Raw genomic sequence first — 121,896 nt, 5'->3', positions numbered from 1 at the left:
CAAAGTGTAAAATGAAATCTCTCAGGAATGCCCCCAATGACATCACAGGAAACTTTGAACTTGAATCAAACGGGAAGGTGGTTATTTCCAAGAAACCCGTTAACACTTAACAAGTCTCTGAAGACCTGAAGGCCAAGAGACAGAGGAGAAGTCCGTCTAGAAACCTCCCACTTTCTACCCTAGCGGTGGGGGCAAAGTCACCTCTGTAACTGAGGACTATGTGCTACCTGCTAAAACAGACTGTATCCAACTCAGCGGGTTCTATCCAAGCCATTTATTTGAAACGCCAACTATATGTAGGATAAAGTCAGTGTTACATGCTTGTCAGTAACAGTAGAAAAATAGAACCAGTGAAAACCTCTGTACAACCATAATGGTACTCAAAAGAGAAATGGATCGATCGCTTTACAATGCTTCCCACAGACTAGTTCAAGTTCGGAGGTACCTAAATAAAAATACTATGTATTTCTTTAAAAAACACTATGTACAGTCGAAGCGTAAACAAGTTTTACAAAGTACTGGTTATGCAGGTTGTAGAAAACACTTGCATAGGACATGAAATCAGTTTTAAGAAAAATTTCTGAGCCTTTAGCATTGAAGGCACTTGACTTTATACCAGTAACAGCACAACCACAAGAAATGCAGTGTTGTAGAAGACACCACCTCTCTGAAGTGCAGACGCAGTGCCTAAACAGCAAGTGGAGTTCAGGAATCTCTCTCTCAGCCACCCCACCTAAGAGCAAGGTTCCGTCCCATCTGCCCGTGGAACCCACACACACAGTCACGTGCAGGTACATCAGGAAGCTTCCAGAGCTCCTCTCAGCTCTTAAGACAGAACCCACGTAAACACGCAAACACAAGAGGTTATTTTCAAGATACACACTTGCGAGTCGTCTTTCTACAGAAATGGCCACAGCATTATAATATTCAGAATATGGAAGATTGATTCATGGTCTGAGGGTGTTCTAGAGGAAAAAAAAAATCAAAAGACTTGCCAATACAATTACATAACAGCTATTGCAATCAATAGGACAAAGAGACAACTTAACATTTCATAGAATATTATTTATACAATAGTGTTAATGGAAAAATAGCACGATACCCTTTAGTGTGTGACGGTTACTCTTTTAGTAAGGTTATCTGTAATGAGGTTTGAAAGTAAACTCCTTAGTAGACAAAGTAAACCATTGCAGAACGGGGAGTAGCACCCATCACTGCTGCTTTAATAGTAACTTTCAACAGTAAGTTAAAGGTCAACCAAATAATTAAAAATAAAAAGTCAAACATTTCCCTTTGAGTTCAGTCCTAATATAAAAAGATAAATGCTTTAGAATTGCGAACAAATATCTTACAAGTATTTCACAAAACTTATTATCCCTAAAAGGCAGATTTAAACATGAAAATATATATTTAGCCAAGTCGTTACTGAGACTTCCAGAGACCGACACACGGGGGGTCAGCTTTGTGCCCCATGCTGAGGTTGCATGTGCCGTTTTCCCTCCATCAATGGGCAAGTGCTGTCCACTGCTACTCAAGTTTGAAGGAGAAATCCAAAGAAAACCCAGTGAAGAACACTTTTTTTTTAAGGAAGCATAAACAAGAATTAGGTAAAGTTTCACAGAGAGTTCAACAATAACAAAAAAATTCAAATAAAAAGAAGTCATTTAAAATCCTTAAAATCTACCTGGTTACCGAAATGTCAGGAGAGCTTAGGTCTAGGGATGTGCCTAGAAGGGGCACTGAGAAAGGTTATGCATGGTACGTGGACAATTCAAACGACTATTTTTTCAGGAGTAAGTTTTGCCTTTCTTGCTGCTCTCTTTTCCCCTTAGGAGTCATACCTATGACTCTGAACTGAAATTATTCATCAAGATCACAAAATTAAAAGAAAAATATAAGAACAAGACCAACAGTATCTTGAAGAAATGTGGATCCTCTGCTTCCGCTCCAGGATCTAACTGGCGTTCGCCAACCTCAACATGGCGGGCACCAAAAGTGGCGATTGTCAAACGGCCTGATTGTCCATGGCCTCAAGAAGAGATCTGGTGTGTTGAGATTTGGTTCTCAGGAAGTTTCTATATCGAGTAAAACACTAGGTCCTATGGCCTAAATTTTATATTATACATGTTAATTTCTCAGAGCAATCTTAACTCAGACTTCACATTTATCTTAGTACAGCACTGAAAGATTTTAATGCTTACGAAGCATTAAAAAAAAACTGAAGAGATGGGGTCAAAAGCCAGAGGCACATAGCTATTCAACCTACCCTACTGACCATACTTCACGAGACACGTTAAAAATCCATTAACCTACCCTAACACAAAACCCACATCTGTTCACCTTCTGCAAGTCACAGCAGCCCACAGCACGTTTCTCTCTATACACAGTTCAGCCAGGTATGCTACCAGATTATTAAAAACAAACTTCATAAATTAAATAAAACTACAAACAGTGGGTCACTTCTTTTATATTTTGGGGACATGAAAGAATATTTAATAAATTTTCAGAAATATGCCATGTGGGGCAGCAATAGCTCTTATGTCTTTAAAAAAAAAAACAAAAAAACAGGTCGGAGATCAGAAAGACTTCCCCACCAACTATATCTACTCATTCTTAATTGCAGTACCAGCACAGCACAGTCTGAATTCAGAAGAGAAATTTAAAACAGTATCAAAAGAATTCATGTCAACACATGTACATAAATACACCTTAAGGAATGCGATGGAATGGATATTTTTTGTTTCTGAGGACAGACAGACCGAGATTAGTTTCAAAAGACACCGTCATCTTACTACAAAAGGTCAAACCTCCTAAAAATGAGAACAGAGTCCTAAAGTTTTTCATCTTAAAAAAAAAAAAAGGAGCCTCAGAGGTGATGATATGCAGCCGAGCTCGTAGCAGCCTGGTGCTGGCTCTGGGAGACCCAGGGCTCGGTGTGCAGCGCGGCCAACACTGACAGATGCGCGGGCAGCAGCTAACTAGCCAGGCAGCAGAGCGAGCGGCAGCGGTTTGCCGGTGTAGATAGATCAACTGACGTGTTCCCATCTTTGAGACTATCTACTGTTAGGATTTTTTAAAATGTCAGATTATTCCTGAGTGTATATCCACAGGGTAAAGTAGGAAGAGACTGTAAGAGAAACTACAGTTTCGGGAAAAATCAGAGTTGTTGACATCCAATAGAAACCTATTTACTTAAAAGTGCATGTAATTCATTTATATGGTAGCTTGTAAAGGCTCCCTAGCCCTGCATAGTTTAGAGTGAGTGTGATTCAGAGTTGTATATATGTATATATACATACAGAGAGGAGGCTTCCGAACATCCTTCAAGCAAGGGAGTGCTCAGAAAGTCTCTTTTAATCTAAGTGCTACGGCTGTGTGTGTGTAATGTGTAAAAATACAAAGTGAATGCTCAAATAATCTTGAAGTGATTTAAAAACTCAAATGCTAATATATTTACATTGGAGAGTAAGAAAAAAACAGTCCTTAGCTCACACATTGCCCTTCTAAGGGAAAGGATCTTAAAAGATCCCATGTGCTCAGTGGTTCAGTAAAATCCCAAACCAGCGTCCCCAGTGGAGTTCAAGTAGGACATGTAGTGTTTCACTGGAAAAAAAAAAAATGGTTTTTCTTTTTTGGTGACAAAGCATTATGCATTATACAATAACTTTTTAAAGGACACCAAAATTATGACACACTTTGAAAAACAATTAAAACATCTACTTACAAACACCAAATGACATCCGTAAGACTAAAGCCCTTTTGTTTTTTTTTCCCCCCAAAAGAGAGCAGGACAACTGAAGGCAGCAAGCAGTCACTCCCTCCTCAGCTGCTGAGGCGATGCTCAGAAGCAGCGATCCGTAGTGCAAGCTTAAGTTACTAATTCCACTGCTTTAGGATTCCAAAAAAGCTGATCTCTTTCAAACCTCATCTAGTGAGACTAATCCACATGACCAGAACCTGCAGTGATTCTAACAGAGTCTGCACTGTGGATAAAACAACAAGCTTTTGCCTGGACACAGAAGGCTTTTCTCCTTCTTGTTCTTTCCTGAACCAGGAAAACGTCAGGATTCCTGATCGGACTCCTGCTGGAGGAATGAAGACCAGCTCCCAGGACTTATTTAAACAGGATGGCGTAAGATTTACGAAGACTGAGCAGGAAGGTTTCTGAACTGAAACAACTACGGAAAAGACAGGAGCATTTTGATGTGCTGTTCTTTGGAATTTCTATAATTAAAAAATAAACACAGAACTATTTCATAAGAAAATACATCTTAGTGTGCAATCCAATGCACGTGGAAATAGGTAGATGAAAGGTAAAATGCAAAAAAGTATGAAAATACAGTCCTTTAAATGTGGCAATAAAGTTTAACATACTGATATAAAACCAATACAGATAAAACAAAGGTACAAGTGCAAAAAAATTCCATTGTTTGTAAAGAGAGGGAGAAAAAAAAAAAGTGCCAGCTTGCTTGTTCTTAAAAATGCTTCCCCACACAATTGTTCAAACACAAAACAGACAGATGCAGCATTCAAAATAACCCTCTTAGCATGCCATGTCTAATAAACATGTATATACAAAAACCAGAATAAAATAACGTGAAACTGAGTTATCAGCTGGCATCAATAAACTGGTCTCTAAGTTGTTGGGTTATATCATAAAATGGGATGTTTCACATCTCAGGCACGGACGACTTGGAGGTTGCTCTCAGAGGGCAGACTTTTTGTAGAGGAAGTCTGGCTTGCTCGGGGACCTCCTTCCTCTGCTGATTGAATCTTCCCTCTCCAAATCTGTATTTCGCTGAGCTCCATGGCCCAGGGATTCATCTGCCAGTCTTCTGCCGGATCTCTCTTCTGGAGCTTCAGAGCTATATGCAGAATGTGAAGGTCTGTTAGGAGTCAGCCCAAAAGTCAAGTCAGTTTCCACTGCTGCTCGCCCCCTGACATGGGCTGAACCACTGCCAGCATTTTCTGGGGCTGCCAAGGGAAAATCCGGCCGCTGGGGAGGCTGCTCAACAATGTCGAGGTGTATCGGCTCACTCTTCTGTCTGTGTGGATGCCCGTCGGGGGGAAGTGGATATTCTTTCCCAGTTTCTTCCTGCTTTTTAGGCGAGGTCTGGCCTGGTAGGTAGGCTGACTTTAAGCCACTTGGTGATGCCTTATTGTGGCTATACAAATCGGGACCAAAATATCCACCTTGTGAAGGGGAGGGGGTACGTCTGCCAGGGGCAGGAGTGGATGGTCTGCAAGCAGCATTTGAGAAGTCATAGAAATCCGGATATTCCTGCTGATTTTCTTGAGCATCTGTTTTTTGCTCTAGTGTGTGTTTCTTTCGAGATGTGTGTGTATGCCTCTGTGGAATACACGATAGATGCTGGGGAGGCCCTGGTCCTACTTCAGAAACTGCCTGGCTTAACTCTGTGTCCACAGCAAGTTCTGGAAGCCTCCTGTCCTTGAGTGACAGCGTGGATACACCCATGGCAATATCTGGCATTAGATCATTTAGCACAGGTTGTGTGCACTGCAAACAGAAACAAAACGGGGGGAAGGTTAAAAAGAAAAAGGCCTGTGACTCCCTCTTTTTCAAATGAGGTTCACTGATTTTGTTTCCTCATTATAAAAATATATGCTTAATTTTAAGAATAATAAAAATATAGAAAACTATAAGGCAAAAAACCCCCCACAAAACCCCAAACCTTCCCTACTGAAATAACCACTGTTATAAACATTTGGAAGCAGTTCTCTCATCTTTTTTACTTTGCACATATATTAATTTTCATAAAATTTAGTGCCTATATAATACTGTCACTAAATTTTGAGATTTCTATTTAAATTACTGGATACTATTCCACTGTATTGATGAGGCATGACTGCTTAACTATTCTTCCACTGTGAGACCTTAAGGCAGTTTCCAATTTTTCATTATTCTAATCAGGACTGCAAGGAACATACAGATAAATTACCTTCAAAGGGAGTTTTATTTAATTATAAAGTAGTAGAAGTTTTGTAACTGTGGCACTGAGGGCCAGGCCTATAAGATGGAAATTGGGTTTATCCAACACTATTAACCTTTGTTATTTCCTCTTTTTTGAGGGGCTGGAGTGGATAGCAGGGAGAATAGGCAGAAGAGTAAAAGGTGAGGAAGAATCATAATTTGACTCAAGCTGTACACTAGTCCAGTCATCTTTCAATGAAGATTCCCTGAATTAATACACGTATTTTTTATCTCTTATGTTGAATGCAACTGATAATGTGTGACTAAGCAGGAAGACTTAAAAATCAATATTGTTTTTTTTCAAATGTATTATATACAACAGAAATTCAACCTTCAATGCAGTGCAAGATCAAGCAAGGAAGTCTTGCTTAATTTACTAGCGACTAGCGCTGGCAACTGTGATTTCCAATTAAATGAGTGCTTGATCAAAGAGCTTGCTAGAGGCAGAGACACTCACGAGGGTTAATTTTCTGCCCATTTTATGAATGGGGAGTCTCCTGCCACACTGTTCCTGATGGTATGCTCAGCTACAAGTAGCTTCCCCTTCCTGCCCCACCAAAGCCTTTGGGAGAATAACAGACTCTACAGAATAGAGTCCAAGAACAGACTCTAGACACATGCTTGAAGAGTGCACTGTGAAACCAGTAACAACATCACCTGTGTTGCCCAGTAACTCCACCCCGTCCAGGCACTGGCACATGAACATAAGGGAAGGCACTTGCTTCTTCCCACCGCACACATCTTGTCTCTTTTCTCTGGACTTTCTCATCCACCTCCACTCTCTTTTTCTCTCCGATTTCCATATTCCTTAAATCTATGCTTTCAGCTTGTCAATTACACTTAGTGCACTGCTGAGTCCCAGGGTGCCTAGTCCTGGGGCCTAGGAAATTGCTTTTAACATTCCAGAAACTTTTAACTTTAGGTAAGTCACTGAAGTGCGAACTTACCACTTGTTTCTCAGATGCTACTGTTGCTGAGGCGGCGGCGGCAGCCACTGTCTGTCTCCCTAGCCCTGTGGTGTTGGTACAATCGGGGGCTGCTGCTTTCACACCTGGCAAGTAGACTGCAGGGGGGCCAGCTTTAGGGGCTGCTCTGGAGTGAAACAGTGAGTGATTACAGGGATAAGAAAACGAACGTGAAGGATGCTGACTGGGAGGTCTTTGCTTCCAGCCTGCTTTGAGCTGGTTGTGGATTGGGGTAGCTGGCGGGTGGTAGGGAGGCGGTGGAGGGGGTAAGGGTGGATGGAAGGCCACGAAAGAGTCCAGATCTGTAAACATGGTTTCTGCAGTGGGGGTGCTGTTAACTCGACATCTCCCAGATTGTCTCATTGTCAAGAGTGGACTTTCATCTCCAAAACGTTCATCAGGAAAGAATTTGTGAGGATTCTAAGAAAGAATGGAGGGGGAAAAAGTTAAGATATTTGTTAGCAGATTTCCTGGACAGAAATTTACAGGCTGAGAGAGTTAAGTGAGTACCTAAGAAAACCAAAAAGGCACAACATATTTTTCTAGGCTTGAAGCTCAAGGAAGAATTACCTTAAAAACAGTGTAAAACAGTAGAGTGCACGTCTCTGTAGCCTAAAGTACAGCTATCAGGGAGAGCTGCTTAACTGAATACCCCAGAAAGCAGGTCAGTAATCTCTTGCAAGATTATGTGATGATAAAAAACAGGAAATAAAACCTAATTCAAATGTCTTTCCTATGAAAATAAAATTACCATTAAAAACCAAAAGAAGAAAAGGCATACAAGTGAAGATCCTCCTAGAACTTTCTGATAAAACATCTGTACGCCTTCAGTCTGAAATTAAAACTACAAAATACCATTATATAGGAATAAGTTTGATAATATTTTGATAAACATATGGGGATACTTAAATTACACAACTTACACATTTAAGAGACCAAATTAAGATACAATTTAGAATGGCACAGATAACAGAAATGAACAGAAAACAAGACTATTTTAGGGATGGAAACTACAGTAAAAATTGAAAATCAAGAACCTACAAATGGTCTGCTCCTTGCCTAGGGCCACCATACCATGTTCCCCTTTGAAAACTCAGGCTAAAATGGTTTGCAGTCAGTGGCATGAAAACAACGCAATCACCTGACCAGATGAAATTAAAATTTTATTTTACTCTCTGCTTTAGCTGCTGTGAATAAGATTACACAGTTTATACAAAAATACTACTGTTTTTTGTACTAAATCCGTTCCGTCGCTCAGTCGTGTCCGACTCTTTGCGACCCCGTGGACTGTAGCCTACCAGGCTTCTCCATCCATGGGATTCTCCAGGCAAGAATACTGGAGTGGGTTACCGTTTCCTTCTCCAGGGGATCTTCCCGACCCAGGGATCGAACCCGGGTCTCCCGCATTGGAGGCAGACGCTTTAACCTCTGAGCCACCAGGGAAATAATTACTAGAAATGGGTTTCTTCCTGCTAGTTAAAAAAAAAGCACTCATTCCTTGATTCTCATGCGTATATGGCTTGAACTATCATGCAAAAAAACTTCTTGTAAAAGGGAGGAGAGGAGGAAACGGGGTGCATCTGGAAGGTCTGTTAAGGATGCAGTAGGTCACAACCTGAAATCCAGTGACCACACCAGGGAGAAAAAAGCAGCAGAGGGTCAAAATTTCTGCTTTCTCTTCCACCTCTGTTGGGTGTACACACCACGAGCTCTCAGGAGTCACCATTTATGTGTTTATTATGTGCAAGAGACATAGCTGCTTTACATACAGCCACTCTTATCTTCACAATTCATTTTACAGGTAAAGAAACTGATGCTCAGAGAGGTTATATAACTTGCTCTAAGTTAACTGGTAAGCAGCACTGCAGGATATAAAACCAGTTCTCACTCCAGAGCCTGTGCCCCATCCACCCTACCACACTGCCTCTCACTGGAGGCTTTCAGGTCATCCAAGACACCAGGGACAGTTGAAAAACCACGTACAAAAGAAAAGGACATGCTATGAGGGCTCCTTGGGATGTCTGAAAATACTGCCTGAGTTACAGTCAAGGCTCCTTGTATTTTATTTTTTTCAGGTACAAAGCTATTTATCTAGACTTAGAAATCATGAATCGCAAATGTCAAAATATGACAAATAACACAAACATCGCAAAATCCAAAAGAATACCACAATATTTTCATTATTAGTAACAGCTGACAATCTAACACAAGATTCCCTGTTTTAGGTAGTGGAGGGCTGCTTCCCACCTGCAAGAGTTCTGCTGCAGCATCGGCAAGCCCGAACTCTCTTAACACGCGAATCTGAATTTCATAGCTGACCGTGGCGCCTTCCCCACAGTTGAGGGCGTAGGCCCTCTGCACCTGCTCAGTGTGCCGTAGCTCCTGCAGACGTCTGACCATGTCCTTCATAATGAGGAGACGAGGAACTGGAAGAAGAGAAACAATCTGTAGGCACAATACCTGAGCTACACAAAAGACCACCTGCTGAGTGCAAGAAAAAAAAAAAAGCATGTGTTTTGCATCAGAATCGTCTCATAAATTTTTGACAGTATTTTAATTCCCTGGAAAGATAGTAAGTTATATGCATCTAATTATTTTTTAGGGTTTTAAAATTTCACAGTGCCCCAAAGGCTCTTAGTCATACCAAGGAGACCCTGAACTGCATTATGAGTTCACAGCCTAAATAAAATTTTACTTGCATATATTCTCTGCTGAATCTCAGGATATTTCAAAAGTCTTTTAAATATAGTCACTCTTTTATTCAAATCATTTTTTGAGTCCTGACTACGCACCAGGGCTTCGACTCAAGTTTAGGGTTCACAGAACAAAAGACGTGATCCCTATCCTTACAGAGCTCTGGTTTTAAAGAAGTAAACACAGTAAACCAGCACAGCAGAGGGCCGTCAGTGATCGCAGAGAAAGGTGTGCAAAGGACACTGAAGGAACTGGAGGAAGGGGCCCCCAGTCCAGACTGGAAGCAGGCAGGGAAGGCTTCCTGGACAAGGTGAGCTCTGAATAGAGTCTTGAAGAATGAGAGAAAACCAGGCTGGCAAATAAAGTGGAGCCAAGGTTTTCTGGTCCTTTTCTGCAAAAGGACCAGGTGCGTGTAAAACATGCAAGTGAGAGACAGCAAGGCAGCATCGGATGGCACAGGCGGTAGACGGTACAAGCAGGAAGGGTAATAGGAGAGAAGGCTGAAAGAAGGGTAGGGCCAGACCGTAAATGACCCTGTATGTCATGATAAGGAGTTTAATTTGTATCTGGGGAACAACAGGCAGTTGCGTGTGTGGGGGAATGCGAGGATCCGAGCTGTGATGTGGTAAGTGCATTCTGAGAGGAGTGGAAAGCAGGGGTTGGCAAACCTTCGCCTGCAGGCTAAAAGCACTCTGCCACCTGTTTTTGTAAATAAAGTTTTATTGGCTCACAGCCACACTCATCCGTTTAGGTATTGCATATGGCTGCCTTTGGCCTATGACTGCAGAGCTGAGCACAGTGCAATAGAGACTGCATATCCCATAAAGCCCAAAATACTGACTACCTAGGCAAGCCACTCCAGTACTCTTGCCTGGAAGATCCCATGGATGGAGGAGCCTGGTGGGCTGCAGTCCATGGGGTCGCTAAGGGTCGGACACGACTGAGCGACTTCACTTTCACTTTTCACTTTCACACATTGGAGAAGGAAATGGCAACCCACTCCAGTGTTCTTGCCTGGAGAATCCCAGGGACGGGGGACCCTGGTGGGCTTCTGTCTATGGGGTCACACAGAGTCAGACACGACTGAAGTGACGCAGCAGCAGCAGCAGCAGCCCCCTTCACAGAAAAGGTCTGTCATGCCCTGGTATAAAGGCCAGAGTGGGAGTAAGGTTAGAGACAGGTTCACAGGTTAGGAACCTGGAATAGGATGCAGCAGAGGGCGGGGGAAGAGGGGACCGTCTGTAAGTATCTATGACACTAACTGACTTGAGTGGTCACTGATTATTAATTCTGGGAAAAGGGAGCTACTGAGTGCTTACTTTCTGCCATGCAAACTCCATATTACTCACAGAGCTTCCTTAAATCTTCACAAGAACCCTGGAAAGGAGATATCCTCATTTCACAGATGAGGAAATTAAAGCTCAGGGAAGTAAATGTCTTGTCCATAGTCACACAAAGTGACAGAGCCAGAACATGTGCCCCGGAGTCTTCTCCAAAAGCTAGATACCTTACATTAGCATGGTAAGCGAGGAAGGGAGAATTTTGATGGTACAAGCATAGGGCCATGTCTCATTAAACAACAGAAAGACAAGTCCTATTTTTCTGAGCATACTTAATTGTAGATCTCTTTGGACTTTTGACAGTGAGTTGTAAGGTTAAATTATATTGCTACTCAGTCGTATTAACTGAAGTTGATAAAGTCCATGACAATTACCAAAGGTTCAAAAACTGCACAAACCAGCTACAGAAATACTTCTCTTCCTACTGTTTATCCATTGTACACTTTATTAAATAAATACACAGTGGTTAAATCTGATAAGGCAACAACCAGTCAGAGATTAGTTCTGGAATGAAACGAATGTGTTCAATTAAAAGTTCCGTCATTATGTCTTTTATTTATCCTTAATTGAAACGGAGACTTCTCAGCAAAAAATGCATAGCATCACTTCCAGTAATGCTATAGTTTGCTGATTTTTTGGACTTGTGCAATGGTAACTGGCAAGAGCTATACATTTCTGACTCCCAAGATCTCTGTGGATTTTCTTGTTTACATGACAGCCCTTTGGTTAATGTCAGCACTGACTGACGCTCAGATGTTTTCAGACATGACAATTATACCTCAATCAATAGACAATAAGATGGAAGATCGATTTATAATGCATATAACATTCACAAAGCAGATCTTGGGAAACTGGATCTCCCAGAAACCAATGGCAATCACATTTTGAGAGGACATATATAGACTCGAAGATCTAAGTTGATAGTACTCTCCCCAAAGAGTCTTATAATGTGAGAAACACCCTATGGTGATGAAAAATCTGAATTCCTCTAAACCAGTGGTTCTCAACAGGTGGTAATATTGCCCCACAGGCACATTTGGCAATGTGCAGAAACATAAAAATGCTTTCATGAGGCTGTCACAAGGTGTGTGTGGGTGCACGCACATGTAAACACATGGGCAACTGGCATCTAGTGAGTACATGCCAGGGATGCTGCTGAACACCCTACAATGCAAAGGACAGCCTCCACAACAGAGAACTATCCAACCCTAACTGTCAAGAGGGCCCAGGCTGAGAAGCCCTGAGCTAAACTGAAAAACTGCTTACATTTGTTACTGTAAAATAAAATACAAAAAAAACTTAGCTTATAAGAATTTATTCTTTAATGAGAACAATGCATAAAGGGTATTGGAAGGTGGAAAGAGCCCGCATGTATAGAGGGGTTACCAAATATGATTAGACTGTTCACTTGAATATAAACACCTGGCACAAGGTTAACTGCCTTACCTGGGATTTCGTTTGCTACCACTGAAGGAGGGCTTGACTGGTTGCTGCTGATCTGCTGGTGGCTGATCATGTGACAGCACTGAGGCACAGCGTTACTGACCATGTAAAGTGTGTCTGGCACATTGGACATTCTAACCATTCGCAAACGCACAAGGTCTGTTTGTTCCACCATCATCTCGTCTAGCACTGACTGAAAACAATTGAGTATTAACAGAATTAGTCAACCTTACACCTTTGTGAAATCACATTTAGAGAAAGATTACTACCATCATCACATAAAAAGGGAATTAATTTACTGTTTCCACTGTATACAGCCTAAAATTAGTGGTAAAAGAAGACAGTACTCTAACCTCTCTAATTTTTCCTCCTCTTCAATGTTTAAAGGAGCTTTTTGGAGCATCTTTGAAAAGAAATAATCATTTTCTGAAAAGTCTGCTTTTAACAGAAGTATTTGAAATTTGAAGAAGGGATATAAAGTTAATCAGAAGTAAAATTATACATAAAGTCACTATAAATAAAACAATGTATATATGGACTAAATATCCTAGCCAATAAGAAATGCTCAAAATATAAAATATTAATGACTGATATTAAATTCAACAGACCTAGACATAAACAATTGTTAAATAAGCTTCAGATGAATCCACTTCAGCAAACTGCAGAATGGTCAAAATGGCATAATGTAAAACCATTCTCCACATTTACTGTGGGCATTTATCTACGTATGCACAGGTATAGGAGGACTGTCTGATCAGCTTGCGGCTGCTCTACTTTGAGACAGCAGAAAGGAGGGTAGGTCTAGTTTATTATGGACCTTTTAGCACTAGACTCAACCTTCCACAGAGGCCTCAGCTGCTTGAGTGACTTTAGGCATTGGACTTATTTCAAAAAGACCTGACCCAACCATTCTGCCTCCCCCGCCCACCTCACCATTTTACAACTACTAAAGTGTCAATTGCTTCCCAGGTGGTAAGGAATCTGCCTGCAATGCAGGAGACCCCGATAGAGTCCTGGGTCAGGAAGATCCCCGCCACCCATTCCAGTATTCCTGCCTGGAGAATTTCATGGACAGAGAAGTCAGGCAGGCTACTGTTCATGGGGTCGCTAAGAGTCGGATATGACTGACCAACTTTCACTTTCAAAGTGTCAATTACTCAATAAAGGGTAGATTATCAACCTCGTCAATAAATCTCTCACAAATCCTTTCATATATGCATTTTAAACTAGGGATACTCCAACAATAAAAGGGAGAAAAATTTTAAGGTAACTATGTTTCTATATCCAAACTCATTATTTTGCCTGCTAATTCATTCAATTAAGCTTAAAGGTGATTTCTGACTTTCAAAGACTGTCAGTTCCTCAAAAGGTTACCCCGAAGCTCCTCAGCTGAACATGTCTAATAAAACTTTAGTATTTCATACTGCAGTATTTATCATATTTACTTGGAGAGTTATGTTACAATATAAATGGCAATACAATATAATGCCAACTTTTATTTAATAGGCCTGAAATTTTGTTTTAACTTGTACACTTTTTTGAAAGCTAAATACAATTTCCAACAGTCAGCCACTACAGAAATATGTTACAGGAAGTCATGGCATTTCATTAGTTTACAAAAGGAAGAAAATATGTTTGCAGTCTTCTTTCAAACTTTTCCCACCCTGAAGATAACAACAGACTGATGACCATTTCAGTAAAATGAAGTTTCTTCCAAGCTAACAGTTTGCAAGAAAAACTAAGATGAGAAAAACGTAAAATACAACTTAATATGATTTAAGTTATAAAAATAAAAACATGCTTGATAGTTAGACATTAACCATAATTAAACTATTCTGGTGAGAAGTCAAAGAAGAATTTACTTTCACTTTCCTTATTAGGCTATTTCCAAATATTTAAGTGACACCACAATAGATATTTGTGTTTACAGTTCGTAGTAAAGTAGTTTAATATCTTTAAATGGTTTATTACCTTCGCTTCTTCTACATAGGGAGAGAACAGTCGAGGACGAACATAGATTCCAGCATTTTTTTGCCGTAACCAGGCATTTGACTTTCCACCTTCTGTTGTGGGAAGCATATCTGATGGAGGAGTACTAATCAAGCCTCTTTTCATCTTGAAAAATAAATTATTTTTTAGAGAAACAGACATTTGTGTAGCACAATATTACTAAGATAAAAATAATTATATCTACAAGTCAACATGTTCAAACTTTACAATTTAAATATGAACTTAGGAATGCACATGAAACTTAAACATACTGTCAATGTTTAAAAGTATTTAAAGGATTCAGAAAGCCATAAAAAGGTACAACTTTCCATTTTTCTTTAAATAGAGGAATGATATTTTAAAAACAAGAGTTATATTTATTAAAAATATGAGTCAGACTAACTTTCAGAACTCTAAAATAGGACTGATTTTTTTCCTTACTCATCTAGGAATTGATTCCTCCCTCAATCTAGCCTCCACAAGACAAAACAAGCACATTCTTGGGCCTGTATCTACAGTATGAAGATAGCCAGTCTGCAGTGATACGGGCAGGGGCTCTAAGGGAAGAACTTGGCTCAAACCTTAACTCTCCATTTGACAGCCGTGTGGCCATGGACATCTCCTCTTACCTGGCCTCACCTTAAGGACCCTGAATTAGCCCTGGAGATGGGACACTGCAGGACTGACTAAATGCGGTGGTCCTGTTGTCTCTACATCTATGCTAGGAGAATGTAAATCAAGTCCTTTAGCCCGTGAGGCGGCTGTGAGGAGGAAACGAAGGTAAGCAAGATAAAAGGCACTTGGCACCGTGCTTAACGTGCACTGTAGGAGCACTATGGCTAACAACCAATATTATGTACAGGGCTTCCATGATAACTCGGTAAACAATCTGCCAGCGATGCAGGAGACCTCAGTTCGATTCCTGGGTCTGCAAGATCCGCTGGATAAGGGATAGGCTACCCACTCCAGTATTCTTGGGCTTCCCTGTGGCTCAGCTGGTAAAGAATCTGCCCGCAATGTGGGAAACCTGGCTTCAATTCCTGAGTTGGAAAGATTCCCTGGATAAGGGAAAGGCTACCCACTCCAGTGTTGTGGCCTGGAGAATTTCATGGACTGTATAGTCCATGGGCTCGCAAAGAGTCGGACATGACTGAGCAACTTTCACTTCACTTATTATGTGTTAAGCATGGGATATTAACAGCAGAGCTATACATTTTCTAAATCTATTAAACAAAAGTTCTAAAGTATTTTTCTAAACCAAATTGAATCTGGTTTTAGTCCCAGATTTTAAACGAAACCAAATATTGTTTCTAATATTATTCTTGTTAAATATAATAAACATCTCATTGCTGCATTAAAATTATGTTTAACTAATAAAATATAGCATTAGACATATTTTGAAAATGGGCAGAAAAATCCTATAACTCTAATCTGTTATAACTGTAGTACTGTTGATATATTTCCTTCCAATCTTTTTTAGATTAAATTTTTACCTAACTAAATTTTAGAATATATAAAAGTACATATTTTTTTTAGGACAGCAAAATACTCTGTCAAGTAGTATAACTTACTTCCCCTGTTATTAGACATTTAGGTTATTTCCAAATATACTTAATGATGATGCTACCAATGTACCAGCTATAATTCTGCATCAGACAGTAATATTATTTCAAAAATTAGTGACCTAAAGGTAAAAAAAGTGATGCCTTATTGTCTTATTTTGCTTTCTTTACTGTATGTGTGCTTACTAGTGAGACTGAACATCCTTTTAATCAGGGGTTCCATAAACATTTGTTTTCTTCTAGTTTTTCCATATTTCAACTTAATATTTAATTCTTCGATCTAATAGGGATTAATTTTGTGTGTGAGTGAAATGAGGATTTAACTAAAAGCACATTTCTTCCCTCCCTCACTGATGGGTTTCTGTAGCACTATTTGTGATAGTTTGCTTAGTATATGTTTAATTCTTGTATTAATTAGGATCTTCTTCCGGGCTGTTTTGTCTTCTCTATTATGCTAGCATCACAGATTGACTGTCAAGAGTTTTAAAATATATTTTATATGATGGAAGAGTTGTTGTTCAGTTACCCAATCATGTCTGACATTTTTGTGACCCCCATGGACTGAGGTATGCCAGGCTTCCCTGTCCCTCACCATCTCCTGAAGTTTGCCCAAGTTCATCTTCATTGCACTGGTGTTGTTATCCAGCCATCTCATCCTCTGACACCCTCTTCTTCTTCTGCCCACAATCTTTCCCAGCATCAGGGACTTTTCCAATGAGTCAGCTGTTCGCATCAGATGACCAAAATACTGGAGCTTCAGCTTCAGTATCAGTCCTTCCCATGAGTATTCAGGGTTGCTTTCCCTTAAGATTGACTGGTTTGATCTCCTTGCAGTCCAAGGGACTCTCAGGAGTCTTCTCCAGCACCACAGTTCAAAGGCATCAATTCTTTGGCGCTCAGCCTTCTTTACTGTCCAGCTCTCACAAGTGTATGTGACCACTGGGAAGATCACAGCCTTGCTCAGCACAGTAATGTCTCTGCTTTTGAACACACTGTCTAGGCTTTTCCTAGTTGTACTGCCAAGAAGCAACTGTCTTCTGATTTCATGGCTGCAGTCACCATCTGCAGTGATTTTGGAGCCCAAAAAGAGGAAATCTGTCACTACTTCCACCTTTTCCCCTTCTTTTTGCCATGCAGTAATGGGGGCGGATGCCATGACCTTAGTTTTTTTAATATTTAGTTTTAAGCTGGCTCTTTATTATTCCTTATTTTGTTTTTCTTTTAGAACTTAAAAAATTCTTAACAGTTTTTTTCCAGATGACTTTTACAATGTTTCTGTGCAGCTGGAAAAAACTATTACGCTTACAGCATCTTATTAAAGTTATAAACCAATCTGTGAAGAGTATTTTTGCCAACCATAGTAGCAGTGAAAGTCACTGTCGTGTTTGACTCTTTGCGACCCCATGGACTGTAGCCCACCAGGCTTCACCATCCATGGGAATTCTCCAAGCAAGAATACTGGAGTGGGTTGCCATTTCCTCCTCCAAGTTGTCAACCATTAATTGGAGCAATTCTTATAGTCTAAAAAAATTCACGTAAAAACTGTGAAAGTAACATGATCAGTCAGCTCCATTAATTTTTACCTGAAACACAATTACAGCATTCATTTACCCCTCTTGCACTGAACCAATCTCTTCCTCTCTTGCTCTCTGATTTACTGCTATTCTTAAGAGAGTCTCCAAAGGTAACTTCTACTCTTTCCATTTAAAATGACTACTTGATCTACACTGATAAATTGCTGGATTAACTCCATTTAGAGACTATACTTTTGCAAAAGTAAGACTGATACACCCAACTCAAGTCTCATCCACCAAGCATTTATTTGTGCCACGTGCCAGACGCTGGGGACATAACACAGTACAAGACAGACATCTGTCTCTGTCTACATGGAGTTTAGTCTCACGATACTCCATTAGGAGAAATTATTTACAATGATTAAAAAAAAAGACATACTATTTTCATGAATGGGATAAATGAAGAAAGATACTTACTGCATCACTTAGGACTTCACTGTTTATAGGCAAGATGTGTTCGATTCGCACAAAAGGGAAGAGAGAGGAAAGGATCTCTCTAAGCTCTTCGATGTCCAGGTCCCGTCTTTTCACACCTCTCTTATTCACACTATGAGCAGTGCCACTCAGTAAGTTTGGCTCTATGACAAAAACAGAAAATGAGAAGTCTCCACCAAATCAAAATTTCCAGAGAAAGGCTCTCTTTCTTCTCTAAGTATACTTTCAGTAACCCTCTATAGTAAATTTACCTGCTTCAAAAAGTGCTATAAATAAATTACTTTTATGGCTTAAGAAGTTTCCTTAATAGAGATAAAAAGCATGGTGTCAACAGTATGGTAACATTCTTTATAACTGTTCTGCATTAAAGAAGACAGAATTCTTTTCTGCATACTAACTCAAAGGAGAAAAAACAATAATCTATTAAAATCTAGTTTGATCAAGGACTTTTTCTTCATGTTCCTCACTTTTGGGGCCATTTTTTTTTTTTTAATACAACTTACAATAAGGGTAATACAGGACAAACGTTATTTCTGGTAACTGTCAGTTATGAATATGTTCATTAGGCTACTATATAGATTTAATCGGAATTTAATGAGTATCTAAAATTATATCACCTGATACCTTAAAGCAGCAAAACCTAATGTACACCCTACTTAACTTTAAGGATTTTATGAGTCTCTTAAATTTCCACAGAAATGTTAATGCATAAAAGTTCATGTGTAATATATTCCACTGTCCAGAGCAGAGAATAAATGTTTTTTTCATGGGGTATTAGTGAAAGAGGAAGATCTGAAGTATATGTATGGTTTTTGATAGTGAAGTGGGAAGGAAAACAACATATTTGAGGAATTTTTAATCATATCTTTAAACTAGGGGGCTATATATATATATTTTTTTTTTTTGCTTAAAAATAAGATCTTTATCATTCACAACATAAATGCTGGATTTTTTCCACAAACACTACAGGTAAACTGGTATTTTCCCTTAAATAATGTGATACAAAGATACTGGTTTTTGAGAGGCTTATCTCCAGTGTGTGGAACAGGGTTTTGTTCCTGCCGTGTTCTGCTCTGGATTCAGTGTGTATCTAAGCCACCGCTTTTCAAAAGAAATGTTTCCTCAAAGTAGTGCTGTCCTGTTTGCAAACCAACATTCCATGAAACCCCCAGATATGCACCAGGTAGGGCAGAAACCTTACACATAAGAGTGACTGAAACAAAGGTGCAGTCCGGTTCGTGTAGCTTCCCTCTCATCTCTGTGGAAGAGCCTCCCACTCTAACCCAGCCAGAAAACCGTTAAACAATGGAGATGTTATCAAGGATGTTCATTATCTGCCCAGAGTAAATATGACATATATCATTACCAGCCTTACGTCTAAATAAACAAGCCTTTGATGATTATGGAGCACTATATACAATCAGTTCTTGTTGCTTGGGGTGGTATTGTTCTATAAAGCCACAATTAGTGAATACTGAACCATTGTTCTGAAGGAAACACACAGTTAGGTTCCTTTGAGCCTCTGGTCACAATATTTTTGCCAGCCAATGAAGACAAAGCCTTGTTTTATGTATGTTTCCGTTTAAGGACACCTTGTTAGTATATATTGTAGATTCATTAACAATGAGCTCACAGTCAATAGCACTGTAACTCAAGCAACTGAACAATGCTTATCTAACACATATTTTCTCCATAAGGCACATCATAGCCCTCTTGGACTTAGGAACACTAGACAGTATTAATAGTATCACACATGGAGGCTATCTTAGAGACAGTGGGTTTACTGGAAAATCCTATTAAGATGTAAAAAACACAGCACTAAAAAGACTATGAAAAGGACACTTGTTTGAGAATTGAAGTTAAGATGGCAGAGTATCACTTTGCTCTACCATAAGCTGGAAACGTATGACAGGGGACTCAAATCTTCTGTCATTCTGTGCATCTCTGCAAATGACTAAAAGTGTCATGAGTACTGATTTGGGGATCACAAATAAATTTTAGCAAGTAGGTGAATTTGCAAGTTTAGAATCTGAAAAGCAGCAGCATAGACTGTATACTGGCATTTCAAAAATGTCCCAAATTAATAGTAGTGGTTTTTATATTTAAAAAATTTCAAATCTGAAACTGCAAAAGGCTTCTGCAGATCACAGATTAAATTAGGAGAATTAAGATAGGAGGACTGCTTTTGTTTCCTAGAGCTTGGTAGCAGTATATTAAAGGAACACTATAAAATGATTTGAAGGCAGGTTCAGCTTTACTTTTTAAAAATATTTTAAAATATGAGAAGAACAACTCTAAGTATACTAAAAAACAATGACTTGAACACTTCAAACATGAACTTTATGGTATGTAAATTTATCTATATAAAGCTGTCAAAAATGAGAGGAAAGGGAAACCTGCATTTTTCAAATTAAAATATTTTGATTTGGGTTCACTATATAGACAAACACAAAATTAAATGAAGGAAGTCACACAGGTGGGTGGGTTCACCCTAGATATAGATATAAGACTGCTACATAAGCACAAGCTCCCAAAGTTAAGATCATAAGCAACATATGGTGCTTGCATCTCTCCTGCAGTATCCCCTAGTTGGAGGCTGTGCAAAAGTATCATTTCTCCTTTACCTTTCACAAAAACTTCAAATAAACAACAAACATGGTTTCCTATGGTAGTCATTTTTTTTTCTCAAGCAACATTCACATAACATAAAATTTACCATTTTAACCATTTTAGAGTGTACAATGTAGTGGCTTTTAGTACGTTTAGAATGCTATGCACTTATCACTACCACCTAATTCTAAAATATTTCCATCAACAACATGCCTTGGTAACACTTTACTCATTAATTGAAAAATTACTTTTATAAATCATTCAACATACATTATTAAATACATAGAAAGAATATTAAGAGTTACAGTTTCAAGTGCAAAATTAAACTTTCTGATATGTTTATTTCTAACCAAGTATACCTTTACCACTAAAGGATTTTACTGACTGAAAATATTCCTATCTTCACCAGGCAACAGCAGTAACTGTCAAGACTGAGGTGCAGCATACACCTTAGTAACTTTTGGGAAACACTTATAGGTGCAAGCTAGTTTTCTGAGCTTACCTCTGTCTGCTATTCTCTTCATTAACTGATGCTCACCCCATTTAATCAGATATTTAAGGATATCTTGTTCACTTGCCTATAATAAAAAAGTTTATATTTATTTCAGTGCAAACAGATACAGACATTAATCTCATTAAAGACTCTTCTTACGTCATAAAGCACATACAATGTGCAACATGCCACGTTTCATTCATCACACTTGGCTGTTTCAAATGTCTGACCTAAACATGTGGTATATCAGGAAGCAAATACACAGACCCAATTATATACATTTGGTCCAGTAACCTACTCTTGGCTCAAATTAAATTTTTACTCTTATTTCAATCTTTATTTGTTTTTTAAACTGTTTATTTTCCCTGTTTTAAATTTATCTTACTATATGGTTTCTATATAGCAGCCTTAAATTCTTTTGGGGACAAGATGGAGATAAATACATGAAAGTAAAAGTATAAAAATACAGTGTGACTGCTGTCTCCTCCAGGAGCAGTAAAAACAAGTATGGCAACTTGCCTTGGCAGAAGACACTATGATCTCCACGAAGTATGCTACTGATTGGTGAAGGACCCCTCAGGCACAGTCTGTGAAATGGCAATATGCTTCTCATTTCTTTGTACTGCATTTAAAATCTTAGGGCATAATCCGGGTTGCTCTTCAAGTTCTTTACACTCCAAGAAGAAATGCAGATTCTAAACAATCATCAAGTTCAGTTCAGTCCCGTCCCTCAGTTGTGTCCCACTCTTTCCGACCCCATGGGCCATCTCATCCTCTGTTGTCCCCTTCTCCTCCCGCCTTCAATATTTCCCAGCATCAGCATCAGTTCTTCCAGTGAATATTCAGGACTGATTTCCTTTACGACGGACTGGCTGGATCTCCTTGCAGTCCAAGGGACTCTCAAGAGTCTTCTCCCCAACAGCACAGTTCAAAAGCATCAATTCTTTGGCGCTCAGCTTTCTTTATAGTCCAATTCTCACATCCATACATGACTACTGGAAAAAGCATAGCTTTGACTAGATGGACCTTTGTTGGCAAAGTAATGTCTCTGCTTTTTAATATGCTGTCTAGGTTGGTCATCCCCACTCCAGTACTCTTGCCTGGAAAATCCCATGGATGGAGGAGCCTGGTAGGCTGCAGTCCATGGGGTCGCGAAGAGTTGGACATGACTGAGCGCCTTCACTTTCACTTTTCACTTTCATGCATTGGAGAAGGAAATGGTAACCCACTCCAGTGTTCTGGCCTGGAGAATCCCAGGGACGGGGGAGCCTGGTGGGCTTCCGTCTATGGGGTCACACAGAGTTGGACACGACTGAAGCGACTTAGCAGCAGCAGCTGTTGGTCATAACTTTCCTTCCAAGGGGCAAGCGTCTTTAATTTCATGGCTGCAGTCACCATCTGCAGTGATTTTGGAGCCCCCTGCCTCCCCTCAAAAAAAGTCTCTCACTGTTTCCCCATCTATTTGCCATAAAGTGATGGGACCGGATGCCATGATCTTAGTTTTCTGAATGTTGAGTTTTAAGCCACCTTTTTCATTCTCATCTTTAAAGATTAATAAAAAAGCTCTTTAGTTCCTCTTCACTTTCTGCCGTAAGGATGGTGTCAGCTGCATATCTGAGGTTATTGATATTTCTCCCAGCAATCTTGATTCCAGCTTGTGCTTCATCCAGCCCAGCGTTTCTCATGATGTACTCTGCATACAAGTTAAATAAGCAGAATGACAACATACAGCCTTGACGTACTCCTTACCCGATTTGGAATCAGTCTGTTGTTCCATGTCCAGTTCTAACTGTTGCTTCTTGACCTGCATACAAATTTCCCAGGAGGCAGGTCAGGTGGTCTGGTATTCCCATCTCTTTCAGAATTTTTCCACAGTTTATTGTGATCCACACAGTTTAAAGGCTTTGGCATAGTCAATAAAGAAGAAATAGATGTTTTTTGGAACTCTCTTGCTTTTTTGATGATCCAACAGATGTTGGTAATTTGATCCCTGGTTCCTCTGCCTTTTCTAAATCCAGCTTGAACATCTGGAAGTTCACGGTTCACATATTGCTGAAGCCTAGCTTGGAGAATTTTGAGCATTGCGTTGCTAGCATGTGAGATGAGTGCAATTGTGTGGTAGTTTGAGCATTCTTTGGCATTGCCTTTCTTTGGGATTGGAATGAAAACAGACCTTTTCCAGTTCTGTGGCCACTGCTGAGTTTTCCAAATTTGCTGGCATATTGAGGGCAGCACTTTCACACCATCATCTTTTAGGATTTGAAACACCTCAACTGGAATTCCATCATCTCCACTAGCTTTGTTCATAGTGATGCTTCCTAAGGCCCACTTGACTTTGCATTCCAGGATGTCTGGCTCTAGGTGAGTGATTACACCATCATGGTTATCTGGGTCATGGAGATCTTTTTTGTGCAGTTCTGTGTATTAATGCCACCTCTTCTGAGTATCTTCTGCTTCTGTTAGGTCCATACCATTTCTGTCCTTTATTGTGTCGATCTTTACATGAAATGTTCCCTTGGTATCTTTAATATTCAAGAAGAGATCTCTGGTCTTTCCCATTCTATTGTTTTCCTCTATTTCTTTGCATTGATCACTGAAGGCTTTCTTATCTCTCCTTGCTATTCTTTGGAACTCTGAATTCAAATGGGCATATCTTTCATTTTCTCCTTTGCCTTTTGCATCTTTTCTTTTCTCAGCTATTTGTAAGGCCTCCTCAGACAACCATTTTGCCTTTTTGGATTTCTTTCTCTTGGGGATGGTCTTGATCACTGCCTCCTGTACAATGCCATGAACCTCCGTCCGTACTTCTTCAGGCACTCTATCAGGTCTAATTCCTTGAATCTATTTGTCACTTCCACTGTATAATTGTAAGGGATTTGATTTAGGTCCTACTTGAATGGTCTAGTGGTTTTCCCTACTGTCTTCAATTTAAGTCTGAATTTGGCAATAAGGAGTTCATAATCTCAGCCACAATCAGTTCCTGGTCTTGTTTTTGCTGACTGTATAGAGCTTCTCCACATTTGACTGCAAAGAATATAATCAATCTGATTTCAGCATTGACCATCTGATGATGTCCATGTGTACAGCCTTTTCTTGTGTTGCTGGAAGAAGGTGTTTGCTATGACCAGTGCGTTCTCTCGGCAAAACTCTGTTAGCCTTTGACCTGCTTCGTTTTGTACTCCAAGGCCAAATTTGCCTGTTACTCCAGGTAGCTCCCGACTTCCTACTTTTGCATTCCACTCCCCTATAATGAAGAGGACATCTTTTTTAGGTGTTGGCTCCAGAAGATCTTGTAGGTCTTCACAGAACCATTCAACTTCAGCTTCTTCAGCATTACTGGTCGGGGTATAGACTTGGATTACTGTGATACTGAATGGTTTGCCTTGAAAACGAAGAGAGATCATTCTGTCACTTTTGAGATTGCATCAAAACACTGCATTTAGGACTCTTTTATTGACTATGATGGCTACTCCATTTCTTCTAAGGGATTCTTGCCCACAGTAGTAGATATAATGGTATTCTGAGTTAAGTTCACCCATTTCAGTCCATTTTAGTTTGCTGATTCCTAAAATGTCGATGTTCACTCTTGTCATCTCCTGTTTGACCATTTCCAATTTGCCTTGATTCATGGACCTAACATTCCAGGTTCCTATGCAATACTGCTCTTTACAGCATTGGACTTTACTTCCATCACCTGTCACATCCACAACTGGGTGTTGTTTTTGCTTTGGGTCTGTCTCTTCATTCTTTCTGGAGTTATTTCTCCACTGATCTCCAGTAGCATATTGGGCACCTACCAACCAAGAGAGTTCATCTTTCAGTATCCTATCTTTTTGCCTTTTCATACTGTTCATGGGGTTCTGAAGGCAAGAATAGTGAAGTGGTTTGCCATTCCCTTCTCTAGTGGACCACGTTTTGTCAGAACTCTCCACCATGACTCGTCCATCTTGGGTGGCCCTACACGGTATGGCTCATAGTTTCACTGAGTTAGACAAGGCTGTGGTTCATGTGATCAGATTGGTTAGTTTTCTGTGATTGTGGTTTTCAGTCTGTCTGCCCTCTGATGCATAAGGATAAGAGGCTTAGGGAAGCTTCCTGATGGCAGAGACGGACTGAGGGGTAAACTGAACTGACAAATCCTAACTCCTATAATGTCTGCATCAGGACAGTGAAATAATGAAGTTAATGAAAACAGATCCTAAACAGATCAAAACCAACTACGATAACACATGTACTACAATCAAAGCAATGTATGAAGGAAAAATACAGATGCTAAGTGGATTATTTAACTCTTCACTGCACTGCTGACTGAGGTGAAAGCACTTCATAATTTTTCTAGTACAAAGAAATAGGATATGGCTTAATGAGTTTATAACTTCATAACATTAAAACTGCGGTACAGTTACCAGCATAAAAGTCATACAGCCAATGCAAAAAAGAAAAAAAAAAAAAACTTGAATAAACTCTACCTCAAAGTATTTTTTAACTTATTTTAAATATATTATTAAACTACTTAATTATAAATGATATGTAAGAATACAAGAATTTGTTTAAACGTACTTCTGACTAAAAATAAGCAGTTGAAAACATTATTATACTTCAGCAGAACTCATACACTGAGTTTTAAGAAATGTCCAAATAGGTCAGAAATTGAATGTTATTCTTGGTACTGCTTAAGTCTAAGTATACTTTACCAAAAATAAAAGAAACTGTTATAGTGATCTACTATTAACAGAAGCCAAGAGAATCACCACTGGGATATGCTTCTGACCTTGCCTACTGCCACAACCCCTTTGGTGAATCGCTGGTTAGGACCTGGGCTGGTCCACACTGTTCAGTGATGGTGGCAGTGTGCCCGAAGGGCCAGAGACCTAGAAATCTTCGGCTGCACAAGTATGAAGAGGGTATTCCTGGGTGGGCTGATCTCCCTGGATGGGAGAATAAATAAGTACAGATGGGCTTCCTGGTGCACATGTGAATGACAGTGAATTTGAGAGGTGTATAAATGATTACCTGTAGGTAGTCAGACTGGATAGCAGTAAGCAGATGGTCTTTGCTGAGTTCATAAAAAACATCCGAAGTCATGACCTGGGAAAATTCCTCACAGAGGAAATGTAAAGCTTGTCGGTGCACCCACTTAGAGCCATATGGATGAGAGCTCCACTTGAGGATGGCAATTAAGGTATCTAATGAGATGCTTTCAGCAATGATATCCTCACAGCCTAAAAGAGAAGGCAAATACTTCTTGAGATTAATCATAAATATTATTGAACGTTAGTGTGTTAGACACCAATCTTAAAAGTAGCAATAGGAAAAAAGAACACAGAGATAATAAAATCTCATGGAAGTCACCAAGATTTGATGGGATGGGGCAGCAACTGGTAACCATAATAGACTTTGACAACTACAGGGAATCTGCTGTTCCACAAAGATCTACAGAAAAAGGCGGAAATCCTCATAAGTATTTAACAAAATAAACATCTATGTGCGACTCAAAATCTGTATAAGACATAGCAGAGAGCACTAGACCAACGGGGAAAGGAGGAAGAACTAGGGAGGAATGATACAGCCGTGGGAACTGGCAGCTGAGGTCTGGATGACGCCTGACGGATCAGTGAACCCACACTTAGGGATACGGGTGGGCTCTCTTCTACGGGGCTGTGAGGTTATCTGTTTTTGGAATTATTCCAGTAAAAAACCAACACTTTGCATTGTTGATCGTTTCATCCCTTATAGTACTGCAGTTTTTTGTTCACTTGTTGAACCAAAAAGAAATACATGGTTTAAGTGCAAAGGACTGGGATCCTGGAGAAAGTGACTATGGCACTTTAAGTGCTTTAAGAAGAGAAGAAAAACATCTGAGGATAGTCAGCTATTTTTTCCTTAGGAAAAATAATTTCAAAATACAAAGATAAAACACAAATAGAATTGGAGTGACAAAGACCGTGTAAGGGAAAATGGCTAAAGTTGGACAGATATTCTTCACAACTAAATTTACCATAAAATACAAAAAGAATCCCAATAATGGGGGGATTAGATGCCACTGCCACCACCACAAATGTGGCCAAACAGGCTGCTCGCTAATGAGCTTGGAGGTTTAAAAGATACAGTAAAAGGTAGAGAGTTTCAGCAATGAACTCTGGAGACTTTCCAAGCTCAAAGTTCTTGTGAACCTGTGGAAAGAGAAAGATAACGATTCCCATTTTCAGGTGATGCATGGTCATTAGGAGCCAACACAGAGTTTGTAAAAAGGAATGCATCCTCCGCTTTTGATATGACAACAGGCGAACCAAGTGTCACAGAGAACTGTGTAACCTAATATCTGCAAAGCATTTAACAGAGCACTTCACGATGTCTCTGGACTGTTAGCTCAGAAGGTGGGGACCTCTGTCTTCACTGTATCACTGGTATCTTCTTCCACATGGTAGGCACTGAATAAAAATTTGCTGAATGTACAAATTAGATCTTTGAAGGTAAGACAAAAAGATGTGAAGGGGTGACAGAACAGGCTAATAGAACCATGTGTAAGAAGCACTGGTCAGCTCCCGAGATGGAGTGGACAGTCTCTACTTTTCTGATGTTCATCAAGCTGGAAAGCAGGCTTCGAAGTCTTGAGATAACCTAAAGCTGGGAAACAGTTAAAAATACACTGGATAAAATGGTCAAAATTAGCTAAAAAGATGGATCAAAACGAAGGTGAAATCTAACTAAAAAAATCGTAAGTTCTCTATTTAAAGAGAGTCAACTACAGAGTAGATGACAAGAAGAGCTGGCTGAACTACAGCCATTATGTAAAGATAGTATCTGGGTATATTAACTGCTGCTGCTGCTAAGTCGCTTCAGTCGTGTCAGACTCTGTGCGACCCCATAGACGGCAGCCGACCGGGCTCCGCCGTCCCTGGGATTCTCCAGACAAGAACACTGGAGTGGGTTGCCATTTCCTTCTCCAATGTGTGAAAGTGAAAAGTGAAAGTGAAGTCGCCCAGCCGCATCTGACTAGTAGCGACCCCATGGATCGCAGCCCACCAGGCTCCTCAGTCCATGTGGTTCTCCAGGCAAGAGTACTGGAGTGGCTTGCCATTGCTTTCTCCGGTATATTAACTGAATGAATGCCAAATGTGAAATGGTTACTATAAAGCTAACACAATCACAGGCTTTTAAGACACAAGCATAGAGTCATAATCAAAGGAATAATGCTGCATTGCTGTCCTGTCGGATGCTGTGTTCTGTTCTAAGTCCTGTGGTTTTAGACCAGCAATGACAAAACTCTAGAATTCTCAGAGGAGGGCAAAAGTACAACGAAGAGTTTGAGACCTGTTAATTAAAAAAGCTCTGAACAAACAATATTATTACTGATTTATGTAAGAGAAACCCAAGGAGAGACGTAAGAGCTATCTTTCAATGTGTGATGGAACCTCATGAGGCAAGATAGAAGAAAAAAAAAAAGACCAATTATCTGTGGTTCCAAGGGCAAGTCCTGGGAAACAAATGGATGGTAAAAGAAGAGATTCTGACTCACTATGAAGAAATTTCTAACAATCAGAACTGTTCTCCTTCAGTTCAGTCGCTCAGTCGTGTCCGACTCTCCGCGACCCCATGAACCACAGCACGCCAGGCCTCCCTGTCCATCACCAACTCCCGGAGTTCACTCAAACTCATGTCCATCGAGGGCGGTGATGCCATCCAGCCATCTCATTCTCTGTCGTCCCCGTCTCCTCCTGCCCCCAACCTTTCCTAGCATCAGACTCTTTTCCAGTGAGTCAACTTGTCGCATGAGGTGGCCAAAGTATTGGAGTTTCAGCTTTAGCATCAGTCCTTCCAAAGAACACCCTGTTCTCCTTACCTCTCCTCAAAAACAGGATACCCTCTAGAAAAAGGATCCCTCCAGAAAAATGGAGGAACAGAGGTTAGCTCACCACATTATGGGTAGAGTACCAAGAACCCTTGGACTTCCCTGGTGGCTCAGCAGTAAAGAATCCACCTGCTAATGCAGGAGACACGGGTTTGATCCCTGGGTCAGGAAGATACCCTGGAGAAGGAAATGAAACACTCCAGTGTTCCTGCCTGGGAAATCTTAAGGACAGAGGAGCCTGGTGGGCCACAGTTCATGAGCTCACAAGAGAGTCAGACATGACTTAGCAACTAAACAACAACAATAACCAAGAACCCTTATGCTGGGTACGGAAATAAAGAAGGATGACATCCAAGCTCTTTCGGTCATAACAATAAAATCATTTTTAGAAATAACAGAGTAAGTGTGTATGTGTGTGTATGAGCACTCAGTTGTAAGAGAGTAATTAAATCTAAAGACTGAAGATTAATTTACTTAATCTAAACCTTAAAATGGCATCCTTATAAAGTGATATCCTCATGTAAATGACACCAGAGGCATGAATCTGTGCTCATGAAAAGTGGGACATATGGAAGTCCTGGACAGTTCTCATGATTTTATAGGAAGTTTTGAATGCCAAGCTGAGGAGGACAGGCCTCGCCAGTGGCCAGTGGAGGGCTTCTGTCAGTCTGTTGTGTTAAAGCGGGCAGTGGAGCAGAGTTGAGCAGTATGAGTCTACATGACAGGAAAGGCAATCTGGTAGATGTGCTTGGGGACAAAACACGGCAAATAGAGAAAAAGTGGTTATTTAAAAGAATGTGTCACAGTACTACTAAAACAGGATACTGGCAGAGGAAAGAAAAAGAACGATAACATCATAAGTTTAAACTTTTCAAGTTTACAAAGAAGTAAGACTTGATATGAAAAACGGACTTTGAAATCAGATTGGATTGAAACCCCAACTTGGGCATTAAGCAGAAAAGTCACCTTGGGCAAACCACTTAACCACCCTGAGTCTCTTAATTTTTCCTTCATAAGTCCTCCACATTCTTTTAGAGTCGGCTGAGATATTGCCCCTTTCAAAAGCCTACCTTGAGCCCATTCACTAAAGCCTAAGTCAAAAGTTAGGTGTTCCTCCTACCTAAAATTTTCCACAATGTCCTGTGTTTCTCTCTGTAATAGCATTAAATTCTCATACTAGTTTAGTTTACATTTCTGACATATCTGTCTGACGCCTCTGTCAGACTGAGCGCTCCTCTTGGGTAGTGACCCCCCTTTATCTCTGATGTTATAGCACCTGACACCTGGTAGATAAATAAAAACAAAACATAATGCTAGCATTTTTGAAATTTGTTATGTACCAAGCTCTGTGCTTAATTTTGATAATATTCTTGAAGAAGGTAATATTAAAATTCCCATTTTACAGATGAGAAAACTAAGACTCACAAAGATTAATTAACTTGCCCAAGGTCATACAGCCAGGAAAAAAGAAAGTCATACTTAATGAAACATCCTTTCCTTCCATCCTAAAAATCTCTTTCATTGTCATGCCTCTTAACTTAGGTCTTCTACTAATCAATGCTCAACATAACTTCTTCACTTAGAACTGCCTCTCTCATGAACAGAAAAGCACCTTATAAATTCACCAAACATGGTGATTTTAACTCAGAGATGTAAAAGAAAATTGGGCTAAAATAAAAAAAAAAAGGTGGAAGGGACATTTTAAAGAGATTTTTCTAGTAATGTCAAAATTAGTATTTTCATCTTACAGTAAACAATTTCAGTTAGTGGTAATTTATCTTTTGTCAAGTTTGTCAATAATGGAATGAAAATGTAAATACTATAGCAGCAAGGTCAAATGGATGCTGGCAGGGAAAGGCTAGGAAATGAAATACAAAGAAGCTTCATACAAAGACATTTCCTTGGAAAAATTTGAACCAGTCTTATAAATCAAAAAACACTACTGCATACTCAAAGATGGTCAGATTCTTGGTGATGAAGTGTTGATAACCCAAATCCTAGAAGACTAATGGATAAATCAGAAGGTCCATTTATGTGCAGTGGAAGTATTCATTTCTAGTCAGTGGAAAGTCTATCTGAGCTCTTCTCAAACTATCTTGAATCAAGGAACAGATTTTAACTTTCCTTCTTTTTAAATTTGCAATCTAACATGAACCAATACTTAAGTAAAATTCAGTAACAACACTGCTCGAATACTGTACCAATGTCAAATTGCTACAAAAGTTTTAAAATGCATACTGTTTCCTTATTATCTCATTGTAGACCCACTTTGAATCGGTTCAGTTCAGTCCCTCAGTCGTGTCCAACTCTTTGCAACCCCATGGACTGAAGCACGCGAGGCTTCCCTGTCCATCACCAACTCCTGGAGCTTGCTCAAACTCAAGTCCATTGAGTCGGTGATGTCATCCATACATCTCATCCTCTGTTGTCCCCTTCTCCTCTCACCTTCAATGTTTCCCAGCATCAGGGTCTCTTCCAATGAGTCAGTTCTTCGCATTAGGTGGCCAAAGTATTGGAGTTTCAGCTTCAGCATCTGTTCTTCCAATGAATATTCAGGACTGATTTCCTTGAGGATGGACTGGTTGGATCTCCTTGCAGTCCAACAGCCACTCAAGACTCTTCTCCAGCACCACAATTCAAAAGCATCAATTCTTCAACGCTCAGCTTTCTTTATGGTCCAACTCTCACATCCATACATGACTACTGGAAAAACCATAGCTTTGACTAGATGGACTTTTGTTGGCAAAGTAACGTCTCTGCTTTTCAATATGCTGTCTAGGTTGGTCATAGTTTTTCTTCCAAGGAGGAAGCGATTTTGAATTTCATGGCTGCAGTCACCATCTGCAGTGATTTTGGAGCCCAAAAAATTAAGTCTGTCACTGTTTCCACTGTTTCCCCATCTATTTGCCATGAAGTGATGGGACCGGATGCCATGATCTTAGTTTTCTTAATGTTGAGTTTTAAGCCAGTTTTTTCACTCTCCTCTTTCACTTTCATCAAGAGGCTCTTTAGTTCTTCTTTGTTTTCTGCCATAAGGGTGGTGTCATCTGCATATCTGAGGTTATTGATACTTCTCCCAGCAATCTTGATTCCAGCTTGTGCTTCATACAGTCCGGCATTTCATATGATGTACTCTGCATGTAAGTTAAATAAGCAGGGTGACAATATACAGCCTTGACATACTCCTTTCCCAATGTGGAACCAGTCCATGGTTCCATGTCCGGTTCTAATTGTTGCTTCTTGACCTGCATACATATTTCTCAGGAGGCAGGTCAGGTGGTCTAGTATTCTCACCTCTTGAAGGATTTTCCACAGTTTGATGTGAGCCACACACCACTTAGGACAGTGCTGAACAGTGAGTAGCACCATTCTATCTAAAATCATTTCCCCTTTGTCAGTTTCAGGATATATGGAAGTCAGACTGTTTCTTCCCATTTGGTCCTAATTAACTTCCAGAGGGCATGCTCGCTCTTCTTCCCTATAGAACTCACTGACTACATTTCCTGACTACAGACAAAATATTATGTATATTTCTTTAAATACAACTAAATAACACAGAATGACTACTTTATTTTTTTAAACTAGAAGTTTAGAGCTTGTGAGACTATTGTCCACATATGCTAGATTACTGTTTAGACACAGTCCCTACTACCAGCCTTCTGATCCCCACCACCCCTCAATGGGCAGAGTGTTACTTCCCTGTAACAAGACTTTGGAATTGGCTGTGAGATCCGCTTTGACCAATTAAATATTTGGAATTCTCCAGACCAGAATACTGGAGTGGGTAGCCTTTCCCTTTGCCAGGGAAATCTTCCCAACCCAGCGATCGAACCCTGGTCTCCCACATTGCTGGCGGATTCTTTACCAGTTGAGCCACAAGGGAAGCCCAAGGGTACTGGAGAGGATAGCCTATCCCTTTGATCTTTCTGACCCAGGAATTGAACTGGGGTCTCCTGCATTGCAGGCAGATTCTTCCCCAACTGAGGTACATGGAAGCCCAATTAAATGTTAGTGAATGTGACATGACCACAGGCTTCAAAAGTACTTTTGGGAACTGGGCTTGCCCACTTGCCTTCTGCCACTGCCATGGTAAGAACACACAGAGCTAGTTTGTCGGTTCCAGGAGGAAAATGAGCAGCAGTGGGAACAGAACTGCCCGTCCTACTCAACCATGGTGGCCATCAGAGTGACCCCAGCTGCTGCAAACTTAAATCTGTGATTTAAGTTCACCTGGAAATTTGTGAGAAACATGTTTTTTTGTTAAATGCCACTGAAATTCTCTGGCTGTTATTACATAGCAATGGCTGACTAATAAGCCAGAGAAGTTTTTGGATGAATCAAAAGCTTTTTAACAATCTCCTCATAACAAAAAAACTCATCTGGAGCCTAGACATTTAACATCTCAAAGATGCCCACATTTTGCTCAGGTAGGAGACCTTCAATGATGTGGTTGGCAGAGAGTATGAAGTAAACATTTAACAGTTCTTTCGTGCTTCTGTGATAACTCCTTTTTACAGATCCATCTCCTATTTTTTAAATCCTTTCCTTCTACTCTCTTTCATCAGAATATTTTCTTTCTAATCCTTAATGATGGCAGAAATGCTTCTTTTCAAAAATTTGAGCTACATAACATGAATGATCAAGGCAGAAATACAAAGAAGTAAAACAAATTAGACATTTAGTGATACCAATGACTGTTACTCTGCATGTTAAATAGGGCCATTTTCCGCTTTTATTATGAACATTTTTGTTTTTCTCCTCTCCACGTACCTCTGATAACTAAAATACACTTCGATGTTGACACATTTTCTGAATACGCTGTCAGATCTGTCTTTACTGCTGCTCTCAAACTCTTCATTACTCCCAGGTACATCGTCATATATGTTTCACCAGTATCAGTGGGAAACCTTTTCACTGACTTATAGCCATCAGCAAATATATAAGCTGCTTCCAGATTTAGAATTTCATATTGGGTTTGAGGTGAGAAGAGGAAGAAAGATATAGACAAGAGGGAAGAAAGAAGAGGAATTACAGAGGAGATTACGGCTTGCCCCACAACATAAAGCAATATGGTAAGGTTAGAGGAAGGCTGGCCTTAGAGCAGGCACTTCAGTGGTGACTCTTCAGTGGCACCAGAGTTAGAATTAAGACTTCAAGTGCAAATAGGCTCGAGAAAAAAGCTGCTTCAGTTCTTTCCTGCTAAACTGTACGGGACTGATTCCACATCCTAAGGAAGGGAATTATGAAACAAGTGGGAAGTGACAGCAGCATGAGGTAGCAGATAGAGCACTGAAGGTTCTGAATTCAGGTAATTGTATCACTAACTCTTGGCTCTCACTTATCACCCAGTGATAAGTGCTGGATCAAAGTCCCCCACGCTCTGTTAGTCTCACTTCCTTATACCCAGGATGAAAATGCCATCAGAGTTCCGAGGATCAGGCTGAAAATACTCAGGAGCCCATGTGCCCATGGGGCTTCTCTAGTGGCTCAGTCAATAAAGAATCTGCCTGCAATGCAGGAGACCTGGGTTCAATCCTTGGGTTGGGAAGATCCCCTGGGGTAGGAAATGGCAACCCACTCCAGTATTCTTGCCTGGAGAATTTCATGGACAGAGAAGCCTAGTGGGCTATTGTCTGTGGGGCTGCAAACAGTCTGGCATGACTCGGAGCAACCAACACTTTCACTTTCAACCTGTCCATGAGCACTATGCTTCTCCTAGGCAAGAAATCTTCAATCCTCTGTGCCAATTCACCCTCCTTTCTCTCTCTCCCTCACACACACGTGAAACGAACTAGTTAATGTTTCTGATTCTTCCTTGAAAAACACTATTTGATTAGTTTTGTTTTCTATGAACACCACCTTGGTTCAAATACTCCTTACTTCACACCTTAATTATAGAAAAGCTTCCGACTGTCTCCATGCCTTCAGTATTCTAATCCACAATGATCATACCGTTAAAAGGTTTGCTTTCTAAGACACCACTATCCACACATCATCCCTGTACATCTATTTTAAAAAGGCAACCAGAATTCCAGATCCAAGGCAGAAATGAGCATCAGACATGTGGGTGAGAAGACAAGTTGATCTATGCCTTAGTGCTTTTCATCGCTAGTCCCTGGACTCTGCAACACCTGACAGCTGGTTAGATAAATGCTCCTCTCTGCTACCTTTCAGGAGGACCATTCTGAAGAAGACTGTACAAAATTCCTCAAGGCTCCTGGCAGGCCCCCATAACCCCCACTGGTAACCAACACTATGGGCCACTCTTCTGCTGTTTTCCTCCTCCCTGGTTTCATTCCCCCCAATTCTCCCTTGTTCATGGGATTCCTTACCAAATAACTTCCTTCAAGAAAGCCTTTGTTTTAGGCTGTTTCAGCGCATAGTATGGGGGAATGGAGGGGACATCCACAATATGATAGTAAGACAAGTGGCTCCAGGAAATAAGATTCTTGAGAAAGATTCTGGAACTAGATCATTCCCTGGTAAGATGGCAAAGAGGACTCCACTCCTAGTGGCAAGTGGGATGGTGACAACCCCTGCCTGTCGCAGTGTGACAATACTAAGATTTTTCACTAAGTGAAGTGTTAGTTTAATAGTAGTGGTTGTGGTTGCACTTGAATGGAAACATGAGTGATTCTAAGGACCTGGTCCTGGCTGGCTTAGAAGTCATAAAAAAAGAAAATGACAGTCACTCTTTAAGCCTAAGAATTCTGTCAAAACAAGGAAACTTCTAGATTGGTGTTCAAAGATACTCTTATTTCCTAGAGCTGCAGGAAAGACTGCCAAAACTTAGGCTCAAGATTTAATTTTATCAGATCTATGAAGAAGATTTGAACAAAGTCTTGACAAATCTGACAAAATGTGGATCCTGAGAGGAAGAGCTGGACACAGAAATCTTGAAAGGGGCTATTTGGTGGATGAGGAATGCTAAGCCCCAAGATTCACTTGAACTTTCCAGGCTGGGAGAAGCAGCACCCTCCTCCCAACTCCCTGCTAGAGGACAGCACCCTTCTTTTGCCAGAAGACCCTGAAGGTGCCTGAAAAGACAATGCCGTCCTCTTCAGTATCTGCCCCGGCCTCCTCTCACTAGCTCCAAACCAATAATCAGGATCTGTTCAAGCATAATCACAGTTTGAGGGAGAAAGTACAGTCCCTGTTCTGGGAAGAAAGAGCATATACACCCAAAGGACTGCACGATCTGGATGTAAATACTGTGGGAGTGGTTACTGAGAGTCCTGGGCCAGGGTGTGAGGTATGGGGCAGGACAACAGGAGCAGGAAGGTGCTCTTCCAGAACCCAAGCGACTCAACTTCAGCACCTTTTGGTGCTTCTCTGCTCAGTGATAACAGAACCTGGGCAATCGCAGGTACTTCTGGGATGAAGGTCTGGGTCCCCTCACCTGGTAGGCTATCTAGACCTGCTGAAATGCTGGCAAAGCAGGAAGAAAATCTAGGTGCAGTGATGAAAGACGGAGACTGTGATGATCTGTACTGTCTAAACTTGTCTAAGCTAAAACTCTTTTCCACAATCATCCCACAAGCTGGCCAAAAGGGGAATGTGCGATGTGAAAGGAAGCAGCTGCCGCCATCACTCTCTGAAAATCACTGAAGCCAGATGTGGTGAAAGGCAGACACAGAGGTGGCCGCGGCCCAGCCCTTCCTTGCTCGCTGTACTCCACATCCAGCTCTCAATCCCAACTGCAGCTCTGGTGCCAACGCTGGCCCCAGGCCACCACCAGATGCTTGGCTGCAGACCCACAGATAGGCCGTTCTCCTCTGGGCAGCCCCACCTAACTGCCTCGATGTGCTTGGCTTCCCAGGCTGACTGGTTAACTCCTTTGGGTCCAACCCCCTCCACCACAGCAGACCTTCACTTCCCCAGCTTCTCCCACAACTGTATAAGGACCAATTCCTAAAATGATTCCCTTACCTGGTAAGTCACTGTTGCTCAGCTTCCCTGGCTGAAACCCTAGTGATACAGTTATGATGAGACCGTCAAGTAAAGCCTGCACCCAACTGCAGTAGCTGGGACTGTGGCTAATTGTATCATCTTTCCTGAATTGAGCCTTTTATAGAGGTGTGGCTGGTTAGCACCTTGAAGGCTCTGTGGTAAATTGGATTTAAATTACTGCTCTCCTCTAATTAAATCACATGAAATTGTTGATATTGAACCATTCCACCCTATGAAAGTCAAAAGATTAAATAATGTATTTGTTTTCTGTTGCTATACAATAAATGATCACAAACAGTGGGTTAAATCAACAAACAAATCATCTCATATTTTCTGTGGGTCAGGAGTTGCAGTGGCACAGGTCACCTGGGTTCTCAGGGTTTCCTAAGGCTGCAATCAAGGTGTCAACTAGGTTCACATTCTCAATTAGGGAAGAATTTGCTTCCAAGTTCATTCAGGTTGCTGGCAAAAATCATTTCCTTGCCACCGTACAACTAAAGGCCCAGCTTCTTGCTGGCTATTAGCTGAGGGTTCACAATCTCCTCCAAGAGGCTGCCTGCAGTTCTTTCCATGCGGTCCACTCAACAGGCCATCACACAACACAAAAGCTGACTTCTTCAAAGCTGGCAGGGTAAAAAAGTCTCTCTTCTCTGGGGAACAAAAAGTTGAGAGGGCAGGAAACCTTCTGATGAGTACCCTTTTGAATTCTGCTCCATTTGAATGTATTATCTATTCAAAAACAAAAAACCACACCAGGCTATGGAAGGTGCCAGGAGTTCTTTCCCTCAGTGCTCAACATAACATCAATCATTGTCCACAAAATGCAAGCAAATAGTGGGAGGGAAATCGGAAGGCTCTCTGCTCTGAGAACATGACTCCCTTTTGATGGGGAAGACACGAATCACTGAGATTCACGCTGCTTGTGCGTGAAAACATACAAACAGTGCTGGTACTCTTCACTTTTTACGGCTCTGCCAAGCTATGGGAGAGGGAAAAGCAGACAAAGATGTGAAAGAAGCTGACAACATCGACACAACAACTCTGGTGACTAGAGGAGGAGGATAAAGCACACAGACAACAAGCAATGCAAGACTTTACCATGAAAGGAAACAGACAAAAAAGACCAAGAATCTCCAAGACATGTAGCTAAATACAGATTTGTATTTCTCTAATGTTTACGCTATAAATTCCAATATGACATTTTAAATTATTTATTCTTTAGTATTTTGGGGGGTGAAAATAGCATAACGAAAGGGAAAAGCAGCCATGGGGATGTCCGTTCTCTGGACACAGATACTGTATATAAGCCTCTGCTAAACTAAAATGCAAGGAGATCTAATTCTGGGATCGACAGGATGCCTGAATTCCTCATAACTGACACATGTTCTTTCGTTCAGGCATATATCTGGAAGAGAGATGTCAAGAGACACTACTAGAGTCAGACTGATCCGAGACCCAACACCATGATCTGAGACCCAATCCCAACTCCCTATAGCTGTGCGATGTGTGAAATTCTGCCCGTTTCCTCATCTGAAAAACTGTTTCCTAATCCTACCTCATCGGGTTATTCTGAGGATTAAATAATATACACAGAGCACTTAGCACATTAACTTACGATAAACATTAAAAATCAGTAGCAGATATTACTATAATTGGTGTGTTGCAGTCCATGGGTTGCAAAAAGTTGGACACGACTTAGCAACTGAACAACAGTTACTCTAACTAGGTTTTCTTGAAGAGCGCATCCACTGTACTGGTGTATTCTAATTCAAAAGCAAGTACAGGGATCTGGGGGTGAGAGAGGGCAGGAAAGGAGCACGATCTTAAGAGAGCAGAGCAAAGATCATAAAGGGAACAGAAATGGCCAGGGACAACCTAAATGCATTGGGGTCCCTCACAGATCACTTGTTAAAATGCTACATAAAATCAACCCTAGTACTCAGTATGTGAAAAACTCAGAGGTTCATGTCTTTTTATCTAAAAACAAAAAATACCTCTTTATACCTATACTTTGTTTATTATCCATCACTTCATGGCAAATAGATGGGGAAATGATGGAAATAGTGGGCTCCAAAATCACTGCAGATGGTGACTGCAGTCATGAAATTAAAAGACGCTTACTCCTTGGAAGAAAAGCTATGACCAACATAGACAGTATATTAAAAAGCAGAGACATTATTTTGCCAACAAAGGTCCATCTAGTCAAAGCTATGGTTTTTCCAGTAGTTATATATGGATGTGAGAGTCGGACTATGAAGCACTGAGCACTGAAGAACCAGCATTCGAGAAGACTCGTGAAAGTTCCTTGGACTGCAAGGAGATCCAGCCAGTCCATCCTAAAGGAAATCAGTCCTGAATATTCATGGGAAGGACTGATGCCGAAGCTGAAACTCCAATACTGTGGCCACCTGATGCGAAGAACTGACTCCTTGGAAAAGACCCTGATGCTGGGAAAGATTGCGGGCAGGAGAAGGGGACGACAGAGGATGAGATGTTTGAATGGCACCACCGACTCGATGGACATGAGTTTGAGTAAGCTCCGGGAGTTGGTGATGAACAGGGAAGCCTGGCAAGCTGCAGTCCATGGGGTTGCAAAGAGTCGGTCAGGACTTGAGCGACTGAACTGAACTGGTTTATTATTCTTAAACTATTTTCCCACTAGTAACAAAACAGTAAGTTAGTATCCTTAATTACATCATCATAATAAAGGAAACATCCAAAGCCTTTGAGGGAGAGCCATGTAATTAGTTTTTGATGCCTACTGGCTTAGTTACCTCCTCAGGATAATCGTGTGCTCCATCTGAAACAATGCACCTCACAGAGGACTTCCACTTACAGAAATCTTATCCCTTTCCCCTTCACATAGAAAACAGGAGGTCTAGAGTTGAAAACTCAGGATTCAAATCTTGGCCTTAACACTTTCTAGTTGTAACCTCCAGTGACAGTATTTTCAAGCCTCAGTTTGTCTGTAAAATAGAGATAATACCTACCACAGAGGACAATGTGAACTGAAAGCTTACACAATACCTGGCAAAAAGATAGGTGTTCAAAAAAATTCTATTGAATAAACACAGAGAGAGAGTATGGAACTTTTAAAAAGAACATTAATTTTTGATGTGAAATTTATACAGATTTTATCTGCTTAAAGAAAGTATACATTTAAAATAAAAACACTATTTCTGAAATAGTTCTTATGGTCTCTGCCTGCATGCTGCAACCAAAGAGATCTTTCAGAAAACGTAAATTTAATCGGTCACGTGCTCAGGATAAAACCAAATGTCTCAGCGTGGTATACCAAGTTCTTTATTACCTGGCCATGCCTGTTGCTACAGCCTCATTTCTTGCTACATCATAACTCTCTCTCATCTCTGCAACCCCTACAACCTTCCCCCCAAAACCAGAAGTGCCCTGCTCTCCACTTATCTCTAGACCTTGTCACCTGAAGTTGCTTCTGCCTGATATGGGCCTCTTTATCTCCAATCTTTATTTACTTAACTCCTATTCATTCTCCAGGTCGCAACTTCTCTGTAAAGTTCTTCCAGATACCGTCCCTCCTTCCCTACCTCCATATATTGAGGTGAGGGCTTCTCTCTTCCTATGTGCTCCCTACCGTTCACGGCTTTGCTCTATTAGGGCATTTACACACGTGAACTGCCTACTGGCACCCACCACTGCTGCTGCTGCTGCTAAGTCACTTCAGTCGTGTTCAACTCTGTGCGACCCCATAGACGGCAGCCCACCAGGCTCCCCCCGTCCCTGGGATTCTCCAGGCAAGAACACTGGAGTGGGTTGCCATTTCCTTCTCCAATGTGTGAAAGTGAAAAGTGAAAGCGAAGTCGCTCAGTCATGTCCGACCCTTAGCGACCCCATGGACTGCAGCCTACCAGGCTCCTCCATCCATGGGATTTTCCAGGCAAGAGTACTGGAGTGGCTTGCCATTGCCTTCTCTGGCACCCACCACTAGACTATCTAATTCATTACTTTACTCTCAGAGGCTGGCATACAGTAAGAGCTCAGTAAGTGTTTGCTAAATGAATAAGTCTAGGAATCACAGTGCTAATTCTATAGAAAGATCCACTGGAATCTAAAGGTTATATTCCTCCTTCCCTCCACAACATTCCATTTTGACCTTTGAAAACTCAGGCAGCTGCTATTCTCTATAGACCTACTGCAATGACCAGGTTTACAACATTCTATCTACTTCTATTTCACTTAGTACTTCTAAAAATTTGATAATTAAAAGGTAGGTTAGGAGGGGGTTCACACCACAGAGGACTTCAGATACTTAACACTTACACTTACAAACAAAAACTATCAATCCAGAATTTGAGATGAGGCATAAAAAAACAATTAATCATACATTTCTGAACCTTTCACAATTAGATACAAGCTCATCAGATATACGCTCAGAAAGATATCAAGGTTTAGAAAACCAATATGATGCCCATATATTTTCTACAAATAGTTCAGTGAATCAGGTTCCAAAATTCAGTACTTTTTTTTTTTGCCAAGCCATGTGGCATGTGGGATCTTGATTTCCCGATCAGGGAAAGAACCAGCACCTCCGTGCAGTGGAATCACAGAGTCTTAACCACTGGACTGCCATGGAAGTACCAGCATTGTTCTTCAATGGAAACTTTAATAGGACGTAACTCTGACAGTGAAAACAGTATTAAAACAAGCCCATTTCAGGGGCCTATTATGATTGAAGAGGAACTTGGTTAAAAACAAAGACATGTAAATGTGCAAACAGTGTTTTCAGTTTTCTGGCACGACTTTCAGATGTGTGGATATTTCACCTTCAAGTGTCTTGACATGTAAAAACATTTACTGGAAATCTTATGGACATGTCCATGCTAAGCATGAAACATAAAATGTTTTAGTGAAGAGAACAAAAACAGAGCTCAAAGCCTTTTAATATATCAAAGCTACCCACTTCGTGGAGAAATATTTAGTGAGGCTAGCTCATGTTAACTTAGAAATTGATACTCCTTTTCATCTAAATATGAGAAAAAATAGTTGTGAGGCAAGAACTTTCTAATCAGTTTATATTCACTGAATATTTTAGCAGGTCCATAAATTAACACTCTAAGATTCAGTTTTCAGGAGATATTTATAAAAAGGTACTATTCGTCAACAGTGCTTTTCACTGGGGAGTGAGTCTAAAGGGATTTTAAAACAACTTCTGTATTATTTGAATTATTTGAATATCCAATCAGGGCATCCTCTATATTTTTAGAAACAAAAATATAGTTATTAAAATAAAGTGTTTGTCACTCAATTGTGTCTAACTCTTTGTGACCCCATGGACGACAGCCCACCAGGCTCCTCTCTCCATGGAATTCTCCAGGCAAGAATACTGGAGTGGATTGCCATTCCCTTCTCCAGGGCATCTTCCCAACTCAGGGATGGAACCTGGATCTCCCGCGTTGCAGGCAGATTCTTTACCCTTTGAGCCACTAGGCAAGCCTGGGTAGCTATTCTTTACTGACATCATTTCCCCAAAGTTTATTAAGTATGTAAAAAGCAAGACACAGGATAACATGTATAGTGTGGTACTATTATATTACAACAGAACAAGAGATGCATTGAAATATACACACACATTCAAACTACTCAGAGGTTTGCAAGAAAACTCAAAACTGTTCAAAGTCTGTCATCAATACACATTTGGGAAAAGGAGTGGTAGAAGATGAAAATATGGTTTATCGATGAGTATTACTGAACACACTGTCTAAAGCTTCTTAAAGTGTGAAGTAAAGGGACTTCCCTGGCGCTCCAGTGGTTGGAACTCTGTCTTTCCACTGCAGGGGGCACAGATCTGATCCCTCGTGAAACTAAGATCCCATCCTTCACCCCCCCCCAAAAAAAAAGGAAAAAATATAACAGAAGCTTCACTACTTTATACAGAGTTGGTGTTCAGTAAATGTTTCTTTTGAAGTCCATTTCTTGATCAGTAGATGTGGCCTTGGAGAAGTAACAAGTTACTCACCTCATCTCTAAAACAAGCAGGATGACAGCGGTTACCACACAAGCTACTGTAAAGCTTAAGGGAGGTCTTACACATAACGAGTTTAGCCCTATGTTTTGCACATAGTAACAGCTAAACATTCTAATCTGTCTGAATTTCTAGAACAGTTTTCTCCAGCCAATTCCAAAACCAGAAGTGGACAGAATGCTTGTGTCTGGTCAGAGTTCTTCTACTTTGGATTTTTCAGGAGTGAAGTGCAATATTTGGTCTTAAGGCAGAAATGTTAACTTTGTATCTCAAAACTGAGTTTGAAAAGGCAGGAGACTTGTTCAATACAGTGGTTCTTCCTTCTGTCATTTTCCTTCCTCACTCATTAATACTCTCTCCAAATCCTCTTTTCCATGTATCAGTCTAAGATGCATCTTGGACTGCATTAGTTTCTGCACTTCTTGGCAACAGAAGGCATAAGAGGAGTAGTGAAAATCTGACAATGGCAGAGTTAGAAACATAAAAATAACTTGGGGCTTTAGGAAATGGCCCATTCAGGCCATTTTCTCAGTGTTTCCAAGAGAAAAAGGGACTATAACTGAATCAAAGTAAAATGGGAGTTTACACCAAAAAGCCCACCACCACAGGGAACACTGTATGTACCATTTTTTTTAATGGCTCTGTTTTGCCATCTAACATTGGATATTTCCTGAAATTGTATCATTGTTTTTTAAAAAGTCTTAATTAATCTGGTAAACTTTTTAGCCTTTGGAAACTTGACACTGTGCTGTCAAATGATGTCTAAGGAAAATAACTCTATGCTTATCTTCAGAAATTGTCTACTAAGAGTTAACGTAAATAAATTTTAAAACCATTTGTTAAAGCCCAACTGTGAGCCAGGCATAGTGTTTGGTGCCTGCACGTCAATGAAGAGGAGTAAATGAGCTCAGGCTGAGGAGCCCAGACAGAATTTATATGGTTAGCATGTGGCAGAGGCTATATGAGAACACAGACCTAACCCCAGACTTCATTTTTATAAAATGTTAATACCATTAAATTCGGGCATTGTTATGTATCTCTGAATCCCTCTGGGCAAATGGAAGACCCATTCTGCACGCTTCATGGGGCTGCTGTGAAAATGACATTAAACTGCATATGCTTGCAGTTCAAGATGGTGGAGTAGAAGGACCTGTGCTCATCTCCTGCGAGAGCACCAAAATTGCAACTAGCTGTTGAACAACCATCCACAGGAGGACGCTGGAACCCACTAAAAAAGATACCCCACATCCAAAGACAAAGAAGAAGCTGCAGTGAGATGGTAGGAGGGGCATAATCATGATAAAATCAAATCCCATACCCATCGGGTGGGTGACCCACAGACTAGAGAACAATAATATCAATGAAGTTATCACACTATTGTTGAAGGTTACATTCTGAACCCCTAGTCAGGATTCCCAGCCTGGGGATCCGACAAAGGGACTGGGAATCCCAAGGGAATCTGGCCTTGAGGGCCAGAGGGATTTGATTAAAGGCTTTCCAGGGACTGAATAGCAATCCCAAAGGTCAATGCCAAAGAACATTAGAACTACTGTACAACTGTACTTATTTCACATGCTAGCAAAGTAATGCTCAAAATTCTCCAAGCTTGGCTTCAACAGTACGTGAACCAAGAACTTCCAGATGTTCAAGCTGGATTTAGAAAAGGCAGAGGAACCAGAGATCAAATTGCCAACATCTGTTGGATCATAGAAAAAAGCAAGAGAATTCCAGAAAAACATCTCCTTTTGCTTCACTTACTAAAGCCTTTGACTGTGTGGATCACAACGAACTGTGGGAAATCCTTAAAGAGATGAGAATACCAGACCACCTTACCTGCCTCTGGAGAAACCTGTACACAGGTCAAGATGCAACAGTTAGAACTGGACATGGAACAGTGAACTGGTTCCAAACTGGAAAAGGAGTACACCAAAGCTGTATATTGTCACCCTGCTTATTTAACTTATATGCAGAGTACATCACGTGAAATGCGAGGTTGGATGAAGCACAAGCTGGAATCAAGACTGCCAGAGAAATATCAACAACCTCACATATGCAGATGACACCACCCTTTTAGCAGAAAGCGAAGAGGACCTAGAGTCTCTTGATGAAGGTGAAAAGAGGAGAGTGAAAAACCTGGCTTAAAATTCAACGTTCAAAAACTCAAGATCATTGCATTCGGTCTCATCACTTTACGACTAAAAGATGGGGAGACAAGGCAAACAGTGACAGACTTTATTTATGGGGGCTCTGAAAACCACTGCACATGGTGACTGCAGGCATGAAATTAAAAGACACATGCTCTTGAAAGAAAAGCTATGACAAACCTAGACAGCATATTAAAAAGACATTACTTTGCTGACAAAGGTCCATCTAGTCAAAGCTATGGCTTTTCCAGTAGTCATGTATGGATGTGACAGTTGGACCATAAGGGAGGCTCAGTGCCGAAGAATTGATGCTTTTAAATTGTGGTGTTGGAGAAGACTCATGAGAGTTCCTTGGACGGCAAGGAGATCAAACCAGTCAATCCTAAAGGAAATCAATCCTGAACACTCATTGGAGGAACTGATACTGAGGCTGAAGCTCCGATACTTTGGCCACCTGATGGGAAGAGCCAACTCATTTGAAAAGACCCTGATTCTGGGAAAGACTGAAGGCAGGAGGAGAAGGGGACTGACCGAGGATGCAATGGTTGGATGGCATCACTGACTCAATGGACATGGGTTTGAGGAGGCTCCGGAGATAGTTTAGAACAGGGAAGCCTGGCGTGCTACACTCCACGGAGTCGAAAGGAGTCAGACATGACTGAGGAACTGAACAACCACAAGAGGCCTGAGGGATACAGTGACTCCAGACGTGGAGGGCACAAACAAAATTTTGCATGCACCAAGATCCAGAGAAGAGGAACAGTGACCCTACAGGAGACTGAACCAAAACTACCTGCTGGAGTTGGAGGGCTTCCTGTGGAGGTGTGAGTCAGCAGGGGCTCACCACAGGGACAGGGGCACTGCAAGGTCCCCTTTGGCATAAACCCTCTTGGAGTTCACCATTAACCCTACCATAGAGCCTGCAGACCAGATGGCTGGGTCACCTCAGGGCCAACAACTACCAGGGGAAAAGTGCAACCCCACCCATCAGCAGATAATTGGATTAAAGCATTACTGAGCAAGGCCCTGCCCATCAGAGCAAGACCCAGTTTTTCCCACCACCAGTCCCTCCCATCAGCAAGTTTACACAAGCTACTCCATCAGAGGGCAGACAGAAGCAAGAAGCAGCAGAGTCTCACAGTGGCTAAAACAAAAACCATTATCACAGAAAGTTAATCATGAAAAAGCAGAAAGTTATGTCCCAGATGAAGGGACAAGACAAAAATCTCAGTAAAACAACAAAATTAAGTGGAGATAGGCAACCTTCCAGTAAAAGGATTCAGAATAATGATAGTGAAGATGATCCAGGATCTCGGGAAAAGAATGGAGGCAAAGACTGAGAAGATGCAAGAAATGTTTACCACAGACCTAGAAGAACTAAAGAACAAACAAACAGAGATGAATAATACACTACAAGGAAGTAAAAGCAGAATAACTGAGGAGAAGAACAGATAAATGACCTGGAGGACAGAATGGTGGAAATCACTGCCACAAAACAGAATATAGAAAAAAGGAGAAATGAACAGTCTAAGAGACCTCTGGGACAACATGAAATGCACCAACATTCACATTATAGGGGTCCCAGAGGGAGAAGAGAGAGAGCAAGGGCCTGAGAAAATATTTGGAGAGATAATAGCTGAAAACTTACTGAACATGGTAAAGGAAACAGTCAACCAAGTCCAGGAAGGACAGAGAGTCCCAGAAAGGATAAACTCAAGGAAGAACACACTGAGAGACACACAGTAATCAAACTGACAAGAAATTAAAGACAGGGATAAAATATTAAAAGCAACAAGGGAAAAACAACAAATAACATATAAGGGAACTCTCATTGGGCTATCAGCTGATTTCTCAACAGAAACTCTACAAGCCAGTAGCATGATTTATTTCAAGTGTTGAAAGGGAAGAACCTACAACCAAGAACACTCTACCCACCAAGACTCTCCTTCAGATTTGATGGAGAAATCAAAAGCTTTCCAGAAAAGCAAAAGTTAAGAGAATTCATAACTTTACAACAAATGTTAAAGGAACTTTTCTAGGCAGGAAACATGAGAAGGAAAAGAACTACAGAAAATAAATCCAAAACAATTAAGAAAACCTTAATAGGATCATGCACTGTGCTTAATCGTTTAGTCGTGTCCGATTCTTTGCAACCTCATGGACTGTAGCCCACCAGCCTCCTTGGTTCATGGGGATTCTCCAGGCAATACTGGAGTGGGTTGCTATGCCCTCCTCCAGGAGATCTTCCCAACCCAGGGACTGAACCCAGGTCTCCTGCAGAGCAGGCAGATTCTTTACTGTCTGAGCCTTCAGGGAAGAATAGGATCATCAGTTCAGTCCAGTCGCTCAGGTGTGACCCACTCTTTGCAACCCCATGGACTGCAGCACGCCAGGCCTCCCTGTCCATCACCAACTCCTGGAGCTTGCTCAGACTCATGTCCAATGAGTCAGTGATGCCATCCAAACATCTCATCTCCTGTCGTCCCCTTTTCCTCCTGCCTTCAATCTTTCTCAGCATCAGGGTCTTTTCTAATGAGTCAGTTCTTCACATCTGGTGGCCAAAGTATTGGAGTTTCCGCTTCAACATCAGTCCTTCCAATGAATATTCAGGATGATTTCCTTTAGGACTGACTGGTTTGATCTCCTTGCAGTCCAAGGGACATTCAAGAGTCTTCTCCAACATCACAGTTCAAAAGCATCAATTCTTCGGCACTCCGCATTCTTACAGTCCAACTCTCACATCCATATACATAGATAATTACCTTAAATGTAAATGCATTAAATGCACCAACAAAAAGACACAGACTGACGGGGTGCATGAAAAACATGCATGTATGCACCTCCACTCACCACATCACTCTGGCTGACCTCCCCCAATTGTATGCAATTATTTTATATTGTTAAGTTAGTCATGTTCCCATTATGGCTTGCAACTATAATTATCTTTTATTTTTTGTCTGGCTATTGATTGTGAAAACTGATAAACATATTTTACTATTGGGATTATGTAACTATTACTAACTTAATATCATTGTATCATTATTGGTCAAGAGAAAAATAGTAGAATTCTTTACCATCAAAGAAAGTCTTAGTCACTCAGTCGTGTCCAAGACTTTGTGACCCCGTGGAATGTAGCCCGCCAGGCTCCTTTGTCCATGGGATTTTCCAGGCAAGATTACTGGAGTGGGTTGCTATTTCCTTCTCCAGGGGATCTTCTTGACCCAGGGATCAAACCAGGGATAGTCTCCTGCATTGTAGGTGGATTCTTTATTGTCTAAGCCACTTGTTTCTAGGATCTAATAGAAAAACCTGTAATCATTTTTTAAAAATCCAGATATGTATCAGAATTATCTTGAAAATTTTTTGAAAAATACAAATGCTCAAGTATTGCCTTTTTTTTCTCCAGAGCTTCGATATGTTTCTAATGAGCAGTCATATTTAAAACCAACTGGATTATACGATGATCTTTTACTTTTATCTAGCTTGTTTCACTTTTTTTATTTCGTATTCAGTGCTCCCATTTAATTTAGTCTATGTTCTCCAATTTCTCCATTTTTTATGTTCTCTCTCAAGCCTTTATCAAGTGTAGTAGACAAGCTTGTGTATACATATATATATTTTAGAAAACTTAATAATTTTTGCCTAAGAAAATTTTGACATTTTGATTCCACTTGACTTCATATGAATAAAATGATAGCTTTCTAATTAAAAAATAGATATGCAATAACCAACAAAGGTTTACTGTATAGCACAGGGAACTGTAGTCAACATCTTGTAATAACCTATGATGGAAAATAATTTCAAAGATAAAATGCACGTATTTGTATAACTGAATCACCTTGCTGTGCACCTGAAGCACTGTAAGTCAACTAAACTTCAATAAAATATATATGTTAAAAAAAAAAAAGAAAACCCCATGAGATGACCAGAGCAGTCACCCATGCCAGGGGAGCAAGGCAGGTAACCATCCTAGGGTGGAGGACGAGACTCAGGGAAGATGTTCTGGAGGGAAAGACCCACACACTGAACTCCTACAGCTATTCATTCGGTGAAGAAGAGATGCAGATGAGAGAGGGGAGAAGACTCCAGGGAACAGGAGACATGTGCTGGTGGTTCTAGAAGGCTCGAGCAGGTCACAGAGGATGGCTTGTGACAGAGCAGACTCAGGTGAACCAGGAAGAGCACTTCTGCCATCCTTCAGTTCAGTCGCTCAGTCGTGTCCGACTCTCCGCGACCCCATGAATCACAGCACGCCATTAGGATCTGAGTTTTATCTTAAAAGCCAAAGGGAGGCCCTGCAGGATTCTAAACAAGCCCACTCCCTGAAGGATTAACAAACCACTGTTCTACTGTCCACCTTAATCTTTACAGTATATCTGCAAGAAAACTTGTGTTTTTTCTTTTGCCATCTCAAAAACATTTGTAGTAACACTTATCTCGGAGAAGGCAATGGCAAGCCACTCCAGTACTCTTGCCTCCCATGGATGGAGGAGCCTGGTGGGCTGCAGTCCGTGGGGTTGCTAAGGGTCAGACATGACTGAGCGACTTCAATTTCACTTTTCACTTTCACACATTGGAGAAGGAAATGGCAACCCACTCCAGTGTTCTTGCCTGGAGAATCCCAGTGACGGGGCAGCCTGGTGGGCTTCCGTCTGTGGGGTCACACAGAGTCGGACACGACTGAAGTGACTTAGCAGCAGCAGCAGCAGCAACACTTATCTGAGTCTTGAAGGGTGGCCAATTTTTACTGCAGCACTAGTTATGATTTCGTATGGACGACTACTAGATAATAAGTGCTTGCTCCTGTGAGATTCGCCTCCTCCCTCCAAAAAATTCTAAGTTGTACAAACGCAACATTTTATTATGAAGCAGCACCAACAAGCCTAAAGTGAAAATTAAGACTGCGTTAATTACATTTCCTGAAAATTGAGGTACTTCTTGCGAAAAATAAAGGCACTTCAAAATGGATTTTACTGCAAAAAGGAAAAAGCAGTGATATGTCCAGAATAGGTTACACATGCAAAACTAATAAATAGTGAATTTGAGAATGCTAGGTGGAATTGTTAAATTGTAGATCAGGCAGATATAGAAGGTGAGCAGTTTCAGAGGAATAGAAAAATCCTCATCTACATAATGCTGGGTCCCTTCAGCATTCTTTCTTAGATGTTCTCAATTTTCTTTAAATGCTTGCCCAGGTATGTCACTCTCATGGCTCAAATTACCACCCATGTACCAATTACAGATATGTTACTTTGACAGATATGTTTCTTTGAGTTTCCAGTTTCCAGAAACAAAACAGTTTCTGCTACTTTTTTGAATGAAATATACATCTTTTAAGAATGTCATGGGAAAAAAAGAAAAAAGAAACAGCGTATGTGAAGCACCTACTACATACATAATGGGATTGAAAACTGTTTGAAATTCTCTTTTCCCTGGCACTGCACCTTGTACAGCAACAGTGGTCAAAAAACGGTAAGCTGAAATCAAGCATCTCTGCTTCAGAGATGCAAATACAACAGGCAATACCACTGCAGGTGCTTTCATACTCTTTCAACAATAGAAATGCTCAGCTCTTTCTGATCCCACAGAAGTAGGATTACGTTGCTCACAGTTTTGTGTTCATATCCACACTTACCTGAGTATAGCTTCTCATATTTCATCTGATTAATGTCTATAAAATTCAAATTAAATACAACTGCTCAGACTCTGATATAATAAACACATAATTTGGGTTGGGGAAAAAACAAAACTAAATAAACCTTTCTCTATTTCATTTCCCTCCACTGTGGTCTTCTTGAAATTTCAATATTACAAAAAAAAATGATTTGTTCACTGTTGAGAAAAGGCTTCTAATTAAACTCTGCATAATTTTAAATAAAATGGAACTGAAGATACTTGATAGACTTTACTTCAAATGAACTGTATATATTTTAAAATAACACTTCTTCCTATGAGTACAAAGTGCCTCGTATACATTTACACTCAAAAGTCACTTAACAAGTCACAATATTAATTTACACTGTCTTTTACATATATAAGAGTGACTAAACACTTGACATTCAATAGACAAGAAAATGGCAATCTCTTTACAATTTTACTTTCCCTGAGTAATACAGGATAAATAAGTAAAAAGATGCTTAATTCAGAATAAGAATCTCCAAGTTACTTCAACATTTTGAATTATATTTGCATTAATACTATAACTATGCTTTTATTAGTGAAATTTTAGATACATAATTAGTTCTTTGATCTAGATTATAATTAGCACAAAAGGTAAGATTATTCTTAAATTTTTTTGGCTTCAAAAGATTAATAGCCTTGACTGGCTTCCTAGAATACTCTAAATTCAATTACTATTTTATCTCCTGTTAATGGACCAAGGGAGAAGGCAATGGCACCCCACTCCAGTACTCTTGCCTGGAAAATCCCATGGATAGAGAAGCCTGGTAGGCTGCAGTCCATGGGGTCACAAAGAGTCGGACACAACTGAGCAACTTCACTTTCACGCGTTGGAGAATGAAATGGCAACCCACTTCAGTGTTCTTGCCTGGAGAATCCTAGGGATGGGGGAGCCTGGTGGGCTACCATCTACAGGGTTGCACAGAGTCGGACACGACTGCAGCGACAGCAGCATGGACCAAGAAAGTAAAGAGCTGATGAGACAGTTTTATTAGAAATTTAACTTAAAACTGAGTTTAACAGTACAGAGTTATACATCATTTAGATCACATCTAAATTTATTTTTATAATAATACTTCATATTTATCTCCTCGATTTAGGCTCACTGTTCTTTTTTATAACTAGGGGTAAACATTGATTACACTCTCCCCTTTTTTAAAAGAACAAGTTATGCAGTCTGCATGGGTACTAAAGATAATTCAAAATCTATAATTGAGAGTCTACCAAGAGCAAAGGCCTGTGTTAGGTTCTTTGGGTGATTCAAAGATGACCCAGATTTGGAACTTGTCTTTAGAGAATAGAGTTGATACAAGTTGGTAGAGGAAGGTTACACAGGTTAATTTCAAAACAAGTCAGAAGATGTACAAACCTAAAAGAATGATAAAAGAAGTGTTTTAGAAGTTTGCAAGAAGCATAAACACTTAATGTGAAATGCCTAAATATCAATAATCTCAGATATGCAGATGACACCACTCTTATGGCAGAAAGTGAAGAGGAACTAAAAAGCCTCTTGATGAAAATAAAAGAGGAGAGTGAAAAGGTTGGCTTGAAGCTCAACATTCAGAAAACAAAGATCATGGCATCTGGTCCCATCACTTCATGGGAAATAGATGGGGAAACAGTGGAAACAGTGTCAGACTTTGTTTTTTTGGGCTCCAAAATCACTGCGGATGCTGACTGCTGCCATGAAATTAAAAGACGCTTACTCCTTGGAAGGAAAGTTATGACCAATCTAGATAGTATATTAAAAAGCAGAGACATTACTTTGCCAACAAAGGTCCTTCTAGTCAAGGCTATGGTTTTTCCAGTGGTCATGTATGGATGTGAGCGTTGGACTGTGAAGAAAGCTCATTGACAAAGAATCGATCCTTTTGAACTGTGGTGCTGGAGAAGACTCTTGAGAGTCCCTTGGACTGCAAGGAGATCCAACCAGTCCATTCTAAAGGAGATCGATCCTGGGTGTTCACTGGAAGGACTGATGCTAAAGCTGAAACTGCAATACTTTGGTCACCTCATGCGATGAGTTGACTCACTGGAAAAGACTCTGATGCTGAGAAGGATTGGGGGCGGGAGGAGAAGGGGACGACAGAGAATGAGATGGCTGGATGGCATCACCGACTCGATGGACATGAGTTTGAGTGAGCTCCGGGAGTTGGTGATGGACAGGGAGGCCTGGCGTGTTGTGATTCATGGGGTGGCAAAGAGTTGGTCACGACTGAGCGACTGAACTGAACTGAAGACAAAACAGGGAAGTAGCATATGAGTTTGGTCTTAAAGTCAAGGGTAGAATTTGGACATTTAGTGAACAAAGTCAAAGATATTACAAAACCAAAGAACAGTGTGTGCAGACGGTCAGAGGTGAAGAATTTATAGTCTATATGAAAAAGTTTGAGTTGTAATATAAAATGTGAAATTAAATATTGTAAATATCACACACTGGAACATTATTCACAATTTTGAGTTAAGTGCTAAATTTCATTATGATTAAAGATGTACAACTTGAGTCATTTGAACTGCCATTCCTGAAACAGATTAATTCTTCAACTATATCCCATGTTTAACTGAAACCTGTATTTACTACTTTGATCTGCTGATGATGGTCTTTAACTGAACTCCACTGTTCTCTAGTATATCCAGACTAAGAGGCTGAAGAGCAATCAATTACAGGGAGAAGCAAAATGAACTATCAGAGCAACCAAACAGGGACAGAAGGGGGCGTGTTAACATGGGGACAATGGAGGGGACAATGGAGAGGACGGGAAGAGGGAGGAACGGATTAGAGTGGGGGCAGCTTCTGTTACTCTGTATTTGTTTCTACTCACATACTCCTGGAATCTGACCAAGTTGCTAAGAGAAAAAAATTAGGTCATTGCTTTCAGTTGTTTCTCTGTTGGAGTTTTAATTCAATAAAGTATAATCACATTCATTATAACTAAAAACAGGGGCAATGCATTTCAGAAGCTATTTTGGAACTAAAGCTATAAATAAATTTCATATTCCAAAGATTGAAAAATACATTTTTGATCAATATGAAAAAAACAAATCTGTATTTTAGAGCATACAACTGTAAGATGTCCCTGACTGGAATATGCATGCAGATGCTGGTGCTAATTCAACAGTATTTATGAAAAGGAAACAGAAGTTCTACTGGCCTGTGAGTTGTTAAAGTTCATGAGAAAACCTATTGTTCCCCCAAAGAGTCGGTATTTACTAAAAGAATTACAAATCAATAGTATATTCTCGTCGTTCTCCCGTTTTCAGAGCTGTGTAGGCAGTGTGTTCTAAGGTTACTGTGTAAAGTCAGTGGTTAAACACCTGGTCCTTCATCTGAAGCTCTTCATTTATTTTGGAATTACATACAGTGGTCTTTCAATCTAGTTACTGTTAGGCACTAGGCTGCCAAGCTGCAACCACAGAAAACAACTTCAGTTGGCTTAAACAGAAAAGGAATTTATCTGAAAGGATACTGTGAGCCCAGAGTCGCTGGGAGTGTTGGAGAGCAGGCTCAGAGTCGAGCACTACAGCACAGAACAGCCCACTGAGGACCTAGTGCGGCCTCGGGCCCCAGGCCAAAGCTGCTCCTGGACGGTGCAGGCCATCACTGGTGCCACTGACGCTGGCTTCTCCGCTTCCCACTAGGTGCTGCTGTTCCCGCCCTGCTTCCAGAAAGAATGCTCTACAGTCCCCAAATCTCTGTGCCATCAACGCTCTAGATTCCAAAAGTCTAGGTCATGTGGGGGGGCCCTGACCACAGAGAAGACAGAAAACACTGGGAGGTGGGCTGTCTTCTATCAAGACCTATGTGGTAAGGAATTGCCCAACGCAAAGAAGGAGTTCCTCATTCGGAGCCACTGAAAAAGTCAAATAACTGACCTGGGAATACTTGTCTATCCAGGAAAGAACGGCCTGCTCAGCACAAAGTCTTCTGTTCTCTGGCTAAGTGCTGGGAAGCAGTCTGAGTGGTGACCTACCCAGCTAGCTAGCCCACAATTCCCCCACATACGTGCTGACCCCACCCCCAAGCGGTTCAGTCCCAACATGCTCACAGCTGAGATTCCTCTGAGTTGTTCCTACACCAGTCTGGTTGACTCCTACAACTAGGCCACACTGGCCTCTCACCATCATTCTTAGAAATTGGTTTTCACACTGCTCCCCTGTCTCACCATGCCCAGATTCCTGGGCTTCAGGTTGGAAGAGCTGGTGTGACTCACAGCTTCATCACTTACAAGATTGGGAAAATGCTAGTTATTAATTTCTGAGCCCTACCGTACTCATAGGTTGTCAAGAGAGAGGAAAGTAAAGGCTCCAGGTAGACCAAAATTATAAGCATGACCTCATTAGTTAACAGCCCTGATAGGTACAATAAATTCCCTAGTTCTTCAGGACCGTGGCCAATCCAGATCTCTCTGGTTCTTCTGGGTACTGATGTCACATCTTTGTTATAAAAAATTAATTCTGTAATCAAAGCAATATATGCTCATAATTTAGAAAGTCTTGTACTTGGTAGCAATAAAAAGTGTGCCCTAAAAGCGAAACCTTCTGCCCTTATCTCTCCTTCACTCAGCCTTGCTTCCCAGAGGCAACTATGCTCAATTTTTTAGTATCTATCTTCTGATATTTATCTATTTATAATTTTATAAATTTTATTAAACCAACACTCAGTGTTCAAATCATAATGACTACTTAAATACTACTTACTGCTGAACCAAGCTGTGTACTAGAATTACATTTTCTTCCATATTTAACTTTAAATTTTTCTTGGAAAGTATTAATTTCCTCTTTTCTCACTTGCTTCACTTTTAAGAAATCAGCAACAGCTAATTTTTCACAAGTGTACCAAAAGATCTGTAATACTTCTTTCAATGTCACTTGTCACTTAATTTTCAAACATTCAGGTAATTGGTCTCTTTCAAGATATCTACTTCTTGGAGACTCTCCTCCTCCTCATCCAGTCTAGACTAGATACCCACTACATCTAATGCACAGCTAGTATCTAGGATTTTCTTTTCCTCTTTCTGATGTTAGACCCCATTTTTTGGATCCCACACTTTCTGGTTCTTCGTTTACTTCATCATTTAGTGGAATATATCCTTAGTAGCTTCCTGAGTTGGGGCACAGGGGAGTGCCTGACATTTAGCCTGACATTTGATTGACTGTTTGCCTTTATGTTTAAAACAATTTTCCATCATCTTTTTAAAGGTATATTCAGTTGTTACTACTGGGAAGTTCACTTTCATTGTTTCCTATTTCTTGTATGGAACTTACCCTTTCACCGCTCAATAATTTTAGAATCTTCTCTTTTTCTCTGGTGCTTTCTAGTGACAGGGATGCAATTTTTTAAATACAGAACCCCCTTTAGCTTTGGCAGTATTTGTTACATTACTGCTTAGATACTGTCTTCTCTTCCATTCTCTCTAGTATATACTTCTAAAGTCCTTATTTAGGATGCTACATTTTCTGGGTGAGTACTCCAGTTTGCTTATTCGTCTCCACTGTTGTCCATCTCTCTGCTAATCTGTTCTACTTTCCAGATTCCCTCAACCTTCCCTTCCAATCCCCCTATTTTGATTCTATTGATGTTTTCTTCTTTCCCTTCATTGTCTGCTTCCTCTAGCATGTGTTCTTATTTCTGTCTCAATCTGCAAGCTTTTCTCAAACATCCAGTGCACCCTAGATGGGTTTTCATATGGAAGACTAAGGCAGTTTAACAGCTATTTGGAAGGTCTGTTGCACAAGCAGGCTTGCTGACTGCTGTCTTCCCTGTAGGACATCTGGAAGGCAAACTGGCTTTTAAACTGCATAACTCCTGAGCATCATTTCATCATGAAACACCAAAGCAGGTCTATATGCTCTTCATACAGACCACTTCTGGAGCACCAGTTTATTGTCTGGTATCTGTCCAGTTTGGATCAGAGCAGGAAAAGGTCAGAGAGTGTGTAGGCTTTCACATAATTCCAGATCTCAGTCCTATGCCTAATCCCCACCGTTCTTTATAGCTATTTCCAGATGTGGAATCTATTTTCCTTTCTTTGAAAATAAACCTCAGGACTCTTGTGTTTAGAAGGGAATTGAGGAGGCAGGTCAGGATTTGCCACCTAACTGCAAACGACGTCAATGCAAGAAGAGGCAGGTGGATCAGTGAAGCAGAATGAAAGAGTGCTAAACCATGTATTCATGGGCGCTTAATAAAGCTTAAACTCCTGCGTAAGCTGAAGCCTCATTACCTGTTAATTCACCTCCCTAATAGTGATTGCCTACTTCTCTGAATAAAATACATTCTCAACGTAAGCCAAGAAGCCTCCCTTTTATCCACTTGCCAAATTACTCTGGCTGTCTGCCTATACTGCCTCTTTTTATGATGTTCTTAAAACTATTAAATCACCTCTCCACCTTGAAGAGCATATGTTGTCTCAAGGTCCTACTTCCCTTGACAGAATTTGTCTCCTTTTAAAACTGGGCTTTAATTTTTAAAGTCAAAACTAATTTGGAATAAAAAGGTTAACAGTCATTAGTTCATAAACATTTACTCAGTGCCTATTACACCCCAGGCACTGGGGATACAAGGATGAGAACAAAATGATCCTATACTCAAGCTGCCAGTCTAGTCTCACAGGCTTTCTTAACCGGGAGTCTTCAACTGAATCATAGAAGACAGAAAATTACTTTGGGGACTATTTTCTTAATTCTCTCCAAAATGGTACGTAACGAGTACCACACTACATGCAGCGGAGAGATGCTAATCCATTACACGTAATAGATGCCTCAGAGTATTATAGGTTTAGTCTGTTTGCAGATCCCTAGTTGAGCCTTGAGTGACAAATGGCCAGATACAACAGTTTGATAAATGGTATGCACCAGTTCGCGAGGGATAAAATTACAATAAACTCTTAAAAACAATAATTACTTAAAAAAATTTTGCAAACTAGTCTCAATATGGGGTTTAGCCAATATAATTAAAAAATTATTTTTTAAAACTTAAAAAGTTAGTTTTAGAAGAGACTGTGGTAGTGAATAACATATGCTGTGATGATTTTCATTTAGCAGTTAACATTTATTGAATGCTTACTATGTCCTGGGCACTGTTCAGGTCACTTGATCTATATTATTTCCTTTAATTCTCATAATCCTATCTTATAGTGTTACTATTCTTATTTCACAAATGGGAAAACGGGCTTAGAGATGACTTACTTTAAGGCTAAACAAGTTAAAACATGATAGTAAAGAATTCAAATCCAGTTTGTCTGGTTTCAGAGCCTGAGATCTTAAGCTTTATGGTATAAAATCCCTCTTCAAGTGACTAAATAGTCTCCTTCCCATGGGAATGGGGTAAAAACTATGCTGGTTATGGTTGGTTATATATAAACCCTAGAATGAACAGTTGGTTATATATAAACCCTAGTATGGGAGAAAGGTAACGCCTACATGATGTGCAAAAAAACAAAACACCAAGTAACTCAAACTCTGCAGTTTGAATAATGAAAAATTTGAATTTGAATAATACAGAGTCATATATACCTAAATTTAAGGGAATATTTGCTTGCTTGTTTTAAGTAACCAAAATTAAAGTTCTACAAGGAGTGTTGTCTTATAGCTCTAAATGTGCTCCAAAAATTAAAACTGCTAGCTACTGATAAATTATATGTATAAAATTTTAACTCAACATAAAAAAGGAAAAAAACACTCTAGATCAAATATTATCCAAGATCCCAAGAGCTAGTTCACCCTTTTACTTTCTGTTAAAAACTTAACAACAAAACAAAAAAACCATACCAAGGGATGCTTTCCCAGTTTTAAATACTGTAAAGTATACGCAATACACTTTGGTTTCTTTTTAAATGTTTCAAAAATAAAACCATCTTGAGAAAAGAGAGATTATTACACCTTTATGGTAATGCAACAAACTATTTTTCTGTAGAGGCATTTTCTGACAAATTTGGTTTTACAGAATGAAAGAATGGTAGGGCAAGCTGCTAGATTATTTTTGATAACATATTTTCCTATAGTCTGATATCTAATGGTCTACTATTACTAGTAGTTTTTGTTTTGAACTAGCAAGAAAATATTTTAATGACATTTTGATTTGGCAATAAAACAAAATTAGTACTATTACTACACAAGAAATGGTAAAATAAGATTTTAAAAGATTCTTTATGTAATAGAAATCTCAACTTTTTCCACTCATGCTTATCAATGTCTTCCAATAATCTCTCCCATTTTTTTACTGACATTGTTATTTAACTGGGGCTTTTATTTTTTTCAAAGTTCTACTGACTTGTTGCTTTAGCCACACAATACAGATTTTTTTCCAAACTAGAAAAATGTGCTTAGTTTTCCTTATTTAAATATATATCTTTTACCCAAACCATTAACATTCTCTGCTAATTTGCAACTTCCAGTGTTCTTCTAGTGTTCTTTTCCCCTGGTGGCTCAGAGGTTAACGCATCTGCCTCCAATGCGGGAGACCCGGGTTCGATCCCTGGGTTGGGAAGATCCCCTGGAGAAGGAAATGGTAACCCACTCCAGTATTCTTGCCTGGAGAATCTCATGGATGGAGAAGCCTGGTAGGCTACAGTCCACGGGGTCGCAAAGAGTCGGACACAACTGAGCGACTGAACAGAACGGGTGTTCTTTTAGCAAACATTCATCAGCTAAATTTCTGAAGTACTTTCATGTCATATAGCTTGTTTTCTTTTAATATACAATCATAAAAAGAGTACATTCTGTCAAGACAGCAAATTCCCTTTCTCTCCCACGGAAGGTCTCTTTCCAGTTCTGAAATGTTATGATTCTAATGTTTGCCACAGATATACACTAAAAGATATATTCTTTTAGTGTAGCTGTAGTGCAATTATTTGCCTATAACACAAAAAATGTGTCATTCCAACTTAGTAATTTTAGTTTAAATTAAATGAAGAAGGCACATGAGTTTAAGAACTGTGCTTTATACTCCACAGGCTATTGCTTGATGCACAGCAAAACTTGAAAAGATACAGAATATTTAGAAAAGTTAAGTCAGAAACCTTGCCCAATTCTTTGATTCAAATAAATCTGTATCTAAATGAGACTATCTTCATTTTTGTAATGAACTTTCATTCTTATTCTAAATATTTAAGTAACAATAAGGCACTGAGTGTATATATATGAGAATCTAAGTTACCCAAGGAGTCTCAGACCAAGAATAACCTTGAAATCTGGGAAACAGGACTAGCTCAAAGCTCAAGAGCAGACAGGGTGGTAGCTGGGAAATTACATATTCTCACACCTATCATCTTACATTAGGGAAGAAAGAGCCTCAAGTCTCATCTATTCTTAATCATTAGTTTTGAATGCTTGGTTTTAATACCAAATGAAGAGCCACATTAACACTAACCCTCATTCTGCCTCAGATACTGTAACTACAGATTTGAAAAAACCAACTCTGTCACATCCCAAACACCATAATCATGGAACATACTGGTTGTGCTTTCAATCTAGAAGACAAATGTGCAATTCGAGAGATCAAGATTAAAATTAAAAATCAGAATTTCATTACCTTGTGCAAGCATGTTAAATTCCAAGAACAGTGCTATGTGGTAAAGCTCCATGGCTTCTTCTGCCCTGGTCATGTTTGGCTTCCCTGCGACGAGAGCCTGAACTTCACTGAGACTCCCCACAGAGGGGCTACAGTGCAAAACGGCCAGGTCCACCATGTCAGTATACATACAGTGTAATATCACTTTTGCGTATTTTTTTGGTATAATGGACTCATCTAATATAATTCTTGTGGGAGTCCTCAAAGTTCGGTCTGTGATTTCTTCACCAGTCCGTATCCTTCTCTGTAATAAATTTCGAAAAAATGGGGACCGTGCTGAAATAATAGCCTTGTGAGCTTTGAGCTCTTCATCTAAACAGTTCTGATTTCCACCAAAAGCTTCAACCAGTTCAGAGTCTGAAGAAAAACTAAGGACAACATCATAATAGCACATGTAATCAAAGAGTCCACGCATATCTACATCAAGGGAATTTGGTGTTCCAAATTCTTCCCTAAGCTGAATGAGGATATCAACATTTTGAAACCTTGAGTCCTCCATTCCAAACTCTCCCGTGTAAAGGTAGTGGAGCAAAGCAGAAAACATGGGCATATCTATACCAGCTGTATTGATGTCCATGATGATCTCTGCCCCATACTCAGGTGAGGAAGAAAGTAGTGTTTTAAAAAATGGACATCTTGCCGCCAAAATGGCACGATGAACAGGAAAGCAAGTTTCTTGAAATATTAAGTCTACATCAGTACAATACTTGTACTCATAAAGATCGGCCATATCTTTCTGCAACGTCCGGGCTTCTGGTCTAGCCACACTGGCTTGTAAAGAAAGCTCCTTTAAGGCTGAAGTTCCCTCATACTCCTCCACTAACGCATTGACATCTCGAACATCCCACCCAGAGAGAAGTTCTCGCATCTGCTTGGCGTGATCAGCAGACCGATTAGATTTTCGACGCTTGATAAACTTCTTTTTGAGGGTGGCAAGGCCAGAGGTTCTCTTTTTTTTGTCTTGTGGTTTCTCATGGCCATGGTCAAGACTATATAATTTTGATTCACAACCATAGCCTTGCTGAGAATATGATGATGTCCCTAAGAAGGAAATTAAACAAGTGAAAATTTATTTCTTTTTTCCTAACAGTCATTTTCAACATTCAATTTAACATACATTTTGTGCTAAAATTTTTACAGACATTTCTGAACCATTCAAATAAAACTGATTTTTGTTTCTATAAAGGAAGGTTTAAAAGTTCAAATAACTCATTTTTATATTAACTAAGGAATAGGGAAAAACAGAGCAGATTATTCATTGTAAAAAAAAAAAAGCTACATTTCTATGGGCACAATAAATGAAACAAGACACAAGAAACAATGAAAGATCAACTGTGCTACAGCAGCTCGGTTAGGATAAGAATCATATAAGCCAGATTTACACCTGATAGGAAAAAACATGGATGCTGCAGAATTATTACATATATTAACTTTTTCCATAGCTCAACCCTCTTTTCATCCAAAAAGACCACTGAAAACACAATCCTATTTATATCCACAAAAGAAAATGAAGTTAGAAAAACTGAAATGGTTACCTATAAAAGTCTGCTGGGCTTGAGAATTTCCCCCTACCCTCGGGGAACATGAATGAGGATAGCTAGATGCATTAGCACCCATTTTCTTCAGTCACTCAGGCATTCCATCTGCTGGTTCTTCAGAGTATGATCCCAGAGGCCTTTACGAACTTTCAACCCTGGATCCAGTAGCCTCTTTTCATCCATTTCTTGATATGAAACAAAAATAGTTTTATTGTTTCAAATGTATCTCAAATTGCACAGCTAAAAAAGAAAAAGTTATTGAAAATGGGTTTTATTTGCAAATAATAACATATTGTCAAATTCACATGTAAAAATTTCAGAAAATGTAATTAAACAGCTAAATTTGACTTATGAATCAGTGCTACCTGCAATTTTGCGCCAGAAAATATACCAATTATATACATTCTAAGAAAGCAAAAAGTACCATATCAGATGTATTCAGGCATTTTGCTGAAAGGGAAGGAAAGATAGTTCAAGCTAAATTATCTTTAGGCTACTCGTTCTGTAGCAATTTTGAGGAAATTATAATAAATACAGTGAGGAGACACAAGGAAAAACAAAAGCTTTCATCTTTCTTCCCCATAAAACCCTGAAATAAAAACACTACTTTCTTTTACCTGATTTTATGGCTTAGGAAGGATAGGGCAGTACCAGTAAGAGATCATATGGAAATGTGTTTATCTAATAAGCATAGAATTACCTACCTACAGTGTTCAAGAGGAGACTGGGAAACTCTGCTAACTAGATACTATGCAAAGTAGCAGTAACTTCAATCAAATCATACGCTCATGAGTAAATTTAATTTCCTATTTGAAATTTAACTACCTACCATAGAACACAGCACATTAGACTTTTTGTATATATACATTATATATATTATATGATGTAGACATATATATGTATATATGTAATTAGAAAAGGCAATTTTTTGTGATTCATTCTGAATGCTGTCAATTTTTATAAAATAGAAACTAAATCTGCTGTGTTAATTTCAGTTCAAACTTCAAAAAACAGTAAGTTTAAATAATGGGCTTCCCTTGTGGCTCAGTCAGTAAAGACTCCATCTGCAATGCAGGAGATCACCTGCAATGCAGAAGACCGGGGTTCAATCGCTGGGTCAGGAAGATCCCTTAGGGAAGGAAATGGCAAGTCACTCCAGTATTTCTGCCTGGGAAATACCATGGAGAAAGGAGCCTGGTGGGCTACAGTCCATGCGGTCGCAAGAGGCAGAAACGACATAGCAACTAAACTACCACCACTACCAAAGTCTAATTAATAAATATTAGTTTCTGAATTCCTTAAAAGCCTCAAGATTCTACTGCATTTTTACTGGTTCTTTAAGAGAAAACAGGCTTTCTAAAAAAAATAATACAAACCAACTTATTTACAGAACAGAAAGAGTCACGGACGTAGAAAACAAATTATGGTTATCAAAGGGGAAGGGGAGGGACACAGGATTAACAGATACACACCACCATACACAAAACAGATAAACAGCAAGGATTTATTCCATAGCACAGGGAACTATATTCAATATCTTGTAATAACCTATAATGCAAAGGAATCTGAAGGTGTACACCTGGAACTAGCACAATACTATCCGTTCCGTTCCGTCGCTCAGTCCTGTCCGACTCTTTGCGACCCCGTGGCTTCTCCGTCCATGGGATTCTCCAGGCAAGAATACTGGAGTGGGTTACCGTTTCCTTCTCCAGAGTATCTTCCCGACCCAGGGATCAAACCTGGGTCTCCCACATTGGAGGCAGACGCTTTAACCTCTGAGCCACCAGGGAAGCTCAATCAACTGTAAATATTACAACAAAAAAGAAAGAAAAAACAAGATCCTGGAAGCCAAGTTTGTGGTCTTATTTTCAAATCAAGTCCTATTCTCAGTCACTAAAAATTTGTATTTAAAACATAGAAACAGCATAAGCAATCCTATGCGAACAAAGAAGTCTGAAATATACTAAGAAAAAATCCAGAGTAAAAATATGCAAAATAAAAGCCTGTATCAAAACGAGAAAAAAAGATTAAAAAGATGAGCTCTGAATATGGACGTAATGGTGGATGATGGAAAGTGCTGGTAAAGTGTCACTCCTATTGTAGCCCTCTTCTCACTTCCTTCTTTACTCATTCTTGAAGTTCCACGTTGCTTCATCTTGTTGCTTTGCTTTTTGATTTCTAATGACTGCAGAGTAAACTCACTAACACAGCACAAAGTATGCTGAAGAAGCAAACCAAGAACGGAGACTTGCGTCCAGATGAAGAAAAGCCAGCGTGTCTACGGAAATGGACAAAGTTAACTTGTTCTCACTCCATCACATAAACAAGATGAAGTTAACTATGCCCTCCTCATCTGTGTGCGCATGTGCATGCACGCATGTGCGCACACACACGAGAATTATCTTCATCAGAGAATTTTGCAAAGTTTGCAGGGACAGAAAACATTTTTACACTGGTCTGTTTGAGATTTAAACCAGGCCAAAAATGATTTTAAAAGTGATTAGCACAATTACTCTATAAAGTATCCACAGAAAGGTTAGAAAACCTCACCAGCCCCAATGAAGACACAAGAATACCCAGCAAACACTAGAGAAGTCACAGCTGAGATACTGATGCTTGGCCATTTGCCACTATAATTAGCGCCAGGACAGCTGGGGTCTCTGATGAAGTGACTTGAGATAAAAAAGTCTTCAGGACTTAGGGACAGTGTCTCTTCCTGGCAGCTCCTAGTCAATGGAAATCCCCTTCAAGATGAACTGCTTTGGGTGACATTCATATCTCCTATTAGAGCTCTGATACTAAAGTACACAGGCCTTGGAAAGACTTGATGGGATAGACTTTTTCTGGATCAGATATAATCCTTAAATCCCTCCTGCGTCCCCAATCCCAAATCCTAGGAGTCACTAAAGTTACGAAAGCCATATTTCTCAAAATTCTCAGGAAACAATTTATTTCTTAGGTAACTAAAAACTCATGCCAAATGGAACACGGTATCTTGTTATTTATTTCTTAATTGAATCTGCTGCCTTTAGACGCTGGAAGTGAGAGTTAGTCACAGTCTTAAAACTCTTCAGGGATATTTTCATTCTGGGCAAGCTTTGACTGTCTCCTACATAAAACAGGATGAAATGTAACCTTTGGATGATAGACAGGAAAGGGAAAGGGAGGCCCTCAGGGACTGGGAGAGGCCCACAGGATGCAAATGGTCCTAGAAAGCTGATAAATCATTTTCCCAGAATCACCTTTCTGGGAGAGCTCCTGCTAATAGTAGACATGACCAATCTCAATCAGAGGATCTAACTGGCTTAAAATAAGGTTCAGTGACTGTAGCATATCCAACTATGGGAGAAAAAAGTCATGCTGAATCCAACAGAGAAAATTAACAACCCAATGAAAAAGAATTTAAAAGGAAAATCAACTTCTCCCTCAAAAGCCCCTCCCCCCAAAATCCCTAGGCCAGCATTTCCAAAGAGTTTTCCCAATGTTTTAGAAAAAGCAGAATTAAACAAAGCTTTACTTTTCCTTACTTCAGAACTTTTTTTAGCATCTTTGAACTGCTAAGGTGCATTGTGAACCTCGAAAAGGAAGTATTCAGCTTAATCTAAAGGAGCCCTTTTGCCCCACAGAGCAGTAAAATAGACTTGCATAACACACTTGGAAAACTGACCTTTGCCATAAGAATATGTTTTTACCTTTTAGGCTGCAGAGAGAACAATGAGTGTCAGGTACAGTAAGTCCCATACATAAAAGCCTTCAAGTTTGTGAACTTTCCAAAATGCGAATGTGTGTTCCATCACCATTAGGCAAGAATGAAATTGCACCTTGCCTTCCATTTCCTATTGCCATCTATCCTTCGGCTCTACCATCTCCCACCTCCTGTCCCTCCACCAGTCAGGACTCTTTTTGCCAGTTCACTTGAGGCCAGCCTCTGTATGCCAGCTGTTGTACTGTACCACTGTGCTTTTCAAGGTACTTTACTTTAAGATTAAAAATGTTTTATTTTTGTGTTTGTTTTCTATGTAGTATCTGTGTGAAAAGCATTATAAACCTATTCCATATTCCAGTACAGTACTATATAGCTGATTGTGCTAGTTGGGTACTTAGGTTAAGTTTGTTGGAGTTAACAAACAAACTGGACTTACAAACGTGCTTTTACTGCATTTGAGATAGTTTTCTCTCATAACTAATTTATCACTTACGTGGGAAAAGTACATTTAACTTCTATGGATCTCAGTTTTTATAAACCAAAGTTGAGATGTATGGGCCACAACATGTATAAAATAAGTCAAAACAGGGTTCCTAAAATTCACTGAAGTGTAAGACTTATTGATTTGTAAAATGAGGATGGGGAAGGGAGTTATTTCTATATTAAACGTGATTGTTTCAACGAAAAAAAAAAAAGTGCAACTGAATTTTGAATTTTAAACATGTTTTCCACTTAGTCCGATTATTAGGTATAATTATAGAAGAACAGGAATGTGGGACACATGTGACTATGAAAAACAATTCATAATTAAAAAGAAATGCAAAACTATAGTAATATTTCACTTGTCAAATCTAAGAGGACTACATCATTTAAAATCAGGATACGTGAGAGTGAAAAAGGGTACCACCCAGGCTTAATGAGGCAAAGCAGGATGAATGATAGCCTCTATAGCCAAATCTCACATTTGTAGAGCAGCTAGAAAAAAAGTTTAAAAAGAAAAAAAAAAAAAAACCCAAAAGTTAAAAGAATATGATTTCCTATGTCCATTCTCATTCCCAAGCATGTTTTACCCAAAATAACAGCTATCATTTATATACCAAACTCTGCTTAGAGCCTTAGTATGTATTAAACCCATCTGATTCTCCAAAGACCTCTCAGATAGAACCTTCAGTTCTATCCTCAGACACATGAGAACAACAAAGCAAAAAGACTGTGAACAGTAAGTGAGAAGCAGTCAGCAAGACCTTTGCCTTTTGAGGGCATCTTCAAATAGATAAGATCAAAGTGGAAGGGGGTTTAGACCCTTGTCTGGGTCTAAGACAAGAGGTTAAGTGAGACCCAATGGGGCAAGCTGGACCAGAGCAGCTTGGCTCAGCTATCCCCAACACCAAAGCTTCTGTTGTCTTCTTCTAGAAACAAACTGTACTCCCCCTAACTGAGGCAGTTCTAGAAGCAGTGGGATAAATTTTTTCTAGCAGGTAGGAATAAGGGCCTACGAACAGAGGGTGGAAAATGTTTATGAAGCCCTCCAAGAACTTGCTCAATCAACTTTTATGGTAAATGGTGCTGTTTGGAACTTTTGTTGTTTATATTACGAAGACTAGTTTTGAGCCAGGTACACATTATTTGAGTGAATAAATGAAATCACTTTTCTAATTGGGGACAACTGTTTTCACTGCTGGTTTAGTGGGCTTCCCTGGTGGCTCAGATGGTAAAGAATCTGCCTGCAAGGCAGGAGACCTTGGTTCAATTCCTGGATTGGGAAGAGACCCTGGAGAAGGAAATGGCAACCCACTCCAGTATTCTTGCCTGGAGGATCCAGAGGAGCCTCGTGGCTCTAGTCCATGGGTCGCAAGAGTTGGACATGACTGAGCAACTAACACTTAGTGCTGTACAGAAAAGCAGCTCTGGATGATAATGGAGAAGGCAATGACAAATCCGAGTCTAGACAGGAACCTACAGAGGATCAGTACAGAGAACTATAGCTGAAACCAGAGAACATGTTCAAAGCAACTGAATTTGAAGAAAAAACATGGAATTTCTCATACACTTCACTCAAAGACAAAGTTTAGATTTTCTGATACCAACTCAGTGAATATTAAAAAACAAAGTACAAGGGCATATTTCTTGTTGATGAGTTTCTGTGAGCTCCCCTGGAAAATCTGGAGAAAAAAGAAAACATCCTGGGGAACCTGACAGTAAGCCTGATACTATGGTTGCACATGGAGAAGAGAAGAATAAGAACAAAACAGAAACATGAATACAACCCTCAAAGGTACCTTTGACAAACCTAAACAGCAAATTAAAAAGCAAAGCTATCACTTTTCCAACAAAGGTCTGAACAGTCAAAGTTATAGTTTTCCCAGTAGTCATGTAGAGAAGTGAGAGTTGGACCATAAAGAAGATTGAGTGCCAAAGAACTGATGCTTCTTAAATGTGGTGCTGGAGAAGACTCTTCAGAGCCCCTTGGACTGCAAGATCAAACCAGTCAATCCTAAAGGATATCAACCCTGAAAATTCATTGGAAGGACTGTTGTTGAAGCATACTCCGGCCACCTGACGCAAGGCGTCAACTCATTGGTAAAGACCTTAATGCTGGGAAAGACTGAAGGCAAAAGAAAAAGGGGGCAGCAGAGGATGAGATGGTTAGATAGCATCACCAACTCAATGGACATGAATCTGAGCAAACTCCGGGAGACAGTGAAGGAGAGGTGAGCCTAGGAGTGCTGCAGTCCATGGGGTGGCAAAGAGTCAGACATGACTTAGCAACTGAACAACAACTAATTTTCAAGACAATTAACATCTCAGCATTTCTCTAAAGATGATCAGCAAGTTAAAAACAATTGTGTTCACAGATGTAAACGTATTTGATGGGTTTCAATTATTTGTAGTTATTCCTGCCACTGCTGCTAAGTCGCTTCAGTCATGTCTGACTCTGTGCAACCCCAGAGACAGCAGTCCACCAGGCTCCGCCATCCCTGGGATTCTCCAGGCAAGAACACTGGAGTGGGTTGCCATTTCCTTCTCCAAGGCATGAAAGTGAAAAGTGAAAGTGAAGTCGCTCAGTTGTGCGGACTCTTACCGATCCCATGGACTGCAGCCTACCAGGCTCCTCCGTCCATGGGATTTTCCAGGCAAGAGTACTGGAGTGGGGTGACATTGCCTTCTCCAGTAGTTATCCCTGCTGACACTCAATTGTACCATATTTGGACAGTGGAAGCTTATTCATATTAGCTCCCACGACTTTGTAACCATTGCTACTTGTCTCAGAGAGCTTCTTTGCTTTCTAGGGTTATACCTTATTCTGCTGCTGCTGCTAAGTCACTTCAGTCATGTCCGACCCTGTGTGACCCCATAGACGGAAGCCCACCAGGCTCCCCCGTCCCTGGGATTCCCCAGGCAAGAACACTGGAGTGGGTTGCCATTTCCTTCTCCAATGTGTGAAAGTGAAAAGTGAAAGTGAAGTCGCTCAGTCGTGTCCGACCCTTAGCGACCCCATGGACTGCAGCCTACCAGGCTCCTCCATCCATGGGATTTTCCAGGCAAGAGTACTGGAGTGGCCTGCCATTGCCTTCTCCGTATTCTAGGCATATCTTATCTTTTTATTAGACCTGTAATCAGCCATCTATTTAAAGAAGCCCCAATTCCTTTCCTTTCAGTGGAAATGGTATTTAGAAACCACAATCTGGATGCTAAGGGGTGCTGACTGCCTTTTTAGTACACAGAGCTAGGAAATGTCATACACATGTGTATATACATACACATACATACATGAGTATATACTGATGCTTCTAATCCAAACTTAGGTTTAGAGAATTTTTACTTAATCTCATTAACTTTACACCTGTTTCTCCTTTCTTGCATTCCAAAACCCTATTCTCAAAGCTGCCTTCATAACTGTTTTTTTAATCTCACAATATACACACAATAGCCAAGACTTAAAATGTCAACACTATCACCAACAATATGACAAACAAAAATCTTTCTGGGGGGCAATTCTTTTTTACCCTTAGGAATTACCCAACTCAAGATACCTATAAACTACTGTGTAGGTAAGTCACTTGGAACAGTTTGCTTTGGGTGATTACATCACTAACTGAAAGTACACTTTTATTTAACTTTTGACTTTTAGGAAGTATATTTTTAATTAATGTTGCCATATATGTCTGCAAAATGTTTAGATGAATCTAAAGTCAAAACCATAAAAAAAGACATACTCAAAGACAAGTTGCTCTCCCTGTCTACTTTAATCTAGTCTCTCCCTACCCCACAGGTAACTTTAATAATATTTTTATAGAATACCCTAAACTCCCTCTGTTTTGGCTACTATCCACTGGCTCCCTACTATGAGCAATACTGAAATTGCTTGTATCTTTTTCCTATCTCAATCCTCCAGTATCTAATTTTAAGTAACATATTTACTTACAGTTGGTATCTACAAAGTAATCAGTGAGCTTTTCTACTTTACATATAGTCTTCCCACATATTTGGTAATTAAACTCTATCTACAGAATTCAACAATAAAGTATTACATACTATACTGTCTCTCAATTTTAGTTTTACCAATAAAATTTTAATGTTCACCAGCAATTCAAAATACCAGTTTAAGAGTGTAATTCAGAACATAAGCCCATAATCCTTTATCAGGTAGAAACTTTTGGAGCTAGATACATTCTGAAAATTCAGACTCCTTTCCTTCTCTCTCTTTTAAAAGAAAATAATATGGTATATGAAATATTTACTATATACTATGGAAAACACCCCAGAGAGGTCTGTCATATTATCCCATATTTTGCAAAATTATTATCCCCTATTTTGCAATAAAATATATTAAATATTTACACTAAGCTATGTTACTTCAGGTTAGGTTTTGTTATCAAATGAATTCAGGTCATATTTTCAGTGTTTGCCATTAAATGAGTCTCCCTAAAAAAAATGGCTTTCAGTACTTTCAGAACTTCAAATTATAAATAAGACATTGTGGACCTATAGTTAGTAGCTTAAGATCATGTATAAAAACAGTACTTTCCTTACCTACCTACCACCAAAAAAAGGACAAGTCAGAAAACATTTTTACTCATTTTAAATAAAGATATCTGTTAAATTGCATTTTATTATAAAATTAAATTGTATTACTACAAATAGAGATTATTTGTTAGAGTCTGGCTTAGGAGCATCTTACTAAGTCCATGTGGCCTTTTTCATAACCTATTATAATTTAAAACAGCTTGTTAGTCTCCTGCTTTTTTTTTTTCCTATTAAAAATGAATTCTTAAAAAGGATATTTAAAAAAGTACATCCCATTCCACCAGTCTATACAACATTCCTTCAAGGATAACAATTAGAATTTTTAAAACTAGAAAATGAGGGGGAAAATGCTGATAAATGAGGTGAGTCTGGTTCTTAGAACTCTCACTATAGTGCAGATTCATATATTCTTGGTATTTTTAATATTTCTCATTATAAATCATTTCTTAAATAAAATGTCTGCTTTTTAATGCATATTCAGCATTGTCTGAAATATGTTCAGTGCAGTCGCTCAGTTGTGACCAACTCTTTGCGACCCCATGAATCACAGCACGCCAGGCCTCCCTGTCCATCACCAACTCCCGGAGTTCACTCAAACTCATGTCCACAGAGTCGGTGATGCCATCCAGCCATCTCATTCTCTGTCGTCCCCGTCTCCTCCTGCCCCCAATCCCTCCCAGCATCAGAGTCTTTTCCTGTGAGTCAACTCATCTCATGAGGTGGCCAAAGTATTGGAGTTTCAGCTTTAGCATCAGTCCTTCCAATGAACACCCAGGATTGATCTCCTTTAGCCTTAGGAATCATGAACAACATAGGAGTACTCACAAGGGAAACTATTGATCATCATTCTAAATAGGATAAGAAAACCAAAATCAGTGAAAGAATGATTAAATGAGATACTAAATTATTAGAAATAATGTTAACTGAAGCAATTTTCTCATTTATGAAAATTAAATGTACATTTAATCTTTAAATTATGCATTTAAATGTTCATTGAAATATAAAATTAATATCAATATTTAAGTAGGTTAGCCAATAATAGAAATGGCAAACATTTAGTGAAAATAGTCAATAAAAAACAAAGAGTGGAAGTGAACCATGAAGCATGTGAATTATTTTGAATTTAAGCACAATATTTTAGGGGGCTGTTTCCAAATTTGACCATTAGCTAGAGGACTTCCGTATTATTAACCTAATTATTTTTCTCTATACCCACACATTTCCTTTGCATAAAGAACAATCAGTTTTGTTGAATTTTAAATCCCTAAATAATTATTCAATGCTTATGTTTAACTGCTGCAGGAAGGGGGACCCCTTCCAGGGCACGAAAGTGGGCTCTTGTATAACACTTGGAAATGAACTATCCGAGGAGACACATGTGCTGACAAAGAGATTTTATTGGGAAGTGGCACCCAGGCAGAGAGCAGTAGGGTAAGGGAATCCAGGAGAACTGCTCTGCCACGTGGCTTGCAGTTTCAGGGTTTTACAGTGATGGGATTAATTCCGGGTTGTCTTTGGCCAATCATTCTGACTCATAATCTTTCCTGCTGACCAACCTGGACAGCATATTAAAAAGCAGAGACATTACTTTGCTGACAAAGGTCCATCTATTCAAAGCTATAGTTTTTCCAGTAGTCATGTATGGATGTGAGAGTTGGACTATAAAGAAAGCTGAGTGCCGAAGAATTGGTGCTTTTGAACTGCGGTGTTGGAGAAGACTCTTGAGAGTCCCTTGGACTGCAAGGAGATCCAACCAGTCCATCCTAAAGGAGATCAGTCCTGAATATTTGTTGGGAGGACTGATGCTGAAGCTCTAAAACTTGGGCGCCTGATGCAAAGATCTAACTCATTGAAAAAGATCCTGATGCTGGGAAAGACTGAAGGGAGGAGAAGGGGATGACAGAGGACGAGAAGGTTGGATGGCATCACCAACTCACTGGACATGAGTTTGAGCAAGCTGTGGGAGACAGTGAAGGACAGGGAATCCTGGCATGGTGAAGTCCATGGGACTGCAAAGAGTCGGTCACGACTGAGCAACTAAACGACAATAACAATCTAATTTGAATAGAAAACTAATCGTACTATTTGGTGACAGCACGCATGTACTTCCATCAAACAATGTACACTCACTCCCCTCTAAGTTTTGTTATTTTACAAGGTTAAAATATAAATTTATTTTCTTTATTGAAAATATGGAAATAATAATTTTTAGCATCTCCATAATTTTTAGTTGTCTATTTCTTTCTCTCCCCAAAAGGGTTTTTGCCTTCTATCACTAGAGTTTGAAAAGTTGAGGTTTACACTTTTGACCCTGCGTTTTAAAGGTTATAGAATAGATCATAATATACAAATAAAATACATGCTAAATCTTCTCAGGCCTACCCACTCCAGAACTTAGGTTTCCCCATTCACTTATGAGAATTACACATTTGTTGTTTAAATTAAAAAAACAAAACACAGGAGAGTGTAACAAAAGGCAATTTCCTAAAATCTGCCTCACAAAGACAGCTAAAAACTATTTCAACTTTCCTAGCACTTCTGCATAAACCAATCTTAAATAGTTTTAGGTAGGGTCATTTTACAAACAGTTCTATAAAAAGTTATTTTCATTTAATAATATACCAGGGATAGAGAAACACGGACAAATATAAATTTTACTTTATCTTTTCAGTTTATTTCAGTTCAGTCGCTTAGTCGTGTCTGACTCTTTGCGACCCCATGAACCACAGCACGCCAGGCCTCCCTGTCCATCACCAACTCCCGGAGTTCACTCAAACTCATGTCCACAGAGTCGGTGATGCCATCCAGCCATCTCATTCTCTGTCGTCCCCGTCTCCTCCTATCCCCAATCCCTCCTAGCATCAGACTCTTTTCCAGTGAGTCAACTCGTCGCATGAGGTGGCCAAAGTATTGCAGTTTCAGCTTTAGCATCAGTCCCTCCAATGAACATCCAGGATTGATCTCCTTTAGAATGGACTGGTTGGATCTCCTTGCAGTCCAAGGGACTCTCAAGAGTCCTCCAGCACCACAGTTCAAATGCATCAATTCTTCGGCGATCACAGTCCAACTCTCTTTCTTCACAGTCCAACTCTCACATCCATACATGACCACTGGAAAAACCATAGCCTTGACTAGACGGACCTTGGTTGGCAAAGTAATGTCTCTGCTTTTTAATATGCTATCTAGGCTGGTCATAACTTTCCTTCCAAAACCCCTAAATATTGTATAAAAATGCCATAATTAATTTTACCAAAACATATTGAGAATCATTTCTAAGTTTTCAATTAGATGGGGGAAAATGACCTCATTATTTTAATCTTCATATTAAAAATTATAAGAGAAACTGAATTTCATTGTATTTATTAACCTCTTTTCTTTATACTCTGGCTATTTTTCTATGTAGCTGTTCTTTTTATTAATTTGTGACACTTCTTAATGTTAAAATATCAAGGCAGAATATTTATATTAGCCTTTTAAAACTATGATGTCTTTTGTCATAAGTGTTTAAATTTTTTATATACTCACTTTTTTCAAACTTTTCTTTTTGTAACATCTGGGTTTCACGTTCCCTGCTGTAAACGTCTTTACATCAGATACAAAAAAGTTCTCTTAATTTTTGTTGTCTTCTCCAAATTAGATTATTTAGGTAAACACACTCCTCAACCACAGCAGAAAGCTGACATTAGATAGAGTTTTACAGCACAGCTACTATTAAGTAATTCAGTGTGCTAATTTTAAGAAATTTATTAATTCCTAATATGAAGATAATTAAATTAACTGGTGTTGCCTGGAAGCAAAATGGATATTTTTTCAGATTAACAGGAGGATGCTTTTGGGGAGAAGAAACTCAGTCAGTCCTATCTGTTTATATGTTGTTTGCTGAAGACATCTGGACATCCAGTGTCAAAACTGCAGGCATCTTTCCTTCATCTTTGTCCTCTATAACAAAGAGGTTCACCAATCCCACTGCAAACCACTTAGACTAAGTCACAATTTATTATCTTCCTTGAATTGTCACAAATCAATCTTGGCCTCTCCTTCCAGTCTAATTAATCCAGCACACCAACACTGAATTAATCTAACAGAGGTTCAAACAGATACAGTAAGTACAAACTCCTGGCTACAAATCCTAACTATGTAAAGTATTTTACACTTAAAAGTGCCAACTATGTGTCCTATGCTAAGTGTTGATGGTTATAGTCATGAGCAAAATATCTTGGTTCTCATGTTGCTTACAATCAAGTGAGAAAAATGGACATTTAAACAATCTGTTGTTGCTGCTTAGCCAATAAGCAGTGTCCAACTTCAATACTTTGGCCACCTCATGCGACGAGTTGACTCACTGGAAAAGACTCTGATGCTGGGAGGGATTGGGGGCGGGAGGAGAAGGTGACGACAGAGAATGAGATGGCTGGATGGCATCACCAACTCAAAGGACATGAGTTTGCGCGAACTCCGGGAGTTGGTGATGGACAGGGAGGACTGGCGTGCTGTGATTCATGGGGTCGCAGAGAGTCGGACACGACTGAGCGACTGAACTGAACTGAACTCTTTGCCACCCCATGGACTATAGCATGCTAGGCGTCCCTGTTCCTTCATTATCTCCCAGAGTTTGCTCAAACTCATGTTCACTGAGTTGGTGATGCCATCCACCCGTCTCATTCTCTGTTGACCCCTTCTCCTCCTACCCTCAATCTTTTCCAGCATCAGGGTCTTTTCCAATGAGTAGACTCTTTGCAGCCAAAGTATTGGAGCTTCAGCATCAGTCCTTCCAATAAACATTCAAGGCTGATTTTCTTTAGGACTGACTAGTTTGATCTCCTTGCAGTCCAAGGGACTCTAAGTGTCTTCTCCAGCGCAATCTGAAAGCATCTATCCTTCAGCACTCAGCCTTCTTTATGGTCCAACTCTCACTCCATACCTGACTACTGGAAAAACTGTACCTTTGGCTATACAGACCTTTGTTGGCAAAATGATATCTCTGCTTTTTAACATGCTGTCTAGGTTTGTCATAACTTTCCTTCCAAGGAGCAAACGTCTTTTAATTTCATGGCTGTAGTCACCATCGGCAGTGATTTTTGAGCCCAAAAAAATAAAATCTGTCACTGTTTCCATTTCCCCCCTTCTATTTGCCATGAAGTGATGGGACTGGATGACACAATCTTAGATTTTGAATGCTGAGTTTTAAGCCAGTGTTTTCACTTTCCTCTTTCAGTGTCACCAAGAGGCTCTTCAGTTCCTCTTCACTTTCTGCCATTAGGGTAATATTATCTGTATATCTGAGGTTGTTAATATTTTTTTTTTACTTTACAAAAATTAATTTATTTTAATTGGAGGCTAATTACTTTACAATATTATAGTAGTTTTTGCCAAACATCGACATGAAGCAGTCACAGGTGTACATGTGTTCCCCATCCTGAACCCCTCTCCCACCTCCCTCCCCATCCCTTCCCCCAGGGTCATCCGAGTGCACCAGCCCTGAGCACCTGTATCATGCACTGAACCTGGACCGGCGATCCGCTTCACATACAATAATATACACATTTCAATGCTACTCTCTCAAATCATCCCACCCTCGCCTTCTCCCAGAGGCCAAATTTCTGCTGTCTCACATATAGGGTCATTGTTACCATCTTTCTAAATGGTTGTTGATATTTCTCCCAGCAATCCTGATTCCAGTTTGTGCTTCATCCAGCCAGGCACCTTGCATAATGTACTCTGCATGTAAGTTAAATAAGCAGAGTGACAATATACAGCCTTGTCATACTCCTTTCCCAATTTTGAACTAGTCTGTTCCATGCAAGGTTCTAATTGTTGCTTTATGACCTGCATACAGTTTCTCAGGATATAAACAAGGTCAGCCGGTACTCCCACCTCTTAATTTTCCAGTCTGTTGTGTTCCACATAGTCAAAGGCTTTACCGAAGTCAATGAAACAGAAGTAGATGTTTTTCTGGAATTCCCTTGCTTTCCCTATGATCCAACAAATGTTGGCAATTTGATTTCTGGTTTCTCTGCCTTTTCTAAATCCAGTCTGTACATCAAGATGTTCTTGGTTCACATACTGCCGAAGACCAGCTAGAAGAATTTTGAGCATTATCTTGCTAGCATGTGAGTCAAAGTCGCTCAGTTGTGTCCAACTCTTTGTAACCCCATGGACTGTAGTCCATGGAATTCTCCAGGCCGGAATACTAGAGTGGGTAGCCTTTCCCTTCTCCAGGGGATCTCCCTAACCCAGGGATCGAAACCAACTCTCTTGCATTGTAGGCAGATTCTTTACCAGCCTAGCCATAAGGGAAGCCCTGCTAGCATGTGAAATGAGTGCAACTATGTGGTAGTTTGAATATTCTTTGGCACTGCCCTTCTTTGGGGTTGGAATGAAAACTGACCTTTTCCAGTCCTGTGGCCATTGCTGAGTTTTCCAAGTTTGGAAATAATTACAAAAATAAAATTATACCCTGGGATAAATGCCATGAAAGGCATGGCTGCTATGAGAAAGAATAAGTTGACTTATTGACATGAATAAGCCCACAAGACATAAAAAGAACACATACAGCATACAGGAGATCTTAAACACATAAATATAAATAATATAGAAACACAAATAACACTTGACATTATTTATTGACAGAGGCAGTAGTGATGTGATGCTGGATAGTTATGGCAGAGTTAACAGTTTAGTAAATTCCAGGAAGAGCATGAAGGCCAATGTAGCTAATGCACGGGAAGTAGGGAAACACGATACTTTAAGAGAGGGAAGACAGGTAGGAGGAGGCCAGGCCACACACATCACTCCAAAAGGCTGACAGCCCTGTGAAAATTATCTGTTTAATTGCTTAATTCAGTCTTCCTGAACCTTAATTAATCATGAAAACCTTTCTAAGAAAAACTAGTAACAGGCCAGTGTACAGTGTTCCATAGAACATACTTTCAATCATATGATAGTAGGGGAGTAGGAAGTAAAAGTCTGCACTCTGCTAGTGCTGATACATTTTAAGAGAAAATGATAGAATCCGAAAACTGAGTTTTCATTTATTTAAATTTTGAATTAAAAAGTATCAGGCAGAAGAAAGTACACAGGCCTAAAAACTTCTTGAAAGGCTGGCCATGGTTGGTCTTTAAGACCTTGGACTTTCTGTGTTCTCACTGGAAAAGACTCTGATGCTGGGAAAGGTTGGGGGCGGGAGAAGGGGACGACAGAGAATGAGATGGCTGGATGGCATCACTGACTCTGTGGACATGAGTTTGAGTGAACTCCGGGAGTTGGTGATGGACAGGGAGGCGTGGTGTGCTGTGATTCATGGGGTCGTGGAGAGTCGGACACGACTGAACTGAACTGAACCATTCCTTAACAGATAAGGACAGCTCTGTATACTTAAACTGTTTGCGCAAACAGTATGGTTTATGCTCAATATCTGTTTTCCTTCTGGGAGCCTGGAATTTTGATACATGTTAGATAGTGGATGCCTACGTCACCAGCCGTCAATAAAAACCCTAGGCACTCCACTGAGACTCTAATGAGCTTCCCCAGTAGACAGTATTTCACTTGTGCTGTCACAAGTCGATCCTGGAGGAACTAAGTGTGACCTCTGTGATTCCAGCAAAAGAAAGCTCCTGGAAACTTGTGCCTGCTTCCCTCTGGACTTCGCCTCATGGGCCTTTTTTCTTTGCTGATTTTGTTTTGTATCCTGGGCTGCAATAAATGATATCCATGAGTATCACTATACACTCAGTCCTCCTAGTGAACCTAGGGACGTTCTTAGGGATTTCAATGCAAGAACAAAATGGAATACAGCAAGATGCCTTATTCCACCTCTGTCTTCCAGTCTCTCAAATGAAACTATATTGTTTCGGAAAAAATACATACTTGGTATTCAGGTATAGAGCGTCTTTTCTTTTTTTTTTAAATCTTAGAAGCAATTACCATAAAAAGCAGAATAGCAACTAACTTTAAAGTGATTGTGATTGAGACGAGGCACTCAGTAAGGCTTTGCTCATGTTTGTGCTGTGCTTAGGTGCTCAGTCACGTCCAACTCTTGGCGAACACACGGACTGTAGCCCGCCAGGTTCCTCTGTCCATGAGGATTCTCCAGGCAAGAATACTGGAGTGGGTTGCCATGCCCTCCTTCAGGGGATCTTCCCAACCCAGGGGTTGAACCCAGGTATCCTGCATTGCAGGCAGATTCTTTACCAGTCGAGCCACAGGGGAAGCCCAAGAATACTTGGAGTGGGTAGCCATTCCCTTCTCCAGGGGATCTTCCCGACCCAGGGATAGAACCCAGGTCTCCCACATTGCAGGCGGATTCTTTATCAGATGTACCACCAGGGAAGCTTACACATCTTACACCATTCTATTTCATGACTATGGCAGTGTCAGATTTAAAATAACTTAATAAAAAGGTAAGTTAAAATTGTTTATATGCTTGTCTATTATTTCACAACAGAAAATGTTCTGTTGTAGCTGGTATGCATTTGGAAGTTGTCAGCTGAAGTCTTGAAGCTATCGATATATCCATTTCCTGAAGCAAAGGATATAAAAGAATGAACGGAAGGCTAAGTACTGAGGCACAGGAAATGCCTATGATTGGGGAACTGGGAAAGAACACAGTTAAGGAAACCATGGAAAACACTAATCAGCTGGGCAGTGACCAGAACAGGCTGCGTGTTAAGAAGTGGTCTATGAATGAGGTTTACTTCAAAATGAGAAGTCGCCCCTTTCCTCTGTGTGACCGGAAAGTTTTGGATACACTTCAGTTTCAGTACTTACCACTCTGTAGGGGCAAATAATTGCTAAGATTTCTACATCCTCAAAGAGATTAAGTTCCTACAGTACTGACACTGTGTCCTTTTCAAATAACTTTGTATTCCAATTACCTTGAAGACAGCCTGGCTCATAATGGGTCCTTAATAAATCAGGTGCCTAGAATGGAGAATGAAATCAAGCCCATATTACAGAAACCATGAAAGGAGAGAAGGTAAAGTATTCTATGATCAGTTTTAAATTTTCTTCATTTTTCTTCTTTTTCTCCTACTTTTGGCAACCTTTCAGGTCATTACTGTTTTTTTACTAAATCCTTTCCATTCTACTGTTACCTCCTCAGCGTTGCTTTAACAACTATCTGAGCACCGACTATGTGCAGGGCATTCAGCCAGGTACTGTCAGAGATACAAAAATGAGCTTAGTGTCGAGTGCTGGACATATTCGAGTACATGAATAACACAAAGCTGTAAGTGGAATACAGACAGAAAGAACAGGATCATGGCATGGAAGTTAGAGGAGGGTGATTAGAAATAGCTTTCACGGGAAGATGACATCTGCTTTGGTTCTTGAAGAATGTTTGAGTTTAAACAGAAAGAACAGGTAAGGGTGTTCCAATAGAGAGAACGGCTTAAGAATGAATAGGAATATGAGAGACAACATACAAAGAAATGAAGCAAGAAAGGCAGGAGTCGACTAGATAAAAAAAGTAAGAAAGAAGCAAAAATTATGTCATTGTCCAAGTGAGTAGAGCTGATAAAGGAGACCAGAATGGAGCTGCCAGAGATGTAAAGGAAAACCAGAAAAATGTGGTTTCATACAACTGAAGAGAGGAAACTGAAGCGGAAGTAAAAACTTGGAGTAAGCAGATGTTTTATAACTCTTCAAAGAAAGACTGTAAAAAGGTGCCAAGGAGTGAGGTAGTGGTGGGGAGGACGTGAAAGTCTGGAAAGGTGTGTGTATGAGAAAGAGGGAGATAGCACAGCAAATGAGGAGGGGAGAGGCAGCAGAGCATCAGTTTTCAGCTGGGTGCCTCTGCTCCCCCAGAGGCATCTGGCACGCCTGGAGACGCTTCTGGTTGTCACAGCCAGGGATGGGACAGGGAGCTACTGCAACCTGGTGGGTAGGGGTGAGGGCTGGCGGAACACTGCAGCGACACCCCCGCGCCCTGCAGTGAGGGGCTACCTGCTCCAACGCGTCAGCAGCGCCAAAGCTGAGAGACCGTGCACTTAAGCACAGTGGACACAAAAGAGAGCGTGATTAACCAAAGAAGCAAAGTCTGGTAAAGTGAGAACGTTCAGAAATGTTCGCAAATGTTTCTGAAGTTCCGAAACGTTTCTGAAGTTTTCAGAAAGAAAACTTTTCTGGTTCTCTTATCTATCTCTAGGATAGAGACAGCTTCAAGCTTCAAGACATTACTTATTTGAAAAAGTATATTGAAATACAACATTCCAGTTTTCCCCATATACATGAACGACGATGTGCATGCCTTAAATCATTATTTACCCTGTGAACAGATAAACCATTTATCTTTTGGGATACATTAAGGTTTAAAATGAGGGTACTTCTATTTTTTTCTAAGTTCCAAATATGTACAGCAGTCATACCCATTAAAAAGTTAATAGATATAAATGATTAGAGTCCATATACTAGTTAAAATTTTATAATTTAAAAAATCTCCTGTATACCACTTAGAAAGCAGTTACAAATAATCTATATTTTAATAGTTCACTGGAATGCCATATGAAATGGAGGCCTGAAAAAGAAAGCACCAGTTTAAGTTGCCAAGTAACACTGCTATACAGGACAGGAGGAGTTAACAGTGACCATAAAAATGGAGCTTGAACTACCTTTGGCACAAAGTGCAAAATATTTCAGAGATACAATGAACTTGATCACATACTTTTCACTTTGTATCATAAGCATGAGAAGACTATTTACTGACATGCATTGTGAAAAGTACTAAGAGAAATTTAATATAAAATTCTGCTTTCAAGAGAATTTTCATTCATTTGTATGTTTTCCAAGCATGAACGATGTGCTAATAATAGGCTTAAGAGGATGTAACAATGAAAAAGATAGACGTAATTTCTGCTCCAAAAATTATTTAGGGATAGAACTTTCCTGGTGGCCCGGTGGCGAAGACCCCATGCTCCCAATACAGGGGGGCCCAGTTTGGTCGCTGGTCAGGGAACTAGATCCCGCATGCTGCAACTAAGACTGGGGGCAGTCAAATATTTTTTTTTAATTATATAAGGACAAGCTGGTAAGTGACCCTAGGTGTCGCTAGTGGTAAAGAACCTGCCTGCCAAAGCAGATAATGGAAGAGATGCTGGTTTGATCCCTGGGTTGGGAAGATCCCCTGGAGAAGGAAATGGCAACCCACTCCAATCTTCTTGCCTGGAGAAACCCATGTACAGAGGAGCCTGGCAGGCTACAGTCCATGGGGTCACACACAGTCAGACATAACTGAAGCAACTTAGCGCACACACACACACACAAGCTGGTGAACAGGCAATTACAATGTAGCTGCTGCTGCTGCTAAGTCACCTCAGTCCTGTCCGACTCTGTGTGACCCGATAGACGGAAGCCCACCAGGCTCCCCCATCCCTGGGATTCTCCAGGCAAGAACACTGGAGTGGGTTGCCATTTCCTTCTCCAATGTGTGAAAGTGAAAAGTGAAAGTGAAGTTGCTCAGTCGTGTCCGACCCCACGGACTGCAGCCCACCAGGCTCCTCCATCCATGGGATTTTCTAGGCAAGAGTACTGGAGTGGCTTGTCATTGCCTTCTCCAATTACAATGTAGAGGAAGCACTAATTAGTGAAGATGAACGCTAGAGCTGAACTATCTAGGTTTGGATCCAGATCCATTTATAAGGTTTGTGATCTTGGGCAAACTGTTTATGTTCTCTGTGTCTAATGATGAAGTATTCACCTTATGGGGTTGTTGAGAAAGTAACATCTGTGATAAGTTCTAAGACTGTAAGTATGAACTTCTTTCTTGGTGAAGGTAATAGGGGGAGGGGTTGGAATACCAAAATAAGGCTCCAAACAACAACAACAAAAAAAGGCTCTAAACAGCAAAGGAAACTGACTATGTGAAGGGCCAAGGAAAGAACAAAACTTGGCTCACTAAGGAACTTAAAAGCAATTCTATATGCAGAGTGTGAATGGGAAGGGGTTTGGCAGTAGTAAAGATATGAGCCCAGAGAAGTGGCAGAGGCTGGATAACAATGCCACTTGACCCATGAAAAGGAGTTTGAACTTCATGAGAGTTTTGTTAAACATAACACATACCTTTGCTTAAACTTGGTCTCATTCAAGAGTTAATAAGCCCATACGATAGAAAGAATGCACACATAAAGAAGAGAGTTCTTGGCTTCAATTCTCCAAAGTTGAAATCCAAAAAGCATTAAAGACATTCACTTAATGTGGAAAAGTTGATAGAGATAAAAAGAGATGCCTGAGCATCTCTGTTCAGAACACTATATTGTGTTTTCACATAGACTATTTTAATTAATTAAAGAAGAACGCTAAGGAAGGTAATACTATTCATTTTACAGACGCAGAAACTAAGGTACAGCGCGAACAAACAACTAGCATCAAAACATGAAGGCTGTTCACAAACCTGTCTTTGCATGCTCACCCCAACACATGATACTACAATTCCTAATATATACTGATTCTTCGATACCTTGTTTTAAAAATACAAATCACCATGTCAAAGTTTTATTTGATTGAAGCCAACAGACGGAGCAGTATACCAAGTTGGGAATTTAAACTCTACTTCCCCATCCTTCCTCCTCTCTCAGACTTTACTGTTGAAGCATGTGACCGAACTATGACTCTGTAATCAAGGCTATAATGAGATTTCTCTGTCATAAGCTATTACTAACATTCACTACAAACTCACCTAGTTCTGCTACAAAGCTTTTTTGCTAACCAGAAAATCCTCATGTCTTGTCTCAAGCAAGCAAGAAATATTTTGGGAAAAGTCTGAAGACAAGAATATTAAGCCTTAAGAAGAATATTAAAGAATTTTTTTCTAAAGTAAACTCCAGATAATACAAAAAGTATAATTTCAGAATGGGTTTCCCTGGTGACTCAGAAGTAAAAAATCCGCCTGCAATGCAGGAGACTTGGGTTCAATCCTTGGGTTGGGAAGATCCTCTGGAAAAGGGCATGGCAACCCACTCTAGTATTCTTGCCTGGAGAATCCCATGGACCGAGGAGCCTGGTAGGCTACAATCCATGGGATCGCAGAGTCGGACACAACTGGAGAGACTTAGCACACAGCACAATTCCAGAATACAGGGGAAAAAATACACTATACTTGAAGCTGTTTTGGCATTCAGTCTCCCCGTAAAGAAGAAAGGAAATTACACACTAACAACACAACTCACTACTGCTCATTCCATGATTTAGTAGGTAAGATTTTCATAAAATTTAAGGAATTGTAGCCAGAGGAGCGGAGAAGGCAATGGCAAGCCACTCCAGTACTCTTGCCTAGAAAATCCCATGGATGGAGGAGCCTGGTAGGCTGCAGTCCGTGGGGTCGCTAAGGGTTGGATACGACTGAGTGACTTCACTTTCACTTTTCACTTTCACACATTGGAGAAGGAAATGGCAACCCACTCCAGTGTTCTTGCCTGGAGAATTCCAGGGACGGGGCAGCCTGGTGGGCTTCCGTCTATGGGGTCACACAGAGTCGGACACGACTGAAGTGACTTAGCAGCAGCAGCAGCAGCCAGAGGAGATTGTCAAACTTCTAATCTTCGTCAATATTTTTAGAAAACAAGGGCAAGCAAAGAACACCTTGCATGCCTGGCCTAATTGACTTTTCCATCTCACTTTAGTTTTAAATACAATAATATACCTCAAATTTACTAAAAGATTGTTTACAAAGCACTTTCTCACGCTATTATTTCATCCCAACAACTCACTCTCTACAATTTACCAGACACTATGCCACATCCTGTTGGCTTTTGCTCTAAATACAGAGAATTATGTGGAGGAGTCAAATGTACAAGCAACTGGTGATAATATAGTATAATAAGAACTGGAAGAAAGGTCCAAAGTACTAAGGGAGTTGAGTATATGATTACTGGTAAAAGTAACTTTTGAACTGGGTCTTGAAGAATAAAGATGGTTCTAAGAATCAGGAGACTTTTTACTGCAAATAACCCCAAATTGGCTTACACAACGGGGATTTATTCATGAATAGAAATCCCACCAGAGGGAAAGTCCCAGGCCCAGCACAATAGGAATCTAAAATGATATTATCATGGACCTACATTCATTCTGCCTCTCTGTTCTGCCATCCTCAGGGCGTGCTTCATCATTCCCTGTGGTCACAAAATAGCTGCCAGTGGCCACCAGCACTGTTCTCTTGTTCACATACAACAGGGGAAAAAAATACCCCCAAAATAGAATCTCTCTTTCCTTGTCCAGTTTAACTCTGACAAATAATAATTTACAGGGGAATACCTTGAGCTGATTGGCTTGGTGTAATCAAAATCTACCGCTGAAATGGGTGATGAGTCATCTCAGAGTCTCCTGGATGGCAATGAAAAAGAACTCCAAACACTGGGATAAACACACTAAAGACAGTACAGGGAACAAGAGAAACAGTTTAGCACGGCTAGAGTGACGGAAAACTAAGGTTGGACACAGTTTATGAAACTTCTGTGAGTTTGGACTTTATCCAGTAGACAATGGGAATTCAACACAAGTTTTTTAGGTAGAAAAGTAACATCCTTCAGTTGGTTTTTTTTTTTAAAGTGTGGTAGCAATATAGAGAATTGCAGAGAAGGAGAGGAAAAGTGGGAGAACAAACAGCAGTGATTCAGCTGGTAAGCCATTCGATAAACAGTCCAGACTTGTAAGGAAGTGGTAATAGGGAGGGAAAGAATGGAATAAAAAATACAAGGTGGCAAAGCTGCTGTGCAAAACACTATGTGCGTCTGTACTTCTTTCTTCTAACAGATGAGGAAATTCGGCCTCAGACAGGTAGAATGGATGGCTTATGACTGCAAAACTTTCACCAGGCAGAAACTGCACCCAAAACTGAAGTTTCTTTTTGTAAAACATACCTGTGAACACACTCAACAAACCAGGAATACAAGGAAACTAGCTCAACATAATAAAGGTTATACATGAAAAATCCACAGGTAACATTATACTTAATGGTCAAAGATTGAAAGCTTTCTTGCTAAGATGAGGAACAAGCCAAAGGTATTCATTTTCATCATTCCTAGTCAATATAATACTGGAACTCCTAGCCAGAGCAATTAGGCAAGAAAAAGAAAGAAAAGGTATTCAAACTGGAAAGAAGTAAAATTATCAGTTTGAAGATAACATTATCTTACATATGAAAAACTCCAAAGGTCACATACACACACAACCTGTTAGGATAAATGAATTCAGAAAGGTTGCAGGATACAAAATCAACACATAAAAATGAGTTGTGTTCTGTAACAATGAACAATCCAAAAAAGAAATCACATTTACAATCACCAAAAAGAATATTTAGGAGTAAACCTAACCAAAGAGATGAAAGACTTTTACATTCAAAACTACAAAATGTTGTGGGAAGAAATTAAACACAAATAAATGAAAGACATCTGTTGTTTACAGATTGGAAGACTGGAAAAGATGTCAACACTACTCCAAAGAATATATAGATTCAATCCAATCCCTATCAAAAAAATCCCAATGACATTTTTTTTGCAGATATAGAAAAATCTATCCTAAAATTTATATGGAACAATCTCAAGGGACCCTAAATAGCCAAAACAATTTAAAAAAAAAATAATGTTGGTGGCCTCATACTTTTGAAGCTAGAGTATTCAAAAGAGTTTGGTACCAGCATAAAGACAGACTTACAGACAAATGGAATAGAAGATTTCAAAAATAAATCCCTGATCAAGTGATTTTTGACAAAGATGCCAAGACCATTCAATGGAAAAAAGACAGTCTTTTCAGCAAATGGTATTGGAAAAACTGGAATATTCACATGTAAAGACCTAACTCTAAGAGTTTTTTTGGGGGTAAAACCCTTAGAAGGGTTTTAAAAGGGGAAAGCTTCATGTCACTGGATTTGGCAGTAATTTCTCAGATGTAACATCAAAAGTATAAACAAAATAAAAGCAAAAACTAGATCAGTTAGACTTCGTTAAAATTAAAACCTTTTGTGCATCGAAATACACTCCACAGTGAAAAGGTGGAACGGCAAAAATATTTGAAAATCATATATCTGATAAGGGATTGGTATCCAGAACATACAAAGAGCTCCTACAGCTCAACAGAAAAACAATAAAAAAAATTGGCAACGAACTTAAATAGATTATTTCTCCAATTCAAAAGGCTGATAAGCACAAGAGATGCAAATATCATAGAGAAATGCAAGTGAAAACCACAAAGAGATATCACTTCATACCCATTAGGATGGATGTTATCAAAATAATGAAATTAACAAGCATTGGTGAGGATGTGAAGAAATTGAATTCTGACACATGCTGGTGGGAATGTAAAATTTTCTGGATATATACCCAAATGAAATGAAAGCAGGGACTCGGATACCTGCATATCTATGTACGTGGTAACATTATAGTCCAATAGCCAAAAAGTGGAAGCATACAAAGTATCAATTAACAGATTACATACAATGGAATATTATTCAGCCTTAAATAGGAAGGAAATTCTAAAAAATGCTACAACTTGGATGAACATTATGCTAAGTGAAATAAACCAGGACAAATATTGTATGAGAAGACTCTTGAGAGTCCCTTGTACCGCAAGGAGATCCAACCAGTCCATTCTAGGGGAGATCGATCCTGGGTGTTCATTGGAAGGACTGATGCTAAAGCTGAAACTGCAATACTTTGGCCACCTCATGCGACGAGTTGACTCACTGGAAAAGACTCTGATGCTGGGAAAGGTTGGGGGCGGGAGGAGAAGGGGACGACTGAGAATGAGATGGCTGGATGGCATCACTGACTCTGTGGACATGAGTTTGAGTGAACTCCGGGAGTTGGTGATGGACAGGGAGGCCTGGCGTGCTGTGATTCATGGGGTCGCGGAGAGTCGGACACGACTGAGCAACTGAACTGAACTGAACTTATATGAAATACATACAGTAATCAAATTCATAGAGATGGAAAGCAGAAAAGAGGTTGTTATGGACTGGGCATAAAAGGAAGTGGGGAGTTAGTGTTTACTGGGAACAGAGTTTCAGTTGAGAAAGATGAATACAGTTCTGGAAATGGGTGGTGGTAGTGGTTGCAATACAAAGTGGATGTACTTAATGCCACAGAACTGTACGACTAAAACTGGTAAAAATGGAAAACTTTATGTGTATTTTACCATGATTAAAAACAACAAAATTATACCTGCTGTGCATTTTTTCTAGGGACTCTATCTTAGTGTTAGGATCTCATCTCTTCCTACCCAGGTACTGCAACAGCTACTATTTTCCCTGGTTCATTCCACTCAACCTTTTTCTAACTCAATCAATGGATCACTGACAGGTGCATCTTGGCAGTTTTATCAAATTAATGTCTGGCCTCCAAAGTTTCTAAGACTCCCCATATCTTGCACATGAGGATAAAAATCCAAATCTCCTCAATCTGGCACTCAAATCCTTCTACAAACAGATACCCTTTCAATAATCTAATGTCTTCCCAAGGAACTTCAGTGGTCAGCTTATCCAAGTTTTCCTCTTTTCCCCTCCCTTAAAACTAATCTCCACCTTATACTCTTGCTTTTCCCGCACAAAGTAACTGCTCCAATCTCTCTGTAAATCTAAACCCTCACAGAAGCCAGCTCAAGTCTCAAGTGTTCCAGGAAGTTATTTAGACTCCTGAGGCCTCACTCATCTCCCTTTAACCAGAAAACGTACAGCATTCTTTGTACTGATAGAACTCTAGATTGTTTTCTAGGCTCTAAGGGGTACATCTTATCTTTTCTGAGGGCAAGGTCTATATATTACACTTGTTTCTATCTTCTGCAGCACCTAATATTGCAAAATACAAAACAGATCTTCAATAATCACCTGTGTAACTGAACACAAGGCACAACTTTGATGTGCGAGTTTCAGTGACTAGAATATGAAATCAGAATCATGCAACATGACCATCTTTGAAGGTTAATCTGTGACACACAACACAGAAACCGCTGCAACTATGTGGAAGCCAGGTGGTATAACACAGGTATTTTGAAGCCTAAAATGAGAGTCTGATACAAAGAACCTGTTTAAAACCTGGTATTGCTGAATTAAACAACGTAGTAGTTAGGTTTTGCGGGAAAGAGTATGAACCTATGGTTTTACTGAATGAATGCAAACAGGAGCAATGCTATAATTGGACAGAAATACAGTCACAAGCCTATGAAAACTCTAAATGAAATGTCAGTTGGTTTTTATTAAATTCAGGTCAGGAAAAAAATCTTCATCAGTTACTTGTGGTAACTGACAGCAACTGTCAAGAATCAGCGAGAGGCGCACTCTCTGACTTCTCCTTTCAACTCTATTGCACAAAGACCCAGGGAGGATGGTGGTGACGAATGCAATCAACGAAGAACAGGGGGTTCAGCAGTGAGTGAAAAGTGCTCTCTAAATGGGGCGGAGAGAGGCCTAGATCCCCGTTTTGGTCCAGTCCCTGGCCAGCTGCAGGACCCACAGCGAGTCGCTCATATCCCTGAGCCTAGTTTCCCAGCTCTAAAACAAGTCACACCAGATCGCTCAAGGTTTTTCTGACTTCAAAATTCTAGGACAAGTTTCGTCACAGCTGCCATTAACGCGTATGATTCTTGCAATTTCAAATCTTTCTTCCACATCTCAGGGAAGAAAGTAATAGATTTCAGCAATCTAAAAGAAATGGATGCCATTGACAGACAAAAAGATTCTGTTAGTTGGAAAAAAAACGAAGGAATTCTGTAAAAATGTCTATTTCTTTACATGGCAAGATATTTTAGCAGAGGGAGCAGATTTCTGGTAAAAACCAAGACTGCTTCTGCAAATTAGGCCTAATCCAGACTACTTATTATCTGTGCTGATATATGAAGAGGTGCTATTGTATTTCAAAAGAAGAGCAACACTGCTCAGAGCTTCCCCCACCCTGCAAACGGTGAGAAAGTTCTCATCTTCGGGGCAAGGTTAGTAAACATCTGTGCAAATGACGAGATGCTGAAAAATGCACGCTGTTAGCCCTTCAAGTACTCCAAGCACAGACTTCTTTATCAAACAGTTTACTGTCTCGTCTCTCTCCCAATCTACCAAAGAGCCAATTCCAGTTCGATCCCGAAACAGTAACTTACCCGGACAATCCAACTTCTCCCCGGAGCAGCGGTCCCCAGGCCTGCTCGCCCCGACCCCCGAAGCCGGCCGGCCGCTCTCACGCCCACCCCGGGGCGGTCGCAGCCCGGCAGCCCGGGTAAACGCGCGCCCGAGTCTCGGGAGCGGCTTCCCGGCGTCCGGGGAGCGGCGGGTCCCGCCCCTCGGAGCCCTGAGTCGGGCGCCGGCCCGGCCGCCGCCGCGGCCACCTCCGGCCGCTGTCCCCGCTCGGGAGCGCCGCGCCGCGCGGCTCCACACCCCGGGACGGCGGCGCACAGCCCAGCCCGCCCGGCGGAGCGCACCGGGACCGGGCAGGCTGCCGCCTGAGCCCCAGACGGACCGCTGCCGCCCTCCGCCCCGCGGCCCCGCGCGGCGGCCCGGCCCCCGCCGCTCACGCACAGCCCCTGCCCCGCCGGGACGCCCGGCGCCGCGCCGGGCACAGCCTCTCCTCACAGCCTCGCCGACATCGAGGGGCACACTCACCCCGGAGGCTCCTCCCGCCGCTGCTGCTGCTGCCGCCGCTGGGACCGCGGCCGTCGCCCCCGCCGCCGCCGCCAGCACCGCCGTCCGCACCGGCGCCAGCGCCCCGGGCCATCCTCCTCCTGCCGCCGCCGCCGCCGCCCCGCTCTCCGCTCCTGTCAGTGGCTCAGGCTCCGGGGCTACTCCAGGCTCCTCCCGCCGCCATTTTGACGCCTGGAGCGGGCAGGAGGGGCTCGGCTCAGCGCGGACCTGGCGCGCCTGCGCGGCGCTGCGGCGCCGGCCCGAGTCCCCCGCCCGTCCCCGCCGTCGCCGCGCCTGGGGTCACGTGGGCCACCGGCAGCGCGCGCGCAGGGGCTGGCCAGGGAGGCGCGCTCACGGGACCCGGGAGCGGCCGGAGTCGAGTGCGCGCGCATTATTCCCAATCCCTGCTCGGAGTTGGGTGATCGTATCCTGCTTATTCCGGGGAATTGTGGCGAATCGTTTAAATCTGTCAGAATGGAACTGTAATAACAACGTTACCGGACGACCGGTTCTACCAATTTTTGTTTCCATTCGGCGGCCGGCATCCTGAGCTAGAACTCACAGTGCATCTTTCTCAAAACGAAGGCTACGTCCGCGGAAATATCTTTTTTTTTTTTTTTTTACAGTCTTGGCATTTGGGTGACTTCTTGGCAGTTTATCTTAAGCCCTGTCTGTATCATAGTTTTACAAACACCATCTTGCTAGTTGTATAGAGGATTTTTTTTTTTTTAAGTCAGACACTGAAAAGTTTTCCTCAACAAGATACTCCCTTAAACCTGGGATAAGAACTGATGAAAGCTCACAGTCGCCACGTGGGAGAGCCAAATCGCTCTCCCCAGATGTCCCATGTCTGGGAGTTTGCAGTTTCAGATGCGTTAACAAAAACACAAATTTATGGAACACCTTACAGTTTGCAAAAACACTGTTAAATGCATGACTTCCTTTGAACACCAAAACCCCAGCCTTCGAGGTAGTGGGGACAAGTATTACAAGTATCCTTTACAAGCTTACTTTTACAAGAAAAAGGACAAGTATCCTTTTACTACTAAGGAAATAGACTTGAAAATACTAAGTCGTTTGCCCCCTCCCCCCCGCCCCCGGGCGTACATGCTGCATTAGTAAGTGGACAAGCCAAGACTAGAACCCAGACATTCTCACCCTGGTCATCAGACAAATTACCCCTCACAGTTCTCCGACAGGCTTTTCAACACGTCGTTTATCTGTCCTCTGGGAATTTATTTAAATCCCTCTTGAAAGTACTTACTTTCTCAATCTCTACCCATCCTTTGAGAAACAAGTTTTCTAAGTCATGCCTCCAAGTCTTCTTGTTCTCAAACCATCTCTAAGCTTAAAAGACTAAGAGCACTTTCAAATTTTGTGATGTGTTTTTAACCATTTCTTGGTCCTTTATTATTTTATACGTTTCACATTTGGTTGGAAGATTTAGGGTTTTGTTGTTTTTTTTTTTACAAGGAAAGGACTTTATGAATGTGATCATTGCTTTTCTCTGGACTTTCTTCAGATTAGATGTATCTTTCTTGTGCTCATTCATCATCTCCTTAGTTCAGTTCAGTTCAGTCACTCAGTCATGTCCGACTCTTTGCGACCCCATGAACCACAGCACGCCAGGCCTCCCTGTCCATCACCAACTCCCGGAGTTCACTCAAACTCATGTCCATCGAGTCAGTGATGCCATCCAGCCATCTCATTCTCTGTCGTCCCCGTCTCCTCCTATGCCCAATCCCTCCCAGCATCAGACTCTTTTCCAGTGAGTCAACTCGTCGCATGAGGTGGCCAAAGTATTGCAGTTTCAGCTTTAGCATCAGTCCTTCCAATGAACACTCAGGATTGGTCTCCTTTATAATGGACTGGTTGGATCTCCTTGCAGTCCAAGGGACTCTCAAGAGTCTTCTCCAGCACCACAGTTCAAAAGCATCAATTCTTCGGCGATCAGCTTTCTTCACAGTCCAACTCTCACATCCATACATGACCACGGGAAAAACCATAGCCTTGACTAGACGGACCTTGGTTGGCAAAGTAATGTCTCTGCTTTTTAATAGGCTGGTCATAACTTTCCTTCCAAGGAGTAAGCGTCTTTTAATTTCATGGTGGCAATCAGCATCCGCAGTGACTTTGGAGCCCAAAAAAATAAAGTCTGACACTGTTTCCACTGTTTCCCCATCTATTCCCCATGAAGTGATGGGACCAGATGCCATGATCTTTGTTTTCTGAATGTTGAGCTTCAAGCCAACCTTTTCACTCTCCTCTTTCACTTTCGTCAATAGGCCTTTGAGTTCCTCTTCATTTTCTGCCATAAGGGTGGTGTCATCTGCATATCTGAGGTTATTGATATTTCTCCCGGCAATCTTGATTCCAGCTTGTGCTTCTTCCAGCCCAGCGTTCCTCATGATGTACTCTGCATATAAGTTAAATAAGCAGGGTGACAATATACAACCTTGATGTACTCCCTTTCCTATTTGGAACCAGTCTGTTGTTCCATGTCCAGTTCTAACTGTTGCTTCCTGACCTGCATACAGGTTTCTCAAGAGGCAGGTCAGGTGGTCTGGGATTCCCATCTCTTTCAGAATGTTCCACAGTTTATTGTGATCCACACAGTCAAAAGCTTTGGCATAGTCAATGAAGCAGAAATAGATGTCTTTCTGGAACTCTCTTGCTTTCTCGATGATCCAGCGGATGTTGGCAATCTGATCTCTGGTTCCTCTGCCTTTTCTAAAACCTGCTTGAACATCTGGGAGTTCACGGTTCACATATTGCTGAAGCCTGGCTTGGAGAATTTTGAGCATGACTTTACTAGCGTGTGAGATGAGTGCAATTGTGCGGTAGTTTGAGCATTCTTTGGCATTCCCTTACTTCCTTGCAGAGATATTTCTTTCCAATTGATATTATTTCATTTTCCCCTCCCCCAACCTTTCAATCCATGCATCTTTCCTCAACCCCAGTCCTCAAAGGTTTAGAGACTGTAGCATTCCATTGTCAGGAAAAAAATATCACTTCTTATTGGTAGGGGTTTCTTCACCTGAGCGTGTGTGTGTGTGGTGACAGGAGATAAGTACATGGAAAAGTGAGAAAATACAAAGGAAATGGGTCCATCTAGTTGGAGCAAAGGTTTGGCTCTGGGTGCCCACATCCTGTTCCCCTGGACTATTATCAGTTCAGTTCAGTCGCTCAGTTGTGTCCGACTCTTTGCAACCCCATGAACCACAGCACGCCAGGCCTCCCTGTCCATCACCAACTCCCGAAGTCCAACCAAAACCAGGTCCACTGAGTCGGCGATGCCATCCAACAATCTCATCCTCTGTTGTCCCCTTCTCCTCCTGCCCTCAATCTTTCCCAGCATCAGGGTCTACTTCCCATAAATGCATAAATGAATCTTATCTAAGTTCAAGACACCTACCATTCTTTTCTATTATTTTGCCTTTGTCTTTAGCTTAACTGAAAGACCTATTATATGCAAACTAAAAATTTCATTGTCCTAAACCACCTTTTGATAATTTACAAAACATTACGTAAGATTGGTCCCCACTATTACACTTTCGGGCTTCCCAGGTGGCACTAGTGGTAAAGAATCCACCTGCCAGTGCAGGAGACGTAAGAGTTCAATCCCTGGGTGTGAAAGATCCCCTGGAGGAGGGCACGGCCACCCACTCTAGTATACTTGCCTGGAGAATTCCATGAACAGAGGAGCCTGGTGGGCTGCAGTCCGTAGGGCTGCACAGAGTTGGACACGACTGAAGCACCTTAGCATGCATATATTTACAGTTTCTCATTTATTCCAAATCTTCATTGCTTGACTTAGATTCTGCTTTCTAGACACAGTTTAACAACCAAAATTAAAACAATACCAACAATAGCAAAGACATTACTTTGCTAACAAAGGTCTGTATAGTCAAAGCTATGGTTTTTCCAGTAGTCATGTATGGATGTGAGAGTTGGATCATAAAGAAGGCTCAGCACCGAAGAAGTATCGCTGTTGAACTGTGGTGCTGGGGAAGACTCCTGAGAGTCCTTTGGACTGCAAGGAGATCAAGCCATTCAATCTTATAGAAAATCAACCCTGAATATTCATTGGAAGGACTGATGCTGAAACTGAATCTCCAGTTAGATGGCATCATCAACTCAGTGAAAATGAGTTTGAGCAGACTCTAGGAGATGGTGAAGGATGAGGAAGCCTGGTATGCTGCTGTCCGTGGGATGGCAAATAGTTGGAGACGATTGATTGAGCAACTGAACAACAACACCACCATTCTAAGATCTGAGGGTCGCACCATTTTTATAAAAAGCTTTTGATGTGGAAATCTATCAAAAGTCTTTTTGAAAAGCCAAATAAGGTCTGCTGGTTGCACCTTGTCCTTTTGTCTATCTGCATATTTGAAGAACTCTAGTAGACTAGTGGGTGTGATTTACCTTTACAGAAACCACGTGTAAGTGCACCATGATTTTTTTCCACCCTTTAATTCATCTATCTTGTGTTTTCTTATTATACTATTTAGTTGCACTTACAAGATACTGAATATACCTGATTTACACATCATCCGTTAGAGTTTAGATTTATCTATTTCAGTTTACTCCTACACACATTTTTTTAAAAATATGCATGCAATACCATATGCCAGGCACAGCGATAGATGCTCCAGGTAAAAAATAAACGATTCTTTGTCCTTGAGGAGCTTAGACTCTAATAAGAAGGCAGACTAATATATATATATATACTTTTTTCTTTTTTTTTTAAGTGCTAAGATAGTATTCAGTAGTGGTGAAGAGTATGCACTCTAGAATCAGACAGATCTAGTGGGCCTGTGACACAAGTCAGCGAATCAGCATCTATTCTGGAAATTTCTATGAAGTTATCCTAGGAGATTTTTTTTTAAATCTATTTCTTTGGAATTTTGACCTTAAAGGACAATGTAAATTATCTTCCTTACCTATGAGGAGAAAGACATGAGCAATAGGAGAGAATGGAGGCCACAAGCAGAAAGAAGCGGAGAAACTGAGAAAACGGAAGCCCTGACATCATTTGAACTCCTGGAGATCGCTTGCCCTAAACCAATCCCTTCCTGCTCTTTCAGTTTTTATGAGCCGCTAAGTTGCCCTAATGCTACTCTTTTCATCTTAAACTGGTTGGAGGTGGATAAAAACAGTGCAATCGAATGCTCTGCTCTTCCTCTCCATGCTCCGTCCATCATTGTGTCACCCCATCCACCTGGTCACGTATGCTTAAACCCAGATCCTTCCTTTTCTAACCATGTATACCATATTCTGTTACTCCAATCTGAAACTCCATTTCTCTACCAAATGTAAGCATCCACCACAGCCCCTCCCTTGGCTCATCTTTCTAGAAATACAGAAGCTGACTTTTCTAATCATGAAGACAAGGAAAATTCTGTTTCCTCCTATGTTTTGTAATAATGGTACTGTTCCCCATTTCCAAGCATTTTTCTGAATCTTCTGGAGTCTGAAAAATGAAGAGGAATGAAACACATGTGTCCAAGTGCCCCTGACAGTGATCTTGAATGATGTGAAAGACATCTTGCCTATACTAGGAGGAAAGAAATATTCTCATCACCAGAGACGGTAATCAAGAATGAGGGAATTTTATACAAACATATCTTGTTAACCCTTATTTTCCTATTCACTTCTCCACTGTTAACTGCTCTGGTCCAAGCCCTTTTGTCTTGTCAGTTTCAACAATTTATTACTCTTTTTATAACACAATGCTTAGTGTATAAGCATTCAGCTCTCACTGCTTCTTTAGGTCTTAGCTTTCACGTAGATCAGTCACCTACAGCCAAACATCCTGAAATGTGAAGTCAAGTGGGCCTTAGGAAGCATCACTACCAGCAAAGCTAGAGGAGGTGATGGAATTCCAGTTGAGCTATTTCAAATCCTGAAAGATGATGCTGTGAAAGTGCTGCACTCAATATGCCAGCAAATTTGGAAAACTCAGCAGTGGCCACAGGACTGGAAAAGGTCAGTTTTCACTCCAATCCCAAAGAAAGACAATGCCAAAGAATGCTCAAACTACTGCACAATTGCACTCATCTCACACGCTAGCAAAGCAATGCTCAAAATTCTCCAAGCCAGGCTTCAACAGTATGTGAACCATAAACTTCCAGATGTTCAAGCTGGTTTTAGAAAAGGCAGAGGAACCAGAGATCAAATTGCCAACATCTGCTGGATCATCGAGAAAGCAAGAGAGTTCCAGAAAAACATCTATTTCTGCTTTTTTGACTATGCCAAAGCCTTTGACTGTGTGGATCACAATAAACTGTGGAAAATTCTTCAAGAGGTAGGAATACCAGATCATCTGACTTACCTCTTGAGAAATCTATATGCAGGTCAAGAAGCAACAGTTAGAACTGGACATGTAACAACAGACTGGTTCCAAATTGGGAAAGGAGTATGTCAAGGCTGCATGTTGTCACCCTGCTTATTTATATGCAGAGTACATCATAAGAAATGCTGGGCTGGATGAAGCACAAGCTGGAATCAAGATTGCAGAAAGAAATATCAATAACCTCAGATGTGCAGATGACACCACCCTTATGGCTGAAAGTGAAGAAGAACTAAATAGCCTCTTGACGAAAGTGAAAGAGGAGAGTGAAAAAGTTGGCTTAAAACTCAGCATTCAGAAAACTAAGTTCATGGCATCCAGTCCCATCACTTCATGGCAAATAGATGGGGAAACTGGAAACAGTGGCAGACTATTTTTTGGGGCTCCAACATCACTGCAGATGGTGACTACAGCCATGAATGAAATTAAAAGACACTTACTCCTTGGAAGGAAAGTTATGACCAACCTAGACAGCATGTTAAAAAGCAGAGACATTACTTTGCAAACAAAGTTCCATCTAGTCAAGGCTATGGTTTTTCTAGCAGTCATGTATGGATGTGAGAGTTGGACTATAAAAAAAGCTGAGCGCCGAAGAATTGATGCTTTTGAACTGTGGTGTTGGAGAAGACTCTTGAGAGTCCCTTGGACTGCAAGGAGATCCAACAAGTCCATCCTAAAGGAAATCAGCCCTGAATATTCATTGGAAGGACTGATGTTGAAGCTGAAACTCCAATACTTTGGCCACCTGATGCGAAGAGCTGACTCATTTGAAAAGACCCTGATGCTGGGAAAGTTTGAAGGCTGGAGGAGAAGGGGACGACAGAGAATGAGATGGTTGGATGGCACCACTGATTCAATGGGCATGAGTTTGAGTAAACTCCGGGAGTTGGTAGTGGACAGAGAGGCCTGATGTGCTGCAGTCCATGGGGAGGCAAAGAGTTGGACACGACTGAGTGACTGAACTATACTGAACTGAGAGGTTCCCATGCACATGTAAAAATCTGTATGCCTTTCCTTGTTAATCGGTGTGTGTCAACTTACTTCTTAGTTCCTGTCAGAGACCTTAAGAGGGTAGAGGTAAAGTTTTGCCTCCCCTCGTATGGATTCAGCTACATTTAAAACATGAGCTTCAGTTCATCGGAATACACAGTAAGGAGAGTGAAGACAAGTCTCACGTTGGTAAAAAATATTTGTGAAGTAATTTTCAAAAAATCTGAACAAATGAAGAAATCAAAATAAAACAAAAGGTGCTCAACCGGGTTAATATAATGGAAGTACAAATTATAGAGCTGCAATAAGATAATAATACTGGCTCATCACGTTGGTTAAAAATTTTAAAAAAAAAAGGACAAGTCCAAGTGTTGATAAAGATGTGGTTTATTAGGAACTCACTCTACTACTGGTGGGGCTTCCCTGGTGGCTCAGTGGTAAAGAATTCATCTGCTAATGCAGGAGACATGGGTTTGATCCCTGATTCAGGAAGATCCCCTAGAGAAGGAAATGGCAACCTACTGCCATATTCTTGCCTGGAAAATCCTATGGACAGAAGGAGCTTGGTGGGCTACAGTCCATGGGGTCACAAGAGTATCAGTGGCTACTGTCCATGGAGTCACAAGTTGACTTAGCAACTAAAGAGCACCAACAAATACTATTGGTGAGAGTAGAAATAGGAAGAACCATTTGGGAAAGCAGTTTGACATTACCTAGGATAGAAGAAAATTGGCTTGTCCTACATCCAGAAAAAATCCACTATTGGTTATATAGAGAAACTTACGCCCATGTGTGCCAGGAGATAGGAACAAAAAGGTTCATAGCAGCATTGTTTATATGAGTCAACTGATAACAACCCAAATATCAATAATATCATGGATAAAAACTGTGGTATATTCATGCTTTAAATGAATTTGAGCTATGAAAAACATTGATCTTAAAAACACAAAAGTAACATACAAGATGATTCTATGGTATTTTTTCCTTTCTAAGACACAGATTTTTTTTTTTTTACATTTTTAAGGAATGCTGAAATTTGTTGTGTTACAGTTATTGACCTTTTAATACTGGATCATGATTTAGTTAATAGATTTTTTTTTCTTTCTTAGTGAGACATCAAATAAAAGTGAGACATCTTAAATTCTATAAAATACAAAAACACACAAAGATAAACCATTTGCTTTACAGACATATAAACCCTAAACTATATAGAAAAGTAAGTACAAAATATCATTTACAGTGTTTAAGATAATAAGGATGGTGATATCATCTTAAGTATTTAAGATGCTATGGAATGTTCTAGAGGTCTAATTGGCAAGGGTACCAGCCAATCCTTGATCTTTTGGAAGGCTCTGTTTCCTCCACAAATCCTACCCAGTTTACTCAGCATCCTTCTTCAAAACACATTCTTACACACTATCATGGTTCCTCAACCATTTTGCTCCTTCCTTTCTTTCTCATAATTTCTCACTTTCCCAATCAAGCAGTTTGGGTGGGATTTGATCCAACATTTTACACCGGGTTGCCTGATTTGATTAAGATTTTCAGCAGATGCCCAGATGCCACTCCCTTGGCTTAAAAGATGCATTCAGGGGAAAATATGTAACCCCTCAAGAGCCAGGATGTGACTAGGACTTCTGGAAAAGAAAATATCTCCTACAGAAGATGCTGGAAGAGTCTTCTCTTCTATTAAACATGATTGAAATTGGATGTAGCCCCAGAAGCTCTTGGCAACCATCCTGTTACCAGAGGGGAGCCTGATTTAGGGTACAGCTAACTTGTGCCCTAAGGAAAAACGAATCCCGGGTGACACCATTAGAGATGTTTAAATAAGCTTCCTCTGAAATCAACTACTTCTGGCCTTTCCACTTATGTGACCCAATCAATTTCATTTATTATTATGTTTTCTGCAACCCTGAATGAGGAACGTTCATCCAGGTGGTTCAGCGGTAAAGAATGCAACTGCCAATGCAGGAGATACGGGTTCTGTCTCTGGGTCGGGAAGATCCCCTGGAGAAGAAAATGGCAACCCACTCTAGTATTCTTGCCTGGGAAGTCCCATGAACAGAGGAGCCTGGTGGGCTACAGTTCAGGGGGTTGCAAAAGAGTAGGACATGACTGAGCGACTAAACAACAATCTTAACCTGTATGTATACATATGTATATATACGTATATATATATATATACACTACCTCATTTAACCTCTACATCAGCATTCTAAGAGAAGTATTATTATACTTACTTTATTTGAATGAAGCTGCACAGCTAGTAAAGGATAGTACTGAGGTCTGATCTTTGATCTATTGGCTCCAACTGCCAATCTCTCTTCACTCCTGTATAAAAGAAATCCATTGAAGAATATCTGGATACAGATATATCTGCAAATATCTTGCAGTTTAGGAGAGGAAAAGGAATTTCAGATTTAAAAATGAAAAAGTGATGTAAGAAAACTAAAACTGTTTTCATCGCCTACAATTTTTTGAAGAAACACTCTATTAAAAAAAAAAGTACAAATTTGAAAGAGTAATCTTGGAACTGTTCATGGGGTTCTCAAGGCAAGTATACTGAAGTGGTTTGCCATTCCCTTCTCCAGTGGACCACATTCGGCTGTGGTCCATGTGATTAGATCGGCTAGTTTCCTGTGATTATGATATCAGTGTGTCTGCCCTCTGATGCCCCCTCACAACACCTACCGTATTATTTGGGTTTCTCTTACATTGGTCATGGAAAATCTCTTCACAGCCGCTCCAGCAAAGTGCAGCCGCTGTACCTTACCTTGGACGAGGGGTATCTCCTCAAGGCCGCCCCTCCTGACCTTGAACACGGAGTAGCTCCTCTCGGCTCTCCTGCGCCTGCGCAGCCACCGCCTGTTGGACGTGGGGTAGCTCCTCTAGGCCGCCGGCCCTGGCCTCAGGCGTGGGGTAGCTCCTAACAAAGGGCAAAATGATAGGATACTGAATGAGGAATTCCCCAGGTCGGTAGGTGCCCAGTATGCTACTGGAGCTCACTGGAGAAATAACTATACAAGGAATAAAGGGATGGACCAAAAGCAAAACCAATACCCAGTTGTGGATGTGACCAGTGATAGAAGCAAGGTCCGGTGCTGTAAAGAGCAATATTGCATCAGTCAGTTCAGTTCAGTTCAGTCGCTCAGTCGTGTCCGACTCTCCGCGACCCCATGAATCACAGCACGCCAGGCCTCCCTGTCCATCACCAACTCCCGGGGTACACTCAAACCCACGTCCACAGAGTCAGTAATGCCATCCAGCCATCCCATTCTCGGTCGTCCCCTTCTCCTCCCGCCCCCAACCTTTCCCAGCATCAGAGTCTTTTCCAGTGAGTCAACTCGTCGCATGAGGTGGCCAAAGTATTGGAGTTTCAGCTTTAGCATCAGTCCCTCCAATGAACATCCAGGATTGATCTCCTCTAGAATGGACTGGTTGGAGCTCCTTGCAGTATAAGGGACTCTCAAGAGTCTTCTCCAACACCACAGTTCAAAAGCATCGATTCTTCGGCGATCAGCTTTCTTCACAGTCCAACTCTCACATCCATACATGACCACGGGAAAAACCATTGCCTTGACTAGACGGACCTTGGTTGGCAAAGTAATGTCTCTGCTTTTTAATATACTATCAAGGTTGGTCATAACTTTCCTTCCAAGGAGCAAGCGTCTTTTAATTTCATGGCTGCAATCAGCATCTGCAGTGATTTTGGAGCCCAAAAAAATAAAGTCTGACACTGTTTCCACTGTTTTTCCATCTATTTCCCATGAAGTGATGGGACCGGTTGCCATGATCTTTGTTTTCTGAATGTTGAGCTTCAAGCCAACCTTTTCACTCTCTTCTTTCACTTTCATCAAGAGGCTTTTGAGTTCCTCTTCACTTTCTGCCATAAGGGTAGTGTCATCTGCATATCTGAGGTTATTGATATTTCTCCCAGCAATCTTGATTCCAGCTTGTGCTTCTTCCAGCCCAGCGTTCCTCATGATGTACTCTGCATATAAGTTAAATAAGCAAGGTGACAATATACAACCTTGACGTACACCTTTTCCTATTTGGAACCAGTCTGTTGTTCCATGTCCAGTTCTAACTGTTGCTTCCTGACCTGCATACAGGTTTCTCAAGAGGCAGGTCAGGTGGTCTGGGATTCCCATCTCTTTCAGAATGTTCCACAGTTCATTGTGATCCACACAGTCAAAGGCTTTGGCATAGTCAATGAAGCAGAAATAGATGTTTTTCTGGAACTCTCTTGCTTTCTCCATGATCCAACGGATGTTGACAATCTGATCTCTGGTGCCTCTGCCTTTTCTAAAACCTGCTTGAACATCTGGGAGTTCACGGTTTACATACTGCTGAAGCCTGGCTTGGAGAATTTTGAGCATGACTTGACTAGCGTGTGAGATGAGTGCAATTGTGCGGTAGTTTGAGCATTCTTTGGCATTGCCTTTCTTTGGGATTGGAATGAAGACTGACCTCTTCCAGTCCTGTGGCCACTGCTGAGTTTTCCAAATCTGCTGGCATATTGAGTGCAGCACTTTCACAGCATCATCTTTCAAGACTTGAAATAGCTCAACTGGAATTCCATCACCTCCACTAGCTTTGTTAGTAGTGATGCTTTCTAAGGCCCACTTGATTCACATTCCAAGATGTCTGGCTCTAGGTCAGTGATCATGTTATCGTGACTATCTTGGTCGTGAAGATCTTTTTTGTACAGTTCTTCTGTGTATTCCTGCCACCTCTTATTAATATCTTCTGCTTCTGTTAGGTCCATACCATTTCTGTCCTTTATCGAGCCCATCTTTGCATGAAATGTTCCCTTGGAATCTCTAATTTTCTTGAAGAGGTCTCTTGTTTTTCCTATTCTGTTGTTTTCCTCTATTTCTTTGCATTGATCACTGAGGAAGTCTTTCTTATCTCTCCTTGCTATTCTTTGGAACTCTGCATTCAGATGCTTATATCTTTCCTTTTCTCCTTTGCTTTTCGCCTCTCTTCTTTTCCCAGCTATTTGTAAGGCCTCCTCAGACAGCCATTTCGCTCTTTTGCATTTCTTTTCCATGGGGATGATCTTGGTCCCTGTCTCCTGTACAATGTCACGAACCTCCGTCCAGAGTTCATCAGGCACTCTATCAATCAGATCTAGTCCCTTAAATCTATTTCTCACTTCCACTGTATAATCATAAGGGATTTGATTGAGGTCATATCTGAATGGTCTAGTGGTTTTCCCTACTTTCTTCAATTTGAGTCTGAATTTGGCAATAAGGAGTTCATGATCTGAGCCACAGTCAGCTCCTGGTCTTGTTTTCGCTAACTGTATATAGCTTCTCCATCTTTGGCTGCAAAGAATATAATCAATCTGATTTCGGTGTTGACCATCTGGTGCTGTCCATGTGTAGAGTCTTCTCTTGTGTTGTTGGAAGAGGGTGTTTGCTATGACCAGTGCATTCTCTTGACAAAACTCTATTAGCCTTTGCCCTGCTTCATTCCGTGCTCCAAGGCCAAATTTGCCTATTACTCCAGGTGTTTCTTGACTTCCTACTTTTGCATTCCAGTCCCCTATAATGAAAAGGACATCTTTTTTGGGTGTTAGTTCTAAAAGGTCTTGTAGGTCTTCATAGAACCGATTAACTTCGGCTTCTTCAGCATTACTGGTTGGGGCATAGGCCTGGATTACTGTAATATTGTATGGTTTGCCTTGGAAACGAACCGAAATCATTCTGTCGTTTTTAAGGTTGCATCCAAGTATTGCATTTCGGACTCTTTTGTTGACCATGATGGCTACTCCATTTCTTCTAAGGGATTCCTGCCCACAGTAGTAGATATAATGGTCATCCGAGTTAAATTCACCCATTCCAGTCCATTTTAATTCACTGATTCCTAGAATGTCGACGTTCACTCTTGCCATCTCCTGTTTGACCACTTCCAATTTGCCTTGATTCATGGTCCTAACATTCCAGGTTCCTATGCAAAGCAGTATGTAAACCGTGAACTCCCAGATGTTCAAGCAGGTTTTAGAAAAGGCAGAGGCACCAGAGATCAGATTGCCAACATCCGTTGGATCATGGAGAAAGCAAGAGAGTTCCAGAAAAACATCTATTTCTGCTTCATTGACTATGCCAAAGCCTTTGACTGTGTGGATCACAATGAACTGTGGAACATTCTGAAAGAGATGGGAATCCCAGACCACCTGACCTGCCTCTTGAGAAACCTGTATGCAGGTCAGGAAGCAACAGTTAGAACTGGACATGGAACAACAGACTGGTTCCAAATAGGAAAAGGTGTACGTCAAGGTTGTATATTGTCACCTTGCTTATTTAACTTATATGCAGAGTACATCATGAGGAACGCTGGGCTGGAAGAAGCACAAGCTGGAATCAAGATTGCTGGGAGAAATATCAATAACCTCAGATATGCAGATGACACTACCCTTATGGCAGAAAGTGAAGAGGAACTCAAAAGCCTCTTGATGAAAGTGAAAGAAGAGAGTGAAAAGGTTGGCTTGAAGCTCAACATTCAGAAAACAAAGATCATGGCAACCGGTCCCATCACTTCATGGGAAATAGATGGAAAAACAGTGGAAACAGTGTCAGACTTTGTTTTTTTGGGCTCCAAAATCACTGCAGATGCTGATTGCAGCCATGAAATTAAAAGACGCTTGCTCCTTGGAAGGAAAGTTATGACCAACCTAGATAGTATATTAAAAAGCAGAGACATTACTTTGCCAACCAAGGTCCGTCTAGTCAAGGCAATGGTTTTTCCCGTGGTCATGTATGGATGTGAGAGTTGGACTGTGAAGAAAGCTGATCGCCGAAGAATCGATGCTTTTGAACTGTGGTGTTGGAGAAGACTCTTGAGAGTCCCTTATACTGCAAGGAGATCCAACCAGTCCATTCTAGAGGAGATCAATCCTGGATGTTCATTGGAGGGACTGATGCTAAAGCTGAAGCTGCAATACTTTGGCCACCTCATGCGACGAGTTGACTCACTGGAAAAGACTCTGATGCTGGGAAAGGTTGGGGGCAGGAGGAGAAGGGGACGACGGAGAATGAGATGGCTGGATGGCATCACCGACTCTGTGGACGTGAGTTTGAGTGAACTCCGGGAGTTGGTGATGGACAGGGAGGCCTGGCGTGCTGTGATTCATGGGGTCGCGGAGAGTCAGACACGACTGAGCGACTGAACTGAACTGAATCTTGGAACATCAATATTATCTTGTGAACTGCAGAAGGGCAATTCTTTCTCAGGATACTTTGAAATAATGGATGGCCGCTTTTACTGGATCTCATATTAGCAATGTGTGTTCAATTCAAGAGTGTGATACTGATGGTAGCAGTTGCATAACTCTGAATGTTTTCCCAACCTTTGCAACTCTCCGCTGTTGCTGCCTTCTTGAATTTCTTTCTTTGAGGTCATGCAACTGTAAAGACAGACATAAATAGACCCAGAGAGAGGCACTGCATTCCTCAAAGAACTTTGGTCCTTGAACAGAAAAGTGTTTTCTAGAGAGGAGAGAATTGAAGATGTTTGAGCCTGAGGTACCACAGTCTTAATACATTATACAATTTTCTAGAACTCTTAACCCCTAGTTTATTTAGAGCATGAACACTTATAAAAATCACATTAAAAAGAAGCAAGTGGGCGAGTGTGCATTTCTTTTTCATTGTATATACAGAGCTCAAAAAACCTGATCTCTAGGCTATAGCTCTAATTATGCCCTTTATATAACTGTAGCAGGAAGGTTCTGCATTATAGGTCACTGAGAATATATTGAATCCGGGACCCACTAAGCCCTTTATTGAAAATTGGAGAGGTTTGAGTTAACAGTGCTAGTCTTCTGTAAGTTGGAAATATTAAAGGAGCTACTGCTGTTTGTACCTGTAATTTGAGAAGCTGAAAGTGCCACCTCCAGGGGTACAGGTGGGCGGCAGGAACTTAATTGTGTTGTGGCTGAATTTGGAGTCAGATTTACTGACACTGTCAAAATTAATTTATAGGTTTTTATCACAGAGAAAGACTTAAAAAGCTTGATTCTCACATCAGTGGCACACCAGTCTAAATTTCTCATGATTTGGATTAGTTCAGCCAAGCTTGTCTCTCACAGAGCTCTTAGTTTACTTCAGCATTTTTAATATCTTTTTTAAATTTAAGAGCAGGGAAAACTTGAAGGAGAAAAAGACTTGACTAACAGAGTCTTCGTTAAGACTCTTTGGGTTGCAAGTGATAGAAGTCCAGTTTTGACTCATTTAAGTCAAAAGCAGGATCTGTCATTAAGAAAATAAAAAGTGGCCCAGAAGTCAAGGACAGAAAGTATCAAAGCTTCAGAACAGTGAGAAACAGGGATGTGAACGTGGTCAGGATGTTCCTTCCATCGCTTATCTCTGCTTCTTTCAACAGCTTGGCTTCATTATTGACTCATCATGGAAGGACTTTCTCTGTGGGTAGAAAAAAACATGGCTCCCAAGTTAGACCACTCATCATATAAAAGAAACAGTTTCAGACTGCTGATCCCAAATGTAACATCCCTGGAGTGGGATGATTTGGCCCGTTCAGTTCAGTTCAGTCTCTCAGTCGTGTCCGACTCTTTGCGACCCCATGGACTGTAGCACGCCAGGCTTTCCTGTCCATCACCAACTCCTGGCGCATGCTCAAACTCATGTCCATCAAGTTGGTGATGCCATCCAACAATCTCATCCTCTGTCGTCCCCTTCTCCTCCTGCCTTCAATCTTTCCCAGCATGAAGGTCTTTTCCAAAGTGCCAGTTCTTCGATCCGGTAGCCAAAGTATGGGAGTTTCAGCTTCCGCATCAGTCCTTTCAATGAATGTTCAGGACTGATTTCCTTTAGGATTGACTGATTGGATCTCCTTGCTGTCCACGGGACTCTCAAGAGCCTTCTTCAACACCACAGTTCAAAAGCATCAGTTCTTTGGCACTCAGCTTTCTTTATGGTCCAACTCTCACATCCATACATGACTACTGGAAAAACCATAGCTTTGATTAGATGGACCTTTGTCAACAAAGTAACCTCTCTGATTTTTAACATGCTGTCTAGGTTGGTCATAGCTTTCCTTCCAAGGAGCAAGTGTCTTTTAATCTCATGGTTGCAGTCAACATCTGCAGTCATTTTGGAGCCCCCCCAAATAAAGTCTGTCACTATTTCCACTTTTTTCCCCATCTATTTGCCATGAATTGATGGGTCCAGATGCCAAGATCTTAGTTTTCTGAATGTTGAGTTTTAAGCCAACTTTTTCACCCTCCTCTTCCACTTTCATCAAGAGGTTCTTTGGTTTCTCTTCGCTTTCTGCCATAAGGGTGGTGTCATCTGCATATCTGAGGTTATTTAATATTTCTCCTGGCAATCTTGATTCTAGCTTGTATTTAATCCAGCTAAGTATTTCACAAGATGTACTCTGCATATAAGTTAAATAATCAGGGGGACAATATACAGCCTTGATATACTCCTTTCCCAATTTGGAACCAGTCCATTGTTCCATGTTCAGTTCTAACTGTTGCTTCTTGACCTACATACAGATTTCTCAGTAGGCAGGTCAGGTGGTCTGGTATTCCCATCTCTTGAAGAATTTTCCACAGTTTGTTGTGATCCATATAATCAAAGGCGTCAGTCTAGTCAATGAAGCAGAAGTAAATGTTTTTCTGGAATTTTCTTGCTTTTTCTATGATCCAATGGATGTTGGCAATTGATCTTTGGTTCCTTTGCCCTTTCTCAATCCAGCTTGAACATCTGGAAGTTCTTGGTTCATGTACCATTGAAGACTAGCTTGGAGGATTTTGAGCATGACCTTGCTAGCATTTGAAATGAGTGAATTCTGCAGTAGTTTGAACATTGTTTGGCATTGCCCTTCTTTGGAATTGAAATGAAAACTTACCTTTTCCAGTGCTTTGGCCACTGCTGAGTTTTCCAGATTTGCTGGTATATTGAGTGCAGCACTTTCACAGCATCATCTTTTAGGATTTGTAATAGCTCAACTGGAATTCCATCTCCTCCAGAAGCTTTGTTCGTAGTGATGCTTCCTAAGGTCCACTTGACTTTGCACTCCAGGTTGTCTGGCTCTAGGTGAGTGATCACACCATCATCATTATCCAGGTCATTACGATCTTTTTTGTGTAGTTCTTCTGTGTATTCTTGCCACCTCTTCTTAATATCTTCTGCTTCTGTTAGGTCCATACCGTTTCTGTCTTATATTGTGCCTATCTTTGCATGAAATGTTCCCTTGGTATCTTTAGTATTCTTGAAGAGATCTCTGGTCTTTCCCATTCTATTTTTTCCCTCTATTTCTTTGCATTGTTCACTTAGGAAGGTTTTCTTATTTCTTCTTGCTATTCGCTGCGTTCAGATGGGTATATCTTTCCTGTTCTTCTTTGTCTTTTGGTTCTCTTCTTTACTCAGCTATTTTACAAATAGGTCCTCTGACAACTGTTTTGCCTTTTTGCATTTCTTTTTCTTGTGGATGGTTTTGATCACCACCTCTTGTACAATATTATGAATCTCCGTCCATAGTTCTTTTGGCACTCTATCAGATCTAATCCCTTGAATCTATTTGTCACTTCCACTGTATAATCATCAGGGATTTTATTTATGTCATACTTGAATGGTCTAGTGGTTTTCCCTACTTTCTTCAATTTAAGTCTGAAGTTTTCAATAAGGAGTTCATGATCTGAGCCACAGTCAGTCCCCGGTCTTGTTTTTGCTGATTGTATAGAGCTTCTCCATCTTCTGCTGCAAAGAATATAATCAATCTGATTTCAATATTGACCATCTGGTGATATCCACGTGTAGTCGTCTCTTGTGTTGTTAGAAGAGGGTGTTTTTCTATGACGAGTGTGTTCTCTTGGCAAAACTCTGTTAGCCTTTGCCCCACTTCATTTTGTACTCCAAGGCCAAATTGCCTGTTACTCCCACTCTCTCTTGACTTCCTTCTTTTGCATTCCAATCCCGTATGATGAAAAGGACATCTTTTTTGAGAGTTGTTAGTTCTAGAAGATCTTGTTTGTCTTCATAGAACAGTTCAACTTCAGCTTCTTCAGCATTACTAGTTGAGGCATATACTTGGATTACTGTGATACTGAATGGTTTGCCTTGGAAATAAACAGAAATCATTCTGTCATTTTAAGATTGCACCCAAGTACTGCATTTTGGACTCTTTTGATGACTATGATGACTACTCCATTTCTTCTAAGGGATTCTTGCCCACAGTACTATTTATAATGGTTATCTAAATTAAATTCTTCCATTCCCATCCATTTTAGTTCACTGATTCCTAAAATGTCGATGTTCACTCTTGCCATCTCCTCTTTGACCACCTCCAATTGACCTTGATTCATGGACCTAACATTCCAGGTTCCTATGCAGTACTGTTCTGTCTAGCATCGGACTTTACTTTCACCACCAGACACAGCCACATCTGGGTGTTGTTTCTTCTTTGGCTTAGCCTTTTCATTCCTTCGGAACTATTTCTCTGCTCTTCTCCAGTAGCATATTGGGTACCTACTGACCTGGGGAGCTCGATTTTCAGTGTCATATATCTTTTTGCCTTTTTATACTGTTCACGGGGTTCTCAAGGCAAGAATGCTGAAGTGGTTTGCCATTCCCTTCTCCAATGGACCATGTTTTGTCAGAACTCTCCAACATGACCCATCAGACTTAGGTGGCCCTACAGGGTATGGCTCATAGTTTCATTGAGTTAGACAAGCCTGTGATCCATGAGATCATTATGGATAGTCTTTTGGGATTGTAGTTTTCATTCTGTCTCCCCTCTGATGGGTGAGGATAAGAGGCTTGTGGAAGCTTCCTGGTGGGAGGGATTGGCTATGGGTTAAACTGGGTTTTCCATCTTGTGGACAAGACCACGCTCAGTAAATCTTTAATCCAATTTTCTGCTGATGGGTGGGGCTGTGTTTCCTTCCTATAGTTTGAAAGTGAAAGTGAAGTCACTCAATCATGTCCAACTCTGTGCAACCCCATGGACTGTAGCCTACCAGGCTTCTCTGTCCCAGGCCAGAGTACTGGAGTGGGTTGCCATTTCCTTCTCCAGGAGATCTTCCCGACCCAGGGATTGAACCCGGGTCTCCTGCATTGTAGGCAGCCGCTTTACTGTCTGAGCCACCAGGGAAGTCCTGAGGCCAAACTATGGTAGGGGTAATGTTCCTCTTCCAAAAGGACTTATGCCAGCATGCCGCAGCTCCCAGCATAGTTGTAGTCAGTGCCCCTGGCCCCATGGCAGGTCACCGTCAACATGTGCCTCTGCTGGAGACTCCAGGATACTCACAGGCAAGTCTGGCTCAGTCTCTTATGGGGTCACTGTTCCTTTCTCCTGGGTCCTGATGCTCACAAGCTTTTGTTTGTGCCCTCCGAGAGTCTGTTTCCCCAGTCCTGTGGAAGTTCTGTAATCAAATCCTACTGGCCTTCAAAGTCAAATTCCCTGGGAGTTTGCAGTCTCTTTGCTGGATCTCCAGGTTGGGAAATCTGTTGTTCGCCCTACAACTTTCACAACAGCGTGAGAATTTCTTTGGTATAATTGTACTCTAGTTTGTGAGTCGCCTGCTCAGCAGCTTTATTGTGGGGCTTCCCGGGTGGTATTAGTGGTAAAGAACCCACCTGGCAATGCTCAGCTCGGTTCAGTCGCTCAGTTGTGTCTGACTCTTTGTGACCTCATGAACTGCAGCATGCCAGGCCTCCCTGTCCATCACCTGGAGTTTACTCAAACTTATGTCCATTTACTCAAACTCCTGCCTGCCAATGCAGGAGACATTAAGTAACACATGTTCGACCTCTGCATCAGGAAGAACTCTTGGAGAAGGGAATGGCAACCCACTCCAGTATTCTTGCCTGGAGAATCCCATAGATAGAGGAGCCTGGCTGGCTGCAGTCCATGGAATCACAAAGAGTAGGACACAACTGAAGCGACTTAGCAGGCACGCACACGGTGGGGCTAATTTCGATTTCCTCCAACAGGACTTAAGCCACATGCTACGCCTCCCAGTTCTGCTGTTGCCAGAGCCTCTGTCCCCACGGCAGGCCACTGCTGACTCAGTCTTCCACAGGAGACACTCAAACACTCAAAGGCATGTCTGGCTCAGTCTCTTGCGGGGGAGTCACTGCTCCTTTCCCTGGGTTTTGTTTGCACACAAGGTTTTGTTTGAGCCTTCGAGTGTCTCTGGCGGGTATGAGGTTTGATTTTAAACACAGTTCTAATGAGGTGGATGAAACTGGAGCCTATTATACAGAGTGAAGTAAGCCAGAAAGAAAAACACCAATACGGTATACTAACGCATATATATGGAATTTAGAAAGATGGTAATGATAACCCTGTATACAAGACAGCAAAAGAGACGCAGATGTATAGAACAGTCTTTTGGACTCTGTGGGAAACGGCGAGGGTGGGATGATTTGGGAGAATGGCATTGAAACATGTATATTATCATATGTGAAACGAATCGCCAGTCCAGGTCCGATGCATGATACAGGATGCTCGGGGCTGGTGCACCGGGATGACCCAGAGGGATGATATGCGGAGGGAGGTGGGAGGGGGCTTCAAGATGGGGAACACATGTATGCCCAGGGTGGATTCATGTCAATGTATGGCAAAACCAATACAATATTGTAAAGTAATTAGTCTCCAATTAAAATAAATAAATTAAAAAAACACACATGATTGTGCCCCTCCTGCCATCCTGTTGCAGCTCCTCATTTGCCCTTGGAGGTATGGTGTCTTTTTTTGGTGGGACCCAACAGTCTCCTGTTGATGGTTATTCAGCACCTAGTGATGATTTTGGTGTTCTCTCAGGAGGTGAGTGCACGTCCTTCTACTCCACCATCTTGAGAATGGCCAGTATAGTCAAATAAATAAATAATAATTTAAAAAAAAATTAGTTCTTACAGCATTCATGTAGCCTACAGGTTCCCAATCTATGGGGATTTAGGAGTTCCCTAGACCCTTTCTGAGGCCCCACAATGTCAGTTATTTTCATTAAAGATATACAATTAAACAAAAATTATTTTGCTAATAACACTAAGATATTTGACTTTTTTACTCATTCTCAGAAGAATGTATGATGGAATTTTCCAGAGACTGTATAACATGGGACATCACAATAGGTTGAGCATAAAAGCAGATGTGAATCTGGGTAGTTTATTTCTAATTTTTTTTCAGGTTGTCTAATCTTCTATTATGAGCTTCCCACGTGGTACAATGGTAAAGAATCTTCCTGCCGACGCAGGAAATGCAGGAGACTTGGGTTTGATCCCTCTGTCAGGAAAATCCCCTGGAATAAGAATGGCAACCTGTCCCAGTATACATGCCTGGAAAATTCCATTCACAGAGGAACCTGGCAGGCTACTTCCGAGGGGTTGCAAAGAGTCAGCAACGACAGAGTAACTGAGCATGCACATGGCACAATTTTCTGTTAAACCTGACAGTAAGGAGATACAAAAATGTAAAACGATGCCACTCGTCTCACTGTTTAAAAACATACATATTTATACTTCATTTAAATGCTATTTATGTGAGCATGTGGTGGGTTTGTTACTTCTATTTTTAAGTGAATTAATAAATAAATATTTTAAGTATTTAAGTGTTTCTAACATAGTATAACCTACATAAACAAAAGCTCTTTGGAGCTTAATCTCTAAGGAGTTCCTGAGATTAAAAAACTTTCTGAATCACTAGTATAACTATGAGCAATTTGCTTAAATTTTCCTTGCCTCAGTTTCTTCATCTGTAAATGAGTTTAATAACAATGCCTACCTTATAGGGGTATAGGAAGATTAAAAGAGTTAATATTTTGTGTAGTGTTTAGAGGAAGTTCCAGGCACATAATAGGTGCTTTAGAAAGGTTAAATACTACTACTGCTACTAATTATAATATCAGTAATAACAGCTACTACCATCATCACTTTATGAAGGAGAGGCAGTTCCCAGAAAAGAAAGGTTCACAGACTATGCCAGGTGTCAACAACATTGGAACCAAAAAATTAAAAAATCAGAGAAAATTGTATGAAAATATCTAGGATTTTATGCTAAGGCAAGTACTACAGAAGAAGGCTTCCCTAGTGGCTCAGATGGGAAAGAATCTGCCTGCAGTGCTGGAGACCTGGGATTGATCCTTGGGTCAGGAAGTAGGGCTTGGCAACCCACTGCAGTGTTCTTGCCTGGGAAATCCCACGGAGAGAAGAGCCCGGCTCTTCACAAAATTTAATGCACTGTGTTTTGTTTTAATTCAGTTGAAAATCTTTTCTAATTTCCCTTGTGATTTCTTCTTTGACTCATGGGTCACTCGAAGTGTATTGTTCAATTTCTAAATATTCTAGGAGTTTTTTCAGATACCCTTTTGGTTTTGATTTCTAATTTAATCCCATTGTTGTCAGGACATACCATGTATGAGTTCAATTCTTTCAAATTATTGTGACTTGTTTTATAATACAGAATATATTCTATCTTGGTAAATATTGCATGTATACTTCAAAAAAACGTGTGTTTGGGTATCATTAAATGGAGTGTTCTATAAATGTCATTTACTTCAATATTGATGTCATTTAATTCAATACTGATATTCTGTCTACTTGTTTTACTGAAAACAAGCTTTATTGAAAGAGGAGTTTTAAATTCTCAAACCATAATTTTAGATTTGTCTATTTTTTCTTCAAATATGTTGAAGCTTTGTTATTAAGTGCATAAACATTTAGGAATTTAATATTCTGTAATGATGCTTTTGAACTGTGGTCTTGGAGAAGACTCTTGAGAGTCCCTTGTACTGCAAGGAGATCCAACCAGTCCATTCTAAAGGAGATCAATCCTGGGTGTTCATTGGAAGGACTGATGCTAAAGCTGAAACTGCAATACTTTGGCCACCTCATGCGACGAGTTGACTCACTGGAAAAGACTCTGATGCTAGAAAAGTTTGGGGGTGGGAGGAGAAGGGGACGACAGAGAATGAGATGGCTGGATGGCATCACCGACTCTGTGGATATGAGTTTGAGTGAACTCCGGGAGTTGGTGATGGACAGGGAGGCCTGGCGTGCTGTGATTCATGGGGTCGCAGAGAGTCGGACACAACTGAGCGACTGAACTGAACTGAACTGAACTGAATGAACTGATCCCTTAATCATTATCCCTTAGTCTTCATCTGTGTGAAAATTCTTTGCGAGGACATTTACTCTGAGAGTACAGCAACTTCAGCTTTCTGTAATTCACATTTGCAGGGTTTATCTTTTCCCACCTTTTCACTTTCGTCTATCTGCAGCTTCAAGTGGGTTTCCTTTAGGCAGTATACAGCTGCATCTTTAAAAGTAAATCTGACAACCTTTGCCTTTGATCACGCATTCCTTTACATTTAATGGAAGTCGCCTAAACATAGTCCTATTGATATGAAATGTTTATGAATACGAATCATAAAAGACGACCTAGGGTTTATATATGTCAATTGAAATATACATTTTGTCACCCCAAAACAGTTTTCAAATTTTCAAGTTTTTAATTTCAATTTTCCAGATATTCTAAAGGGGACACTAGTGCTGTGCTGAGTTAAGTCTCTTCATAGTATTCTCCTGGTAAGAATACTGGAGTATGTTGCTGTGCCCTCTTCCAGAGGATCTTCCCGACCCAGGGACTGAACCTGCGTCTCTAAGCCTGCACTGGCAGGCAGGCTCTTTACCACTGGGATACAGACTACCACAATCCTTCTAAAAATTCCCCTTCATTTTTCTTTCTAGTTTACTCACATGGTACAAATTTTTTTTCAGCTCTTCAGAAAATTGCATCCAGTGGTGTCTTGAGCTTCCTGTCTTTTGCCCCTTCTGTTTCCTCCTGATGCTGCATTGCAAGAATTTAAAGGGATAGTTCTGACACCCCCTCTGCCCCCATCTTGAAGGGTGAGGGAGAGAAAAAACAATGAGGAAGGAAAACCCAAGTCCTCTTTGGCCCACAGAGGGAGAGAAATGTCTGGGAACAATTATACATTAGCACCCTCCTCCAGCTGTGCTCTCCCATAATCTCATGGCTACAAATGGGTGACCGACATTTATCGGTGCCATCGTGCATTCATTCCCTCTCTTCACAATCTAGTGCCTCCCTAGTGGTCAGTTTCTACTGTGTTCAGAGGGTGTTCTCTCCAGACAGTGTCCTTGGGTGGGAAGGAAAAGAGAGCAGGGAGACATGAGCATTCATTATTCATGCATTCAACAGATATTTATAGGGTACCTACTGTGTGTGAGGTGCTTCTTGGGGTGCTTTGGGGCGAGCAAGTCAGACAAGTCTACTCTTGCAATGCTCACCTCCTAGTGAATGAGACACACAATTACCATGTTCAGACGGTCCTTATGGGCCATACATAATGCAGAGAAGGGGAAAGAGCGCCATGGGAAATGGGTAAGTGGCTGGCTAAGTCACCAAGAAGGATGAAATTTTGTCATTCACAGCAGCATGGATGGATATTATGTTGTAATACAATTGTAATGCTCATTGTAATACATTAGCATCCTAAATGACCCACTCACAAGCACCATGACAGTTCTGAGGCAGGTTCTAGAATACCAACAAGTGAATGGTGGCTCACCCAGTTCCTGGAAATTCCTGCCCCTTCTTTGAAATAGTTGGAATAATCCTCCTACTCACTAGCTTATGAAGTTACCCAGTCCATAAAAAGTAACTACAAGGTCCGCTCTCACCTTCCGAGACAGATTTTATTCTGTCTATGGAATGTGTATCTCTGCTTTCACTTTACTATGACTTCTTGAATGCTTTCCTGCGGGAAGCCAAGGACCTGCATTTGGTGGCCCATCCTAGGAACTAGCCCAAGACCTGGGACATGACCATCTTTTCATGTCTCATGCTCCTGCAACTTCTTTACAAAGATTATTAATAAATTTACTTCTTATAACTTTGCCTCTTGCTGAATTCCTTCTGTGCTGAGATGTGAAAAACTTCAGCTTCATTAAGTCCTGAGATGAGTTGTATGGTTTCCGTTGGAAGATTATGGGTTTGAGTCCCATCTGAGATGTGTGGTTATATATGGAGAAAGGATTCCTACAATAAATATAATTAACATCTATTACCATACACAATTACAAAATTTTTTCTTGTGATAATTTTTAAGAACTAAAATTTTTTAATGAGGTGTTTTTGCACTCTTTTTTTCTTACTAAATGCAATGGACTGAATGTTTACATTCCCTCCACATTCATATGTTGAAGTCCTAATTTCCAAAGTGATGGTATTAAGAGGTGTAGCCTCTGGGAGAAGATTAGGTTAAGAGTTCAGTTCAGTTCAGTTCAGTCGCTCAGTCGTGTCCGACTCTTTGCAACCCCATGAATCACAGCACGCCAGGCCTCCCCGTCCATCACCAACTCCCGGAGTTCACTCAAACTCACGACCATCGAGGCATTGATGCCATCCAGCCATCTCATTCTCTGTCGTCCCCTTCTCCTCCCGCCCCCAATCCTTCCCAGCATCAGAGTCTTTTCCAGTGAGTCAACTTGTCGCATGAGGTGGCCAAAGTATTGGAGTTTCAGCTTTAGCATCAGTCCTTCCAGTGAACACCCAGGATTGATCTCCTTTAGAATGGACTGGTTGGATCTCCTTGCAGTACAAGGGAGTCTCAAGAGTCTTCTCCAGCAAGTAGACCCTAGTGAATGGGATTACTGTCTTATATAATAAAAAAGACAACGGACAGCTCTCTTGATCCTTCACCTCGTATGAAGAGAAGACAGACTAGAGAAAACAGAGGGAAGGACATAAATAATACACAGAAGTAGATCTTCCAGAGGTTAAGAAAGATCCAAGTCTTCAAGTTGAAAAGTGTCATCCACTGCTGATTTGTATGAATGAAGAAAGAACCTTATCTAGCCATAACTTGGAGAAACTTAACAAGTCCAAACACAAAAATATTCCAAGAAAAAAAAAAAGAGGCTACATCAGAGGAATAAGAATTATATTGGATCACACTTAGCAGTTACACTAGCTGCTAGAAAACAAGGGAATAATGCCTTTAAAATGCTAGAAAACAAGGAAATAATTTTGAGTCTAGCATTGTATACCCAGCCAAATTAGCAATTAAGTGTGGAGCAAAATATTTCTTTGACTTTTATGGATTGAAGAAACATTACTCACAGACCCTTCCTGAAAGAACTGCTTAAGGAACTGAAATAAGAATGAAACAAAAAAATAGGGATCCAAAAAGAGGGAGAAATCAGGTAGTAGAAACGAGCAAATCAAAAGAAACCCTAGAATGCTAGTTGCACAATAAGCCTAAAAATGAAACACTGTGAAGAAACTACATCATCTTAGGGAGTAGGCAAAGGCTTCTTATATTATTAAATTTGGAAATCACAATACATCATTTTTCCTTCAAGAATTTCCACAGTTACATCACCTTCTTTACTGGATCCAAACACTCGATTTGATCCCGCCATAAATATTTTTAGATACTCGTTCTTGATTTTAATTTGGGGAATTAAATTATCGACAATGCATAGAAAATGTAATTAACATTAGAGAACAGAGTATAAACGTTATAAATTCCACCAAGGGAAGTGATGGCACGTAGAGAGATACAGGTTCAGTTCAGTTCAGTTCAGTCGCTCAGTCGTGTCCGACTCTCCGCGACCCCATGAATCACAGCACGCCAGGCCTCCCTGTCCATCACCAACTCCCGGAGTACACTCAAACTCATGTCCACAGAGTCGGTGATGCCATCCAGCCATCTCATTCTCCGTCGTCCCCTTCTCCTCCCGCCCCCAACCTTTCCCAGCATCAGAGTCTTTTCCAGTGAGTCAACTCGTCTCATGAGGTGGCCAAAGTATTGCAGTTTCAGCTTTAGCATCAGTCCCTCCAATGAACATCCAGGATTGATCTCCTTTAGAATGGACTGGTTGGATCTCCTTGCAGTATAAGGGACTCTCAAGAGTCTTCTCCAACACCACAGTTCAAAAGCATCGATTCTTCGGCGATCAGCTTTCTTCACAGTCCAACTCTCACATCCATACATGACCACGGGAAAAACCATTGCCTTGACTAGACGGACCTTGGTTGGCAAAGTAATGTCTCTGCTTTTTAATATACTATCAAGGTTGGTCATAACTTTCCTTCCAAGGAGCAAGCGTCTTTTAATTTCATGGCTGCAATCAGCATCTGCAGTGATTTTGGAGCCCCAAAAAACAAAGTCTGACACTGTTTCCACTGTTTTTCCATCTATTTCCCATGAAGTGATGGGACCAGATGCCATGATCTTTGTTTTCTGAATGTTGAGCTTCAAGCCAACCTTTTCACTCTCCTCTTTCACTTTCATCAAGAGGCTTTTGAGTTCCTCTTCACTTTCTGCCATAAGGGTAGTGTCATCTGCATATCTGAGGTTATTGATATTTCTCCCAGCAATCTTGATTCCAGCTTGTGCTTCTTCCAGCCCAGCGTTCCTCATGATGTACTCTGCATATAAGTTAAATAAGCAAGGTGACAATATACAACCTTGACGCACTCCTTTTCCTATTTGGAACCAGTCTGTTGTTCCATGACCGGTTCTAACTGTTGCTTCCTGACCTGCATACAGGTTTCTCAAGAGGCAGGTCAGGTGGTCTGGGATTCCCATCTCTTTCAGAATGTTCCACAGTTTATTGTGATCCACACAGTCAAAGGCTTTGGCATAGTCAATGAAGCAGAAATAGATGTTTTTCTGAAACTCTCTTGCTTTCTCCATGATCCAGCGGATGTTGGCAATTTGATCTCTGGTGCCTCTGCCTTTTCTAAAACCTGCTTGAACATCTGGGAGTTCACGGTTTACATACTGCTGAAGCCTGGCTTGGAGAATTTTGAGCATGATTTTACTAGCGTGTGAGATGAGTGCAATTGTGCGGTAGTTTGAGCATTCTTTGGCATTGCCTTTCTTTGGGATTGGAATGAAGACTGACCTCTTCCAGTCCTGTGGCCACTGCTGAGTTTTCCAAATCTGCTGGCATATTGAGTGCAGCACTTTCACAGCATCATCTTTCAAGACTTGAAATAGCTCAACTGGAATTCCATCACCACCACTAGCTTTGTTCGTAGTGATGCTTTCTAAGGCCCACTTGACTTCACATTCCAAGATGTCTGGCTCTAGGTCAGTGATCACATTATCGTGACTATCTTGGTCGTGAAGATCTTTTTTGTACAGTTCTTCTGTGTATTCCTGCCACCTCTTCTTAATATCTTCTGCTTCTGTTAGGTCCATACCATTTCTGTCCTTTATCGAGCTCATCTTTGCATGAAAAGTTCCCTTGGAATCTCTAATTTTCTTGAAGAGGTCTCTTGTTTTTCCTTTTCTGTTGTTTTCCTCTATTTCTTTGCATTGATCACTGAGGAAGGCTTTCTTATCTCTCCTTGCTATTCTTTGGAACTGGTAGGGAGGAATGAACGATAAAGCTAAGTCTAGCGGTGTTCGCTCGGAGAAGGCAATGGCAAGCCACTCCAGTACTCTTGCCTAGAAAATCCCATGGATGGAGGAGCCTGGGAGGCTGCAGTCCGTGGGGTCGCTAAGGGTCGGACACGACTGAGCGACTTCACTTTCACACATTGGAGAAGGAAATGGCAACCCACTCCAGTGTTCTTGCCTGGAGAATCCCTGGGCCGGGGGAGCCTGGTGGGCTTCCGTCTATGGGGTCACACAGAGTCGGACACGACTGAAGTGACTTAGCAGCAGCAGCAGCGGTGTTCGCTATGGTTTATCTTGTATGCTTAGTCGCTCAGTTGTGTTCGACTCTTTGTGACCCCACGGACTGTAGGCCACCAGGCTCCTCTGTCCATGGGGATTCTGCAGGCAAGAATACTGGTGTGGGTTGCCATGCCCTCCTCCAGGGGATTTTCTCAACCCAGGGATCGAACCCAGGTATCCCGCATTGGAGGCGGATTCTTTACCGTCTGATCCCCACCCATGAGAAAATCGAGATGCTGTGTGCCGTGGGGTTAGGAAGTTAGGCAGGGAGTGTAGGGGAGAGGGCGGTGTGGCAGCGGCAGGAAGCCGGGCCTAGGAGCGTGGGCCGGCGCTACGCGAGGAGCGGCGTGCGCAGGGCGGCCGCGGCGCGCGCGGGCACAGGGTCTGGGCTCAGCAGGGCGCTGAGCGGAAGGGGCGTGTCAGGGGCGGGGCTTGTCGGGCAGAGGGGAGCCGCGCCCCGCTCCGCGTCCTGTGTCCCCAGAACATGCGCAGGCGAGTCTTCCGTGCCGTTCTGAGTCTCGCGCCGTCCAACCTGGCGTCGCCTCGCTTCGCCTCCCGTCTGCTCACCGCGCTTCGCGTCTACGCCTGGCTTCGCCGCACCCGACGAGTCATGCCGCGCATGCCGGTGCTCTGCCTGTTTCCCCGCCGCCGTGTGACCCTGCTGGTTCTGCAGCCTGGCCGGCGCAGGGCCCACTCGGAGCCTCCGCGCCAGCGCCCGGGGTCGACCATCGTGAGTCGGGGCCCATTCTCCCGGGCGGCGAAGGCGGGACGCGGCGGGCGGAAGCGCGTGGCTCGGGCGGAAGCGCCCCGACGGGCGGCGGCCACAAGGCCGCGGCCGCTGCTCGGGTGGGAGGCCGGGTGGTCCGGAGGGCTCGGAGGCCGCTGGGGAGCCGAGGCGGCGGGAAGCGAAGGCCTCAGACGGCCGGACCTTCGTTGTCGGTACCGTTTTGGGTGCGAAGTCCGAGGGGCAGAGCCGTCGTGGCACCTCAGAACATCTCCCATTTCGATAGCGCCCTAAATTGCCAAGACCTAGCATTTTCCCTAAAACGTTGGAAATCGCGGACAGCATCTAGCTTCCAGATTTCAAAGGTCAGAACGGCGGCACCATGAGGAGGAAAATGAGTTTTCCTCAGAAAGTGATACTGGGTCAGCTAGGAAGGGAGTTCTGCATTTTAGGTGTCACCGGGCCCCCAGGTTGAGGACCACAGCCAAACTCCTCAAAACGTTTGAAGCAGTTTTCCACTTCGGGAGCCGCCCTCCTAACAGCGCTGTTGCTCTCCTGTTCCAGGAGGTGGCTGTTGCACTCGTCGTGTTTTTCACCGCCTTCTTAACCCCAAGTGGGTACGTGCTTAGCAACCTGGACCAGTTCAGAAGAGAGTAGTGCAAGAAGATGTGGAGCAGCTGTTAACGTCCAGCAACTTTCAGAAAATGCTGTGGCCTCTTTAAATGAGTGAAAGTGCTTAGTTGAGTCGATGGTGCAGCCATTGTGGGTGTTCATTTTCCAGCCCATATGCTTATGGTAAATAATTTTGCACTTTTTTAGTATGGTGCATTAGAGAAAGAGTGTGCAGTCATTTAAAAATGTTAAATAAAATTGAGATACTTGTTTATGCTTGCTATTATGTGTGATCACAGGTTATTTTCTAAACATCGTGAAAGCTGATGAAATCTACTAAATTAAAATACCGTTGACCTTTGAAAGGTGGGAAGGTTAGGGTTGGGGAGAGGCAGGAGCGGAGGGGAGCAGGGGAATTAGACTGCTGGTTCTTTATGCAGTCGGAATTTCAAAGATAACTACAGTCCGCCCTCCAGTATCAGAGGTTCCATATTCAAGGAGTCGACCAACCTCGGATCCTGTAGTCCATAGGATCCTGTATGTAGTACATATTTATTGAAAAAAAAAAAGCTTCACATGTTGCACTTTCCATGGCGGTTCAGTGTTTTAAGTTTCCTCGAATTCCAATGCAGGGGTGCAGTTTCACCCCTGGTCTCGGAACTAGGATCCCACATGCGGCCAAAAAAAAACAATCCCCATGTAAGTGGACCTGAATTGTTGAGGGGTTAATTGTACAGTAGTGAAAACTTTAATGAAGGATTAGTCTTACTGAACTTTTTTCTTCTCTGACTTGAGGTTTATGAGATTTAGCTTATAATGTCGGAGAAGGCAATGGCAACCCACTCCAGTACTCTTGCCTGGGAAATCCCATGGGCGAAGGAGCCTGGTAGGCTGGAGTACATGGGGTCGCGAAGAGCAACACGACTGAGCGCCTTCACTTTCACACATTGGAGAAGGAAATGGCAACCCACTCCAGTGTTCTTGCCTGGAGAATCCCAGGGACGGGGGAGCCTGGTGGGCTTCCCTCTATGGGGTCGCACAGAGTCAGACACGACTGAAGCGACTTAGCAGCAGCAGCTTATAATGTATGCCTCCACATACTCCAAATAATAGCAAAGGACTGGCCTACCTTTGTGCTAGCTGGGAAAGAATATTGAACATAGGAGTCTTTAACATAAAACTGGAGCCCTTAATTTTATGAACCACTTCACACGTATTTATTGAGTATTCTTATGGAATAATGCTATAGGAAAATGGTAGCTCATTTTGGTGAACAGACTGAAATGGTAGCTCATTTTGGTGAACAAACTGTTGCCCTGTCTTGTTAGTTAATTTTACACACATAAAGGTGTCACATTCAAAGTGTAGTTGATTCT

At 41.1% G+C, this 121,896-nt stretch overlaps 2 protein-coding genes across 4 annotated transcripts; one reads left to right on the top strand and one right to left on the bottom strand.

The window, feature by feature from the left end:
* Positions 1 to 259: 259 nt before the first annotated feature.
* On the bottom strand, positions 260 to 90,270 carry BTBD7 (BTB domain containing 7). Of its 3 annotated transcripts, none has more exons than XM_055418421.2 (11): positions 90,134 to 90,270; positions 61,827 to 62,014; positions 60,253 to 61,332; positions 26,111 to 26,319; positions 21,107 to 21,182; positions 17,977 to 18,137; positions 14,406 to 14,549; positions 12,438 to 12,627; positions 9,205 to 9,383; positions 6,940 to 7,377; positions 260 to 5,518 (listed from the first exon to the last, which is right to left on the bottom strand). In XM_055418421.2, the coding sequence occupies exons 2-11, from the start codon at positions 61,906 to 61,908 to the stop codon at positions 4,706 to 4,708; spliced, it is 3,372 nt and encodes a 1,123-aa protein (XP_055274396.2). In that variant the 5' UTR covers positions 61,909 to 62,014; positions 90,134 to 90,270; the 3' UTR covers positions 260 to 4,705. The 3 variants fall into 3 exon arrangements, with proteins under 3 accessions (XP_055274396.2, XP_055274395.2, XP_055274397.2); XM_055418420.2 differs by having other exon boundaries at positions 61,827 to 62,069; positions 90,134 to 90,268; XM_055418422.2 differs by lacking the exon at positions 90,134 to 90,270 and adding an exon at positions 89,635 to 89,866.
* A 29,354-nt stretch (positions 90,271 to 119,624) lies between these two features.
* Positions 119,625 to 120,777, top strand: COX8C (cytochrome c oxidase subunit 8C). Its single transcript, XM_055417626.2, has 2 exons — positions 119,625 to 119,914; positions 120,473 to 120,777. The coding sequence occupies exons 1-2, from the start codon at positions 119,669 to 119,671 to the stop codon at positions 120,563 to 120,565; spliced, it is 339 nt and encodes a 112-aa protein (XP_055273601.1). The 5' UTR covers positions 119,625 to 119,668; the 3' UTR covers positions 120,566 to 120,777.
* The last annotated feature ends 1,119 nt before the right edge of the window (positions 120,778 to 121,896 follow it).

The sequence above is a fragment of the Moschus berezovskii genome, chromosome 21 (genome assembly GCF_049115385.1).
Source record: "Moschus berezovskii isolate FMDL1 chromosome 21, NW_MosBer_1.0, whole genome shotgun sequence".
NCBI classification, from domain to species: domain Eukaryota; kingdom Metazoa; phylum Chordata; class Mammalia; order Artiodactyla; family Moschidae; genus Moschus; species Moschus berezovskii.
This window is presented reverse-complemented; position numbering and strand designations above follow the sequence as displayed.

Bases quoted from the DNA above. Each gene is read 5' to 3' on its own strand.
- BTBD7 (XM_055418421.2), bottom strand. From the start codon at position 61,908: ATGGGTGCTAATGCATCTAGCTATCCTCATTCATGTTCCCCGAGGGTA. The intron at 61,333-61,826 runs GTAACCATTTCA...TTTCCTTCTTAG, and splicing joins AGCCCAGCAGACTTTTATAG to GGACATCATCATATTCTCAG. The intron at 21,183-26,110 runs GTAATCATTTAT...TTTTTATTATAG, and splicing joins TCCAGTCTGACTACCTACAG to GCAAGTGAACAAGATATCCT.
- COX8C (XM_055417626.2), top strand. From the start codon at position 119,669: ATGCGCAGGCGAGTCTTCCGTGCCGTTCTGAGTCTCGCGCCGTCCAAC. The intron at 119,915-120,472 runs GTGAGTCGGGGC...CTCCTGTTCCAG, and splicing joins AGCGCCCGGGGTCGACCATC to GAGGTGGCTGTTGCACTCGT.